The sequence below is a fragment of the Haemorhous mexicanus genome, chromosome 1 (genome assembly GCF_027477595.1).
Source record: "Haemorhous mexicanus isolate bHaeMex1 chromosome 1, bHaeMex1.pri, whole genome shotgun sequence".
In the NCBI taxonomy this organism is placed as follows: Eukaryota; Metazoa; Chordata; class Aves; order Passeriformes; family Fringillidae; genus Haemorhous; species Haemorhous mexicanus.
The window spans coordinates 92,671,347-92,797,169 of NC_082341.1; the positions used below are offsets into that span (position 1 = coordinate 92,671,347).

Consider the following 125,823-nt stretch of genomic DNA (forward strand, 5'->3'; position numbering starts at 1 on the left):
CCTTAAGTTAAATGAGTGTGAGAAAAAAAAAGAGAGGAAAAAAGTCTCTGTAAAATTAGCTGTTTTCCTTTTAGTCACTCAGAAGTAACTGGTTATCTTCTTTCTGTATCTTATCATCTGCAATATCTTGGCATTCTCTTCTGAGGCTTTTGCTGCAAGCAGACACTTATGATTCCAGAAACGTGGACAGATGGGTAAGGAAAAGAGAGCAAAGGAAATTCGCACACTCACCACTGTTGGCAGTCACCTGCTGTTTGTAAACAGTGACATGTGGCCACCAATAATGACCTTCAAGCTAGGAAATGCATGTACTAAATTAACTCAAAGGCTCTGGTCACCTTGGGTTGCTGATGAACAAGTTTTATGAAGGTGGGATGCATTCCTTAGCAAGGGTGGAAGAAGCCTGTACTCAAAAGAGTGCTCAGGAGAGCTGAGGACATTTCAAAGGGTGCGCTGTCGTCCTTTTTTGGAAAGCTGACAGACTCACTATTTTTTTGACTCCTTACAAACCCCAAGTGGTGCCAGAAGAGAGCTGTGTTGCTGCCGATTTTTGGCAATAGAGCTCACCTCATTAGAGTGGATTAAGTCATGATGCTGAGAAGGATAAAAGGTGAAAAGCAAAAACAGTGGATGGCGAACACAGAAAGCTCAGAGTGTCATTTGTATGCTGACGCTATTATTGACTAGAGCCCATGTGGTTCACACTTTTCAATTACCGTCTGCTAGAAAGGTGGCCCGTAATTGCAAAGGCTGATGCCAGTGCACCAAATGTCAAGGGAGCCTCCCTAACCCTCATCACCTTTTCTTGATGCTTGACTTGAGGATGTTCAAAGGCAAAAAGCCACAGCCTGCAGATCTCCCTGAGGAAGAAAAAGATGCCATTTATAAAAAAAAAAAAAAAAAAAGATAAAGCCTCAACAACTCAACCTCCCTCATTTAAAAACCTAGAGTTAAATTCATTATCCTGTGACCTTGTCCTTTAGCCTCTGTTTAGCTAGGACATCGACTGGCATTAGTGAGAATTATACCGTGAAGATGCAGGGCAGGATTGCATTTTTTAGTTTTATGCTGCTGAAGTTGCCCAGGTGCTGAACAGCATCCAACTGACAGTGATTGCCAGAGATGCTTTTTCACAGGATTTTTAAAAGGTGGAAAATGGCCAAACTTAGTTTTCCTCTAAACTCCAACAGATATTCTCACTAACAGCACAGTGTCACTTTTAACTGAGATGCATTACTTAAGCTGGTATTATGCCATCCCTGCAGGTCCTAGAATAGCCTGTGCACTTTTGCCCCCATTTATTTAATAGCTCAAGTGCACTTTTTTGGACATCTTTATTTCATTATACATTATTTTTTCACAGCTACAACTAAGGTTGTTATTGAATGAAAACAATGAACTATAACTAAAACCTTTGACTCAAACATCCTCAGCAAACTCAGAGCAGAACCAAAAATTCAGATTATCTTCCAATCATTAAAAATCTAGTGAATTTTACCGATGTCACTTTTTTTGTTATTTGATAAAGTATTTTCATAAATACATTTCTTATCAGCAATAAATTCTGGAAAAAAATATACTGTATACTGTATTAGAAATTGATATGACACAAGTAAGGTCAATTTTTACTGAAAAAAGATTTCTCTGTTTATAAAAAATACTTTTCCTGTGCTTCTTTTTCAAATTCTTCAAAATATAATTTTATTATATGTCTTTTTTATATTGATACTTTTATCATAGACAGTTTTTTTTCTTTTTTTTTCAAGTTACTTCAATAATTGGACCGAATACCTGAATCAGAAGAGAGAGTTTTACATGTGAGTATTAGCATCTGGTTTTTACAAAAGTGGGATATTTTGCTTTTGCAATGGAAGAAAAGATGAGAATGCCACATTGGTGATTATTAGGTAGATTTAGTGCCCAGTCATTATTCCAAAGTTATCTTCCAATCTTTTTTTCCCTCAAATTCATTAGTTAAAAATTCTGCTGGAAGAACACTTTTGCCGAGTAAGTGTCACACTGAGATGTTTTAGATCCCAATTTCAAACCCTAGAGATAACAAATCAATTTTTACTTCCAGTGAGAGAGGAAAAAAAAAATGGATTCATATCTTACCTGATGAAGTTTTAAGTAGCTAAAATAACACAGTTTTGTTGAATTGAAATTAAATTGTATTGATATTGTCTTGAAATTTTCATTAGAGCTGTGTGACCAGCTGGAATTTTAACATATTTTCTGTCTGTAAATTAAAGATATTTTATAATATTTTCTAAGAGCATAATTCTACTGCTATCAGAGAGGATAGCAGACAAAATTTTGCAACCAAACTTTGTGTGACCTACGTTGCTGCCGTCATTGTCACAAGTGACTTTATTTTTGAGCTTTAAAACAAATTTAATTTTATTCTATTCACTTTAAGAGGTTTTACTTAAACATGATGTTAATATTGGTTTTTAGTTTGCAATATCAGCTACAGCTTGTATGCAAATGTGCAAATATTTTAATCACCAAAAAGGTTTAAATTTGTTCACCCAGCCTTGAAGATTTTCATTTTACAGTGAGCTTGAAAATATTCTGGTTTTATTTCCCTCAAAAAGGAAAAAATATTTTAAGACATGAAACTTCACTGATGAACTTCAAATCCAATTGCATTGTCCAAAATATTTGCAAATTTATTTTTTTCCTCTTATTATTTGTCAGAATTTAACTGTTCCATGTTTTGGAGAAATTGGAAAATCTTAGAGTGAAACTACTTGCCTTTCTCAGACTTTGACCCCTACTATCAAGCCAGTTCATGTCAAAGTTAGCATCTACTTTTTTCTCTCTGAGTAAAAGTTTTGATCCTTCAGTCTCCTCTCCTTGACCTTTTACAGTAACATCTCTGCAAATGGGCTAGAAATATGAATCAGTTTTACTTCTCTTTTTTATGAGTACATTGCAAGACAATGCCTTACAAAGTGCATTGTTGTAATATAATTTTGGAATACGGGTAATTTGAATTCACGAGTGATGGTGCCCTGATCAGATGGCAGGCTGAAATTTTTTGAGTCAACTTTCAGAAAAAAAAGTTTTGGGCAAGACAAGAGAAAAAACACGAGAAACTTTATGTTCTCCCTTGGATAACTGGCGGACAATATTAAAAAATACATGCAAGTTAAATGAACACTGCGAAGTGGAACCTGGGCGTAAGGTGGAAGCTGAGAAGTGTCCTGCTCTATTCTCACGTGATGCAGAGCAGTAGGTGCTGCAGTCCCATGTGCTAAGTCTCCATAAGAAATAGTGGAGGGGAAACTCTTTAAGCTTGAGTAAATATTCAAAATTGGGAAAGTATTCAAAACTATGAGTCTTGTCCCCAAAATTTAATACCTTCCCCAGGAAAGAAAATAATCTGGATACCAGCTCAGAATCTGGGTGCTCAGCTAATGATAACACTTTTCTTAAATTTTGTTTTCAGTCTGCCCATTGAAATCCCATAATCATCATCTCATTTCCATCTTTAGGTCTAACCCACCTCAAATAAATGAATCTCTACTTTAATATTAGACATTTCTCTTGATAAGGAAACCAATGGAAAAACACCAGGAAACAATAAGTGCCAAATGGCTTTTATTTATGTATTTATTTATTTCTATATTTTCCAAAAAGGATATTGTTTAAAATTTGTCTCAGAATAATTTTTGTGATTAAATCTCGGTCTGTTACAAATTAAACCAAATTTTGCTCTGAAGCTAGGCTTTATTGGACATATATTTATCCTTAAATGGTGATTATGGTCCCTAGGATAAAATGTTAGTTTTCTTATATACAGATTTCAAGAAATACTCCTAATCTAGGCTAGAAAATTGTCACTGTTCCAAGTTTCTGACTGTGAAGACCATAGGACCAACAGTGACAGTTCAGCTTACTTGAAAGAATTCATCAAAAGTAAGTCCAGTTGCTCTTTTTAAAACAAAATTTCTACACTTACTTGAAGCACTATGTTTTTTTAGCTTTACACAATCAACTAGCCTAATAGCTTGCTCTTTCATTCTGTAAATTCTAGATTTTAAGTGCTATGAAATTTGATACTAAATCTAAGTTTTACCAAGTGGTTTTGACTATTGGAGATGCTGTCTGCATTCATGGGCTACTGAATAGCAAGAGACAAATATGAATTCAGAATTTCTACGTCTAGAGTGTTCAGAAATTGTAGGGAGTTTTGTCCAACTATGGTCTGGAAAAATACCTATGCTGTTATCCTTCAAAGATGTAACTTCTGGTCTTCATAACCTTGTGAGTAAGCAGTGATTACAAAATTTTGCAGAAAAATTCCAGTGAACAGGAAAGGACCAGATTTCCTTGGAAATCTAAAACATTTTCACTTGATAGTCCTGAAAGTGGAAATGCAGTGAAATACACACTGTGTTTAAATTTAAAATTATATTCTAAATTTATAATTTTGTCCAATAGTATGGTTCAAAGAGTCTTAAAATGTTTATTTTATTTACGATTTTAAATGTGGAAATTATTGGAATTGAAGAGCAACCAAATTTCACTGTCCTTTTTCCCAAGTCCCTGCTTACCACTTTTGAATAATTAAAAGTTATTTTGCTTTGAGATAGATGCACTGATACTACGTGGATATGGAAAGGACATTTTCAAAGGCAAGTCATTGGCAGTAAAAAAAAAAGGTTTACTGTTCCCTTTATTTGCCCCTAATATTTTCCCTTTTAGTTACTAGCAGCAGTGTCATATTAAATGACTTCCCCCTTTAAACTGTTAAGTGGTGCTAGTTCAGTTTTAGCGGTAAGTCGCCAGCAGACTCGGGGGACAAGTGCTATCTCCTATGGCCCTGAAAATTGATATTGAACATGGAAGGAAAAATCTCACAAGCTGATAGCAATTAGCTAAAAAGGATTTGCGACTCCATGATTCATCACACTAGGGGATCAAAGTCATTTACAGAGAGTGTTTCTACAGTCCCTGCCTGCTGCTCTAAAGATATACCTCTGTTTATCTCTCACACTGCGGTGTGACATTTCCTTTTTTAAGAGCCCATTTTCTTAGCAACGTAGCACTGGGCTGCTGCAGCACAGGCAGTCTTTGATTCTCCACTGACTGCCTAAATGACACGATGGCTCTAATGGCACAGCTTTAGCAGGAGCTTGCTAAGGGAATTGGACTTATTATTTACATAAATGGACTAACAGGTCAGGTCTGGTACTTGCTTGTGAAAATGAGGACAAGGTCTTCTCATGGCAAGTGGTGTAAGGCAGGTCTCTTGGAGCTCTGTGGAGCTTTTAGGATTTTTTTGTAAATCAGGAACACTAACTTTCAAAATTAAGCCTCACTTTCTAGATATGTTTTGATAAATATCTTACAACAGAATCCCACATAATTTTATCAGAGGAAAAAAGAGATCTAGCTCAGTACCTAAGACTTTTCTAGTTTGTTTTTTTTTTTTTTTTTCCAGAGAAGAATTATACTCCTCTATCCCTCCAAAATTCACTCTAACATTTTGAAAACAGTCTCATTGGTCAAAATGTAATTTTGCTTTTATAACAGTACGATATGAAAGAAAAAGAAAGTAAAAAAAATAACAAATAACCATTACATTTTGCCACTTCCAGGACCAAAGTTTCTTTTCTAACACAGTAGTAGGAATTCGATTTGTTTCTCAGAGCCAGCACCTGAAATCATGGAGGTCTTATAACTTCCAAAGATTTTTTTTTTCACTAGGGCTGGAAACACTGAGCTCCTTAGTGGAAGAAAAAATGGTGTTTATTCAGTGATAATATTGTTATAGCCTTTCTCAGGTTTATTTTGGTCAGAATTTTACAAAGGGGTGACACTTTCATTAGCCTGATCCTAACGGCTGGTAGTCTCACTCCTTTGATAGTGAGCACTAAATACGTATGAAAATTTCACAATGATGTGGCAGTATTTACTCTTAAGTGGTATCTCCTAATTAATACCTATTACTTTTTTGTGAATCCAGTCTTAGAAACAACACATTTCCTAAGAATTAATGAGGAGGGGATAATATCAGGCTTGTCTGTGACAAAATCTGGGAGGACACACCAAGGTTACAGGGATGTTCTGCTAGTGAGGACCTCAGCCTGCTGCTCTGAAACTTGGAGAGGCTCCAGAGGTAACAGGACACAGCAGAGAAACACCAGTGAAACAACTTGAAGGTGCATTCCTTTAAGAAGGTAACGACAAGTTTGCAGAGGACAGCAAGGTGGTTGCTGTAGTTCCCATGCCCTGAAGGATGGGATGCCACCCAGGAGGACTTGGACAAGCTCAAGTAATGGGCACATGGGAGTCTCATGTGGCTTAACAAGACCAAGTACAAGGTGCTGTACTTGGGTTGGGGCAACCCCTGGTATCAGCACAGGCTGGGGATGAACAGATGGAGAGCAGCCCTGATGAGAAGGACTTGGGGGAGCTGGTGGGTAAGAGGCTGGACATAAGCCAGCAAAGGATACTCCTAGCCCAGAAAGCCAAATGTGTCCTAGGCTGCATCAAAAACATTTTGACTAGCAGGGCAAGGGAGGCAATTCCCCCCTGCCCTGCTTTCCTGAGACTCCACCTGGAGTGTAGCATCCAGCTCTGGGGTTCTCAGCACAGGAAGAGCATGGACCTTTTGGAGCAAGTCCAGAGTTGGGGCGGGGTTGGGGGGGCACAAAACCACCTCTCCTAACAAAGACAGGCTGAGGGCTGTGGTTGTTCAGCCTGGGAAAAAAAAAAAAAAAAGAGGAAAAGAAGAAAAATTGTGGTCTTCCAGGGTTTAAAAGTGGCTTACAAGAAAGATGAGAACATACTTTTTGGGAGGACCTATTGCAGTCAGACAAGAGGTGGTGATTTTGAACTGAAAGGGTATATTTAGATTGGACATAGAGCATGAATTCTGTACAATGAGGAGGGTGAAACCCTGGAAAAGACTACCCCAAAAAGTGCTAGATGGCAACATTTAAGGCTGGGTTATATGGACAAGGGTCTGAACAACCTGATCTAGGAAAAGGTCCAGGAGGAGTTGGACTACATGCCCCTTAAAGGTCCTTTCCAACCTAAGCCTATGGTTGTATGATAATATAGCCTGGAAAATACAGCAGACCTAGAAAGTTCATTCTTGTGTTGGAAGAAATAATTTTTTGTTTCATTTAGTTTTCTGTAGCTGTGGAAACACTCTAAGAAGTGTGTGTGATTCATATACAAGGGTGTAAATTAATTTAATTCAATTTAATTTAATTTCTTTTATTTAAATTAATCTTTCTATTAATTCAGTAGCTTAAACTAGGTCTATCCTAATATGTGCCTGACCATTTTGATATTTTGGAAATAACTCTTATGAATTCTTCACATACTTTCATATGACATGAACAAGTATACCCCAGTTCTTCCAGTAATCTTTGTTTCATTTATTCACTTTCCATTGACCTGTACCTCCCCCTCTACCTTCATAGAAAATAGCTTTGTAAGTCCACCCAAATATCTGCAGGAACAGTACATAGTGCTTACACCTGAAGGATCATGAGTATGTAGCTGGTAAGACAAAGACTGCAAGCAGAACTTCATTTCAGAGATGGAGATTTGTATTTTATTTTAGGTGTTGGTGCCAGCATCTGCTACTGTGATTATTTTTTGCGCAGGCTGCCTATGGTAGCTTCCTGCTTTGACTTTTTTTTCCAAGTAACACCTGAAAAGTGGTTTATTGCAGCATTTTTTGTGTTAAAATCAATCTGCCTCAGGATCTCTTCTCACAGGAAGGAAATGTTCCTTTGGATTCAGTGGTGTAGCTTGCAGGTATCTTACACACTATTACATGAAAACCTCAAAGTTTTGTGGCTCATACCTTGGAACCCAGTAGATGTGGAAGACAAACAATCAAGACACTGGTTTGTGTGCTCAAGAAAGGCACAAGGTGAACTCAGATTTCTTGTATTACAAAGGCAGAAATGGATCCCTCATCAGCAGGGGAAATGTAGTCCCTCAAGTAGTGGCCATGTCCAGTCTCAGTCTGTTATCACATATGGTAAAACCAGCAGCACATTCCTGCAAGATGTTGATGTTGCTCCTCTTTAGAGCAGCGGCAGAGTGCTCTTGACAGTGTTCCCCCAGAGTCACCCTACCCTGCCACTGCCAGATGGTGCTCACATCAAGTGCACAGCCAGCATAACCTGCTCTTTCCCAACCTGTGCGAATCCCTTGAAATGAGAGGCAGAGATTTTCCTTTGGGTACCATGCAGAGGAAAGCAAGATAATTTCTCTTCTTGGTGGCTGACTCATGTGTTTACAAGTAATTCCTGAAGCTGAAATGGTTGTGCAAAGAGAGTGAAAAATGATACTTAAAACCCATTCATCCTGATAAGCTAAATAGGAGGGAGAAGTGACTTTTGAGGATATTCATTGAGCACCATTCTTGTAAACCAAATGAGTATGGCCCGAGAGGGTCTGGTAGACTAACGAGGTGCTGAACTCACTTCTAAAAAATTCAAGGTCTGTAGGAGTTAAAATACTTCAACTTCTGTTTTTCTGATCCATTGGAAAGAGCATAACTATACAAGAAGTAGTTGAGCAAATAGGGTATGGGTTGTGGTGAACTCGTATTCGAGAGAGAACTAACGACTCAGAATTAATTCTTTCAAACTTTGACAGAGTTTAAAGGATAAGAAGAGAAATCTCAGAAAAGTTCAAAATACTCAGCTAATGCATTTCTGTTAAAAAAATAATTCCTAGTTTCATTCTTGCAGAGAGAAAAATTGGTTGCTATATTTTTAGTATGATTTTTGCCATGTAGAAATAGTTTTAGAAAAAGGTACTTCAGTATTTTATTTTATCATATCTTATTTTATTTTATTTAAAAATCTGGTGTTTGTGAGATTTATCATTGTACTAGAACCTGGTAGACTTGAACATGTTTTATCTAAATTCATGAAAATATTTTATACTACAATGATAATGATAAGCTAATGATAAATCGAAATAGTTTATTCTGATTGATTAACAGTCTTGAATGTACTCTAATTTAAAAAATCCAAACCCCAAAACCAGACCAGAAAGTGTTCTGTCAGGGCTACAGCCTGGGAGAAAATAAATTATTTGTCTTAATTAATATGACAATTAATTTATTAATTTTATTAATTCAGAATGTGAGCTCCTAGAATCACAGAATTTTAATTTTTTTATTTATCTGTATGAGGCAGAAACATTAAAACTGGTGCTTGGGAAGCTTCATGTAACTATCAAGCTACAACCATTTACCTGAACGAAAAATCTGGCCTAGTAGTAGTGTATATGAATGACTATATGAATTACTGAGTGATGTGACCTATATAAACAGTTCCTGTCCTGTCCAGAATGATTTCTATTCAGTCTCAAAATAAATTGCATTTCTTCATGTAACCAAAATTCATGACATGTTTATAAATGCGTCATCTTTGGGCTCCAGTCCTTTCAAATGAGCATTTAAGAGACCAAAGATTTCCTCAAATAAATATGCAGTAAAGCAAATAATAAAGAGACCCAATGCTGTAATAATGTTTGTCATTACTTACCCACATATGCCTGAAGGATCTCTTTTTGCTTAGATTGCACATATGCAAAATGAATATATATATATATATATTTCCCAGTCTTCGTTTCTGGGCTTTTTGCATGTTAGAAATGATTTAACTCTGAGACCAATTTATAAATTTGTTTGTAAATTAATTCTAGTTGCTTCCTCAATTAAAATTAATTTTTATCTGTAAAATGCATTCCTCCAATTATCTTTTTTTTCTTCCCTCCAGCATAAGGCAGTTCTATTTCCTATTTTGTCATTATTTCCCACCCTTGTACTACCATTTTTCCTTCTCCTGCTGTATCAGTGGTGGCAATATGACTGCTTATGGGACTGCTACACAAATCAGGAAACAGCCAGATTTGTCACCTAAGGAAATGTAGCATCAAATTGCATCCAATCTGTTTTCCCTTCGTGCACACACATGCATGAATCTACTGAGGTAACAGGGAATCCTATGAAACTGTTTTTCATCCTTGCCTTCATGTTTCATCTCAAAGTATGGCAATGGTTGTAATTAATGTGTCTTTTGTTGCATTAGATTTGTTTTTCCAAGACTATACTTTGATACAATGTCAATGAAAGAAAATTGATAAAATTAGTGATGCTGAAATCTAAACACCCATTGAGAAAGAAAGTTTGTACATGAAACTTGTGTTTTCTACTACCTTTTGCTGATTTGAAGATGGATTTTCACAATATTCTATTCAGAAAATTTTAAATAATAAAAATCGAACCCAAAATGGTATACATTCAAATACAAGTGAAAGAAATCTCGGAACTATTTTTGAAGGAAAACTGGGTCCTGTGATTGTTGTGAGGCAGATGTCATTTGTTTGTATAAAAAGCTTTCCTGTCTTTCCTGATGGTTGATGTTCCTATGTCCAGGTACAGCGTATTATTTGACCACATTTTTAAACACACAATCAGTATAAGTCACTTCAGAGCATGTTATTAGAGCTATTTCTTGCCTCTGGCTGATATCCCAGAAGAAGATGATAAATCATCCACTTATGCTACAGAAGGGGAAAAAAAAAAATCAATGTTCAAAACTTCTATGGTCAGCTTTACTCAGGACAACTAAACTCTACAGTGACAAAATACTGATGATGTCATCAATAAAGTAAATTAATGCTGTGAACAACTAAGAATTGTGAACTGCCTTGCAGCATGTTGTAGAATATGAAGAAAAGCTTTTGAGAACCAAAGTTGCAAACTCTAGCTGTTTTTGGACTCTTAGAGCAAGGTGAGATTCATCCTTAAAAGCCAGTGCCAGAGAATACAATTAACTTTATTATAAGCAGAACGTGTGTGTAGGCAGCAACAGGATCAAGTCTTGGGATTTTGACTCTTCTGCAGCCCACTGGTAAAGAGAACTGGACAACAACCTCTACAAAAGTAATAGTTAGACATAATTATAGCAATAGTTAGACATAATTATGTGTATGTATTAGTCTGAATTCATAGAGGATTTCATGTGCTTATTTTAGAACTGGATTTCAGTAAACAAATAACCACTGAAAGATATTTAATTAATCAGCTTCAAAAATCACATATTCTATATGAGATCTTTACAAGGAAACAGGTTCATGTACTACTCATTAGAGTGACCCATTTTATATGTGGCTCCCCTGGCAACAGGCAGGGAATGATGGCCCAGACTTGTTTCTTCTAAATATCCCCCCTGCCTTAATAAGGGTACCAGGAGTCTCTGTAAATGGCCCCAACCTTACCTGCTGCTGAAAGCAAATGGGGCTTATAGATTGACATGTCTACAAAACTCCTGAACTCTGAGTTAGTCTCAGGGCTGGCGGGGAAGTGTGCTAATTCTAAAAGAATCCCAGCTCTAGCAAGAACCAGGACAGCTGCAGCCAGTGCATATTACTTATTGAAGTGCACTTCCTCAGCTGCAAAATTGAAGTGTCAGTAATTAATCAGGTCAATTTCATGTCATTAGTTATGCTTGCAGATCCAAAGTAGAGCAAAAAAATGCTGTTTAAAAAAAATCCAAAGAGTAATAATATTACCTGGGGAGATAAAGACAAGGCATAAAAGTTGAGATTGTTTGTTTAAAGAGAGATCAACAATCACTATTTACATCTAGGGAAAACTGTATCCTGCAAGGGAGAGGAACTCAGAAATATTTCCTTATCACTAGGTTTTGTAACCAGGTTAGAACTCAACCTGAGAATCAAAACACAACATTCCTTGTAAGTTAATAATACTGAATTGAACAATTAATCATACCCACATTTATTTTATGCAGTAACTGAAAAACTGTGGATTATTTACCCTACAGAAAAGACAGAAAAATTAAGCCAAAAAAGCAGCTGATATACCAAGTATGAAGCATGAGGAAAGTTGCTTCTCAAAGCAAATTTTAGCCTGCCATGAACATGTGTCTTTGATTCAGGTGAAGGGCTGAAAGTACACCAGGAAATGACAAAGGTGAAATCAAAATCTGCCCTGAGTGAAGTGAAAACACAGACAGAGGTTAGAGGAGTGAGAATATGATTCTTGTAATCTGCTGTTTAGTTTTAAATGAAAGATATTTTTTGTTCAGAGTACAGAGTGCATCAGCAGAAGAGGATCACTGTTACATCCTATCCTGGCATTAATCTGACGGATATTGGGAATTTGAGTAGCAGGAGGAGAGTGGGCTGCTCTGGAAAAATTCTGACAGCACATGAAAGGAGGGGAGCAAAACATCTGAAATCAGGAAGCTGGGGGATGGTCTTGATAAAGCCGTGCTAAACTGCTAGTTGTTAGCTTGTGAGCTTTTCGGATAAACTAGAATGTTGTACTTGATGTTAAAAACATTTTAGTTCTGAACTAATTTAATTTATTGGAAGGGATCTATTCAAATATTTCAAATTTAAGGGGGAAAAGGAAACCTTGTTTTGAACTTAGTTGTTAGACTATCCCAATACAGGATTTGAGATGATACAGACAAATATCAATAAATTAATAAATGCAGTCTAAAACTTGATTGTTACTACTACCTAGATGTCAGGTGTATTCCCACAATGGCCTTCATATTTTGGATGCTGGAACATCACCTTTCAACAACTTCCAGAAATGTCTTTGGAAATTTTTGTTCTTTTCTTCTATGTTCGTAACCCTTGAATTTCTCATAGAATATCTTGATGGAATGAGCAAGAATTCATAAATGGAACTATGATGTGAAATTATGATATGATTTATCAGAGATAAACTGAATAGGAATCAAAAGAACTGAAAAATATTGTTGTAGTTAGGAATTTTACCAGAACATAGACAAATATGTGTATGTATAATATCAATGTCAGGAGCTATGAGTGTCTAAATTCTGGATATGACAAAGACATCATGTTTGTCAAGACATGAGAAGAAGAGTTGATGTCTGAAAGAGTGAGAAAATTGTGGTCTGGTTTCGGTACTGAAGACATTTTTAGCAAATATTTTTAGGAGTTTTAAATTTTTGTCTTTATTTCTTCATTTCTTTCAGTACTTTAGATACCAAAATAGGCTTTTCTGATCTGCAGTAACTAGGGTTAATTCTTGCAAACGTAATTCAGTCATTTGCCAAGCTCATTTTCTCTGCTTTTAATAAAAGTACATGATTTTGTTAGTCACACAGTTGCTTAAGGTTTGTTTGAACTCCAGAATGGATGATGTCCTGTCCCACTGAGTAATTCTGATTTGGTTTGTCCATCCATGTCTCCTTGTGAGAGTGTCTGAACTTCGTTCTGGAGAGGTATTTTCCCAGTATGGTTCTTAAGAAAGCCTCATGCAAATGAACAGTGCAGTCTATACTTCCCTATTCTTGTTACAGAACTCATTTCTTTCTGTGCTTGTGTACTTCTATGGACTCAGAAAGCTTCACATGGCAAAATTTTTTTTTGTTCACAAGTTAATTAAGGCATATCTTGCCTTTGGTTTACACAAAGACTTTGTAAGTAAGTTTTCACTGTTAAATACCTGTTTTTCTTGGGCTACCCTACGATCAAGCATAGGGTTTCTGGTTGTATTGTCAGCATTACCAAAACCAGTCATTGTGTTGAACCTAGTAGAGATCTGGAAGTTTTGCACCAATATGCAAAAATTGCAGATAGAATCCCAGTGCTGGAAAAGCAGATGTGTGAGCTCTATTGAATGAACTGTCCCTAACTCCTTAGAGGTGGATGTGAACTCTTCTCTACTCCCCCAAATCAGTCTCAACCCCTAGATATTCCAAAGACTCACTCTTTAGGCCTGAGACCAATAAAAGGACACAAGCCTCCACAAGAGAGAAAGTTCATGTGTTAGAGCTGTTCAAGTTGCAATGATCACAGCATCAGGAAAATACTGGAAGCTTCATCTTCATGCTGAGGCTAAAAATATCTCTGTTTGCCTTCTGGCTGAAACAGTTCTAATACCATAGCAAGAGGCTTGGAAGCCCCAAAGCAGTGAAGACAGAAATTCTTCTTTTTTTGGAAACTCCATCCTCTCTCTTGTCTTTTTCTCACAACTTTGAGACACTTGGTTACCTGCTGCTGCATGGGTTTCCCGTGATATGAGAGCGTTACTGTCCCAAAAGTCTTAGGGAAAAAAGTGGAAGTCAGTCATGTACATACTGAATATCAGAGAAGCTTAGTAATAGAGGAAAAAGAGATGTTTCTGGCATGGAAGTCCACTGTGTTCTACAGGGAGAGATTTTCCCTACTCTGTTAATTTTTCTCAGCAGTCTTGACTCTCCAGCAGCTGCATCAAACCTTTTACAAGCACCTCTCTGCAAACAAACACACCGAGTATTAGTCCTGCTAAAATGGATATTTTCAATGGTGTTAATGGCAAACTAGATGAGCTGGGTTATATCAAAAGTAATTGAAATAATTAGTTACCATGAGGTCTTACCAGGTGGTAAACCCTCAAGCATATAGTAGTGGATTGTATTGCTTGAAACTGTCAAGAGAAACATGGACTAGAAGCCCGTGTTGCTGCAAATGATGTACGAGATCATATAATAATACCTCTGAGAAATAGTAATAATGATAATAAGAGATAATAATAATGATAAGAGATTTTATCTTTTTGCAATGAATGGGCAAAAATTAATGGGGGGCCTGGGCCACCAGGAATAGGTGCTGCCCCTTTCTCGTCTTGTTGAATGTCATTCCATAGCTTCCATACCCAGACCTCCAGCACATCCAAAGTAACTTTTTATGGAGTTATGGTAATACTGTATAACCTGGATTGAGTATTTCTCTGCTGCTGAGTATTTGTCTTGCCCAGCCTATTTTGTCTTTCCTTAAGTGGTGGGATTTGGTTAATATTTGAGTAACATGGGAGAAGGGAGAAGAAATTACTTTGGTGTTAATGTCCTGCAAAACAGATTGGAAGCAGAAAAATGTCCTGAATTCCTATAATTTTAATTTCATAAATCCACAGTTGAGCTACTTAAGACTACCAGAACATGCCCTGGCAAAACCTTTGTATTTTTCTACTATAAACTAAGCATAAATTCACTGGTAGATGACAGATTACTTCATATACCATGCAAGCAAGCCTAGACAATAGCTTTAGCCATGACTGATTGCCTTGCTGTAACCCACTTTATGTTAAATGTATTCTTGCTGTTCAATTCCACAACTGTAATTTTGTTCTTCTGCACCGCTCAGCCCTCTGTGGACTAACCAGGTTCCTTCAGTAATGATTTCTTTTCTATTGTATTGTTTTCTGCATAATCAAGTTGGTAGGTAGGGGTTTAGGTGACACAGCCATCTGTCAAGTTCATTTGCTCTGAAAATGCAAGAAATAATGGCCTCTACAACTTGGGGCTATCTGTTATAAAGGAAGAATATCAGCTTTTACCCTGCACCATCCTCTCATCTTTTCAAATTATCATTTTTTCTACTTTCTATATAAAATACATAAGGTTCTCTTGACATGACTGATTGGTGAAAAAGAAAGCTATCACATGTCCACCTTGTATTGCAATTTATGCAAGCAATCCAATTAAGGAGAAGCAGCTAACATCCAGACTAATGTGCCTGTCGTGAAACTAAAGAGAATGCTGCAGACTGCTCTGCTCAAGTGTTATCACTGCTGGTTCTCTGACATGCTAACTGCTTTCTCCTTGAAGTTTGCATAATGTGTAAATGTTAGGGAGTTTGCATGCCACAAAGGAAAAGGAAAACAGTTATTCATTTTCCCTCCTCTAAAATAAAATGCTCATAATAATTCTTATAAGGAGCCTTTATCAAATTGTATCTTTCTGCCAAAATGACATGCACTTGGTAGGAAAGACATAAAAAGCTGCCTGTGCATTCTTAACCTTTTTCAGACACAATGAAAGCCAGCTGGAATAATCCAGGAATTATTCCAGTTTTCTGTGTAAATGTATGAAGGGGGCAGAGTTGTTTATACAGGAGAACAACTTTTATCCAACATCATGACAGCAGAGCTGGGAACGCCCTCATTGCTCTGGGTCAGAGGAACCTTTACATTGGGCACATTTACGATTGCCCCTCCTAAAATGCAGAATGACAATTGCTCATACTGAGCATAGACCTCAAATGGTTCGATTAGAAACAAAACCATTTCCAGATGCCATTATATGGTGCTAGTGAAACATGGAATTTTCTGCTTTTATGAAAACATAATTATTAAGTGGAATGTCACACTTTTATCACACTTTTACCAAACCAATTCCCCCATCACCTGCCTCTTAGGGCCACTGACGTGTGATAAGACTCTCTGCTGGATGAGAGATTCCCTGACAAGGGAACAATTGCTGTTGTTCACAGCAAGTCAAATAATGAACGTGAGCAGCAGGTGTAAAAAGTGATAAACCCCTTAATGAAATTAGTTAGCATCAGTAGCCACCTACTGAATATTTCCAAAATATCAAATCAGTCTTAAATTCTAAGCAAAACGTAGAAATACTGCAAAGAAGCTATTTTACTCTGTATTTCTGTCCCATGGTGCAGAATTTGGTGTCCATGGTATCAGTGCTGTGTAACGCATTTAATGCAGAATTGAAAATTTTTCTTCAAGTTGTCCATAGCATTCTTTAAACTCTGTCATTGTCCCAGAAGTCGGGCATGAAAAGCCATGCTCATTCCATAAAGAATTAATTATTCTATCCAAGCTTACCTCTAATTCAAATTTCATGTGTTGCTTTGGCACAAAATAATAATTTCTGGACCATGCACATGTATGTTTAATATGTGGGTTTTTTGGGGATGCATTTTAAGCATTCTAGAGCTTGATGAGTGTTGACACAACACAAATCGTGTATTGTATTTATAATCAATTGCAAAGGTGATTCCGGAAGTAGAGTGTAATGTGCCTAATGTGATTAGCTTGACCTGCTGAAGTCTGGGCTCTATACATATTGTTCTTTGGAATGTTCAGGAAAATTCCATTTCCACCTGGGACCAGCCACGGTGCCTCAGACATGTTGTTGTTTTTCTGGAAATCATTAACACTAGCTAAGCAAAAAGGCAGGTACCAGACTTAGTGCCATGCTTTGTTACTGTCTTCTGGATTTTGAGCTATAATCTCACAGAATATGAAGTAGTCACAAGTCAGTTCACAAGTGGAAGTGAATGTCCACTATTTCAGTGTTAAATGACTAAACTTGGGAATAAAAAAGCATCATCACAACTTGTAAATGTCTTAAATCTTCCATGAGTTCTTTTTGTGTGTCACTTGCTTGTAAACCTTTTAAAGGTGTCTGTTTATACTATTTATATAGTAGACCATATCACATTATTCTTATTGATCAGAATTTCTAGTTGAAGATGACTTCTCAAATTTTACAATTTAGGCTTCAAATATTGGGAGAAAAACAGCATGTGATATAACACTGCTAAAATGAAAATGATAATTATATGAAAAGTGTTAACCTCACCTTTATTTGTACACCATGAGACACACACACACCTCCATGTAATAAGGTTATACTCTGTGAAATTCAAACTAGCTATAAAAAAGTGCTTCTCCTGTCAGAATTTATTTATCTTGGTTATTAAAAGAATCTTAAAAATAGAGAAAATAGATCTGGACTTAAAGAGATGTGAGCTAGATCTGGACTAAAACTGGCACAGAAAAATAGAACCAATTGTTAAAATACTGCAAGGAAACTTATGATGCCTAGAGAACAAATGCCATTTTCGTAGAGATGGTGCTAGGCTGCTCCCATGAACATGACTGGCTTTAAAGCTTGCAATGGGGATTTTTAAAAAGCATGAACAGCTAGTTGAAAGAGCAATAAGAGAATGACTAAGTGTAATTCTGGTTTAGTTATCTGGGAATTGTTTGTTTGGGAATAGTTGGTAGAGTTATATAAGACAGAAAACATGATGCCCAAGAATCAGCAAGCGTCTGAGGATGAGAATTCACACCATCATCACCATCATCAGGCTCCTGAGTATATTTATAGCAGCTCAGCCTGGTTGTTCAAGTTATTTGTTCTTTCACAGGCAAAATTGCATGCCTGATCTCAGACTCTTTCTTTTCAGAGTGTGAAGATTTGCTGAAGACCACAGATGTGGGCTTTGGCTTTTACGTTAGGTAATTCAGAAACTTTTGCTAGGGAGCAAAGAATTCAATTTAGGTATACACATAGTATAGTTAGACTAAAGAACCACACTCTAAAAAAAAGCATTCAGAATTACTTAAAATGGTTTATTGTGCTATTAATACCTTATCTGGATTTCAGTGTCCAATCATTTTCTCAGTATTAATTAAGATAAATTATTGAGATAGGTGGTTTATTAGATGACAAAGAAAATTTTTACTGGGATGTATACCCCACAACTGAGAAAGTGAAATCCACAAAATACAAGGTTTTTTAAAGGTATGGGATTTCTGAGAAAGGGCTGAGAGTCTTTCTGAAAGACAGATTTTTTTTCAGCACTTCTTAGTTGAGCATGCGCAGTCACTTACTCCTTCTGATACTGCTGGTTGCATGAAATATTTATCTGCAAAACCCAGGTCTAATCTAGACAATTATTAACACTGGATGTTGTATATATCCCTAGTAGATTGAACAAATCCATGAATTCTAGTTTTGATTATAAGAATTACAATTTTAAAGGAGATTAAACCTAGAAAGAATTTAGAAGTTTATGATAACTCCATTCTCTATCCAGCAGCTGGTACCAGATTTAAGGTGCCATTAGTTTCTAACACATTTTTTCTTTTTAGATAGAATACCTGCCTTTCTCCCACCAATATCTAAAAACTTTAAGCAAATTCATCTTCAAATATTTAATGCAAACATGACGTCTAAAGTGTATGTTAATATTTTCCTGGGACCTCAAAAAGCAGCTATAAATGTTGTAATAATTAATACCAGTATACTATTTATACCACTTGTACTGTAACATTTATACCAGCAACCATTTATACCAGTATCAGTTCTAGCCTAACAGCTGTTTTATTTTATTACCCGTTAGTTGACATAAATCTAATCTTTACTAATAACACACATTCAGTGGCATAATTACCACATGCCACTTTGATGTCCCATTAGAATTTTTGAAGTGAAAAGAAGCAACCCAAGGTAGACTGTGTTGAGCAAATCTGACCACATAAAAAATATATTTTGAAATAATTAAATTCAGTTAAACCCCAATCCAATGCTGTAAACAAAGAAAAACCTTGTTGCTCACATCTGTTCGTAGAGGGGTGCTTAGGGCCTGTGGGACAAAAAAAACATAGCTGGGTGAGAACTAGATCTTATGTTACAGAGAAAAATATTCTTTTTTTTTTCCCTCTAATGAAATGGAAACACATTGTTAAATATTTTCTCTTAAAATGATTGAAATATATTGCTTCAGACTTATTTTTTTAATAATATGATATGACATAAAATAAAGGCAATGAAATAGAAATAATTTTAAAATGGCAAATTTAACTTTCAAAATAGCATATTTCAAAGTCTGTTTTAATTTTTTTTAAATACAATATGTCATGAAGAAAAATATTTCCATGAAACACAATCTTTTGATGAATTTGTAAATAGGACTTAGAGAGTTTGCTGCTCAGTTTTAAATTTTTATTAAAATCTCAAAGAGAAAAGTTTGTCATTTTTTACACATTGATACAAAAAAGATTTTTCTAACTATATGTTGTGGGAAAGAATAATTTTAACCAATATTATTTGAAACTTAGTACCTTGTGGCCCTCTTCACAGAGTTCTTTCCCTAGCATAAAAGTAATTTCTGGTAATGAAAAGCTGTGTTTTACATCTGTGACCCACTCTCAAAGAAGAATTGTCTCAGTGGATTTTAGAATTATGTTCTGAGCAGCAGATGTGTGGGCAAATTTTAATATTTCAAGAGTGATATTCATAGAATTGTTTGGATTGGAAGGGCTGTTAAAGAGATCATCCAATTCCAACCCCACTGCCATGGGAAGAGATACCTTCCATGAAACAGGTTGCTCAAAGGCCCATCCATGCTGGCCCTGAACAATTCCAGGGATGGGGCAAACAACAACTTCTCTGAGCAACGTTTCTCTGTTTTCTAAATAGGAGATTAAGTTTATTGGCAGACACTGACTGTATTTCAGCATGCCCTTCTGCTTGAGAGGGACGATGTAACTGGTCCCTGGTGACATTATTGCTTCTGTGCAAGAAAGCAGTTCCTGGCTCTGTTGACTTCAAAATTTAGTGAGGACCAGGAAATGGGATCTGCTGCCATTCTCAGGAAGTCTTGGCTTCCTGCCCAGTTGTGTTCAACAAAATATCTGTGTGAGGTTTCTGGATCTGGTTGTGGATATAACACCTCAGGTTTGGTTTCATGGTACCTCAGTTTGGAAAAGCAGAATCTGAGATTTTCCATAACTACTCTTTTCTCAGATATATGATTAGCAATGTTATAAAGCCTCTCAGTTTTATAAAATGGACAACTCTATCTCAAAGAACCAGGCCTTCAGAAACCAAATGAACACATTTGTCATGTCAAGAAATGGGTAATTTTGAAGACCGTGAATGACGTTTCTCTGTCAATTGTGCATTTCAAGCCAAGCCACTCTAGTTTAAATCTAAATATAGTAAAAATGTAGCATAGTAAAAGATTGTAAAAAAAAAACCAAAAAAAGCCCCCAAAAAACCCTAAATTAATTTTGGGGAACGGTCACAAAGTTTTTGTTCAACCTTTTTCTGAAAATTCAGCTAATGCCAAATAAGCATGATAAAAAATAATAACACTGCTTCAACAGCATCAAAAAATAAAAACAGGAGTGTGCTATGGAGTTTTGACAGCTTCATTGTTGGTACTATATATATGTATATGACAGCTTAGATGCTCTAATCAACAGGGCTCCAACATATATGGTAACTATAACACAAATTTCCTCTTTCCTTTTGTCACAGTTTTTATGCTTTTTTATTTAAATTGCAACAGCTTTATGTTTCTCTTCAACATTTTATTTTCTGAATCACTCTGTAACTTTCCTTTCTACAAAACGTGAATTTTTGCAAGAAAGTATTTTATAGGTTACAGTTTTAAAAAAGAAAGGAGAAATAGTGAGAAAGGAAAAAGACAAATTCCGTAAATTTCCACATAAATTTACTCTCTGGCAGTTATTAAAGATCCTGGTTCAAGATCCCACCTGTGATAATCTGATATCCTAAGCTAAGATGCTTCTTAATGTCCTGCATGGTTTATTTGTGAGATACTTGTTTTCTGATGTTAGACTGCTAAAATGCAATGTTATTTTGGTGTCACCATTCAAAATTTTCCAGATGAAAGCTGGATCAAAACATAACATTTCAACTATTTGCAAAATGTCATTTCACCAACCCCATATCAAGGAAAAAAAAAATGCAATTAATTCCCAATGTTCCTATTCAGCCAAAATTCCCCTTTCTTTAAAGGAACACTTGCCAGAATAATGAACAATATGACAAGCAAGGTTTGTTCCCTGATATTCCTTTTAAAGTACATTTCTATCTCCTTGTAATTTGGACACATCTTCTTCACACTGAAGTTTTCCATACCATATGCCTGATTTTTCTGATTTGTTTTTATTTAAACTATGTTTGTCAGTTTAGGTTCTTTTTTTTCACTGTTAAAATTACCAGCATCCTTCCTTTCAGATGCTTTAGCAGCTTTGTGTTTTGGAAAATGGCTGGAATTAGCTGAATCTTGAATTAGCTGAATTTGGATAAGATACCATAAATAGCACGTTTTAAATCTTGAATAAATTGCATTTTGCAGGTCGATGACATCTCATTTGATCAAATAATGTTCTTCCTCCCCACCACTTGGAATGCTGAGTACATTATGTATAAAATATCCCCACAGAATAAAAAAACCTATAAATTTTCTACTGGTGTCTATGGGGTGAAGTGCTATTGGAAGACAGACTGAGTTGAAGAAATCTACTCACCTCTTCTGTCAGTGCTAAGGATTTGCCATACTAAACTGTGAGAGAGGGGAGAAGACAAAATAGGGGGAGATTGCACACCTGAGAGGAGAAGGAAAATGACTAATGTTGGAAGAAAACTATCCAGGGAAATAAGAGGCAAAATTGAGGGAAGAATGAGACCAAGAGTGGTGGTATGGCGGACCCAGGACATAAAAGGAATAGAGGAAGGCAAACTGGAATTACAAAAAAAGGGACATTAATTGCAAGGCACTTAGTAGAGAATACTGAGATCCCATTGCTGAGGGGAACAGAAGATGACTGTTTGGTTAAAGTGACTAATGTGAGAAGGCATAAAGATGGTGGTGGTAAAGTTTAGAAAAATTGAATGCAGGTAGTTGTAATTAGAAAATCTGAAGAGTGGAAGAAACAGCATATCCAGAAGATAACAAAAGGACAAAGCAGATAAGATATAAATACAGACAAAATGAGTTTTGTGATAATGAATCCAAAAATTAAAGCATAAGGCAGAGAAAGCTACTACTGTGTAGGTTCCTTGAAATTTTGGAAAAACATGCTTCTTCCTTCCTATCAGATATCTGGAAACCATGCAAGAGGGAGAGTGTTGGTCATAAATTTTATCCACCTGTAAAATTTCAAAGTGTCACAATCAGTTAATCTATCAGCCCAAGATATTGCAGTCTGTGCTGGGAATTTAAACCTTCCTGCTAGCAGACCACTTTATGGCTGGCTTTCATTGCTTTAAGTCTAGGAAATTACAGGAAAGAGGAGAGAGGATGCATACCCAGTTCTAATAATCCCCAATCTTGGGGTAGTTAACCTGAAAAGACTCAATAAAAATGGTGTTGTGGGCTTATCTGCATGTAACAACTATAGATACTTAGCAATAAATTTCAAGGCTTTTCATGACCTGTTTATTATGGAAGGATTCTGCCAAAATATGTTATCACAGACCACTCTTTACATCCTTCATTCCCTGCTGCTCATGCAACCTATGAGCTACACTGTTTTTTCAAGACAAGATTCAAATTAATTTTTTCTTTGCTAAAAGCTGAGACCTACATAACAGGTAAGCCTCCTAGAAGGAGGGAATAATCAACCTGTATGGCTCATGTTTGCCTTTTATATCAATTATTTAGTAAGGGAGTAATTTAAATGGAAAGTTTTCATGGTTCACATAGTTGCATGCTTATGGAAAATATTAAAATTGCATTGTCACAAAGAGCTTTGTGAATGTTATAATAATGGCAGGAAGGGAACCCTAATCTAAGCCTAGAAAAGATCTAATAGATCACATCACATATTTGTGGGAAAGAGATATTTGCTGTGAACAGATTGAAAAATTTTTACTTTTTTATAGAACAGGGGGATAACACAATTCTAATTGTAGGGCCCCTGAGAATATCTATTTTTGTTCACTGAGAAAAATCAATAACCCTTTTTTGGAAGGATTGAGACATAGAATAACATCTTTTTTTTGTACAACAGTGTTGTTATACCATGAAAACATGCCAAAAAGTCTTGGGGAGAGAGGCAGAATCTATTAAGAAAAGCATTCATTTCTCTTTATTACTGGCATAACTTCCATAGCAAAAGATGCAAAATTGTCAAATTATTTTATTTTCCTCACAAATTTACTTGAAGTTGGGTCATACCCAAATAACCTGGTAATCTCCCACCTGTAGAGCATTAATATAGTGTATAGAACAGCAGATTTATGACTTGTTCCAAAGACAAGCATGAAACTATATCTTTTCCTTTTACTGAGAGGGCCTCTGCATGAGATGAAACTAATACATTACTGTAGCCTAACATACTTGTTAGCTATTTTCCCTTCCTGAATTAAAAAATTGAATTATGTACACTCAGTCTAGTTACTGAACCTGTAAAGTTTATTAAAGTTTATCGACCATGTGTATACACTTCAGGATTTAGGTTCAATTGCTTCTTTCAAGCTGGAACATTGAATTAAGATGCAGTGCCTTGCTGTGGCTCTCATGGACTCCAACTGAGCTACAGGTAGCAAAAGTCTCCTTCAATTAGACATAATCATCACTCACAGTCAATAATTGTGCTAAAGGCTGCTTTCAAATCTGTGAGGGATTCGCATTTAATGTACTGATTCAGCTTGTCTGAGCCAAATTCACTGTGTACTGAAACCAAAGCAATTTAGTTCTTGCCTACGGCCCTTTTGGCAGTTCATCTAGTACTGAGCACTGTAAGGACTGTGAGATACAATTTAATCTGAGACATCTGTGCACAGACAGGACCTTTTCCGTAACATAGAAAGACTAAGTAATGGCTAAGCTGTAGTTTTATGTGAAGAACCAAGTCTTATCTCTCCTCTGAAAAATAAAGCATTTAAGATATAGTAGAAAGCCAAATGAAAAACGAAAAGAGAAAAAAAAAACGAAAAAAGGAATAAAAAAATCCTTGGATTTATGAAATGCACACTGAGTCTACTAACAGCTTTCCTTGCTCCTAACCACATAAAGCACTTGAGCTGTGATCCTTGGATTAACCATTTAAAGATATTATACTTATCGTCAGCTGCAGCTGACTGGAAAGATCTTTATTAAATATGAAAGAAAGGCTCACTGCTTGTGATTTTTGTAAAAATATCAAAATTTTCACTGTATGTATTTTTTATTTTTGGCTTATGATATTATTGGGGAAAGTGCTGTAATATTTATCTCTTGTATCATCCTGCTGTTAGAGGCTTGTTATTTCCTCGAATGGCTTAAAAGTCCTTTACTATATATGATATTGCATAGGAAATTTTAATGTTAGTGAACCAAGTGCTGATAGTGTAAGCCAAGCTTTGCTGACTTAAACCAGGTTTTCACCTTGAGTTTGCACTCAAGTATTGTGTGATCTCTTCTTGTCATTTTTCTTCAATAATGAAAAGCTCTTTATGATAAAAGAGCTATTCTTGGTATTTCTTCAAAACCACTAGCAAAACACTTTTGTTTATATGAAACTAAGTCAGGGAGTGGGCTGGAAAGGTGGAGAGCTCTTGGTATTCACCAGTCACTGCCTTGTTGAAGGCCTTGCTTTTATGGAGCAGGAGTCAACAGTCTTCCTTGATCAATACTTTTTTGGCAAAAACATGGCTAAGAAGCTGATGTCCTAACCCAGAAAATAGTGAAAAAGTACAGTATCAAACCTTGGCTCATCAAATCTAATTATAGTAGAGGCTCTGAATTATTAGGGGTGCTGCAAAATGCATCTGCAATTTCTTTAAGTGAGGTTATGTCCATCAGACCTTCAAATCTGTTCCAAAATATTATCCGAGATTTGCATTTTTCGTCAAGATAGGATGCTTTCAGCGGAATCAGAATTTTTTGTTGTTGATTTCCTGCAACAAACAAAGCAGTCCATTGGCTACTTTGCATGTTATTTGGTATATCTGTATGAGTCATGAGTCATACAGAGTGGGGACTACAGTACCTGGGCATCTAACATAGATTTCTGAATATAGCAAACTGCAAGGATAGCATCCTGTAACATCTGGGATTATATCTGTATGTCTACCAACAGGATCCATTAAATTTGGGAAAGCGTCCATCATAGATGATGCCATACGAAAAGAATAGACACAGAACAGAATGTCAACCCAGAATATCTCTATTAAAGGTTTCAGCTACCAACCTTTAGAATTATAATTGTTTTCCCCCTTGCCTCCATCTGGCTCTGAATTTTGCACTGCTGGCAGCTTGGATGCCAAATAGAAGAGGAGATCATTCTGCCATTCTGTAGTTGGCTTCTGCCTTGAGAAGCAAGTCCTGAAAGACCACAGCATGTGTGGTTGTAGATAGACATTTTACGTGTCCTCCTTGTTTGAGGAGTTTTGTTCACTTAACAGAAAGAAGAAAACCCACATTCCCCAGCTACATAAAATGGTGTTTATGTTCCTTTCTTGGATCTGAACTTTAGTGCCTTGTGGCAGGCAGTGGCTTTTTTATTCATACTAGCTGATGGTCACATAATGGATACCTTATTCATGGCTAGATCTGCTACATATTAAATACATATATTGTTCTTGCTACTTGTTTTGATTACATTACAAATTTCCTACAAGGAGAACATGAAAGAAAAAAAAACCCTACTTGTCTCCCCTGATACAATGAAGGCTGAAAAGGATTCTATTTCTCTCTGTGTTTTCATTGTTCTTGTTTATTCATCAGGACAGAAATAAATCAGGGACAGAAAAGAGATTTTTTAAGCTAAACAATGACCAGTATTAGCTCATGAATAAATTGCCCTAAGAAAAGACAGGTTGGAATTCTAAGAAAGACCATCAAGAGTGTACAGTTCTAATTCAGCCTTTAAAATGCTACAAGAAAACAACCCGAAACCCCAGTTTGGAACCATCTTAAATGGACATTTGAAAAATGATAGAAATGCACAACACAGAAGTTGCACCTAAAGAAAGACGGTTTTTCACTCAGAAGATCCATTCCAATCCTGCGTTCCCAGAAGTGAATTCCACAAGTGCTGCCTTGCAAAGATGAAGTTCCAGCAGATTATTTACACACAGTAAATTAATGCAATATTACCTAGGACCTTCTGACTTGCTAATTTTTGTTGCAGAACTCTTTAGTGTCTCCTTGCAAAGGACACAGTGACTGGCTGAAAGGTATTGCATGCAAAAGATGTTTCAATGTCCATTATTAACTTCATTTTTCTTAATATGCATTTTATTAATGTAGCTGTAACATGTAACCTTTAGGTGATTCATAGGGCAGTTAGTGACCAGGTGGACAGATTGAGTCCTTGAGGTAAAAGTAGTACTTTTTAATGTTTCAGCCAGCTGGAGGTTATAAACAGTACATGCCAATAAAACATTTGTTTAAAAAAAAGGTTCCTCATGCACAGCAACTTTCCCTTTCTTTTTATTTGCAATATTAACTAGAAATTCTATATTAAAGTAAAAAATCCCAATATATCAACTAATTGTCTCAGTAGGATCTGCCATATCAGTCAAGCTTCTAAACATATGAAATTTCCTGTTGCAGTTAGCTTGTATTGTCTCATTTTTGACATCTTATATTGTTTTCATTTCTAGAATCTGATTGTATTTTGAGTCTGTTATTATGACTGCTATAATTTTTAACAGGTAGGTTTTACATGGCTTGGTTTGGAATACCATGGCAACAATAGATAAGATGCAGTCCACATTCACCTCCATGTTTTCAAATGATGAAAAAGTTTCAGTACAGAAAAGAAAATCTCAGATTCAATTCAGCAAATTTTTCATGTCAGTAGTTCCATTTTCAGATGTGAAAATTTTAAATTATTCTATTCCATTGTAAAAAAGAAAGGATAAAAGTGGGGAAATTCTAGAGGAAAATACTCATTGAACAGTTTATTCAAATAATATACATATTTGTAGAGTAATATGTTCAATAAATGGTATTATACCCATAATAAACCTAGTCAAATACAGAGAAGAAAAGTAATTGAATAATTTATTCAATGAAAGATGACAAAAGTCACTGAATAATGTATTCACTGAACAGTTCTTAGCTCTATTTTTTTCTTAAAATATGTAGAGAAATAATTCAATATGTTAAGTTCTGTCTTTCATCCTGCTTTACCCTGAAAATCAACACAATTCTGAGTTTAAAAATACTGAAGTGCTAGTGAGAAGAAATCTTTCAAAGCTTCTTTGAGTTTAGCTTTTATTTTTCATATCTTCTCCCGAATTTTTAGCAATGCTTAGTTGCCAAAAATGTCTGTAATCCTTCAGAATACATCCTCAATTTTATTAAATTTGATATAATAATTTTCTTATTAAAACCATGTTCCTTACATATATTATTTATAATAACAAATAAACAAAAAATGTCTTCCAAAATTCTTATTAACACAAACTTCCGTATCCTGTTCATGCTAGCAGTGTTCAAACAATCCTCGTATTCCAAATGCAAGTACAAAATTCAAGTACAAAATTCAGTGTGTTCAAAGAAACCCATTGGGTGCTAAGTGTTAATCTCCCCTATGGTCCCCAACTATTCTCATCTCCAGTAAGAGAAAATGCAATGTCAGGCAGACACTTAGAGCTTAAGGAAGGTAAAATAGACAGGGCATGCCATGGGTCAATAATGGATGCCATTATCAGACAAGTGGGTCACAAACATTCTCTTGAAGATATTAAACTAATTCTACATGAGAAGTGACTAGTTCACTGATAATTAGCTGCATTTTTATGATGCATATAATTTCCGTGATGCCACAACATCTGTGCTAACACTATCAAAAAGATGATAAAGATGAAAGTAGCTAACCTTCAGGTTAACTCTAATTGGAATACCCTTAAATTAGGGGAAATGACATCTAACTTTAATGTGCAGTAACACACTTATCTTTTCGGTCAGCTCCTGCTAATTTGTTTGTGTACTGCAAGTATCAGTCATTTTTTAATTCTCTTGTGTGTTGCATGCTGTACCCTTTAGCTTTTGGATGAAATTTAATATCCAGACTTTACATTCTTAATGAAAAAATTATATTTTAATTGCTCACTGTTTTATCTATGTCTGACTTTTCTTCATTGGCATCTCCAGTCAGGGACCCAAGACCTATCTGCAATATGCTTTGTATTTAATGATTCACCATGCATATTTTATCAATTTGCATAGCAGTTAAGGATACGAGCTTTTCAGGACTTCAGTAGCAAAGATAGGCCAAACGAAATGGAGAAACATGAAATGAGTTGGCTGGTTTCTAGACAAGAGGAAAAGATCGATTCTGAAACAAGCTTCATTATCCAGTGATGCAGCTATCAGCAGTGGAGAGAGAGTGTGGAGAGAGATGTGTTGTGTTGTCTGCTCACACTTCCCAGGTGAAATCATTATTGAATCTTACTAGAATTTCTTATGACATGATCAATTCATAAAATGAGGAAATCCCACTCAGGAGTGGGATTCATCTCAGCTAACTTTGATTGTCCATAGTGGTCTAATTTGATCTAAAGTTTCATTATCACAAATTAAAAGGCACAGAAAAGGATCCCAGATAACTAGGCTAGACTTAATGTTCAGCTCTCAATTCCTTGTTCTAAAATTATAGGAATTTGACCTAAAGTTCTAACAGTTGAACATCCATTCATTGCACAAAACTCTACTGTACTCCATAATTGGCACTGCTGGATAACTTTCCTGTTACAGGAGACATCTGGAGAAGATAATTCAGCTATTCTTTAGGCCGAAAGTCTGGGTGCTCTACTGCACAAAACAAATTTTAACCATGGATGGCAAAAAGGTCTAGGTAACTAATGCTTTCTTTGACTCAGTCTTCAAAAGAAAGACCAGCTATCCTCAGGGCAGACAGTCCCCTGAGCTGGTAGAGAAGGGCAGGGAACAGACTAGAGCCCCTCCAATACAGCTCTGGGCTTTTCTCTTCAGAGATGAAGCATGTTCAGAGAAGACCAATGAAGCTGGGGATGGGTCTGGAGAGTAAATCATAGCAGGGATGTCTGAGTGAGTTGGGGTTATTTAACCTGAAGAAGAGGAAGTTCAGGGGACGCCTTATCGCTCTCTACAATTCCCTGAAAGGAGGTTGTGGTAAGGTGGGGTTTGGCTTTTTCTCCCACACAGCTAGCAACAGGACAAGAATAAGTGGTCTCTGCACCAGGAGAGGTTCAGATAGAGTCAGAAAGAATTTTTTCACTGAAGAGGTTGTTAAGCATTGGAATGCCCAAGAAACTGGTGGAGCTATCATTCCATTTCATTCAAGAAATGACTGGATGGGGCACTTAGTGCTATGGTTTAGTCAACATGGTGGTGTTCAGTCAGAAGTTAGAGTTGATGATTTGGGGGTCTTTTCCAAACTTAATGATTCTATGATTCTGTGAAATGTGTGAAATGGGTAATAAGGTGCCCTGTGCTGTCTCCTGTGATATACAAAAATATTTGTGTTTCACAATCATAATCTACCATCTTTTTCTAGCGTGACATAGCTTCTTAAAATATTGAAATTATTCCACGTGTAAGTAAAAGTAAATGTTGAAATTTCTCATATTACTCCACAGAAAAGTGATTTACATTTTCAGCTCATGCCATTGTTAACATGTTGCTGGAGGGAATATAAATATTTTCCATGTAAATATATAAAGATATCTCCCATTTCCTTTATGAAAGTCACAGAAATATTAGCAAGTAGCTAGGTAGGTCGCCTGGAAGACTCAGCAAGAATGGGAGTCTGTGTTATTCAGGTGAGGTCTGATGGGCAAGTGATGCTGTCTGTTATGAGAAATAGTCATGCCATGACACACCACCACTGATATATCAGAGCTGTCATTCCAATTCACATTTCCAGAATATGCAAACGGCAACTGTTAAGTAATTTAATATTATTCTGTTGTTTTGTCCTCCTGGGGCAAAAAAAAGAAATCATTACATTAGAGTATTTATATATAGTTTTCCCTATAAGATACATTATTGTTTCTTGAATATTTATGTGAATACACTTATATATTTATATATATATATATATATATATATATATATATATATATGTATACATATGCTTACATATGATTTGTTCTGATAATATATATACATATGTATATATGTAGAAATTATTCTGAATTAAAGATACACAGGAAACTGCCCCTTAGAAAATTAAAACCGATGTTTTCACACATTGAGTCATTGAATCCTACTTCTGTAATTACAGGCCCAAATACATTTTCTTAGAGGAAAAAAAAATCCCAAGCAATTATCTAAGTTGAACCTTGTGTTGCTAAGCCTAGACTTGGGCAAAACTGGGGTTTATATTTTTAATTTTAAATAAATCTGAAACTATGTAACATTTTCTTCTATGGTTTTGGAAATCCTAACAAGGTATCTGCCAATCACTTGACAAATTCTATGCTGTTGTTCTCACAAAAAAAATGCTTCAATGGAGGTCCTGCTGAGACTGGCAACTGCTTATGCATGTGTTTGAACACCCGGTGTAAACTGTGATCCTCTGTGTTCAAAGCTTCACAATGTTTGTCTAATCTGATGCTGTTCTTCCCAAAAGGAGTGTATTGTTAACATCTCGTAGATAGGGAAGAGATAAGATTCAAAAGACACAAAGGATTATAGTTACACCTATACTGTAGTTCACTGACTCCTTGGATTACATCATATTGCAAGAAAAGGTCATCAGAACCTGGCATGCATTGTGATGCTGGGAAACATTGCTGACTTCATTCATGTCTAAAAATGTGTTGCAAAAAGAAGCACTTAATATTAAGCAATAAAAGGGAAACCGTTCCCAGTATATATATTCAGTTTATGTAAGCTGATAAATACATATTGGAGCCTGGTTTTCAATTTCAAAAATGAATGAGAGATTAATTCATAAATAAATATCCCCATATTTTTTATTTAAAAGGTAAAGATGTGTTAGATGTGTCCATTCAGTTGAGCTTATCAGTGTGTATGGTCATAGGAATGTTCAAAGTTTTCAGGAAACATAATTGCTATGCAGTAGAAACAATTTTCCGGCACATCTACCTGGAATACTACTTTTGAAATAAAATATATTGGAAACTAAGTATTATGAAAAAATGGGATCACTTACTGAATTGTCAGTGCTTGCCCTTTATAAATCATGATGTTACTAAATCTGTCACAAGGCAGAGAATACAAGGCTGTACTTTATCACTAGCTCAACAATGAGACAACACAGTTATTAACCATGCCTATTGTTTTCCAAGCATGAGATTCTACAACTTTAACAAGATTTGGTTGTTTAACCATTAACTAAGTACATTTGAAAATAAATTGTTGTAATAATTGTGGACCTTTGCTATGTAGCGTGACTAATTTCTTATCTGCATTATAACCACTTCCTCTTGTTCTGATTAAAATATTTTATTTATAGCAGTAATTCTTACATAAATTCTGAAATTATTTATTATAGTGGATAAGAAAGCAAGGTACAGAAATTTTACCAAAGATTTTTGACTGACATTCATAAATACATAAAAATAATAAATGTTTGACTCAAGCTACAAAAGCAATCACTGTTATTAGCTATTGGTCTTGCTTAATTTTTTTTTCTGAAAATTGCATGTTCTTAATATATTATCAAGTTTTGTAAGCAAAACATGGGCACAATATGCATTTTTTAATGTGAACCATAGTGCTACTCAGTAATTAAGACTATTTGCAAAGAGTAGAACTTATGTTTAAAGAAGCATTTATACAGTAGGTATCTCTTTATGCCACATCTCCATGGAAGTTCTTACTTGTGTAGCATCCTGATTGTGCCTTGCATCTTCCATGCAGGTATTTGCAAAGGTTCCACTGGAAAACAATAATTCAATTGTAAAACAGAGTATATTACATATTTTAGGTTTCTTATGAACCTACTCAACACATAATAGGAACATAAATAATGTGTTAGTGTAAATCACGCCTTCTTTGCTATCAATCTATGTCTAAATTAGTTTCATCATCTTATCTTTAATAAAATCATGACCAATTAACTTTGCTTATCAAATTTTACCTCGATGTTTGATCGTGCAATCCCTCTAAAGTGTGAATAGTTCCTTAAAACATGTAACTTCACTGCAGAATTAGTATATAATTAATTTTTTTAAAGTGTGAGAAGTTGCTCATCTCTATAACTGGGGGTTCAGTGAAAAGTAGTGTTGATATTTTCGATCTGTATGAAAAAATATTTTAAGACAGACATACTTCTGATTCTGAGCTTTCCTCCCTGTCCCTTAGTGTCTCTTGCAAAGCCAGAAGCTAGACTAGCTTGAGGTGACACGGGGAATACAGATGATATATCATGCTCGCCTAGGGTACCACTATTTGTATTCCCTAACACAGCTGGAAATGTCTTATTTGTCAGTCGAGTTCTTAAAACATTCTCTTCTGATTTCTCAGCATCAGCATCTGAGTTAAGCTTGATGATAGTAATATTAAAGATCTAGAAACAGACTCAATTTCTTGTCAACAAAGATGTAATAAGAATTAAGAAACATGTCAGATAGAAAAAAAAGAAATTCACTATCTTATCTGATTAATAAATCAACTATATTGTCTCATTGGTTCAGTTATACTTGGGCTTTTCTTTTCTTTAGTTTCCTGGCAGCACTGGCTTTAGAGAGCCTATTCACATGATAAACTAGCAGGAGAATAAAGAATGATGAGAAAAAACCCACAGCATTATTTACATGTTGTGTAAATTTAAGAGACAAAATTGTTCTAATTTTTATACCTATCAGTATTTAGAAAGCATAATATACCAATAATTGTCACAGCAGTGGTATCTCTGGAAGTTGAAAGGTTATTGCAGCTGCTTGAATTTGAATCTCCAAAGTACTCTGGCCTAGATAATAGCAATTTTATATGCATTTATTGCAATATAAATGAGTACTTGGTGTTCTATAAGACGATCAAAACTTCATGTGCAAACCATTATTAATACTCTTACTTTTCTTTCTTATACTAATCCAGACCACAACTATAAGAATATGATTTGAATATGATTACAACGATAAGATTTTCTTTCATATATTTCATCTTGTAGATATGGGCTTATTGTGATATAAGTTGAGAGCCTTAATTGGCAAATCAAGACACTTCACCATGTACATCCAATTATTCATGTTTAGCAATTGATTAAATCTCTGTGATAGGCTTTACCCAATGTGTTGAATGATGTTCTGTTGATTATGGTGTCCTGCTTCACACAGTATAGCTTCATACATAGCTAGAAATGTAACCATCACATTTACCTGGCTTCTTAGGATTATTTTAAGATTACCAAAGACATGTTTAGTCCAAATTTTGGGCAGACTGGGCAATATCAGATAGCTATCTCTGAATTCAGAATTTCAGGAATGAACATGAACACATTTTAGCATATATGAAATATAACAACATCAGCAATGATAACAGTCAGCAAAAGAAGTTCAAACATAATTTCCTTCAGACATCCTTTTCATGATTAAATGGCCAGTAAATATAAAATCAATCATATATTTCATAATTCTAGTAGCCCAATAAATAAGTTAGTATCATATAATTCTTACCTTGTGATGATCTTGAGAAAACACTAGGAGAAAAATGTCATAATTTCTACTTGTTTTGTAGTACATATCTTAATTTCTAACATTTCAGTAACATCATACCTTTATAAGATGATCCCTAGAATTTAGTTACTCTGTGTTTCTAGTCTATTTTTTATTGAGCTCATAAAACAAACAAACAAAAAAACCATGAAGTCCAGCTATCATCAATTTAGGAAGGGATATGACTTCATGCTGGGATTCATTCGACATAATAACAGGCCTTTTATTAAAGGAACATCCTGGAACACTAAGTAAACCGCAATGTACAAAAATGCCACAAGGTAAAGAATTCTCTGAAGGTTCCTCTGCAAGCAATTGAGTTGTGGAACTGGCTATCTTTATCCTTGAGACAACATTTATTGCTTTTTGAAACCCTCCAGGAATTGTCACTGGATGTTCGCTAGGTATTCCTAACTTGTAAACATGGTCAGTCTCCTCTGAAAGATTTTGTTTCCTTGCAAAAACCCAAATAGGTTGAATATACCCAAGCTTGATCAAATTTCTATGTGAAAACATAATTTGTACTAGTCAGTGCACAAAGTAATATATCCAGGTATCTTAATTACAAAGAAGGGGGGAAGGGATTTGGAAAGTTGAAGGCAGAAGGCTTCTTGCCTTAAACACATTTAGCTGTGTTAGTATATAAAATACAACCCTTCGTTCTTTTTGCAAAAAAGTGAATATTTTGCAAAAGATTACAAAAATTTTTCAAATTAGTCTTAACTTGTATAAGACCTTACAACCACTCAATTTCAGCATCTGTTCTTGGTAAGGACTTACAAGCTGATGCTTTTGTTTTTCTTATGGGGAGTTTTTTTATAGCCATGTAATATTCGTACTTTAATTACTAAAGGAATGTAAGGCTATTAGTTGAATGAACAAGAATCTTAATCACAGAAGTATAGAATCATAGAATGCTTTGTGTTGAAAGAGACCTTAAAGGTCATCTAGTTTCAACCTCTCTCCATGGGCAGGGACACTTTCCAGTAGCCCAGGTTGTTCAAAACCCCATCCAACCTAGCCTTGAACATTTTCAAGGATAGGACATCCACAACTTCTCTGGACAGCCTGTTCCTGTGCCTTGCCACCCCCACAGTAAAGAATTTCTTTCTGATTTTCAATTTAAACCTACTCTCTTTCAGTTTGAAACCATTCCCACTTATCTTGTCACACTTTATACCCGAGCAAAAAGTCTCTCTACATCTTGTAGTTTCCCTTTAGTCACCAAAGGGACACAATTAGGTCTCCCGAAAGCCTTGTCTTTTCCGGGCTGAATAACTTCAATTCTCTTAGCCTTTCCTCCTAGGAAAGGTGCCCCATCTCTCTAATCATCTGGGTGGCCTCCTCTGGACTCACTCCAACGGGTTAGTGTCCTTCCTGCGCTGGAACCCCAGAGATGGATGCAGTATTCCAGTAGGGTCTCACCAAACAGGAGCAGAGGGGCAGAATCACCTCCCTCAGCCTGCTGGCCACGCTGCTTTGGATGCAACCCAGGTACAGTTGGCTTTATGGTCTGCAAGTGCACATTGGCAGCTCATGTCCAGCCTCTCATCCACCAGCACCCCCAAAGCTTTTTCAGAAGGGCAGCTCTTGATCTTTTCATCCCCCAGCCTCTATTGATAGTAAGGGATGCCCCAATCCAGGTACAGCACCTTGCACTTGGTCTTGTTAAAACATCATGAGATTCTCATGGGCCCACTTCTCAAGCTTGTCCAGGTCCCTCTGGATGGCATCCTGTCATCCAGGACACAGCAGCTGGACCACTCAATTTAGTGTCATCTGCAAATTTGCTGAAGGTACACTGGATCCCTTTATCTGTGTCATTAATGGAGATATGAAATAACACCTGTCCCAATATGAAGGACACCACTTGTCACTGAAGTCCCTTGCAACTCTGAGCATTGACCACTACCTTCTAGATGCAACTGTTAAACCAATTCCTCGTCTAACAGTCCATGCACTGAATCCATTTCTCTCCAATTTAGTGAGAAGCAAGTTGTGAGAGACCACGTCAAATGCTTTAGAGCAGTCCAGATGAATTACATCTGAAACCCTTTCCTTGTTCACTGGTGGATTCACTCCATCATAGAAGTGTACTGGGTTGGTCAGGCAGGACTTGTCCTTGGGGAAGAAGTGCTGGCTGTCTCCAATTACGTCCCTGTCCTCTAAGTGCCTCAGAATAGCTTCTATGTGTCTGTTCTGTGATCTTCCTGGGCACAGAGGTAAGGCTGACAGGTTGGTAGTTCCCAGGGTCCTACTTTACACTTTTTTTTAAAGATAGGCCCAATCTTTCACTTTTTCCAGTCACCTGGGACTTCATCTGATTATGATGACTTTACAAGATACAACTTATTACATATGAGGGATATCGGATCCTACTTCAGAATCAAAGTCATGATTAAACCATTCCATGAAAGACAAGGATTATGTTAAAACTATATTTAACCATATCTGTTGTTTTCAAATATAGAACCTCATCAAAGATTACATGAAAACAAAAAAAACTGCAGCATTTTCTTTTTCTTTTTTTTTAATGAGTGTTCTTAATTCATCTGAAAGAAGCAAAGTCTCTGGTGAAGGTATTGTCTGTAATCAATGCTCTAGGTCCTACCTTGCTTCCAAAACGCTACAGAGAGTTTCCCAAACTGAAATATATACTTGTCTTTGTGAATGGTTGTGGCATTGAAATCTGATGATAATGAAACAAGAATAAAGTAAAAGAAGAATGAAAGAACTTTCTGAATCATAGATTTCAGTCTTTTGTGCTGGAGATATTAAACTCAGATATAAAATTCCAATCGTACAGAATTCCAATTTGAAAAGCTGTTAATTTTTTAATTTGTCCTCCACTGTTGAAAGATTGTTTCAGAACCTGATTCATTTTAAAACAATAAATCTAACTTCACACACACAAAGAAAAGGCTTCATTTAAAGTCCAGTTTACCTCAACATCATCATTTAATTTCAGTAACTTTCTTCCCTTTTTATTCTTTCTGTGCTTCTAGGTAAAACTCATGCCAGCTAACTCTTTCATTAGCTTAAAAAGCTTAGGAAAGTAAGTTTTACTTTACTCCAAAAGATTTCCAATCATCCTACCAGACTTCTGCAGCAGTTGCTGTCTAAGCTTCTATATGATGGGCAGTACCATTAACCTTTTTAGACTTCCAAAAATTGTGGGCTAACTTCTCCAAATACAGTCTTATCAGCTTTAATGCAGTGCTTTTAGATAGAGTTAGTCAATATTATGTTTCTCACACTGGTAGTTTAGGATTTTCTGTTTTTCTGACTCATCAACTTGGTATTTAATCAACGTGCTGGCTCTGTTTCCCAGTGAAAAGAATAGTCTTTTCACTGATTTTGTGAAATTTATATGTTCTCATGTATACTGATGCTATATGTTTTTCTTTCTCTCTACCCATCGTTTCTCACATTACGTTCCTTCACTTCAGTAGCATTCTCTAAGCCCCTCTAAGAACAGATACCATTTGATTAATTCTTATTTTTCATTCTATTTATTTTTTAAATTATTCTTATAAGTAGCAGCAAGATGGTCTCTAAGAAAAACTTGCACATATCCATGGATGTTTTGAATTATCATCTCTATTACTGTTCTGTTTTCTTGTCTTACTGCTGTTTCCAGCAAACTGTTCGTATCTTGACCCATAATCCCTGCCTTTTGTGCCTTCCATTGGAAAGACAGGAAGGGGAGTGGTGCATGGTCTTTTTAGCTCGAGTACTAAATTGGTGAATACCATTCCTAAATCATGACAGAGCACCACTAAAGCACTTTTTTTTTTTTTTTTTGCTTGGTTTAATAATTCTTGCTGCACTGCAGTGAAAACATTCCAGTGACGCAGCCAAAGGCTGACCAGCAGTTTCTTTCACACCGACTGTTTTCAGGATGCTTTTCAGGTTCACATGCAGGGTCTTTGTGATTTTTGGTGTGTGGGTGTTTTTGTTACATATCTGTCAGTTCTTTTAAATGAGAAATTTATGTGGACCTGTCTATTGTTCAGCTTGATCCACAACCTCAGTTCTCTCCCTTGCATCCTGCTTCTCATCTGTAGATTGATTTCCCTTCTCTCATCCCTGTGACTACTCTGTGTACAAATTCTTTTCCAGCACCAGGCCTAGCTAATTCAAGCTTTCCCCTTCTGTGCTAAAGAAGAGAGTAGCTTTTTTCACTGCTGTTTTATCTTTCACATTCAACCTCTTTTCCCCCTCTTCAATGCAACACACTAGCTTTTCTATTTTACATTTACTTTTCTACTAGGCTTCTTCATAAAATCATAGAAATGCTGGTTAGAAGGGAGCTCTGGAAATCATCTAATCCCAGTGAAGGGATGGATACTGCCAACACTAGATCAGGTCACCAAGTTTCCAGCCAAGTTTTGTGAACTTTCAAGGATGGAGGCTCTATTATACCTATGGGTAGCCTTCTGCTGATCCCTCTATTTTAGTTTTACTCGACTTTCTCAGTGGAGAATATTTTCTCTAACATCGAGTATTAAAATCTCAAACCATCACATGTCATCTTTTCTCCCTGTAATATCATTTGTCACTGTTGAAAAGCACCTGGCTTTTTTATCCTCAGAACTGTACTTCATCTGGGTGTAGGCTGCTCGCAGATTCCCAGCCTTACACTTCTGTATTCTTTATTATGTGTAAGCTTTACTCAGTATCTTCTTTTAGGCATTACCACAGACTTATTAATACTCCCAATTGTCTTGATACCCTGCTACTGGGCCCTTGAGAATTTTTCAACACCTCTTTTGCACTAGGCTGGCCAAAACTAAACAGGTGTGGCATATACCATTTGTGGAGAGAGTGTACTATTAACTCCAGTTCTATTTGATATTTATTGTAACCTCATGGCCTTTCATCTGGGTTGATATTAAGTTTGTTGGTTCTAAAATGGTGCCTACTTGGTGCAGGTGCAGAACTTTGCATATCTCTCACCGAGCTTGAGGAGGTTTCTGTTGACCAAAACTTCAAATATCTCAGAATCACTCTAGACTAAAGCTCTATGGCTAATTTTTGTCCTTGTCTCCAGTTTAGAATCTGCAAGTTTGCTTTCATCATACTGGTTTTTAGTCAACCAGCTGAACAAGATCAGTCCAATATTGCTCATTGCTTGCTAGTTAGATATTGAGCCATTGATTTGAGCCATGTAGTCTGGCCAGTTTTTAACTAGTCCCTTTTCAGACTTTTACCTTGGCATTGTGGTCATATGCCCCCCCAAACCCACGTTCCTTTAAAGCAATGATCAATACCCACATGAGGTTTCTCATGAGTTCTTATGACAATGATTTCTTGGGTAGCACAGATCAAAATGAAGTCCCATGTCAGTACTTTGAGGCAACCCTCCTTACCAGGAAAAAAAAGCAAATGGAAAAAAAGAAAAGCTCTTAATTTCTCTGCCAAGAAAATCACAACCATACAAAAGCAAATGTTTTGCTCTAATACTTTTGTGATGGGAAGCTGCTGAATATTTGCATGTTCCGTTGGGTATCAATGCAGCCTGGAAGATGGAAAATAAAAACCTCCCCTCAAAGTATTGCTTCTGATTAATTCCTACAGTTAGAAAAGCCCAACATGTTCGTAAGTCAAAACCAAATTACATACCAGACAAGTGAAATAATTTCTAAACATTTGTCTTTTCAATATTGTTTTCTCCCTCCCTCTCTGGCTCAACCACACACTCCAGTGCACAGACACTCGCAGATGTCTGAGCCAACCTGCCAGCTGTAGCTTGGGAAGGAGTTCTGCATCAGGATGCTTTCATCTGCCCCACCCTGCCCACAAGGACAGCTGTAGACAAATTAAAATATCTGGCAAACAAGTTTGGATTTCAGAGCACTGACTTCTGAAGCTAAACACATCATGAGGAGAGTTTTTGCCTTCTGATTAGAGATGCAAGTCCTTACATTTACATCAGCCAAGCAATCAAAAAGCTCAGAAGACAAAGCACTTATTCTTACCAGCAAGCATTAAAGTTGGGTTTGACAATAATGTTTTAAACTCCATTTTGGAGCCTCTCTTAGCTCATGGCAGCTACCTTGCTGCAGTTTTCAAAGTACAGCCCCTACCAGACTGTTCTCTCCAGGGAGAGTTTTTCTCAGAACTGGCCTTACAGGTACAACCTACCCCTGATAGATTTCAAAGTCTCAGATATATATATGTCTATTTACTTAAAGCACATTTAAGTTTACATTAAAATGGCAATTATAAGATCACAAAGGTTAATTTAAAAACTCTGAGCATTGTGTAATTAACTGACTCTAAAATACAACGGCTGTGCTTGTCTGTGTTTTGAAATTCCTGTGATGACATGAAGTCTCTGAATCACAAAAACACATTACTTAGCACTGTTGTTCACCCTAATTGCTCCGCTATTGGAATTCAACAAAAAAAAAAAAAAAAAAAAAAAAGCAAGATATTTCCATACACTCAGAACATATTCATGGTGGTTTATGAGAGGCTATTTGACATTTAAATCTCATTTGATTTTGCATTTAAGATATCTTGGTTCAGTTGCTTTCTGTATAAGTGTGATGGGAGCCAGATTGTTTGGTGAGACCATTTTCTAAAAGTCTACATTGTGCTGGGAGCATGGTATTCCCCTACAGTCAGCTTCTCATGGTCTGTACTCAGTGAATTTACAACATTTTATGACTGTCTGTGTTTCAGTTTAATTTTGAAGATGCCTTTCTCCTCTTGCACCCCTACATTCCACATAATTATTTATGGGCTATATATCCATTTATTTGGACTTATTACAATAAATGTCTTTGAACTTGCCAAATTGATATTATTATTAATTTTTTTTTTAACTGCTTGTAAGGTTCTTATATTTTGTGTCTGAATTTTTTGCATGCTATTTGTCCATTCTGACAGTGTATTAGAAAAATTGTTCAAGTATCTATGAGTGAGAGTAGGTAAAAAACCATTTTTTATTCAAAATATTATTTTATATGCTTTTATAACCCCCAAACTGATATATAATTTTTAATATTTTCCGTGTTTTTTTCATATTTTGGATAGTACCTTTATGCACAGGAGAAAGACAAACTATAATGTAATTTAAATTTTTAATTAATTTTTTTAATTTAATTTTTTTTATTCCACTGAGCACCTCTTTTACTGGAATTTTTGGTGTTTTTAAATGCAATCAATAAGCATTGTAACTAAAATATTTGTAATACAGAAGGGTTTTATTTTTCTGGATTTTACGGTTGGAATAGCTTTTCCTTTTCTGAAATCTTGATCATATGAAGAGAACACAGTTCTCCTGTGAGATTGTTGCACTTTGAGACAGTGATATCTCAGTAAGAAAATGGAGTAGTTGCCAGATACCCAAGCCCATAAGCTTTGAATTTTCTGCTTTATTTCATATGGAAAATCAGTATACAAAGCCTTACAATAATATAATGTAAAGTTTACATATTTCAAGTCTTGGCAGATAAGCGTGAAAGTTAAAATTGAAAATTAATCTTGATTCTTTCCCCGCAGCAAAAGTTTAATCGTGTTTATTACTGCGTAATTCTCTTGTAACAATTAGCCCACACATTTTTTCACTCTTCAACAAAGGCTCCAGCTCTTCAAATATTCCTTAACTGCTACTGTATGTTTCCTAGGACTGCACACAGAATGTAAAGTCAATTACATACATAAATTGTTACATGGTTAGATATGAACTAACTTCAGTTGGAAAACTTTAGAAACCTAAAGAAACAGCAAAAAAAAAAAGTCATAAATTTTATGCATCTTTACAAAACCTGAATCTACCTGTGTTTATATTTATGAATGGTTCCAGAAGTAATTTGATAAATATTTGCATGGTGATGAATTTCTGTAATCTAGCTTATACCTCAGTGGATTAGTTCTGGTGGCACATCCCTCAGAACGAGGCAGCACCAGAACTGGAGGCAGATGGTTGGAGTGTGTGTAGCAAACACACTGATTGTTTAATTCTGGGGTAGTAGCATTTTTTTCCAGTGTCATTTTGCAGCAAGCAACCTGCAAAATAGTTAGGTGACTGATTTATGTAAAAAGACATATGGAACAATAAATTCTTGTTAGGGTATATTTTTAAACAAGGAAAACATCTGCAATTTCCATAACTCTAATCTTTGAACTTGTATAAAACTTTTTTCCATTTAGTTTTTTATCTTTATCATTTATTGCAGTTGTGTTTACTTTTAGTGTATTAACAGTCCTTTCAAATTCCTGGTAGAACAGTGAGCATCCACAATACCTCAGCCCTGCTATTAGTTCCTAACAAAGAAAGTAAAGCATTTAGCATTTGCTCTGGGAAGCACGCTGGAGTTAACACATCCTGATTTATTCGTTTCAGCCATTAGCGGCAAAACAAAATAACGTGGAAATGCTTTTGGTATCCTGTGGTTCCTCAATTTGTCTAGTTTCTGCCTTATGATTTATTTTTCCTAGATTCCATTGTCACCAGCCTCAGCGGCACCCTCCCAAATTCTGCAGTGACACTCTGGAGATAGGGAGGGCAGGCACGGCTTCCTCTTGGAGGCAGGAGGTCAGGCAGAGTGCTAGAAGGGCAGCTCGGGGTCACAATGATACAGTAGGAGTACAGGGAGTACAGTTAGGTTAGCATATTGTTCTGGTGCTGAGAGCCTTTTTCAAACTCTGATCCATCTTCATCCTCGTAATTAGGCGATCTGTGCTTTCAAAGAAAGTGTTGCTATGGAACACGTTGGCAAATGAAGGCAAATTTGAGGCCTCCTCATTTAAGTGTTGGGCTCATTGTTCTTGGTGGTGTAATTGGTGATCAAGAAGGCAATAAAACGGCATGGCCATTAAACAGCCTGAGCTGAAATTGAAAGGGGAGCATTTATATGGTGCAAGCTGCTGTGTGGAGGCTGTAACTTTCACCCTTACATGAACCAGAGTTTACCTAAAGGCCTGATGGCATGGCTCTTTTTTCACCTCCAGGAGGCGGGGAGAAAAGAAGGGAGGAAAAAAAAAATCAAAACTAAATAGAATTAATGAGCCTTCACACATTGTCCTGCTTCTTTTGTAGTGAAAAAGCTGGGCAAAAATTAAGTTGGATAAGAGAGGGTGGTAAAGAAACACCATTAATATAAGGTTGTAAATTCTACAAAACATTAACTTCATTACATGGCAATTACTGTCTGTAATTGGCAGAACGAAAGATTCCACTTTCTCATCAGTTACTAGTTGTATAGGACTCAGCATTTTTTTTTCTTGACAAAGGTCACACTACTGCTATAAAGAATACCTTAATGTGAACTAAAAGTATAACAGGTTCTTTTGTAAATAAGCAAGGGTGTAACTATTAATTGCTGCTAAGCATCTCACTCTGTTATTTTGCAACAAAACACGGCTCACAGCTTAGAAAGATAACATTAATGATGCAAAAAGGAAAGCTTTTATTATTTCATTACTTTGGTCCTACTTTGTGAACAGAAGAAAAACATGAACTAGAAAGGGATAAGACTATAGAGAAACAATAGCTGCTTTTGAAAAGAAAAGAGAAATCATAGTTGTTTATAAAACTAGAATTTTAAGAATTTCTTGAAACTAATTTTCGAGGATGTGGATGGCAAGAAATAATATGCTGTGTGAAGAAAAAATCTACCTTTTTTTTTTCAATTTCTGTTATTATTGCACCTTTGTATTGACCTTGCTTTTCATTTATCGCTTATCTAGTGCATTTATGAAAATATTCCACATATGCTGTGAACTGAGCTGTATCCTACCTCAGATTTCTGTATGTAACTTCAGCTGAAGTTCATGTCCTTAAGAAATCTGTTCAATGTCTAGTGGATTTTGTTAGTCAGCTGTAGAGGAAGACATTTAATTTAAATCAGTCTTGAAGTTTTCCAGAGGAAGTTTTTACTTCAAGAATTACATAACAAAGGAATATTATGAGGGAAGAGATCAATTTTTAACATAGACCTGATAAAAAAGTTCTTATTTTCTTTTTTGATCATAAATGAAGTCAAACAGGAGTCAAAATTTCAGAATTTCTGCTAATGAATTTCAACCTTCACCATAAAACACCAAGAAATACAGAGTGAGGAACCATGCTTAGTTTTCTATTAGAAAGAAATATTAAAATATGTAATTTATAAAAAAATAAACAGAGAACATTGAAACACCAGAGAGTCAAAATGTTTTTGTTTCAGTTTGTTGGATAGAAAACATCCCTCCTGCACTTGACAGGACTGTAAGGCCTGCTCTGGGCTGTGGTTCAGAGCTGCCCACTGCTCTCTGCTCTTCAGACTCTTTCTCTTCCCACCTCGAATGTCATTTCCAACATGCCAGACAGGGACCCACCAAGAAGCTTTTCCTCTGAGGGAGAAGAGCTTCTGGAGTCTGAGTGGTCGACATAACTTTGAGATGCAGATGTTCTATCGCAGCCAGACACCATGCTAATGCGAAAACAAAATCAGTTCAGTTTGCTCAATACATTGAAATGATAAAAAATTCATATTGTACTAATTCATAATAAATTCTTTCATATCAGCAGAATAATATTTCCTGATTAAATATTCAATATTTGTAAACAACATTTTTACACTGAAAGTCGCTTAACAATCACTTTCCAAGTTCTTATTTTTATTGATTTTACTTCATTTTGCTTATTATTTTTAATTTGAGAAAAGATTTTTCTGATATGCTTCATCATATTACTGTTGGAACTTAGTGACTTTGCAGCTGATGTTTTCTGTGTTTGTCTTCTGAATTCTTTACTTTTCAAAGTGAATACTGCAATCTCCCATGAAAAAATATCCAGAAAGATTCGAGAGCATATCAGTATGACAGAAAAATTCCACAACAAGAATGCTTCACCATGTTAAACTGGTTCAAGGAAGGAAAGGCATAAGATCTCCCTGAGGCTAATAGTCTGTAGTTTGGAAATTGTGTTAAAAAGTGTGGATCTGTTTGGGTTTTTTCCTGAGAAATATGAAACCAATTGGTGAAGTGGAAAGGTGCATGAAAGATGTCTGAGGAAACTGTCGAGCAAGAAAATTGAGGAAAGTAAAATTATTCACTGCCAGTGAGCCTTTGGCTGTCATGTATACATAGACCAGAACCTGGCCTGTGTCGAATTGCATTTTGAACTATATTTGATCAACCAAAAAAAAAGGAATGAATTGATTCAGATCTATTGAGACATCTTGACACTTTCTCAACTGATAAGTGTTAGAACAAGTTAAATTGTAATTGGATCACAATGTTTGCTCAGTGGCTACTACAGCTAAACAATGCGTATAGAATTGTACAAGCAATTTTTCTTCATGGGACACTTGCAAGAGCAACACACCAGCCTGGTGTTGTCAATGGCAGTATCCACAACACGTGAGAGGATGGAGCCCTGACAGCAGGTCATCAGCTAATTTGGTTTTACATCTGATATTTGCCAGTCTAGCCCAAGTCCTCAGGTCCTGTTCCACTATTTGAAAGAAGCCCTTGCTGAAGCAGGAAAGCTGTGCAGTGTGATTCAGTGCAATGCAATGCAGTGCAATGCTCTGGCTGCCCTGAAGATCTGCAGGCAGCAGAGACAAGTCAGTGTTGCACTCCTCATGGACCAATTAGTACTGCCTAAAAAGGACATGAATGAATATTCTTCCCTAGAGCTGCACTGTTCAGCAAAAATGTAACAGCTCTGCCCAGTGGAGTGATGACTTTGCCAGGCTCTCCAAGTCAGCCCCATCAGACAGTGCCACACCACAGGACCTGTATCACAGAGGCAGGAGCCAGACCCACCCTCCTTAGGAGAGGGTTCCTGGAACAAACAAACATGTTCAGACAAGACTGACAGTGCTTTCATCAGTATCAAAATAGCAACAAATTGATGCACTACAACTGAGAAATATGTCCTTATTTTGATAGCCATTCAGATGTAAAAGTTATGTTTGAAAGATGGGTTTAGAATATTGGTTGTAAATGGGATATATTTTGTGCTGAGGAGAGAAAGTAAGACGAGGACAGAGACAGTATTTTTGTAAGGCTTCTATTTTCAGAAAACAATATTCTTCTTTCTTTCTTGAGAGTATTATTTCATTGTAGAAATACATTTAATATGATCTTTTTACCTTAAATATGTTCCACAGATAGTGTTACTGTTTTCAAGAAGACCTCCTTAGGCTTTAGCCTTTTAGAAGCAGACTTTAGTCACTTTTGAAATTATAATAAAGAAACAGGAAAAATTCTGCAGAACACAAATAGTCCATTTTGCCACTGTTAGAAAAGTAGAACTGAAGGCAAATCCACTAGAGAGTATCTAAATAACTTCTGTCATAACAGGAAGCAAAGAGTTTTAGAAAGGAGAAAGTTTTCAATTATGTAAAATCTAATTTTTCACAATTTAAAATATGGAAGGAAATACAGATTTATTAACTTCTTGATCTTTCTCATAAAAGTTCTTTCCCAGCTGAATGAACAGATCCATCCAGTAACGCTCCTGCATTTGGTGCAGTTCTTCACAACACATCCAGCCCCAGTGGAACTGTCAAAGGTGCTTGGCATACCTGGAGAATTAAGTGACTCTTTCATTCTTTGAGCATGACAATGCTGATTATCATCAGCAATCTTAAACTGCTTCAGCAGCCTGCACCTTGTCTATTTACAGGGAAGAAAGAATCTGTTCTCAGTCCTGTTTAGTCTTTGGCCTCTTTACTTGGAACACCAGCCAGGACCCAGATTCTGACAATTCCTATGTGCTGAAGAGTAAAACTCAAGTTACAACCTGAATGCTGTCCTGTACATTCCATCTCAATGCATTTTGAGAGATGGTGATTTTTAATTTGAAATATGTGTCTCTGCAGAATTACAGTTTAAATTAGTCCATCTTTTCATCTGTAAACTGCAAAGGCTTTTTGTCTCTTAAGACTGTGAGAGATATCCTTTTTTTGCAAGGATCTCATATCTATATCTGGCTCTGAATCCATACTTGTTCAGTAACTATGCAACACATTTTTGCCATTGTCACCAAAGCTCTGGTGGTAATTTGTCAAAATATATTTGTGGAGTAGGCTGTAAATACAGGAACCTCAGCCTCAGAAAATTCACCAGTACCTCACATTGAGAAAAAGTCAGAATTATAGATGTGATGTCATTAATTTAAGTCTAACCAGTCAATTTAAGGAATACCAGAGATGTGGGACAGGTAGTTTCAGGGGACAGGTCAACTCAAAAGTAATATCTCAGTAACATTTTTTTTTTAAATGTGGGTATCACTAGTGTCTTCTGATGAGGCTAGAATTGAGTGACACTTAAAAGAAATCAGTGATTGAAAAGGCTTGGGTCTCTCTTTAGAGTACTGGGATGTAATAAGATTCATGCCAGTCCTGCAAGTCGCATTTCTCTTTCTCTAGCTGGATGTGGGATTTATTCCAGGCAGAGGCCCAGGGAGTGATATGGCAATCCATCTTAGTATAATTATGTGAGCACTGCCACATAAGATCTGATGCCCTCAGGACAGAGCATGCTTCCAACTGCTTTGTAAAATTATCTTAAATACTTCATCAGGGCAGTTCACATACTAGTTCCATAAGTGCTTCTTTCTAAAGCTTCACAGGGATGCAGGTGAGGGAATTAGTCCACACCAAGCTCATTTTTGGCACATTGAAGTACTTGTGTTGGTATGATACACCTCAGAGGATATATTACATGATGAGATAGGAGTGCAAAGTATAGAGTTTTGGAAGTGTCATAACTTTGCAGCAGATTAACCATTTCCTTCTGTTCACATGGAAACATCTTTCCTTATTGAGTCCTACTGTATCCAGCACAGACCTCCAATTTCCATTCCTTACTGCTTTTCATCTCTTAATCCTATTTACATTTTCCTTCTGAAGTCATATTACTGTATGTCAAGTTCTTACTTAAGTAGTTGAATTGATCCTGCCTTTGCACTTATGTTTTGAATTTGAGTGCTGCTGTACCTGGCACGTACCTTTTCCAAAGGTTTTTGCTTTTCAAATACCCAAACACACCATGAACACCAAAGGACTGTGGAGGAATTGGCTTGAATGTTATCCATTTTGAGCCTTTTTTGTAAATTTCATTTCATTCAAGTGAGTGGTTACCAATGGAAAACTTATGGCTACTTGGTGAAAGTGAAACACACACACTCTCTTGGCATGATTTACAGCACTGAATATTCTACATGCTACATTTCCAAGTTTTTAAAAATACATATTTTTTTTTTTCACTAGAGGTCATTACAAATTTGAATGAAAATGTAGTATTAAGTATGTTTCCGTGAGAATTTTAAAAAAAAAATCTTTGAAACATAGACTATTCTTCTGCTACATGTTAAAGCAATTCACAGCAGGCAAGCTATTGCCAAGTCTCCCAGTTTAAGGAGTGATTACCAGACTGATGGTGGTCAGACCCCTTTATTAGCATTGACATAAATTTTGGGTTAATATCATCAGAATGCATCTTCCTCTTGACTATTTTCTCATTCCCAAACCGTCTTGACCATTATTGAAACTGTTGCAATTTTACCAACAGTGGCTCCAATAGTAATTTGCTAATTTCTTCACTAGGTGGGAACCTAAAATCCTGCTCACTGTTTCATAGCTACTTTCTTCCTAGGTTTGCAGAGGAATTATGAGAGCATGGGATAACCCTTGGCTGGAATACAGTACTGGAGACAGAGAAAACCCTAATCGTCAGTGTCACTGTAATTAATTAACCTGCCAAGAGAACAAGGATCACAGACATTCATAAGAACTTTAAAAAAGACCAGGCTGCAGCTCATCCACAAAGGCAAACCTGTATTTAACAGAACATTCATGAGCTTTAGCCAAATGCTACCACAATTACCTGAACAATTGCTTTCTGTCTGATAACCTGCCTGTCCCTGCATGGCTCAGTGTCACAAATTCTCTTCTATTCTACAGCGTCCTCCCTGAAGTCTGGTAGATACAGTATTGAGCTTCTTTTATTATAGCCCTTTTCCCTCAGCTGTTTGCAGGCACTCATTTCCTTCAGCTGCCTCTTTGCTCAACTACTAACCTGGTTTGCTAAGCTTCCCAACTTTGATGACACCTAAGCTGTGGCATTCTCACTGAAAAGCCCAAAATATACAAAAGAAAATGTCATTATTTAGTAACTTGTCACCAGTCATAAGCAACACCTTTGCTGATTCTCTGTTTTACAATTGTGCAACTGTTTTGCAAGCTCTGCCAGCAGAAGAGATCCTGCAGCTGAGACAGCTTTCCCTGCCAATAAGGTTGAGGTTTAGGACCATGAGAAGGCCGGATGTGCTGAGCTATTGTTTTATGCAAGATATGTAACTGTTGAAAGCTGTTAGATTACTTCATTGACTTGAAAGCAACAAAGCTTCATTGTATATTTCTCAGTCTTTCCCAGTTAGTTTTCCTTTCTGTCTTGACACCAATGCTTCTTCTAATCCCTCCAGCCTCTTCCTTAGTTCACAGGCCACAGACATCCAAAAGCCTGCACTCCCTGCCCTCTCCTTCTCCAGTGCCTTTGTTCAAAAGTGAGACATGATGAAAAAAACTATAGCAGTGAAGAGCTCCTCTCTTTGCATTTTAAAGCATCATTTCTTCTGACTTTTATTTAAATTATTTTTTTAAAGTAAGAATTTAAGAAAGAGACAGGATGGGTTTGTTTGAGTCCTCTGAAATGGTAATAATTCTGAATTTTATGTTCTTTAATAAATTTATGCTTAAATTCCTTGGCTGGCTACAAAAGTAAGGAAAAGATCAGGATTTTAGATATAAACACACTCAAGTACTATCAAGAATTATCCTGTCATCATTATCCTGAAATAAGGTTTTACAGCAAATAAAAAGAAAGAAGAAACAACCTACTCTCATTTCCCCTCTTTATAAGACAGTTTTCTAAATACTGATGTTAGCTTTATTAAAGCTAGAATTTTCATATTAATCTCAGCTATGTACTTCATTCCTTTTCAGAATATAATACTTCATGGTAGCTGCTTATGATTTCCCCTGCAAACACCTCTGGAAATGCCATGTCTACTAATGACAGCATATGTTGATAAAAACTTTGATTCTGATGAGTAAATAACCAAAGAAGTGAGGTATTTATCTTGATAATAATTTGTGTGAGGAATAATTTACTTTAACTGTAAATTTATGAGAATGGTCACTTTATTCTTGCTTCCATATGAAATCAAGGAACCCCTTATGATTTGTTTGGTACCACCACTGGATAAATCTCATAATTATGACCTAGAAGGACAAAAAAAAAAAAAAATCTCTGACTCTGATTTAGCAAACTGGCATAAAGTAGTCAAGGCTATCCAACAAACTCTTTTTCAACCATAGGGTCACCTGTGAGTCTTCTTTGCAATACAAATCCAAGCTAGTATAATTCCTTTTCTAGTCTAAGCAGCCTAGATAGTAATGCATGTGATTAAAGTTCTTGTTATTTTAATGAGGAAAACATACTTCATTTACTACATAAGGCATAAGCCAGAGAGTTGCATGTTCATATTCCCACAGTGTGAGTTCATGTTACGCAATATACTTACTGTCAGGAATGAAGACAAGATAATTATGGTTTTAAGGAAGCATAAATCCACCCTTTCTGGAGCACAAACGAGTAATTAAAGAACTTGTAATTGGTTGTTGTATGAAGAGATTTTACAATTATGACATTTACCAGCCAGTTCAAGTGCCTTGTTCAGAATACAGATGCACTTTTTAAAGAAAAGTTCAGTGACTGGAAACCACCTCAATGAAATTCTCTGCATTTGCCACTCTATATCTTTACACATCTCTAAAAGTTTACAAAATTTTGTTTAAGCATAAAATAGCTTTTATTTTCCCTTCTTATTAAGCATTGCACATGCTAAAGCTGACAAACCCAGAAAGTGAGGTTTGAAGAACATATTTAAAATTATCCAAAAAAAGAATAAATATTACAATACTTAACATGGGCATTTTTATAAAATGCAGAGCTGAATAATGGTACTGCTATATTAAAAATTAAAGTGACTGAACCCCCCAAAATTTAAAAATATTCATTTTTTAATAGATGGGGAGGAAAACTTGGTGTAATGTCTCTCTCCCATTCATGTAGGCAAAAAAACCAACTATCAAATGATTATGTCCAGGCTTTTTGATAACAAGACGTTGCATGTAAAAAAGAGAAAAAATTTCATCACATATCAGAAATCATGTAACATTTTCTACTGAGACACTAAGTCAAGGAGAGGGCAGTAATATCAAGGAATTTCTTTCAGTCAATTATACATTTTGACTAAAACAGTCGCAAATATTTGGAGATACTTTGGTACATTTGAAATATGGTTATTTAGTTTAATCTCATCAAAATATCATATGAAATTGTTGTATTTCAGAAATACTTTTATATCTGAAAATATTATCAAAAATAGTATATCTAAGGGAAGAAAAAAAACCATAAATACTTGTATAAATCATATATACATAGAGAAGTGCACAATTTAAACCTATGAATAGGATGGTCATTTTATCTTTGCCTGCCTTGCTATTTTTTTGTGTGCACCCATTCCCTCCAGAATATAGAATATCATCCTCCATTACTATGCAGTATTATTAATTTTCGTCAAAATCAGAGCAAAGTGGACAAAGAAACAAATAAACACAGCCTAGGCCCCCCACCCCCAAACAAAACTAAATAGAATTTTTATTCCTGCCACAAAGTGCAGTTTACTTCCCAGAATTATCAGGTCATATAAGTAACCCAAGAGCCTTGTCTATAAATAAAAACTTCCTTACCTTATTTCTGTCTGCCTGCATTTATTTGTAGTGTGTTTGCAGTGAGGAACTGGTCTTGGCTGCCTTGGCTATAGCACCATATTCATAGAGGAACTGGTGTTTGCTATAATATATTGAGAAAAAATTTGTCCTGTTCAAAGATGAGGTTTCATTTGCAATATCAAAGCAGTGTATCTGCTTGGTGACTACTTAGACAATAGCCCCCAGGTCCTTAAAGGTGTCCAATGAACTGTGAAGTCTGCTGGATCTGCTTTTATTTGATCATGCTTAGGATAAAATGTATGTGATTTGCTGCTATTTCATATTTTTTCACTAAAATAAAAATATTAAGATTAGGAAATTTCAAGGTGCTGCAGTCCAACAGACTGTGTAGTCCATTCTTGCCTTAGAATACAATGGAGGTCATGCAGAGATTTTGGGTTGCCTAGGAAATGAAAGTGAAGTACTCCAGGAGATGCAATAAGTGCTTCAGGTATCCAGATGCAATATTTGTATAAATTCAATGTATGTGAAATTTACTGAGACGTATTTATATTTTCTAAACAAACTGTCCTAACAGGTTTAGGGATCCAGCTTTGTACATAGATTTTCAAACAGCAAAAGCTATGAAAAGAAAGGAAGGTATTTTTTCATTCACCAAATTACTTCAAGGTCAGAATATAAAGGAAAAAAATAAAAGAACACCCTACAGCTGAGGGATGTGCAAAGAGGGAGTGACACACTGGTAGCAGTAGATATTGTCAATGGAAGAGGGGAATGCAATCTGTGAATATGTCACTGCATCCATACTAAGATGCTTTTGTATGTTATTTACAGAAAAGTTCTGAACCTGCAAGTTCTTCAACAACATTTTGATCCCCTGAGCTTGCACACCAAAATCTTCTTATTTGCTGTAAGACAAACTCTCTAGAAGAGATTAGAAATGAGAGTCTGACAACCAGAACGTGGCAGTGCTTGCTCACACAGTCTTTCCCCCTGCGCTTGAGGCCAGGCCAGGCCAGGCATTTTTTTGGGTTGCAAGGTGCCCACGACAGCGCAGCACTCACTGACCACTTTTGGCTGGAATGCCTTATGGTTGGTGGTTGAGCCCTTGAGCCAGCACGGGATGTACTCCCAGCTCGGCAGCTGCATTTCAATTGCTCAGATAATGAAGCTGGCCAGGGCTGGTGCACAGCAATGGGGTAACCCAGAAAACACACTGTGCAGCCTAGCTCAAATACTACATCAGTGTTGCTGCATTCCCTGCAGACAGTCACTTGTCTAGCAAAGAAACAAGGTTACAGATATAGAGAAGGCTCTCTAAGTGCTTAAGCTCCAGTTTATGTTATGAACAGCAGCACCACGTAATTCAGAACTGTCCCTGACTATGTCAAAGTGTCACTAGTTTCCTAGCATATGAGGCCACAGTGCTGGCATTAGAAATAACATGTTTTTCTTTTGGCCTGAGGGGGAATTGAAATGCCTCTCTAAATAGACCTCACTTCTTGCCATAAACGCTATAGGACACAAGGATTAAAGGTTTTGACTGAAGGCAGCATTCTTTGTGGAATTAAAAAACAGGAATGAAGAAAAAAAAGGAAAAAACCCAGCATTGATGTGTAAGAGCAGAGCTGTGTCCTGTGTTATCCCTTGCAGAGTGTATAGCAGTTGTGCAGGTTCACCTGCACAGCAAATAGCAATGAAGAAAAGAAATCCAAATTATATGAGTCTTTAAAAATATTAATATGAAATGTGTATCTATATCTATAATATGTATATACACACACATGCATATATGCATATGTATATACTTCCATTTAATTGGCTAAAATAGAGTGTGTATATATACACACACATTTGAGGCAACATCCTGAACCTTTTCTCTTGCTCATGAGTAAACTTATCATAAAGTTTAGATATTTAAATCAAAGATTAATTGCAAACTATTTCTTTTTTTAAAATGTCTTTAGAGATTCCTTGATTTTATCCAAAGGCAAAGGCAAATTGAGAACAAAAACTCTTTAAAAATCAAGAGATTTTTTGTTATTACACACAGAGTTCGAAATTATGTTCTTCAGAGAATTAGTGAGCCAAGATTCAAATACTTATCCAGTCTGCATAAGCCAAAAAAACTAACCTAATTTTTGAAATATTTTATGTTTTTGCACTTCTAAGTACAAAATATTGAGCTACAGGATACACTTTTGAAAAGTTTATTCAGATATATTAGGAATATACCTTCCATACAATGATCTTGTTGACTTAGAGAATCACCCTCAACAATTCTACACGGACAGCCTAGAGATCTGCTTAGAGGTCTCCCTAGGCTGGAAGAGTACAAAAGGTTGACCATTGAACTATTCTGTTCTCAGCCTGTGGAAAGAATAACCATTTCATGAAGAAGGAAGATATCCTATCCCTGCTTCCCTGTTCTTATTTAAGAAAAAATCTGTGAACATTTTATGTCATTCAGCCCTTAGTACAGCAAACAGCAATGCTGTTTGCTAAATACTCATTTTTCCTTTAGAAATACGAGTAAGGATGCCCAGTGGGCTCCCTGTGAGCCCAGAGCCAGGACTGCTGGGAGCTTTCCCAGGTCCATCAAGGCAGAGTTCATCCCATTGCCTCAGCCAGCAGCAGGGCAGCAGAGGGAAGCAGACCCTGCCGCAGCTTCCAGACACTTCCCTGAGAAATAGGGTTCCATGACTGCCTGGAGTTGAAGAGTTTGAAAATCTTTACTTGAACTTTGCTGGGGATTTTTTTTCCCAGTCAGGTTGAAGCCACTTGCACAAAAATATAATTATAAAATTAGTTATAGTTTGTTGAATTTAATTTGACTGAGGGTTAAAAAATAGTTTAGATAGATTCCAGTAACTTTTGGTTTGATGCTGTATTTTTTTATTAATGACAGCAATATCAAAAATATTCCTTGCAATTTACATCTATTCATTTTTTTGACATGACAACGGGAGTTCTGTAAACATCAGCTTAATGCCAGTTTCTTACTTAAAGGCTGTTTTAACTTTAAAGTAGAAAGAGTAATTCTTCAGCTTCAGAAAAACACAGTCCATTGCCCCCCCCCAAACCCATGACAACAATTCAAATGAATGCAGTAAGAAAAAAAACCAAGAAAAATGCCCTGGCATTTAGACACGAGTGTCAAGATAAACAGTCAAGTATTTGTGAAGTTGATACTCAAAGCAAGGGGCATGAAGAGTGCAATTCATGGCCCCTAAATCACTGATTTATCTCTCCCTGAGGCAAGACATTTGGAAAACCAAAAAAAGTGAAAACAAGTTCTGCAAGTTACATATCCAAATCTATCATTTACCTGTCTGACTGCCATAATTTCCAAAGTTCTGGTATTTTTATATCCCACTGATTTCCTTATCAATACAGACAAGTCAGGGCCTTTGAAAAAAGACAGATCACATATTAAGAGCCAAAGAGTGATTGAAACATATAGTTGCAGACATTAAAGATTAAAACTTCATTCTTTAAGCATTTTTCTTCAGATTTTGTATGTTTTTAATAGAGATGATAGCACAAAAAGACAGTTGTGAGAGCTTGTTAAACTGTGCAAATACAAAGTATTAGGCATAAGAATGCTACTCATTATCAAGGGAAAAAAATTAGAAAAAGAGCAGGGTTTGGAATTTGGAAACTGCAATAATAGTCAATCTCCCATGCCTAATACTACATAATCACAAACTTAACAAAAATAGAAATATACAGTTCCTTTTAGGAAGCTAACAAATATTTCCTGATGTGAACACTCTGTGAGCCTTGTTAATCACATCCTGATCCACTGCATGCTGTTACATATAGCAACTGGATTATGCAAGTGTGAAAAAAAGACAAAGTAAAAAATCCGATCTGGCCCACTCTATCTTTCTTCCATTTTTTTTCCCCTGTTACATCGAAACAAGCAATAATAAGCAGTGGGTCGTCTACCTGACACCCGACACAAACTTTTACAGCATTGTTCTGGTTTAAGTGGTTTTGTTTACTATTAATAAAATTGAAGCAGCTTCACATTACTGACTCTTTTTCTGAAATCATGTGTGATCAGTCCAAATCAAAGTAAATGGAAAACCTGGTTTTATTACTGGCTCAAGAATAAAATCAAAATCCTTAGCAGAGCCAAAGAAGATCTCTTATGTTTATAGTCTTTTAGTTCCCTGCTCCAGTTAGAGAATAGCTGAGCAGCAAAGCTTGTTGCCATTGTCATTATTTATTGCCCATGGATTGCACATGTGAAGCTTCTAATGGGCACAACAGTGCACTTACAGGTACTTAAATTCCTTGAGATAAGAGTAACTAATTGATAAAAATAGCTGAGAATTCTTCAAAATCAATAGTAAATTCACTACATTTGCTTAGGAATTAAAATATAACATAAATAGCAATTTATTCTTCATCTCTCTCTTTACGTCTAAATCCCCACCTTTAAATTTCATGTTTAACATTAAAAAAATATTGCTGAAAAGCAAATCAATCTACAGTCCAACAGATTTCCTATAAGCAGACAGTATTTTGTAAAGCACATCCCAGTGCAAGTCCTCATCCTCACTCACAGCTTCAAGGCCACCATACACCTCCAAGCAGCACCATACACAATGTGAGTCAATGATCTCACTTCTCAGCTGTTCTGAGTCCAGCTGCTGCACAGCTGGCTGTGAGGAGGACTGGGCTGTGAAGGCTTTAGGCTCTCTGCACCAAAAAGAAATAGGTGAGACATTCACTTTGGGTTTCTTGAAATCTACCCTTCCTTGATCTGGACAATTTAACAAGGAGAAGAATGAGCATTCTTTTGGATCTCTGGAGTTCCCACATCCTTGTGGCACTTGAAATGTACTCCTCAAATGTACCCTCTTTTAGACTGTGCTATAGTGAGGGCAGCTCAAAGCTTTGAATTCCTAGGACCAAACTAGCAGCTTTTCAGTACTTTTTATAAGATAAATGCAATTTTTTTAAAAGTAATTTAGCAAACAAAATAATACAGTGATTGGGAAAGACAAAAGCTGAGTTATCCTCATCAGAAAGGGTTCCAATGCATCTCCATTCACTGCTGTGTTTCTGTTGATCATCCATTGAAAAATAGGTACTATGACCTGGAAAGAAACAATCCTGACCTACAGCAAGGACTTGTAGTATAGATGTCACTCAGTGTGAACTCCACTGTATTGCTGGGAAAAAAAGTGTTACTGTGGTTACAGGCCATGTGAACAGGTGAAGAGCAAGTAGCAAAAGAAATTGTGTGCATCTGACACTGCTTAAACCTCCTATTAAAATCCTGTATACTGCACAAAACTGGCAATTTTTAGAAGAGTACTGAAATTGGAGATGATTCAGAAAAGACTTGTAAAAATAATTTTATTGCTAACGAAAGAGAAGGTTGAGAGGTGACTTGATTACAATGTTTCATTCATGAAGAGAAAGAAGGAATGGGTACAAATGAGCTCTTTAATCTGGTGGTGAAAGGCATAACAAAAATCAATGGCCTGACATGGAAGCCAGACAAACTCTTCATCATTGCAGGTCTTTGGGTCACTACAGAATGTCCTTTTATGAAGCAACATGAATTATTGGTCTTGGCAGGGATTAGAGGCTGCACTCAAATAGTTTTACAGAACTGAGCTAATCACTTCCCTCTCCTGAGAACTTAAGCATAGCAGGCAAAGCCCTCTCTTACCATTTGGTCATCTCACTTGACTCAGAGACGAGACAAGCAAGTTATTTGTGAGATATTTTGTGGGTAGGTAGTTCTTAAAATCAAACCAGCTGCCAGCACAAGAGGATGTGTATGTGCAACTATCCCTGTTAGAACCTCTGCTTGTTCAGCAAAAGGGTGTTGAGAGAGGAGAGCTTCATACAGGCTGCATGATCACAACATTCTTGTGGTTACAGAACTGCATGTTATTACTCTCCTTCAATAAGTTTGTTACAACTATAAGCCTTCATTGAATTTTTGCAAGATAGAGATTTCTGCACCTTGAAAGTACATTTTACTACTTCACATTTTCTTTCCTTCTTTTTTCTTCCCCTGATTTCCTGCTCTCACACACAGGCGGAATAACCCTCCAGCTGTCATGGCAAATAGAATTTTTTCAGGAAACCAAATGAGGGTCATTTTCTCTCTCTGGAATGATGTGGTGGTCATATATGACCCTCATTTTCTTACTACCTTCCTTGAGATTAACCACAAATGGGATAATTCTCCAAGTAACAGGGTGAGACAGAGATGTCCAAAAGTGCGGGTTTCTCTAAAAATCATCTATAGGAAATTTTTACTCAGTTTGAAACTCGAGGCTCCTGGGGGTTACTTCTTCTTTTTGACACAGATTAGGCTTAGTTGTCTATTTCTTATTGAATTAATTGTCTCCTTGCAGGTGGAGAAATATGGACAAAATGGCAGTAGTGAAAATTTGCTTTAGAATGTCTGTGCAGCTCTAGGAATGGAGTTGTCTGACAAACACAAAGGACTGAAATGAGTGAATGCTTTGCAGAATCTGGTGCCAGGGAAGGGGGCAGGTTGCAGGATGTTTGGAGTACAGATTTCAGAGAATTTTGTGAAAACAGAATCACAGAATTGAGGAATTTAGTTGGAAGAGATCTCTGCAGGCCATCAAGTCCAACCTCTTGCTCCAAGACAGAGACAAGGTAGGTTGCTCAGATGTTCACGCAAAAGGGCTAACTGTGCATGTAAAACTCCTCTTTAAAATGAGAATAAGAGCTAGAGACTTTTTTCTTTCTGACTCTTTTGTTATTGCTCTGGATGTCTGTGGACATAATTCTACAACTGCTAACTGAAAATTTGTCTTTAAGCTGTTAGAGCTCAGAAGTTTGCTGGATAGCTCCTATTGGCACTACAATGACAATGACCTCCTGATTTATAACAAGTCCTTGGTGTTTGAATCCAGGCTGGAAATTCCCAGTGAATTCTCTGCTGATATATCTTAGACCTAAATACCCGAATGAGACTAGAAGACACTTCTGGATGTCAGAACATGGGCTTCCTTCATCCAGGTGAAAAGGCTTTTTGCTGGCAGTAGGTGAATGGGCTTTTAAGAGGGTAAGATCATGAGACTGGCAGGACCACAGGTACATATATTACAGAATTATTTATGCAAATGGTGGGGTGGTGGAAAGGAATTGGACATCCTTGTCTTGCTATCCTGTATATGAGCCTGTAATCAGATGGGCAAAAACTTTCTGAATCAGAAGTCCCTCCCAGACCTCAATTGCCACAGAAAATCTATCGTCTATTAATTTGCATCCTTGAACTCATTTTTACTTCAAGATTTGAGATGTGTTTAACAGTTTAACTAGGTTGAGTGTGCAAAATCAATTCTGGCATTCTTCACTAGCTGTGGGATAATTTTTTCAGATGTCCTGTATAGAATTCTGTATTGAAAGATAGTCCTTCTTATCTATTTTGCAGTCTTATATGGGTGTGAGGTGTCATAGTAGTCAGTCAGATTTTAGAAGCTCCTTCATATCATAATCATCCCTACACTTTTAGTTTTGCTAACTCCAAATTTTACTAGCTCCAAATTATGCTATACCGTCAGTTTGGACATGGCCTATAATGGTAAACGTTTGCCTAGCGTTGATGGAGAAAATTTGCAGATCAATCTCTGCCATAAAGATGTCTACTATTACTCATGGAACTGATATTCTTCCCTCATTTAGCTTCCCATCTCACTGTGAAGGAATCATGAACACGTGTAAAGCAATTAGACAGGCAGGAACTCCCTTTCCTATGCTATAGATGTGTTCTTGTCAGGGCTTCCTTTCATTCCTTCCTTTATTGTTCTGGTGTGTAGCAGTGTGAAGTCAGAGTTTGTCTCAGGTATCCCTGTCCTTTCCCAGGTGTCAGTCACTTCCCCCTCTCCCCGCCCTGACCCCTGTTGGAATTTATTTCAATATTGGTGTCATTAGTTTCAAGCAGGATGTCCATGAGCCATGCTGCTTTCTAGTCTCTCGTAACAGGGAGAGAGGATTGCCTGGACTGCTGACAAGCAGGGAGCAAGATGTGCTTGAAGCAAAGGATATTTACTGTTGGACTTTTATGGAGGGCAACAATAGACCTGTTGGAGATATATAAGACTGGAAAACAGATTCATCAGAAGGATGAGCAGAGACAAAGCAAAGTGCTGGTTATCCAGCTCGAGCAAGGATTCAGTCATCCCCTCAAATGCTAGAGAGAATCAAGTGTGATGGGAGTCCCTAGAAAAAGTTCCTGACTGAGTGGAGAAAAACCCTGCTGGGCTATCAGGAAAGCTGTTCAGACTGCAGCTGGGGAAGCAGATTGGGTCCCATCAACCCCGCAGAACCCTTTCACTGAGTGAAAGTGCTACCAGGAGAGTCATAACTGTTTCCACCTAGTCCTTCCTCATTCTTTGGTTTCCATGTGCTGCCTCAGCCCATAGGATCTTCCTCCCCCATTCTTTTGAATATTGAGGCTGATAATAAATAGCTGCTGACAAGGATCATGCCAGCTATTCTCCTCTCAAGCAGCTTATTGTTATTGTTATTGGGTTGCCAGAAATGCTAAAAAGCATTAATAGTTCAAAAAGGACAAATCCAGAAGGAAAAAAAAAAAAAAAAAAACCAAGAAAACGAACCAATCAAATAACCAAAAGAAATACCCCCCAAAAAAGAACCCCAAAAAGCCATAAAACATCAGAAGAATGAGTGAGAAAAATATTGCTTCTTCTGTTTTATTTCTTACACTTTTTTTCACCCCAAGGGTATTTTACTGTCTGCAATCAGACTCCAAATGGCTTAAGGAGAAACACTTGCTATAACCCACTATAGCTTTTATTACATGAAACATATTTATTATAATGAGCAGACAATAGTGAATAAGATCTTAAAATACAAAGATGATGCTAGAAGAAAAGAAGAAGAGCTCATTTTTAAATACCTGGAATAAATAAAACAATCTTAATTTTATAAGGTTATATTTTAATTTGCTTTGCAAATTCAGGGCTGAAAATCTTTGGTAAAGAGATAAAACAAATGTTGAATACTTCTTATAAGTAATACAGCAGTAATAGAGATACTGAAAAAAATAAAAGGTTAATCTATTTTTAATAGTTATGATTTCTATTGCCTTTTAAAAAAGAAATAATTTACAAAGAGTTTCTTTAAATTCCTGGAATTCTTCAGGGTAATGCTTTTTCTCAGAATGATCTGTAGACATTACACAGTTAAAACCAAATACCTGCTTGGAGAAGTAAATTGCTTTAGAATTATGTGAAGAAAGGTCAAAAATGGGAGAAATTTATAATCAGAAAGAAGTCAAATGGAGTCCTACAAGCTAAAACTAGTATGTAAGCATGTCACTATGTCACTATACTTTGTGTCACAATGTATAAAAATAAAAAGTGGATTTTTTTTTCTTTTTTCCTTGGAAACCACTTTTGGTGCTTTCTGTTTTGTCTAAAATTCTTTGACTTAGTGTGTCTACCTTTTTTTTTTTTTTTCTGGTTCCAGTGCATCTGTTCAGCAGGATGTAGGAGACCCCAGTCAAACACCTAGCTAGACTTTTTCATGGTAGTTAGTTAATTAACTTGAAAGCAAATTCTAAAACACCAAAGAAACAGACTGAAAGGTATTTCAGGCCATTTTAAGAGTGAATGACAAGATTTTGTTTCTAGATGAAATTTGTTCATAAGTACTGTATCCTCTATGTGCTGGCTTTCTCAGGCATTGCTGAGAATTATTAATTTCACATCAGCTGTTCCAGCCTTGATTTTCACAGATATTTTGCCAGTTAACTGCTGCCTCATAATCCTCCCCTTTCCAGACGGAAATAAAGTAATTGCTGGCTAAGTTTCCCTCAGTGGGCTGCCAACATGAAACTCCCAATATGTGTTCAGTGCTAACAGGAAAATTGCCCCCTCAGTGCTGTGAATAATTTTGACATTAATATTCCTTCTTTATTTATCATAATATTTGCTCATATTTTTAAAGTAAGCTTGAACATTTGATTCCATCTTTTCTTTTCTCAATAACAACAGAGCCCTTAGAAAAACAACTCTATATCATAAGAGAAAGGTTCAGTAAGAGCTCACAAGGACTCCATTATCAGGAGACACTTGCAAAAGCCATTTGTGTGAGGTGGAAACTTGACTGAGTTTTGCCACCTGAGAATTGTGGGTTACTGTGCATACACTTGGAGTGTTTTCACTACTTTTATAAAAATAGCTGGTTTTATGATTTTGATTGGGAATAAACAAAAAAAGAGAGCATTCTTGTGTAAAAGAAAATTTTATTGAGCATGAAAACCACTGGAAATAAAACTAACTCGGCATGGTTAACCACTGGCTTGCCAGTGCATCTGGTAAAACTAGTCATAAATGCACGTATCTCACACCTGAATGATGACAGGGAATTTGGATTAGGTTTTCTGGCTCCACTACTACCCCTAGCTACTGTTTTGTCAGTAAAGTTCCTCTGACAAACTAAATCAGAGCAGGGCATGGGGTTGAGCACTGGCGTGCTGTCATCTGCAGTGTTTACCTTAGAGTTTGCCCTGGCATGAGTTTGACCGGGTCAGCTGATACTCCTCCAGAGCACCCCCAAGGTACAATTCTGGGGCAGCATATTAGAGGAGATTTTCCAGTAAGAATCTGGGATGCAACCCTGTCTGAGGGAGGGAGGGAGGGAGGTGGTGTGTACAGCTCTGTGGAGGAAAGCTGGCTGTGCCTCCTGGTCTCAGGACTTGAGGACGCAGCCACAGGCTCTGGAGCTGGGCTCCCTCACAACAGTCAGTGCCAAAATCTGCTCCTTCAGAGTCACACACCTTTTTTTTTAATTTCTTTTTTTTATTTTTTATTTTTTAAGTTTTTAAAGTCTATCTGAGATGGCAGTTATCACTTCTATAAGACTTTGTTGTTTTCTCATTGGTACTCACCTGGAATGTGTGAGATTTGGGTTCAATAACCTCATCAGCTCAGCCTCAGGGTATCCAAAACCAATAACTCTTTAATATAAAAATACAGAAGCTGTTCTTGAAGCGAGAAGTGGAATCTAGGTCTGCCCACTCCCAGATGAGTGCTGTAGGCACTAGGCCACAGAGTCATGTTCCCTCTTGCACTCCCTTTTACATCTTCCTTGGATATATTGCATTCTTTCCTCTGCTGACATAGGGTTTCAACAGGAGCAGCCCCCTCCTTTCCCAGCTGTGTGGCTTGTGGTTAATGCAGACTCCTGGGAGAGGAGTGCTGTGCCTCCCTATCTTTTCAGATGGAGGATACTGACTGAGTCTCAAACACTTCAGCCTCCTAGGAATATATAGAAAGGGAGGAGATGGTACAGGCATTACACTTCTTTAGGAGAAGGGTATATGCTGTCATGGCATGGCACCCAGCAAAGTCCCTGCACACTTGTGTGGTGGCCAGGGCAGCTGCTGCTCTCTGGGTCTCTGTCACGCCATGGCTGCGCACACTCGCCTCCTTCTCCGATGGAGCAATTTCTGGGTGCTTCTCCCAGGAAACTTTCCAGGCAGGCACAGAGGCAGCCAGTTAACATCATTGATGGCTGGAAGGTGAATATGGATTGCTGAGGCTGACATCTGGATCTGTGCCACATCTGCCCAAGCTCTGCCAGGTGGCTTATGACCTGCTGGGGATTATAGCCCCACCTCTTTAGGAGGTGGAGAAACATCTTCAAATGCTGGCAAGTTGTTCTTGTTGCAGTTGCTCATATTTTTATAAATTTGCTGATTTCCTTTGTTGTTTTTGATTTTGTTTGTTTTGTTTTGGTTTTTTGTTGTTTTATTTTTTTTTCTTACATTGTATTCTTAAGAATAAAGAAACAACAAAGTTTCTTCGTTTAAACAAAGAAACTCAGATATCAGATATCTTCTTGTACAGATGCTTGCAGCCAAGGATTAGTTCTGTTCTTAAGTCTGGTCTACTTAAACAGATTCTGATCTGTAAGAATTTCACTGCAAGACTTATTTCAAGGCCTGTGATTCCATCCCAGACTGATTTCAACATGGTCAGCTGAGATTAAGTGGTTTAGTTGTGATTTCTTCTTAGATTTCCAGATTTATTTTATGTAGTCAGGAGGTGGGAATATCATAGTAAGAAATAACAGCTAAGCCTGTTTTAATTTTATATTATTTATTCTGTGAAACAAAGTCTTTGGGCTTTCAGATTAAAATTAACATAATTCTGCTATCTGATGGGTTTTCAGAACTTAACATGAAATTAGTAAGTAACAATTCAGTAGCTGGAAACAGTTCCTGTAAAAAGAATTTTTCTCACAGAAAATATAATGTAATTGGTCACAGTTAGCTAAGTGCCCCAGCATCGAATGGGAACTGAAAGTTAATTGACCTCTTGCCCAATCAATTTTCACTCTGGAGAATGACTAAAAGACAATGTTGATGAGGTGCAGAAAGATTACACTTATGTTTTCTCTGACAACGAGGTCTTTCAGTGTAAAATGTTGCAATATAATAACAGTAGAAACCTGTATATTTTCAATAAAACCTAAAATTTGTATACTTCATTGTGTGTGCTGAAGTATGTAACTTAATACCTAACACATGTATTTTTAAATACACACTGAGTATCTATAATACATCCTGAGTGTATATTTTATTAGATTTTCCCACTTAAAAGCTGGCATTATTGCTTCCAGTAAATATACTTGAAAATTAGAAATACTTTATATTAGCTTGTTTCTTTTATTTAAGAACCATGCATACATAGGCACAAACATTTCTGTCCTGAATTTCTGTGTGCTTTTTATGGTCACAGCACCCATCAGCTTATAATGATGATTTTGAGCACGCTTATTGGACTGCCAAATCTCCTTCTGATAAGAGGGAGGAATATGACTCTACTTTCTGCTTTGGAAAACCTCACTCTGAATATAGAATCTGTGGTCACAAACACAAGATGCTGAAACATTTGTTTCCCCTTACTATGGATTTCTCTTAAAAGTACTGTGAAGAAAATATCCTGATCTTCTATACCAGTGATTCAGGAGCCTTCTTCACTGTATGTTAAGACATGATGCTTTGACTTAACCACAAAGTACAAAATGTTTTCTCCTGCTTTGCAATGCTTTTGTGCCTCTTAGTTCCATCCCCTTCACATGATTTTCAATCTATAAAAACTCTGTGGTGAACCACATAAAATAATTTGGTATGGAAAAAAATTGCCCATCACAAGTGACAAATTATTGAAAAGAATGTCTTACCATAAAAACCTAGAACCTGGAAGAATATTTAGCAAACAGCACCCAAATAGTAACTCCTAAGTATTCACACCATTTTTGCTGAGTGAAATTTATTTCTGCATTACACTGAAATTTTTCTTTGTATTATTTGTGTGTTCATGTCCTTTATGTGAGGTCAGAGTTTATGAATCTTCCTGTCTGAAATCTGACTACTGGATCAAGTATACAGTCCTCAAGGAGAAAGATTCAAAATAAAATACTGGTGTTAAATTATATTTTAATTCAGCTCCAGTGAAGTAGAACCAAAGTAAGCTGTTTGTATATTCCTTGAAAGAAAATTGGAAACAGTGTTGGCACTAAAGTGCCTTAGTGTCCCATCAAAATGTTTTTATTGCAAATTTTCCTATTACCTCCAGAAAAGAAAACTATAGCAAGAGTTTCCATGTACTTATAGATCTTTAGAATGTCATCAAATTTCTTGGTCAGACATGGTAATTTAACTTGTCTGCTTACATTTATTATGTGTTTAATATATCTTGAAAATGAGTTTCCTGGGTTTTTGGGTGGGTTTTTTTGCAGGGCTTTTTGGGGTTGTTTTATTGTCTGTTTGGTTGGTTGGTTGGTTGGTTTTTGGGTTTGTTTGCTTTTTTTTTTCTTTGTCTTGTTTTATTTTTGTTTTTTGGTGAAAACTAGTAAAGAAGAAATCCAGACTCAGGCTTTGAGAAATGGTTTAATCACATTAAAGTTGATAACACTGTGGGACTTTCTTTTCCTCTAGCTTTCTCTGTTTCGCTCTCACTAATTATTCTCTATCTGGCACTCAAGAGAATGTCTAGAGTAGCAATATTATTTGCCAAAAATGTCAGACATAGGATCAAATTACTAGCTAAAGCAATCTGGTTTTCAGTCCTTACTGTGTGCTACTGAGAATCCTACCATGGAAGTAGCTGGAATGCATGATGTAGTTGCCATACTTCATCTTCCCCAGGAAATTCAACTTTATTAAATATATCACATTCAGGGTGAGGTTTTAAAGAGCCCTCAATCCAGCCTTCAATCTTCATCTGTACTCTTAGATAAATTGCTAAACTCATTTGTGAACACAATCTATGTAAGCAGCACATGCAAACCTGGTAGGTAGATGCCTGAGTTTTTACTTGGTTGCATAAACCTGTTTGTCTTGACAGGTTTAAATTCATATGTCCACTTTCTAAAGAGAACCATTTAAAAGCTTATTTTAAGAGCATGTGCCTCAAAGTGATAGCATATTTGTTTTATGACTATCATGGTGCCAAAACATGATTCTTTTTCTACAGTCAAAATTAATGAATGTATACAATGGTAGAAACATTTATTTCAACTGTAAAAATTGACTTTACTATTGGTCAAGGCCTGTCAATCAAATTGACTTATTATGCACTTAAAACTCATTAGCAGTAGAATACTGTAGTTGTACATTTCAAATGACTGATGACTAGAACTGTGTGAAATTGCTGCTGAATTTGTCAATTACTGTGTGAAGTGTTCATTGTAAAGATAGATTTTCACTCAAAAATCATGGCTTTAAAATAATCTCTAACAGTCCAAGGTTACCTCTTGTTATTATGGTATGTCCCTCTTTTGCCCTTTCTCTTTTTTACTGCTCCTTATCCTCTGAAGTCCCAGTGGGACTTCTTTGTGTGGCAAGATGAAGGAATAAATTGATTTGCTGGGGACATTGTGGGACAGCAAAAATCAACTGCTTTTATATTTGGGGTGCTTGGAAGGGTAACTGGACCAGTGGATCAATCCTGGTGCACATTTTACTGATAAATGACCTTATGTACTAGAAATCAGAACTGTGAATTTCACTAATGCAGAAGGAGCAGCTGCAAAAGAGCATGTACCTTTGTTCTGCAACAGCCTTCTGGTCCTTTCTGGTCAGGATGAGTGGAGCAGGATTTGAACTTTTTACTGAGCTAATGATTAATACAAATTACAGTGTTTGCCATATTGCCCACTTCACAATTAATTAAATTCCCTTGGAGACAAATTGGAGAAGCATTGTACATCTTGGCCACAGACAGTTTTGTGTGGCCAAAACAGTAACAGTTCCTGTAATTTGTCTATGATATAATGAAATTAAGTGATTTAAATAAATTAAAAATGGACTGGATTCAGCTTTCAGTAATTACAAGTCACTGAAGGACTGATACAGCAGAAAATAGCTTATGTGGCTGCTAGCCCAAGCAAGCTCAATGGAACTCTTACTTTTGTCTAGCAGGGATGTGCTCTGGCAGCTGAGGAATCTATATTCCATCTAGTAGGTGTAACACTCTAGGAACTGGGGACATGGTAGTTATCTTTTGAAAAAAACCCAAATGTTCAGGGGATAACACATAAAGGATGTAGAGGTATATTCTTGGGAAGTTTTCCCACTAGATTTCCATCTTTACAAATAGCCATATTTCTTCTTTTACATTGAGATGCATGATTTAGGAAACAGCTGTAGAAATCATTGCTGAAGGCATCTGTTTCAAGACAGTAGCCAAAAGAAGTATAGTCTCACTCCTTAAAAATAATCTTTCAGTTTGAAAAAGAGATGGAAGCTGAGAGTACCAGAAGTGTTTCAACACGTTGAATCCTCCTCCCCCACACACCCATCTGGTAGGCAAGCAGCTCTACTTTTCATATACAATGCTAGCATCCTATGGTATTAAATACTACACTATAAAATACTATAGCTTGCACTGAAATATTTTGGGGTGAGAGCTAGAAATTTTCTGGCAGTGATCTTATTCTGACTGCAAATATACATTTTTTTTGCCACAATACTGATCCTAAGGAAGCCAAAAGTATTAATAGATTCAGAAAGGACACATTTATTACAAATAAGCTGCCTGAAGGACTTGTAAACATGTTGCATTAACAGGTCTACCTCAGCAAACCACTGGTTTCCAGAGGATGAGTAGTACCATAGATAGAAGTTGTCTCAGAGTTGGCTAATTTCTTTTTCTGAGCATCCCCAAGCCATTGTCAGAAACAAGATGCTGCCATGGTCACCACTCTATCAGACACAACATGAAAGTTCTGCTGGCACCAGGATCATTATTACTGTCATGTTAAAAGTTATAAAGGTGAAATTCTTTACCACTTTAACGATTATAGGGATGTCAGCTTTAGTATGAGATAGTTATTACTTATTCTGGAGGATCATTCTAGCGTGAATTTCTGTTTAGACTAGTTGTCTAAGAATATTTATTCCTCTAGGAAAACAAACAAACAAAAACAAATAAACAAAAAACCAACCCACAAAAATTACTTAAGGAGTTTTGTCTGGAATTCTTTACAAGCAGGTCTCAAAACAACATCAAGTTTAATGAATGTAGTGTAGCCAAGGAAAAATATTGTAATAGAGACAGGGAAATTGTCATTATCTGGTAAGTTATACTGATATTTCCCACTTTTTGGTTGAGTCTTATATAACTAGCATGTTTTAGAATAGAAAATACATCAGTGAACTCTCATATTTCATTTTTCACTTTGTTTTTAACACATTTTTGGGAAAGAACAGGAAGATTCAGAAAAATTTGCAGCTTGCCTTGCTGAATTTTAGTTGGATACTGATGCCATGCCAATTTTTAAGTGACACACATGATGAAACCAAGTAAAATGCTGGCAAGTACAAATGTTTACCTCAGCCACAGCAACACTACTCTACAGAGAAATGAGAAGCTGTAGAGTTTCACAAGGTTCCCTAATTAAGTCTGAGGTACAGATATATTTATCTATATTACAGCGTAAAGCAGTGCTACACCCAAAGACTTAGCTGGTCGAAAATGTAAGCACTCTGGCTAATTTATTTTGGGATTATGGGCTTGACTTAAGCACATATGTACAAACCCATGCACTGTGAATTTGGTGAATCACAATGGTATCAGCTTCACTGACAGCCAACAGAACTGCTCAGGGTGTTAAGGCAAGGAACAGGAGGAACTGAGCAAGAGGAAGGCAGCCCCAGCCCCGGGCAGGGAAAAGGTCTGGGGGTTCTGGTGCTGTTGCCTCAGTGCCCTCATTTTCTTTGCCCTCAGTGATGGCACTCCAGGTGGATGCCCCCTGCATGAGCTGCGCTCCTTCCTGGGCAGGGCAATTCAGCACTCAAGAGAATTCTCCCTCTGGAAGGCAAGGTGTCCCAACAGCCAACACCAGGACACCTGCCTGGTGTTGAACTGGGGACAAGGACCTCCCTGATATATCCGTGCTGCATTTTAGGGGAGTCAGTGGTCAGAACCTTGCGTCCTCGGTGTGCCTGGTAGCTGAGTGCTGCTCCAGACATGCCCAAACAGGCTGCTCATGGGCTGCCTGCAGGCTGGCCCTAGGCAACCTGACAGGCAGTGGTGTGCAAGGGAGAGTACATGCGAGTCAGCTGCTCGGGTGCACTCCTGAGACTGCTTTCTAGCAGCAGGGTAGAAGCAGCTAATGTAGGCAATTATAACAGGAGTGAATCTTCACCTTTTTGAAATGAAAAAAAAGACTCGAAGCAAATCTCAGATCTGAAGACTGACCTCTCATTTCAGACTCTAGTAGGATGCCTTCCTACCTGCAAAGGATAATCACAACCAGCCAGAGAGAAAAGATCTGACTGCGATGTTTAATGCTCTACAGGGTCTGGTAGCCTCTAAAACAGGAAAAAACAGTAAAAAAGAAGTAATTTTTTCTTTGAAATGAAAACTGCTAACCCAGACCTGAAAAACAGAACTAATATTTTATAGTGAAATACTCTCATGAGGTGACAGCAAGCTGATTTTTAAAAAAAAGCAAACCAAAAAGAAAAACCCAAACACAACTCAGCTCCCCAACATACATGTAATATACACATATTTGCTATTGTTTGAACTTTAGTGTGATTTTCAGTGTAGTTCCACTTAAGTTGCTCTAAATGCCTTAAAGCAATAAATCAAAAGTATTTCATCCCACTAAGAGAGTTCTTAGCAAAAGAAAGAATAAGGAATTAAAAAGTGTAACTCTAGGAAAAACACAGGCATTACTTGTTACCTGTGTAAGAGCAACAAGGGCCTACAAATATATACAAATGGCAGCTTTTTGAATTAAAAACATAATAAGCAATAATCAGTGTCTTATAGCATGATAGCCAAAGGCAGTGACATTTGAACAGCATGTCTTCTCTAAGCTTAGCTAGCTTGGTAGTGCATATCTGCAAGTGCTTAGCCATGTTAACATAAACCCTCATTAGGCAGGATTAGGCAAGAAACAGTGACAAACAGGGTGGACACTAACCCTCTGAGGAACCAGGCACTACACACTAATTATCCTTTTAAATTACTTTAGGATTCAGGGAATGAATATCAGTGTATGTGTATATGACTACAAAGGGAATTGTGTTTTACATACTACAACCTGTTTGTATTTTGCAACAGTTTTAAAGTTATTTCTCCCTCATAATCTGCTGTCAAAACCTCAGAGTGTTTATTCTTAAGAATTCCAGGGTAATGATGAATTAAATTACATTATTTAGATGTTTTGCCTTGTTCGAGGGAAAACATCCAGGAACTACTTCTGATAAGTGCCTATTGGCAATCCATTTTGGAAAAGCAGGTTAGAAACAGCAATAGCCCCAAGTTCAAAAAATGTGAAGTTCAGTAGCTTTCTCTGTAGACTCCATTACCAGAAATCCCAAATAAGGATAACTGAAAGAAATTATAGAAGCAATTGCTGACTCAGTGCATTGTACTTTGACTTTTGTTTGTTGATTCCTTACCTTCTTTTCAGGTGTTGAATTTATTATTTTTTATTTGTAGTTATTGTAGTCATTTGTATTTATTGCAGTTATTTGTTGAATTCGCCGCTAATATTAAAATAATTTTTATTTTAAAGTAGAATTAACCCTCCTACAGTTAGAAAGATTAGTAAGAGGGTTAGAAGTGACTCTCCCAAATTAATCCTCCTACAGTTCTTAAACTATCTTGCTGTCATGAAGGTAAGCTATCATAACAAACTACAATCATATTCTGGATCTATAGTGTTGATTAGCTCATATTTCTTTTTAAAGCAAGTAAATATATAAACTTTGGCTATACTGATGCTAAATGTCTCAAAAAAATTGTATTAAAAGAACATGATTAAAAAAAAGTGATAGAAATGTGATAAAATAGTGAATTCTTCCTCTATGTACTTGACAAAACCTAAATTTTGCATTTATTGGCTTTTTTATCTTTCCCTTTTACGGCTGAAATTCTTTCTTAAAAATAATCTGAGTTATGGTATTTTGTGAATGTCATTTCATCACAAGTGTTAACAAAACAAATTTTAAATGTAAACTTTGGCAGAAAAAGTTAATAGGGACATTGCTTTTAAGCGAAGCTTAAAATGCTTTTAAGCATTTTTCTTTGGAGCAATACACTTTACTGTGGTCTTTTTGACTTCTTTGAACAGTATAAAAAGGTGCACCAGAAAAGGTTTTACATCTCAAACTAAAGTTAAGCAATTAGTAGTAATATTGCTAAAATATGGCATTGTTTTTTTATTGGATAACAATGGAAACATTTCAAAGTGCTTGCAGGTGCAGAAGTTTGATCTTCTTTTTTTGTTACTAATTTTCATAAGTCAAATTTTCAAAGAATGCTTATTTAGGTTAATAAATACTAGTGACGATATTTTTGCATGCTATTTGACTAATTTTGTAAATGTAATTTCAGTATGCATCTGCATTTCATTTATCTACATACAAAGAATTAATCAGAATTGTCCACAAAAATCTCATACTCTCCTTTCTGACTCCATTAACATAGAATGCAATTCTAGTCTGCTCACTTCTGACATCAGCGATACTTCAGATTTGTCTTTTACTAAATTTGTACTGTAAGCTGAAAGAAAAAGAATTGAGAAGATTCCCTCTTTCAAAATCTGCTATTTCAGTCAGCAAATGAATTTTAAAATTTTTTCTTTCTTACTCTTTCTGAATTAAGTGATAAATTCGGCTTCATGGACCAGAATTTCAAGAGAAATAAAATAGCAGCGACATATACGCAGAACCCAGATGTATACAGAGAAACAGAACCTCTTTTATTTCAGCCCAGTAGCTAGGAGGTAAAAGGCATTTATTAGTACTGATTGTGGTAGGCATGGCCCTTAGTCTGGCATCTCCAGGAGTATTATGCATGACCATATCTGTGGAAGAGAGGAGAATCAGGATTGAAATGGGGATGGAAAGGTGGTTGAAAGTGAAAGAAGGAAAATGCAGAATGCCCTTTGGTAGAATCCATTATCCTAAACCCCAGTCTTGGGAACATGAGAACACCCTTGGCATAAACATTTGTGTTGAGGTCAAGTGGGATTAGAAGAATATATATTTGGATGCCTGGGGCTATGTCACAAAAGAAAATATTAATTAAAAAAACAAGCTAGAGATTTTACTTGCCCTCAAACTACATTTTCTTTTAATACATTCTTTGGCTTTTTACAGTCAGTGGACTTGATTTTGATCTCACTTGTATTGGTTTAAATCAGAATAAGTCAGTATAAACCAGCACATTGTTCCGATATCAAATCAGTCTAAACTAGGGAGAGTCTTAAAGTATGTGCCTTCAGTGCAGCTGGCTAAAACAAGGCTGCCCTTGCATTTAGTGAAAGTTAGGATTTAATAGCTCTAATCTGCCCTGTGAAAAAGAGGCTGCTTGTAGGGCTAAGTTTCATAAAGTGCTTGGTTTGGATTCAGGGCTGAAGCCTCTGGATCCCTGAAAGTGCTTGTAGCATGCATATCACCTCCAGGGCTGCATGAGGCTACAGGACAGTGGCAGACAGTGGCAGGTGGGCATGGCTAAACCTTAAGAATTTACTTTTCTGGAGGACTTCTTCCCAGTTTGGTCCAAGGGTATACAAAGGTTTTCATGAATCAAGCCTTCAGTGTTCAGTTAGAAACTCTGCTGAAGACAATGGCAACCTTTGATTTTGTCACTGTCTGTCTAAATTAGGAAAAGATGTTGCTTATCTGACCTGACCTTTTCCTAATCTACATACGATAACAGTTACAAGTTTTCTCTCAGATGAGTTGGTCAAGATCAGTAAACCACCTGGCCTCAGCTCTGTTGCCACAGGACTCCTTATTTTCTCAATTCCAAGATATGCTGCTGTGTGTTTATGCTGGCTACTTAGGAGAGGCTTTAAGGAGCCACAGCAGCTAAAATAACAGATCCTCAGGACTTGTAGGCTCCTGACTGAACAGAAACAAATTAAGTTGTTGTGGGAGTTGAACTGGGATAGGTAAAAGAACCAGCATGTTGCTTGCTAAACAGGGAGAAGAAAAGATGAGAACACGAACACCTTGATCAAAGATTTGCATCTGTTTGGTTATTAAAGTTGAGAAAATATTTCTATGCAATTGTAAAAATATATTTATTTTTTTACAGTGTGATATCAAAACAAAAGAAGATTTTATTGCTGTACTACTAAACAAAAGTTTGGCCCATACACTGCAAAATGGGCCTCCATTTTGTACTTGCTTAAAGCAACATCATCCAGTCTTTCCATCTGTTTAAAGATTTGTCTTATATTTCATAGTGATTATAGGGAATAATAGAAAAACATATTCTTTTAACATTTTGTAGATTGTACCGACTTATTTTAATAGTAAAGTGTAATAATGCATCATTAGCTGATGAAGGGATTGCCTCAGGAGGAGCAATGAAAGAAAAGAAAAGATTTGAGTGCATTCTTACACTACTTCCATTAAACAGGTTTGAACTAAATTCAACTTGAGTATTGTTAGTTGAAAAAAGCTCATATTTTCAAGCTAGAGAAAGCATAGTGCATTAAATAGATTAGTTGATCATTATTTAGACACCAAATAGCTCAATAAACACTTCATTTTCCTAACAGAACTGATATTCAACTTGGCAATTTGTATAAACAATATGTATGTTCTTAATGTATATGTTTATCTACAACAGTAAACATAAGCAACCTTTTGCCTATCATATAATGCCCCTAAAGGCATTATGGGTTAACAGTGATTTAATCCCCTTATGCATGCATAATATGACAAGCTTTGCATAAATGATAATAAATAATTGGTATATATAAATAATTCATCATTTATTTTTGCAGTAGAAATAGAATTCGTAGACATATTTTAAACAAAGGGAATAGCAAACATGATCTCAATCAGAAAAGGGGTTAAATCACATTACACAAAACAATGTTTCAAATAATCAAGACTCATGCATGCAACATATTTTTTTATTTCTTTCATGCTAGTATGTTATATTGCCAACTTGTTCTCAAGTATGGAACAACACATCTTTAGCACTATCATAAAATAATGGAAGAAATAAATGCTATATTGGGCATTTAATCCAAAACAAGAAGGAAAAATATGTCAGAAAAAATAAATGTATGTACTGTGCTCTCTGGAAAATCCGACTTTTTGGTGGATTTTATTTTTTACCCTGGAATCAGTTTTACTGTTTTAGAAAGATTTCTCTAGGCCTTCCAGTGCAGCTAATAACTGATAACATTCTAAAATGTAATTTTTTAAAATAGTAATTTCCTTTTTAAAAACATCTTGTGATTACACAATAAATTGTCAATTAGATTAATTTTTTCACTACATAATATCCTAAAAAAGGGGGAAAATACGGTATTACTCCAAATGGGGAACAGTTTTAACAGTTAAGTGCCATTAAAATTTCAGGATTTTAATAGTTAAGAGTCATTAGATTTCAGGATTCAGTGAGTACAGCTGCGAATTAACTTTAAGAATGTAATGCCATCCTTATTCAGCAAGGCAGTCAAATATGCACTTAATTTAAGCACATGCATCAATCTCATTGACTTTACATTATTCTCTCCAGAGTATATTTCTTTTCATTAGGAAGACAGTGGCTCTTAACTACCATCAAACTGCCGACTTAACTTGCTTCAATAAGTCCCTGTGAAGCTCCTCAAAATATTCTCTAATTTTGACCAATATAAAGAGCACTGGCATTTGCAAATGTTGGCATGTCATTTCTTAACCCTTTCTACTAAAAATTGTGTTTGTACATATATATATATATCTATATCTATCTATCTATCTATCTATCTAACTATCTATATATATATAGATAGATAGTAGGAATGATGACAGCATATAAAGAGATTAAAAATCCTGTGGCAAATGAAAGCCCCCTCAAGTTATTGTGCTTGCTTTTCCCACTGATATGAAATGCTGTTGGTTAAGGAAGTGTGAGATACCTAGCTATTAATGTACTGCTCTCTATCAAAAAACATCATTTTATCTAGATTCTGACTTTTAGCTATTTTCAAACCAAAAGCAGAACCTGACCTCTCACCTCATGACTATCATATCATAAATATGCTATCGTATTTATGATATCATAAATATCATAAAATATCATACTTAATTATCATGCAAGAGCAATGTTAGGTATTTTGAAAGTGCAAGTTAATATATTTCTGTTATTTCCTTGTAAAGCAGAGAATTGTGATGTGCGTAAATTCGCCTTTGTTACTATCATGTCATGGCCACTCAGTTGTTTCATTATACATTATTCATTACTTTTCATTAGTTTCAACCAATTTCCTGATATTAATTCATAAATCCCAGAAGTTTCCCTACTTCCCATTTAAAATTAGATAAGAACTCTTGATACTATCTGATATAGTCACAAATTTAAATAAAATATTGCCTTTTTTTGCTTTTGTTTTGCTAGCAGTTCACCTAGAATTTAAATGTTTTGGTTTATTATTTTTCTTGGACCTCTCTCCTGACACTGCAGCATCTGACTATGCTCTAAAAGGCATAAGACTTAAAAAGCTTCTTGCTTAAATCCAACATATCAAGTCTCAACATTCCTTCTCATTTGCCACCTGACCCCAGAGCCATCCAAAATCCATAGGTTTGTTTTTTCTTATGAGTTCAGCAGCCTCTACATCAAACTGCCTGTCCCTGGGCCCAGCAAGAACTGCCCCTTCTCGAGGGATTCCCTGGCAGTTTAGGCACTCAGGTAATACTGGAGAGCTTTCAGGCTCATATTTCCTCCCCCTACTGCACCCAGAGTGGGAGATATTTTTCTGGAACATGTACTGATTTGGGCCACAGCAAAGGGGCACAAATGCAACAAATAGCAATCGGCGCCTGTTATCCAAAAGCTCCGTGATCAGAGCAAACACACAGGATATAGGGCACCTGTGGTTCATTTCTTCCTCCTCTTGTGGACTGTCTGCACCAAAGCCTAGGATTTATGTGCAGAAGCCATGGTTTTGATTCTTTGTACTGCATACCATGTGGTGCAGGGTAACAGACAATTTCAGTAATCAGAAATAGCGAAATCACAAGTCTGAGGCAAAAAAAATTCAGATTTGGCTTCCAGTCTCTGAGGCAGTGCACGTTTCACCATTCCTACAAAATGTGATTGGGTCAGGCAGTGTGACCTGCTCATGTTGTCATGCTTTGCAGCCTGTCTGTGCCTGTGCACTCACCTGAGCATTGAAAAATAGAAGATCATATCCCTTCATTTCCAGGGAAGAACTGGGATCACATCCACATGTTGTGTGGAACAAACATTAATGAGAAGTCTTCTTTTTCCTGAGATTTTACAGAGGTCAGTTCTCTAAGACAGGCCACCACTGGACCAAACCAGGGCCAATGCCAGTGCATGAAATGTTCCAGGCATGGTGCATTGGGGAGTGCAGGTGGTAGAACCAAAGCAATGAAGGTTTGTATCGGTGCAGCTCCACAGCATTTTGACACTTAAAAAATATGCCTACTCCTCCTTCCATCTTCAGTGTCTTTCTTTCTGGTGAGCTGCAGATTCAGCTGTCTAACCTGGTAGAAAATACATGTATTTTTCCTTTCCTTGGGGAGTTAGTTCTCTGCCCAGAGGTGAAATCAGTGAGCTCAATAGTTGCACAAACATCAGAGTGTAAAGGATGGGGCAGCAGTGTGTACAAACAAGCAGTGGAGAAAAAATGGTGAGATAACTGTTGGATCAACCCAGCAAGTATTCCTTAGCTTCACCCTGAGGTCAAGGCACAACCTGCTTCCAGTGTCTCCTGTTGACAAAGGGAAGGAGTTACTTGCCAGCAGGGTGTTGCTTCTATTAAAATAAAAGTTGAAGAGTAGCAGGAACGTTCTTTGAAAGTTTTTGCTCCTGATATACCTCAACTTTGAAAGAACAATGTCTTGATTTTCAAAAAGGAAAATTAATTTTAACTTGAAATATGGGTAATATTATTAAATGCAGTTATCTATATCAAAAGGTACCTAAAAAATATTTTAATAATTATCTCTAGAAGTTAATTTTCAATATAATTAGTAGTAGCTGCTAATGTCTTTGCTTTTCCTGAATATCTTTGCTCTAAAAAGAGGAAAATAAGTAACATTTTAAAAAAGGTCATTAACATTATATGCAAAGAGAAAACCCTGAGTTGAATGTTCTCTTACATTGATCACTTCTTAAGTGGGTTTTTTTTCCCTTGAGGTATGCTGAATAACAATATTCAATAACAAATACCCAAGTCAGGCAGCAATAAGTAAGAGCGCACATGTAGGTTAGCATTTGGCCTCCACAGTGGCTTTTCCCCTCAAGTATTATTTCTGTCTTAGCCATCTAAAAAAAAACCCAATGCAATCATGGACGCCACTTACAACCTACACAGTGGAAATTAGAGCCTTTTAGGGAAAAGATATTTGGCTGATAAAAACCTAGCTCCTTAAACTTTGGTGCGACATAATATTTCTTTTGGCAAGGGGTCACTGGTGCTCAGCATACATCATCACTAACTTATTAGATCTTGAGGCAATTAGCTGAAAACAAACAGAAGAGACAAGCCCTGTATTGAGCTATAGAAACCAGAAGAAAATAGCCCATGGCACTCCATTATTCCAGAGCTTCATCAAAGGCTATGCACTGGCTGCAGTTTAAAGAAAGGAGAGTATTGTTTTCATGTAACATCTATACAGTATTGGGACTTTACCTTGTTATTTTTCTCCTGCTTCAAGTTACATCCAAACTTGCCTTGTTATAATAGGGTAGTGGAAAGAACTTCTCAGTTTCTACCTAAAACAGTCTATGCAATGTGTTGCTTGATTAGCTAAGGATTAAAAATCCAATTAGATCCTCCCTTTTCATGGGAAATCACATGAGGAATTTTGAGAAATATTACTGAAAACCACTGTGAAATGTGATTGACTATGAAAACATGCAACAAAGATATCTAAGAAACCCATGGAATCATCTAAGTAAACTGACCTTTACCTTTTGCAATGTAAATATCTATTTCTGAATTCCAGAAATTAGATGAGAGATATATTTCACTAGTTTCAATTAGAAACTTTTTTTTCCCTACAGAAAAACATAGCCACTTAAGAGAAAATATGTATTACTGTAAGCATGACCCAGGTAAAAGTTATCACTAGGCTACAAGTAATGTTGTGGGTTTTTTCAGTAATGTGCTTCAGGGAGTGTTAAATATGGTGCTAAATAACAGAATGTGGCTTCACTTGTATGAAGTAAAGAAGAATTATGATACAAAAAATGAGTGATTCTTATTTAAAACAAAAAACATTTTTTTACCAAATGAAAACTTAGTTCATTGTTTTCAGAAAAGGAAAGTGACTGTTAGAGGTACCTGGCTGTACATGCCACTTGTTTTTTCTCTTGCTGTTTAATAAACAGTCTTATGTGTATGCCAATTGAACTATACTAGAATCTTGCATACCACTGGTTTACTTTAAGCCCAGAAAATCTCTAAATTAATTTACACTTTAAGAAGCTACATGTTTTAAGTTAAAGCTTTATAATGCTTAATGTAAATTTCAGGGAAATCGTTTATTGAGAGCACTGAAAGTATTTTAAATATGCTGAATGCCAATATTACCTTTCTTATATCTTTTTTTTTCTTTTCTACTCCACCCAGAATGAAAACAAACCAAGCCACTCCAAACACATAAACTGAGATTCTTGATGATATAAAGTTCCTTTTTTGTATTGGTGCTAAATTCTGAACTTAGAGCCAACAAAATCTATCTCTGAAGACTTGTAACATGATGGTGTAGGGTGTAGGATGATCAGCAGTGCCATCATTTTAGCCCCTTCCCCACTTTCTTCTAGATTAATGATGAAATGATTTGTAGACTACCTTGCTCCTAGTGTAGGGTGTGCCTCAAATCATTCTGCACCCTCTTGTCTTCTGGATCCAGCCTGTGAGGCAATTAACATCTACTATTCTTAATTATGCTGAAAAGCTATGGAGAGATTAAAAGTAGGCAGAGCAGAAAAGGCCATCACAGTGGTATTTATTTCAGGAGGTCTCATCTGTATTTCACTTCTGAGACAAGACTGAGGCTATAAATACTTTTCCATGTTCTGTATTAAAAAAGAAAGCCAATTCCCTTCTCATATAGGAATGTAGAGAGAGGCATAATTGGATAAAAAAGACATTGCTGAACACAGGGTATGACTTTAGGCCTTCTTTGCAATTAACGTTTGTAGAAATTGCTGTGGTTAAAATAAAGCTAAAGAGGAAGAAACAGCTGTGAAAACTATTAGCCTATATTTTTTTTAAAACACAATTTTGCTATTTGTGATCTTCCCTGAACAACACAAATATTAACTTCACTTTTTCCCATAAAATGTCTCCTTTCCTATTGCTTATTTACTATTGCAGGACTGTATCTTTCATCTCTTCAAAGTCACTGGAGTGATTTACAATAGTCTTATCAATTTCATGTGAATGGTCTACGGAATGCTGGGATTTGGTCAAATTCTTTCCCACAAGAGGTTTCAATTTGTTCATCATTCCCTCCTGGTATCTGGTTTCAAGACATGATGTGCAGAATTACCTTTAGTATCAGTTCTGCAGATACAATGCATTAGCAGAGAAAATTAGACACAATTCCTTTTAGATCTGATGTGCTGCCGTTGTCTTTAAGTTGTCAGGGTGTCGAATTAATGGCAACTGGAGAAGGTTGCCATGACTTAAGGGATCACTGTAAAAGGAAAAACAATCCTTTCTATCTTTTCTGAGAGAAAGGAAGGCAGCTGTTACACATTGCTCTGCTGTGAAGTTCCCCCCACCTTTTTACTTTGTTATGCTAGCAGAGAAGACATATACATACGTATATGTACAAATACGTACATACATATGCAGAGAAAATTCCTTCCATAAAATTAAAACAAAAATAGCATGTATGTAGTAGCTTTAACTTAAAAAGTAGAAAATATATAATTTTAAGCTTGATCAAATAATGTTTTTTATGATGTCTAACTTTAAAAAGAGCGCCCTTTTCTCCCCAAAAACCCTGAAAATATGGTACATCAGTTTCTACCAAGTTAAACCATGTTTCCAATTATTATAAAATCTCATCTCTCAATTGGTGGCAATTTCTTCTTGTCAAAAAGAAGCCAAATCACACATGCAATAGTTTTGTTGCACTGTTACTGATTGTATTTTCTCTATTCCTGATTACTTATTTATTTATTTATTTACATTTTGGAAAGTTTTGGAAAGTTGCTTTTTTCCCCTTGGAATTTAGAATTGTAAGTACTCACGACTTTTTAATTTCTGTGAGAGAATTACGTCCTTAGAAATGTAATTTGAAAATGACATCCATGCAGACAGTAGAATTTCACAAATGATTCTTAAAAGGCTGCTCAAGTGGTCAAAGGCCTTCTGTGGGCACAACAAGGGATCTTTGCATAGACCCTGATTAAGCTGGATAAGAAATGTGTGAGTCAAAAGTCCTGGATGTCTGCTTGCAAAAACTCAGTGGCTGAAAACTCTTCAGTTGGTAGAAAGACAGGAAATACTGTTAAAGACATTAGATGAAGAAAGCTAGAATGTGCAGGTCATCTCTCAGCTTGGACTTAAATAGCCTGGTCTCAGTCTATGTAGCCAGCAGTTCATTTGTGTAAGTTTGTGTGTCATCTTTTAAAAATGTCTTTAACAATGTAAATTTGGTGAAAGAGCATATTCACTTTGTGTGATAGTGTGTATCTATCATAAAGCATGTATGCAGTTAAATGAAATTAATAGGTACACACAAACAAACTAAAATCTACAGTGACATCATATAAACAATAGCAATTTTATACTTTTCTCACAACACTTCATGTACTTTACCTCTGAGGGAAGCCTCAGGCCTTTCAATATATCTAGAAGATTCAATTTTTAGTCTAGGTACTACTGCATATCCACCAGAAGCTAAAGGTCCTAAAAATCTTCCACCTTGAGCCCCAAAGTAAGGGTTCTTAGGGAATGTCTTGTTAAGCACCCAGGCTGAGTCCATTTGCTGAATCAATCATATATTAAATAGGATTTTAGGAAAAGTATAAGTCAGAAGTTAAATAGGATTTTATAAATCAAAACAAAACTGTCAAATTTAATCTGAAATGTAAAGTATATTTTAGACGTTCAGATGTAATGTGTTCTACATGTGATATATAGCTGATTAAATGCCCTACCATAATCTGATTTAACAGACATTTCAAAGGAGTACCTGAGGTATTTTGGAGTGAAATTGCCATCTTTACATGAATGACTGAGAAAAGCTACCCTCCAAAATACGATTGACAATGTTGTGATCTCAGCAATTGAAATAAAATGATTCACAGCCTCTGCTGTTAATTTGATATCAGAAACATGATTCTCAGATTTCCTGCCTTTTACAATGAAGCCATAAACTGTCTTTCATGAAAAAGCAAATATTAGTTATAATCCTTCCTCAAGCTGCTTCCTCATACCAAACAACCAGACTTAGAGGTAGTGAGCTTCAGGTAGATTGCTTCTCAAATCCTAGTTATGGGCTAGCTGTAGCAAGAGCCAGATGATAACCAGAGGGACTTTGTAAAAAATCCATCACTCTTACCAGTATCAAAAAGTACCTGCTGTTGGAAGCAACATTTTTCTCATACCTCATGCCAGCTCAAAATAAAGAAAAAAAGTAAGGGACGTGGGAAGGCTTGGAGTGTCAAAATCCAAAAACTGCAGCCCAAAAATCCCAAGAATAAGAATAAGAACCTCTATTCACAAACTGCTTTTCATTCCAAAGCAAAAGCTTCCCTGAGCCTCCACTTCTGTACTGTGTAATACGGTTATATTTACCCTAAGGAACTTGCTTCTAGAAATTAAGCAGACAATACCTTAATCACCTCAAGAATAATTGAAATTATAGAGGAAAATCTGGAAATTAAAAATAAACTAACAACATTAGGGTATTGACAAAAGAAAAAAGCAGTTTCAAAAGCAGACTCTCTTTTATACCCCATTGAACCCCTACTGGCTGTATCAGTCAGGAAGGCAGTGTGAGACTTTTACTGTGCTTTACATGATTTAGAAAGGGCTTACTCTTGCCCTCTCTGAAGAAACCCCTCATACATTGATTGATTATAGGGTGGTTCAAACAAGAGTATTCACCTTCCCTGTAGAAAAAATAGAAATCAATGCTGGATCTATGGAATCAGAAGCCTGCAAGTTAGACAAGGCATCACTTTAACAGCAAGAGAACAGACAGCCATAACTCCACATTTTGGTCTCTGCTCCTGGAACTACATTTATTTTGTGTGTTGGTTTTATTCTGCTAACTGTTAGATGTAAGACAATGTAATTAAAAACAATATGTAATACTGAGATTTGGGTGCTGACTGAGGCATTTAAGGTTTAAGTCATCTGGACTGATTTTTACCTTTTCTCTGAGCAAGATCTTTTGCTGAAAAGAAGTTATGTAAAAAATTGCAAATACTGATCATCTTTTGAAAAAAAAAAAATAGAGGAAAGGTTACTTAATAATAGGGAAGAGCAAATGTAAATACCAGTCCTTGAGAGGAAGGCTATAAAGGAAAGGTAATGCTTGAGAACAAAATTTGTATGAGCGAGCTCTAGAAATGCTAGAGCTTCTATCAGATTTCCACTCACTGACTGATAATCATTTAGTTTCAACTAGCTTTCTACTTAACATGGGCTTCTATCTTTGCCAAACTCTGTTTCCACAGACACACTAGTGGAAAAATGCAGCCCTAATTCTGGGTTCAGAATCTGCTGTGGACATCAGGCTCCAAAAAAATCAAGATTTCTTATCAAATTAGTATTTTATTAAATTGGAATCTTAGCCAAATGATCAAGTTGTTAAAGCTGAAAATAATTAAGAAGGACATCTTTTGAAAGGACTGAATCACAAAAAATAAATAATCATATGAAACCTTCTGATAATATTTCACTAGACTCTAAAATGCTAGTGTTAGAACTGAGGAAAGAAGGAACCAGAGGTTATGCAAACAACAGTAAAGTGCGGATGAAAGCAGCTAGAAAAATAATAAAAACATGTATAACTGTTAAAAGAAAGGAGAATTTAATTGCATAAATACAGAAGCAAGGAAAAACAGAACACTGGTAAAGGAATTGAAAGGATACCAGGTGAAAAAACATATTTATCTGTGAAGGTATCTTTTAGATCTATTACAAAAAGAATCTTTTAATAATTATTTGAACAATAGGGAACTCCTAGGCGTCTATAAGAAAATGAACAAAGGCAGGAAAAGGGTAAACAAGAAAAATGGGGTAAATTCAGTCATGTTAACCTGACATCAGTCCTGAGGAAAACAATGGGATGACTGGTATGAGACTCGATTAATAATGAAAGGAGGGAAATATAATTAATGCCAATCAATGTGGTTTTATGGAAAATAGATCTTGTCAAACTAATTTGATATTTTTGTGAGATTACAAGTTGGGTTGATAAGGTAATAATGCTGATACAATATACTTAGACTTCTACAGAACGTTTGATTTCATGCTACAGTATGCATTGGTGTCATGGTTTTATCCCAGCCAGCAAATCAGCACCACACAGCTGCTCGCTCACTCCCCCCACAGTGTGATGGGGGAAGAATTGGAAAAGTCAGTAAACTCATGGGTTGAAATAAAGATAATTTAAAAGATAAAATGTGAGCCTTGCATGCAATCAAAGCAAAACCAGGATCCATTTACCCCTTCCCATGGGCAGGAAGTTGTTCATCCATCTCCAGGAAAGCAGGGCTCCATCACAAATCATGGTGACTTGGGGAGACAAAGGTCATCATACCTCCTTCCTTCTTCTTTCCCCAGCTTTATTTGTCTGTATGCTATGGGATATCCCTTTGGACAGTTGGGGTCAGCTGTCCCAGTCACATCCCCTCCCAGCTTGTTGCACCCCAGCCTCCTCACTGGTGCTGTGGTATAAGAAGCAGGAGAGACCTTTGCTCTGGGAAAACACTGATCAGAGTAACTAAAATGTGTCATTATCAACACTGCTTGTGGCACAAACCCAAAACCTAGTCCCATGATAGTTACTGTGAAGAAAATTATCTCTCTCCCAGCCAAAACCAGCAGAATGGGTTAAGAGGGATACAAAATCAACATGGCACACATCAATTGGATTAAAACTCTCAATCTAGCATGCCTCAAGATGTAATAATAAATGGGGTATGATCATCAAGTATCTCTGTTTCTAATAAGATCCTGTAGGTCATGGGTTTGAGCTGTTATTTCTGAAAATGCTCATAGATAACACTGGGATATTACAGAATGAAATTATTTGAGACTTTGAGGAGACAAGGAAAAAAAAAGGAAAGTTAGAAAATACTTAGAAAAGTATTAGTTAGAAAAGCATTAGTTAGAAAAGACCAAGTTACTGATGCTGTATCTAATATAAAGCTTAATGTATGTTCTTGACAGGTGCTGCTCATGGTCTCATCACCCTTGTAGCACACCTTTTTCTAAAGCACTAGAATATATACACCAATCACTGCAGGTTGAGATCAGGCTCAAGACAAATCTTATAGGTTTTTTTTTGCAGCTGACATCCAAGTTGCCTGTTTGGCAGCTTTTCATCATTTTTGCACCTTCAGCTGTGGGTGGAGGAAAGAGTGCGGGGACTTCAGAAGTGGGTTTTGGCCAGATTAATGTGTAGGCAGAGGCGAGCCTTGCTAATCAACAAGGAACCTTTGACACCTCGGACTATGTGAAACCCAGGACAGTGTGAACTTCTCCGAGGTAGCTCCTCTGGAGAGTCTGGTGGAGGTAGTTCTTATAGAACACAATAATTACCAGGCTGTGCTTCTGGCACGCTGTGTCTAGCACCTACATGTAGCTGAACATCTTGCAAATCTGGGACCACCTGAGTGCATTGGAGAAATTTCTTTTCTCTCTTGAGGTATCAGAGTTGTCTGTGGAATCTCCAGCTCATCCACAAAACATTGGCATCCGACTCTGGAATTAATGTTATGACACAAATGGGTGGTTTCCCTTAGCAGTAAATCACTTTGAAACACACAAATCTGAAATTAAAATCATACTAATGGAAATATGCAGGATGGACATCCTCAGACAGTCAGATGGATAATGCAGCAACTCAAACTCTCTGTTTTAGTATTTAATTTACTCCGAAAGGCAGGATACCTGAAGGAAAGTGAGATCCTGAAATCAGAAACCAGATGTCTGTCTGATTACACTACCTACCCATTCTCTTTGAACATTTCTTTAATGTTTGGAAATTTCCTTAGTGTGCTTTCTTTTCAAAGGCTTTATCACCAGAGGCTAGACTTGGGCTGGAGCAATCCATGTTTAGTATCTTATCTGTTACTACTTCACTGCAATGAATTCATTCAATTTTTGGGGGTTTGGCCCTGAAGTGAGGCTCAAAACTAAGAAGTCTGCATGAAAAATATTTTAAATGGAAGTCTATGTGTTGTTGTAGGCTTGAAGGACTGTCACAGATTGGAAAACAACAGACATATAAAATTAAGGAATTATTCCTAGCATAGATATTGGCAAAAAAAAAAAAAAAAAAAAGGCAAAATTACCTCAAAAGCTGATAATTTGTGTTAAGCACCACAAGCTCCATTTTCAAATCTGATTGTAATCATTATTGGTTCCTTTACATCTTCAACACTGCATCCCAAAGTTTTTTTTCCCTCTCTTCTTTCCTATTCATCCCAGATAGGAAAACAAGCACTGAGGTCTTAGGCAGGCGGTGATGAACATGCAGTGCATTCAGCCACCCCTGCTGTGTCTGTCTGTGGCCATAATAGCATGAGCCCCCTCAGCAGCCCTTAGTAAAGGAAGCCTTGATGGGGAACCTGGTCATCACTTTGAGAATCCAAATTCAATGGATTCAAACATGAGGAGCTTGTGATACTGGTCTTTATTGCAGACACTTCTTCCCTAAAGGACCATACTGGTCTACAGCCCATTTTGGCATATTGTCCTATTCATGACAGAAACTGTGAAAGCTCCAGTCCCTGGGCAAACACCTCAGGATCATCTACTGGCCAGCTTTTCTAAGCATCCTGTTGTGTTGCCTTATCAGAGCCTTTACTGGGTGGAACAAAGGGATACCAGCAGGATTTCTTCAGTCTTTGAGACTTTCTGATATGACAAAGAGCAATTTTTTCATCCATTTAAACTCACCACAATTCAGGTAGCTCTGCTACGTGCCTCAGACTTTTATGCCTTGTATGGCCATGGTTGGCAGCTTTTTTCTATTTTTTTCATGCTGACTGGAATCTCTAGTTGGTCTTGAGACCAGTGGTTATGGGAGATCTCTCTTCAGACCATTTCCCCAGGCATATTATGATTGTGGTACCAAGCAGGGAAAGGGCAGGGAGCATTTAAGGTAAGCTTTTTGCATTAGCAGTATGTCACTTCAATTGCTGGAGCCAGACAGTGAAAGAGAAAAGGCTTTAGAGGAGAGCAGATGAATTAATCTGCCTGCAACCTTTACTGAGCAGCAGACAAATGTGTCTATTTTACCTTATCCCTGTATGACATAGTGTTTCTAATGAAGACACTGCATTTTTGGAACTGCTACGGCTGAAGAGTGATGTGCCAGTTCTCCCTACTTGAAATGCCCTGCAATCATTCACATTTGAGATTTATGGAATCCTGGTTACAGTTTTATTGTTCTGGGAAAATCCCAGGTCTGTCAGTTATAAAGATATTGTTTCATTAGTGAGTGCATCTCCAGAAATTGAAAAAATATCTAGAACTTATCTTTATTTTAAGATTTAACTACATAATCTTATAAAAATTACTTGTGAGGACAGGCTGTTGGATTGGTACAGAAAAGCTGGTGGCTGCAGAAGGTCACCAGGATTAGGCATTTTCTATTCTATGTAATACTCTACCCCACAGCTTGAAATATTGGTAAGTTTGGGAACCTTTTTCCTTGGAGGAACTGTCAAGACCTGTTTGCCCATCTCTGTTTATATCTTAGAGGGTTTCTGAGGGTGTTCTTTGTCTCTGGAATCTCTGTTTCAAAGGGGCACTGCAAGTCTCTATTTGCAAGTATTCGTTGGAACCCACGCTGGATCTCTTTGGTGTCCTCTCACATCGCATGACAAAATCTTGGGCAAGAAAAGACAAACCTGATATCATGTTGACAGAGAAAAATGTAAGTAAAATCTTTGAAAGTGTAAAATGGAAATTTTAGTGAACAACTTAATGGCTGTGTGGTGTCCACAGGCACCATGTGTGGGCCTACTCCATGCAATGCAGAGGTCTACAGTTGACAGGGATAAAACAAGAAAAATGAGAACTGAGTGTTTTGAATTCAGAATTAGAGTGGAGATACAGAGAAGAAAAAATAAAAGTAATATAACTGAAAGGATTTCCACACCCTGTTACTCTCTTCACTTTACATCTAAACATCTAGTTTCAATGATGCCTGTATCTCACCTACATGTAGGTAGGAATGGGCACCCTTGCTGGCTGTCTAAAGACATCCTTGCCTTCTATAATGTAAATATATGGATCTTTTTGGCAGCTGAACAGTCAGAAGCTATGGTAAGCTCAGATGTAATAATGGTGTGGGTGTGGGTATCTGTGTTATTTGAAAAATAATATATGGCCACTGATGGAAAGCAGAGCAATATATCTGATAAAGAAGGCAAAGATCAAGTTGTGTAAAATGAATATTTTAATGAACATAGTATGAATATATCAGATGTTATCAGAACCACAGAATATTCTGACAAGAATCTTGAAGTCCAACTCATAAAAGAATGGCCTCTACCAGTATCAAACCCATTACTTTGGTGTTATTTAGCACCATGCTCAGACCAATGTACATGAGCAGACCACAACAGCATCTACAATTGCCATTCTGGATTTTAGCTCACCGTAAAGTACGCCCTTTACTTGTCCTTATTTCTACATTTGCTGGATCTTTTAGTACTAGACACAATTAGCATAGTTTTCTGTGGAGCTGGGGTGATACAGCATTCAAGCAAATTTTCATTTACCCAAAGCCCACCTCCAAAACACCATATTTTCTCTGTTGGTACTTGATATCCTCATGCTAACTGCTTCTGAATGTGAGAATTCTATTGCTGACCTTAGGCAAACACCAGTGTCAAAAAACTCTTGTCTTACATTGGGCCTTTCGTCTTGATGCTGTAAATGCTGTATGACTGAGGTGGCAAAAAGAAAGGGAAGGAAAAAAATTTTGGAACAACAGAGAAAGAGGAAAGTGACAATGTCAAAAGAGATGAGGGTCAAAAGAGAAGATGGCACAGATAAAAATACCAACAGAGAACCATTGAACCAAAACCTTTAAGAATTACTCAGCAGCTTGGTTATTCATAAATATATTTCAGTTTCGTATGGAAAGTGACTTTGAAATAATTTTGGTAAAGCAGCCTGTCAAGTTATGCCACTTTTTTTTTTTTTTTTTTTTTTTTTTTTTTTTTTTTTTTTTTTTTTTTTGAGGGGACATGAGTACTGCTTGAGCCAACAGGAAAAGCTATTGCTGCAAAAGAGGGAAGAAGGGTGGCAACAAACAGCAGCAGCACCTATAGAAATGCACTGGTAAAGAAAGTCAACAGGACTGATACAGGGACATGGTCTACATGCATCTTTAATGCTAACAGTACTTATGTGGTAGTTCTTTTTAAGCAATTAAGAGATCTGAGGAAAAGGCACTAGAGTACTTACATATCAGTCCCATGAACCAATAGATGTGAAGACATGCTGCTGTCTGCCTTCCTGTGAGGTCAAAATACAGACAAAGAATAAATGAACACCACTGGAGAAACCTGCTTAACCAGCTGCACTGGTCAAGGACCAGCTGGGGAAGGTCCCAGCTGAGGAAATTCAATTTTTCTAGATTTGCAAGTCTGGATGAAGCCTCTTTTCCCATATATCAAATCTAAATGTCTATGCAACAATATTTTTCTGCACATACATATGTAAGACATCTATTTCTTATCCCTTAAAAATCTATGGAAGTTTCTCTCCATTGAACCAAAAATATGCATATGGTATATCTATTCCTATTAATAATATTTGTGTTGCATATCCTAGTAGATAAGTGGTTTCTACACATTGATTAGTAACTATTTGTTAATTATAAGTCTAAAAGTCTTATAAAGTCTAAAATTATGTCTTTGAAAACGCTCTGAAAATACAGCATCTCCCACATGAAGAACAAAAGCAATATAGAACAATTTAAAAAAATATTTTCTGCAATTGAAAATTGCATGTTGAAACAGAGCCATTTTAGAATAAATACATTGATACATTCAATAAATACTAGGCAATCATTTGTGATGCAATTAGAAATCAGAGAAAAATTCAGTCATATCTTAGTTATTCTAATTGCTTGTTAAGATGTTGGCAAGTTGTTGGGTTAAGATAAATACTGCTAATGTGTACTGGAAAACTGCACTTTTACCAGTGGAAGAAGACAACAGCTCTTCAGAGTCCTCTCAAAGGTCATGTGGAACCGGCTAAAGCTGGGACACAGACAAGTCTGTGACTCGTTAGCTGGTCTTGCAAAATCCTGTCTTCAAATGGTTCCATTTATTTCTTGTCAGTAACAGTTGTCACAAAAACTTTGTACTGAGTAGATGAGACCTTCTTTGGTCAAATGTTCTTAGGCCAGCTGCTTAGCTTGTCATATTCTACAGGCATCAACTCATTTTGTCCTCTCATAGTTCACTTCCAGTGCTAGCTGTGGAGTAACCCTATACTTGTACTTTAAATGGTTGTCATTACCTTGTCATGGTTATAATTTCTGTAATTATTTGGGAGTTTGTTTTATTCTAAGTGTCTTATTTGGAAAGTGTGTGAAAAATAGGTTCTGATTGGATTTTTTTTTCTCACTTTATTTCTGCCTCCTGTGGTAGTACAGTTTCCCCCATAAGACAATTATTTTCTGGTCAGAAACTCTTACCTCCTTCACATTCTATTTAACTTTAAAACCAGCTGGGACTTTAGGCTTGTTCTTAAGTTCAGCATCTTGTCATATACTCAAGTACACTTTGATTGCTACAGATACAAGGTTCATGTAACCATACAAGAAAAACATTATAGACTTGTGGAGAGGCAATTGTCATCAGCAAGCCGATGTACCTGGTCTGAGATGAATTTCCAGATCAAAATGCGTATTTTCTTTTTGCTTTTTGACAGAGAGTAGTACTTGACAGGTTTCTGGTTCTTCAGAAGTGTCTTGATGGCTGGAAGAAGTGACAGCCCTCAGATCGGAGTGGCACGCAACAGGCTACTGTGTTCTTGTACAAATCAAAGCACGCTTTCAAACTTGAACCCTCTTTTCTGAGTTGGGAAAAGTATGTGGGAAAAATGATTGCTAAACTTTAAGTAGCACAGATGACTGTTAAATATTCAGGTTAGGATGCACTGTGCAAGAGTCTTGAGCTGACAAAGTTGGTCTGAATATCTTTAAGGAGATAGCAAGAAGAAAAATGGGGCTTTGTGTTTGGCAATACATTGTTAGTTACATAGGCAGTTTCTTAGATATTTCTTTGGTAACTTTGAAAGGATTAAAAATTTGAAGACTTTCTCTCCTACAATATTACATTTAGTCAAATGACAGGTAAAATTTTTAAAATCATGATAATTTTAAGATGAAAATGGTTACCTTTTCCCAGGGTGCAGAATGGAAAATAATTTTTTAGTTAAGAAAAAAGATTTCGTCAACTTTTCTCTAAATGTTTGTGAAAAATAACATAGTATTTCCTGCCATCCATAAGAGAATTTTCAATTCTTGCTGAATTATTTTCAACTAACTTATCTTAATCAATCTAATATGTTAAAGTACACTGATAAATGTACTATATAGATTCTCTATTTTTATTAGCTAAATAATAAGAAGCATTGCTTTTAATTTTTTCCTACTGTGTTATTTTGATGGAGACAGCATGTCAAAATATACAGACATATAGTTTGTGGTTTGTGAAAATTATGTCCAAAAATGCTCAAATCACACTTGGCTTCAGCTGCTGTTACTTCTTGTTCAGTACCTCCCCAAAGGAGCCTTGTAGCCTGCAGGCCAGGGATTGTCAGGGATCTGTCCCAGGGTCCAGCCTTTAGAAGCACCAATATAGGACTTTTACCCTGCTTTGTAGGAGATGGATGTTGCTGGGTTGTGAGAGAGTACACTAGCTAACTGTACACAAGACCAGAAAAGTTAAATCAGACAGAAGTAGCATTATTGATGGAGAAAAAAAAAAAAAAAAAAAAAAAAAAAAGGAAGGAAAAGTTGTGTGCTCATAAGCTACACACAATCCTGCTTGCAGAGACTCTGTCTGTGGTAAATGATACCCAACTAAAAGTAATTCAGTGGAGAACTGAACATTTTAATCATCCTGGCATGAATCTGGGATGATAATTGACAATACTGAAACGTTTTTCTTCAGGAATGTTGTTTTCAATGCAGGAGCTTCTTTCTACTGATTTGGACTCTAGTTGCAGCAATCCAGTTTGGAGTTTGGTGAGAAACTGAAATGGAGTGTATTGGTGGTGGTTTGAATTAAGACACCACAATATTTGAATGAAGCTTTAGGGTCAGCTCAGAAATGAACTTGCTGACAGAGATGAAATATTCACTTAGCTGTTGTCTCTTCTGTATCTGGCTACAAGAGGAAGCAATTTAGTGGCATTTGGGGATAAATTTGCCCATCTGAATTAAGTAAACACATACCCATTTAGGTACAGGTGCAACAGGTCAGGTCTTCCTTCCTAATTCTGACAATAAGCATGGAACAAGGAGGGCAAAGCAGCTGAATGAAGTACTCTAGCAAATAACCTGATTATATCAAATGTTTTTTTTTTTTTTTGAGTTACTTAAAGGATTGGCTGCACAAATCTTGGTTTTGTATCTCTTTATTGGTAGTTAAAAAAGGTTGAATTACCTGATATAACTGGCAGGAAATTATCTTTTGTATTATTTTCATTCCTTATAAGTAAGGTTGCAATGAAAGTTAGGGTGTTTTTTGGTTTTTGGGGTTTTTTTTGATTGCTGTTTATTGTTGTTGTTTTTTGTGGTGGTTTTTGTTTGGGTTGTTTTGGTGCTTTTTGGGTTTGTTTGCTTTTTCTTTGCTTGTTTTTTGGAGGTTTTTGATTTTTTTTTTATTTTTGTGGGCTGTGTTTTGGTTTTTTGTTTTTAGGTTTTTTTTCCAGTAAGTAAAAATTTGGTTTGAGACATGCAAAAAAAACTGGAAGTCATTTATTGGTATGATCACACATGAGAACATTATACTTGAATTTTTTTTTTCCATAACTATGGATAGTGAATTGTCACCTCCACTTTTCAGAGTCTAAGGAAAATGCTTTGAGATTTTCTCTATTTTGGTTTTGAAAGTGTGAAGGTAATTAGCAATCAAGTATCTTGCCAGTTCATAATATATCAATAAGAGCACTGGTTTATGACTTCTGTGCTATTTTCTCTCAAAGTACCTCAGCTCTTATTACTGGGGATCAAGACTGTCTCATAATAATATCTGGAATTTGGTTTTGGTAATGACTTATGCCTGTTGCATTATGTGTAACACAGTCTCCTTGTAACTCAGAGTCCCATCTTTAGTAATTACATTTGACCAACTTCCTAAAGATGTCTTGAAATCTAGGATTTAAATGGTAAATGCTGTCATTACTGAGGAGCAGTAGGAAACCATAACTTCTCTAGTTGAAATAATAAATAAAAATTAGTATGAAAATATTGATTTTTTTTTTTTTTTTAGTGTGAGATAAAGGAGAGTGTAACGTCATCATTTTTTTCTCACTAGCATTTAACAGGTTTTTCTAGGGATCTGGGGCATTGGGTGGGAAGCTGAAAAAAAATAAAATGTCAGTTTTTACATACCGAATTCCCCAAGTCAAAACTGATTCAGATGTCTTATAGTCATCTCCCCAGGTGAGAGGAGATTGTCTCCACCAAAGTGTCAAAAGCAGTGAAAAGAGCTAATTTTACTGGGTTTGCTTTATGTGTGAAATGAAATGTTCCACATCGCCCTGTTTAACAGTACAGAGACAATGCCCATCTGTTCTAGCAATGGGGATCTCTCTGATGGAATGTCTCCCCTTATTCAACATACTTAAACATCATGTGGAGCCTGGATTCTTGTTGTAACTGGCAAACAATAATATTTTAAAAGCTCTGAGGATAAGATTAAAATGTTGTTATAATAGCAAAGTTTGATTTAAACAATCCTGATTTCCTGAGAGAGCTCTCAATATAATAATCTTGTGTGATACAAACCCTGACAGAGACCGTAGAAAAAAGTTGTTATTGCTCAAATATTACTTTCTAATTAGCCAACGAGAACAATTAGGAAATGCTTCAGGTAACTTTAATCTCTCTGCCTGGCTACACATTGTTGATTTTTTATGCCAACAAATACATACTGATATTTTAAAACAGATCTCTGTATGCTAATTTTCTTATTTCCCCATCTGAAAGGCTATAGCTTCCTGACTGTTAATTCCCTTTGACAGTGAATGGTTTTGTTTCTTATTCACCTCAAAATAATGTATTGTTACGAAGGGATTTATAATAAACAGTATCTAGGAAAAAACTATGATGTTGATCAATTTTGACAACTAAAAATGCATTATTAATGGAATAATAACATTGGAAGCATCTTGAAAAGAAGCTGATTTTGAGGAGTTTATTTTTCTCTTCAGACTGAGATTCATTCTTCTAGTTTAGAGATACTTCTGGGTGGACAGGTCATTACAGAGAAGAATGCCAAAATTATTGCATGTTAGAAAGCCTTGTGATGCTGCCTGTCAAATATAGAATGATAGGTACACTTAAAATAAAGTCAGATACATTATTCCCATTAAAATCCACTTTTACAATATCTGGTTTGACATATAGAATAGATATTTTAAGTGGGTATATATGTCAGAAAGTGAAATTGCCTTAACTGCTTGATTTTACTTAATGGCTGTTGATGAAAGATACCATTTCTTTTTCCTCTGTGCACAGTCCCATATGAATATAAATACTGGAACAAATATTTGAATAACAATGCAGCTCAGTGCATCTCTCTGGCATTTTTGCTATTGAAGCAAACGTAAAGCTAAGCCTTGAGTGAAACTACATGTTAATTCATCCTCTGCAGCTGTAGCAGAGGACAGGTAGTAATGTAAATTTGCAATATGCTTACTCATACATTTAAGGTATAGTATCCTTGATATTATTTGCATACACAACACAGTATTTAAACCTCATATTTTCAGTCAGGGTGAATTCTAAGCCACAGTTGTTAAACAATTCACTAAAAATATTTATGCCAATAGCCAAATTATGATGTCTTACTGGTTGTTCTCTAGGAAGACCAGTTTACCATCATTATTGGATTTTATATTAATTATAGTATGTACTATATTGAATTTGCTGAAGTGCTTTACTGGATATTTTCCAAACTCTAACAGCCAAATGAAATTATATAAAAAGGATCAGCTGTATTTAAGGGTATGTGAAAGTGCTTTAGAGACTGGTTATAATTAAAGAGGTTGTAAACCAACACAGAGAGTGCAAATGTCACTGCATAGCCATCCTTTCCTTACTTACATAATTGGAAGAGATTTAACAAGAATGACTCAGTGAAATATGAGAGCTTGATAAAGAATACACCCAAAACCTCTAACAAACATCTTTGCAGTTTTAAGTAATAGAAAGTGATGTCTCTCACTTTCGCCACAATATAATTGTGTATGAAATGCTTCCCTAAATGCACTTAACATTGCACATTGGATGAGAATAAACAGGTTCAATAGATTAAAAGTGATGAGGTTGAGAAAGATAAGAAAGCATATTTTACCCTGTTTCTTTAAAGTTCTTGGTCCTGACTTCTTTCTGTCCCATAATGAGTAAGAATATGTTTAAAAAGAAAAGGAATGATAGTCATACATCATTGCTGCTTTATCCAGCATCTTGTACAGCTGAGGTGTGACTCTGTTCCTAAGAGGAGATGGGGTAGCCAGTGGAGAGAGCAGATTAGCAGGAGGGACACAATTAAGGATGGGGGATCCTAGCAGAAAAATAAAGTATAAACTTGAAATTTAAGAGTTAATTTGCTCAAATTTTCAGGGAAAAGCTACTTGAACTAAACCTATCAGGATTTTTATCACTGGGTTACTTCAAAGGCAAATACCTGCTTTTCTATTTGATACGTAGGTAAATCAGAAAGAGAAGATTTAACCCTTTTCTGCTGAAGTCTTCTCATATCATTAAAGCTGCATGGTCTAACTGAAAGCACCTATTGTTTTAACAATTTAATTTAAAACTAACAAAACACATAAACTCTAGTGTATTTTCCAGGAAAACCGAAAGGATTATTGTGAGAAAAAAAGTCAGTTCAAGGTATATTCCAGTTTATTTTTATTTTTTATTAAGTTTTGGATGTATTTTCTTCAAAAAGAGCTCATTCATTATCTCTTTTAAAGAATGTATTTTATCATAAAATATCATATATTACCATTTTCTCAACTGAATTAAAATCGAGATTATTTTGTTCTTCTGTGTCATGGCAAGAAAAAGAAATCAGATTTAGCATGTTGTGCTCTCATACTATACCAGCAAAGTCTGGACACAGAATATTCTATGTATTGGTAGAAATGTTAAGAAAACTAACTTCCACATTTGTAACTATGAATATCTGAAGTTGATTTACAGGTTCAACCAGCAGAAAATAAAATAAAATAAAATAAATTAAATTAAATAATAAAATAAAAAATATCTGTTACTCTTGTCTACAAGGGGAAGTAAAGGCTTAGGTCCATACATGAAATATAAAATGCTCACTTAGGTGATGATAAATAATGAGTGGTTTGTTAGAGGAAGAGTTTAATTACAACAAACGTGTTGCAGTTAAAAAATGTGGACTATCTAATATTTTGAAAAGTAAAATTATTGTAAAAATAATATTAATAATATTGTTAAAATTTTGGTTTGTCTCATAACATAGGCAACACTTAATAATCATAGAATGCACTTACAGATGAGATGACAATAAGATTATTCAGAATCTTTACTTATCCTTCTGCACTTGCAGGTGATTTCAACAAATATCTTATTTATATTCATTCTAAAAGCTTAATTTCCATTGAATCACCAAGAAAAGCTGAAGTAAAATTTCAGAATTTTTCATAGAATCATTTAGATTGGAAAAGACCTTTTGGATCACCAGTCCAACCATTAAAGTCCACCACTAAACCATGCCCTTTGGTGCCAACTCTACATGTCTTTTAAATACCTCCAGGGATGGTGACTCAACCATTTCCCTGGGTAGCCTGATCCAGTACTTGACAACAGCTTTGGTGAAGAAATTTTTCCAAATATGCAATCTAACCCACCCTTCCCTGGCTCAACACATTCAATAAAGGAGGGAGATTCTCCTTAGCTTTTCTTTTCATGCTGATTTATTCATAGAAATATCTTTTTTTGCCTTTTACAGCAGTGTGGATAATAAATTCTAGGTGGGATTTGGTCCTTCTAATTTTCTCCCTGTGTAACATCAAAACATCCCTGTAATCCTCCAGAGCTGCCTGCCCCTTCTTCCAAATGTTATAAGCATTTTTTTTTCCCTCCCTCAGTTCTAGTCATAACTCTCTGCTCAGCCAGGCTGCTCTTCTTTCCCCATGGCTCATCTTTCAGCACGCGGGGACAGCTTGCTCCTGCACCTTTAAGAGTTCCTTTTAGAGGAATGCCCAGCCTTCCAGGACTCTTGCACTTCAGGACTACTTCCCAAGGGACTCTACAAATCAGTGTTCCAAATAGATGAATGTCTGCAGTCTGGAAGCCCAAGATGGCAGTTTTGATTGCACCCCTCCTTACTTTTGCAAGAATCAAAACTTCTATCATTTCACAATCACTATGCCCAAGACAGGCTCCAACTATCTTGTCCCCCACAAGTCCATCTCTGCTCACAAACAGGTCCAGCTGGGCTCTTTCCCTAGTTGACTCTCTCACCAGCCATGTGAGGAAGTTATCTTCTGGACACTCCAGGAAATTCCTAGAGTTTTTCCTCTGTGCTGTATTTTATTTCCAATAGACATCTAGTAAGTTGTCTGAATATACACATATTTCAGTAATATACTGCTGTAGAAAATGCTAAGCTATGTTCCTGAATGTGTGTGCGTCACATTACTGTGAGTCCAGTTACCAGCTCCCATACACAACCACCCCACTTTGTGCCAATCCTGGTGTGCAGACAAATAGGCAAATCTGCGTGAGTGATCCCATGGGCTGAAAATTTGGCCTTAAGTGAATACATGGTGAATAATAAGTTCTATGAAGTATTTATATTTCTTTAAAAAATAATGACTAATGACAAGTTTCATATTATGTTCCCTTTATTCGAAAAAGACTAGAGATCAAGTTCATTTTTCTCATTTGAATAATGTTAAATAGCCAATGAATTTGATCCCTTTATGACCATAGCTAATGCCAAACAGACATAAACATCATAAAGGGACAAAAGTGAAAGTCTAGAGATGTGAATTCTATTTTTAGCTCTACACAAGCTTCTTGTGTGACCTGGGTGAGTTTAGATTTGTAAGGATTGAGTATAAATATCTCTGTTGTATCATTTCTTTACTTACTTAGTGATAATACTCTTTTGTATTTTCACAGGGTTACTATTTAGTTTCTTTAAAGAGTTTTTTTAAGTGATTTTGACTTCTGAAGTTGAATTTTTTTAAAAAACATATCTGAAAATTAAAAACATGCAGCAAAACCCAAACTGTATGACATTAAAGCATTTAAGCAAATCTAAAATATCAGTAAAACAGGTTTCTGTACCTTATGCCAAAAGCAATAAACAAAAGTAAATGTTTTCTTGTTATGTTAGTGGGATATGTTGCACATTTCACTTGCCAGTTCATCACATCTTGCTTGAGAAGACATCATAAACAATGCTCCTTCTGCAAGTTGTTTACTTCTTTATCCCCTCTTTCACCATCTTGTCTTTTGCTCTATGCAATACATATGCATATCCATACAAAGATATGTTAATAAATATATTGAGATTTCGTTAAGAAAAATATGTTAAGGAAACATAAATATTTAACTGATACTGGGAAAAGAAAAAGTTGCCTATGCAGTCTTAATTCTGCCCCATTTTTTCAGTGAATTATGAGGAACTTAAATTTCAAGGTCATCTTGCCTTTCTCAAGAATAAACTATAAAACCATATCCTTTTTTTCTGCCAAGGCAAATATAGAGAACCACACAGTACTTAATACAAGCACACATTTAAATTGTAGTTTCAAAATATGCCACAGATTAAATAAAAAGGTGCAGAAATATTTTTGCTGGCCTAATATATTGATTACTGCAATTAAAGTCTTCTCCCTACCTTAATCCAAGGAGCTCAGTATTGGTTGTTATCAAAAGTTATGGGGCATTAGTCTAAAGTATTAGCAGACATGTTGAGAAAATAGAGTCTTAATAAATTTTGGCTGTTCTGATTCTACCTTAGGTGTTTTGTACCACTGAGATTGCAAAATTTAAAACCTGCTCTGTGACACCCATGAGCAAGTAGAGTCAGTATACCCAGTTGTGTATTAAAATAACTTACTCTTCTTCACAGCCATGGCATGGGGGAAAGGTTGAGGATGTTTGAATTATGATGGGAGTTCAACTAACAAACCATATTCAGCCAGTCACACAGTGACATCCAGGTCTGCCTTCCTAGAAGAAGAGTGTGCTTGAACCATCACAAAAAAAAAAAAAAAAAAGGAGTTGAAAATAAAAAAAAAAAAAAAAAACCAGAAAAAATATGCAAAAGATACATTTTAGTCAGAGAAATGTTGCATGCATACATGAAGTTACATGCAGCATTCATGCATTGAAATCTTTTCCATATCTGAGTGCTTCTTTTGTCTTTCTCTGCTAATCACCATCTCTAAGGATTCATTTCCACATTTGAAGCCTACATGGAGATTCTAATAGCTAACACTTTCAACCTGTTGCATGAATAACCCTTCCATGCCTTTGAATCTGACATTTTCTTCCAGTATCATACTGGTCTGAAGTCCATCCTGGGAAAGATTTAAGCCATGACCCAGTAAAAGATTTCCTGTGCATGCACGCAGCACAGTTTTAAAATCTGAATGCCACACTGCTCTTCTGAGGTTACAAACAAGAGCTTTTTACAGGTGAGGAGGGAATACTTCTACCTTCCTACATGCAACTGGAACACACTTCTTCCCCTGAGACGGGAGAGTGAAAAAGATAATATTTTAATGCTGCTTTTCAGTAGAGAAGACTGGTTTTGGAAGTGCATCTTTGGATGTTTGTGTGTGTGTGTGTGAGAGAGAGAGAGAGAGAGAGAGAGAGAGAGAGAGAGAGAGAGAAAGAAAGAAAGAAAGAAAGAAAGAAAGAAAGAAAGAAAGAAATGCCAATAAATATAATAGACAAGCATGCAAGAAATGTAAAGGTAATGCTGAAGTCAATGTTTTCTAAGCTTGTCTACGTAAGGCATGCAATATTCGGAGATAAGACTAGTTCACTGCTGTTGATCAGATAAACGTTACAATTGACCTAGTTAGAGGAAAGACAAATTGTCAGGCAATTCCTAACTCCATTAATGGGTTAATAATTTTAGTATGCTATTCTTTTTTGAAAAGGCTTATTTAAATGTTTATCAGTTGTGCAAAGTGGAGCAGCACTGGAGATTCGCAAGGGAGAACTGATCATTGCCTATGCATGGAAGCGTTGTAGGAAGATTAAAATAACATTGAGTATATTCTGTAAATGAAGGAGAGAACTAAAAGAAGCCTCCAGAGTCCATTATAAATTTTAATAATACATCAAGGTAATGTAACTGAATAACCGATCTCTGAGGGAAGAAACACAACATTTGGCTAATATTACAATTTAAATTATGAAAACAAAAAGAGCTTTTAGTTAATCTTGTCTTTCTGCTTTTATTCTTGAGGCTCTTTTTTATTTTCCCTGAATCCAAAACACCATGTAAACAAATAAAAGTACGGGAGAAAATAAACAGTTTGGCATCTCAGTAGATTAATTAATGCGCTTCAGCCTTGGCACAAGTAGGCGAAAATTATGTGCATAAATAATATCACTAATTAAAAAGATGCAGATTAACATGCAAATAATGTTAATGAGGATCTGCAATTCCAGAGTGGATTCGCATAACATCAACAATTTAATGGGTTGGAAGGCTTGTGTTTGCATTACATTAATAAATTTCAAAGACCTTGCATAAAAAAGTTCTGTTGGAGCCTCTGTTTCCCACTTGTGAGTTGTAAATTCTGTGGGCAGTAGCAAACGCTCATCGGCAGATGCCAAAGTCATTATCTAAAAGACTGTTGAGATGGTGCCATGTGCCAGTGTGACCAGCTGTTGGGAACTGGGCAGTAGGCACTGCACTGTGCCAATTATTCATATTATTTGGGTAGTCTTGATATTTATTTAAACTGATTAATATTTTGTGCTCTGCATCTTGATCTGGAGGGAAATCATTTTAAGCAAGCAAAGTTTTAAAAAAAATCTTATTAGCTTTTGATGTGTCATGGATGGTTGAATGCATAATGGAATTGATTAAGCAGACATAATTTCTAACCATAGGCAAAAACAATATAAGATGTCTTTAATGATGTCATATAATGTTGAGATTAAATATCACAGGATCAAACTCCAAATGAATCGTAATAACCCAGATTTTACTGAAAAATGAGAACCATTATACTGCAGTATCCTTTTTTGCTTCTGCATTGAGTAGCACTTCTCTGAGGACACTACTTACAGGAAGAGCGAAGGTTAAGAAAGATTAGAGAAAACTTGTTTTCGAATGCCGTGTAACTCTTCATAATTTTCTTTCCCATTCTATGATAATCATTATCTGTTCCACACCCAGCCATTCTGCTGTGGCTTTGAGACCCCACAACACATGGGACAAAGCAATTTCCTGAAGGCAGACCCAGACCACGTGCTAGAATTATCCATCTGTGTTAACTCTGTCTGAACGATTCAGTAATCTGAGTTTGCTCTTGTGTATATTCAATAAGGCTACTAGCTGCAAAAAGCAGTAGAAACAAGGAGCAAAACTTTCACCAACTCGAAATGTTTCTTTGCTCACCTAAGACTTAACGAAAAAAGACAAGTATAATTTTGTATTTATACCTTTTCTGCCTGTCAAAGCAGTATATAGACATTAAAATTGCTGTCAGCTAAGAAAAATTTGTGATATTCTTTAAAGGTGAAGAGACTCAGAATAAGCACTTTGCAAGAGCTAAAAAGAGTTGTTTAATGGGTACTATGTAAATACATGATATTTAGCTTTCAGGCTAATCTTGGAATGAGATTAGTACATGATATTCAGCTTTCAGGCTAATCTTGGAACAAGGGAGTATTTTTCAAATTCAAAACAGTATATGGAAAAGTTAGTCATGTATATTTATGCATCAATAAAGAATCTGTACTTATTGTAGGTTTAAATCTTTATTCAATTATAAAGTAACACTATTTTGGCTGCAGATATTGTGTGGATGAACACTAGTTATTTTAATATCTGCTGAATATAATCAGTTATGGAATCAATATAATGCTCAAGGTCAACTGATATTTATCCAAACTGATAAACACATCTCGAATAAAATATTGTCAGAAAGGTTGTTAAAATGTCTCTTACAATGTTTACAGACTAATCAAATATAACTGAAACTAAAGCCTACGGAAAAGCGGAGCAGTATCTTGAGCTTGCATTTATGACTCACATTCTCGAGTATAGAAGTGAACAATTCAACATGAACATTTGACAGATGTTTGAGGAATTCAGTTTGCTTTCCAGGGAAAAGGGAAAAAACACGCCTTTGAAGGATTCAAAGTTGTGAAATTGAGAAGTGCGTACTTTGGTTCTTTTTGATAACTACATGAAATGAGAATGAAAATACTAGAAAATAATAACCCATGCCTTCCTTGTCTTCCAATCTCACCTGGTAAAGCAGCAATACGTTGGGTCCCAATGCATATCGATGCTTCCCAACCAACCTCTATCCCCTTACTCCCTCAGACAGAAACTAGGCTTAACATAGTCACTCGTGCAACTTTGAAGCAAACAAGCAAAGCAGAGCAAGTCCCATTAAGGTTTCTTTAATCTGAGGTGCTGTCTTTCTTTCCTCTTTACTACTGCTGCCACTGGAGCAAGTGCAGCTTAGTTAATAGCTCGATTGCTTAAGGGATATGCCTCACCACTTCCCTAGAAAGACTTAGCGTAAAAGTGTGACTAAGGCTTAGTCTTCATGAAGATATTTGCCCTTTGTGCTTTGTTTTTAGAATGCCCCAGGGCACTACTGGGTGCCATTAAGTTTCTTCCATTGTATACAGTGTGTATGCACTGTCCAACATGGCACACAGACCAGGTCTTTGGCTGCTGGAAATTTTGGAACCACCGGTGGAACTTTTTTTTCCTTTTTTTTTCTTTGAAATTGCTGTCTGAACTGACACTCTCAGAATAGAGGTAACACACTCCAGTTTTTACCAGTTCACTTTTCCAACTACCTTCCCAACTCCCCCTTAAGTGTGATTCAAATTCCCCTGTACTACCCAGGAGTAAGAAGTTTCTCATCAGCACATACAGATTTTTTTCTGTTTTCTGCTTTACTGATGGTGTTCATGTCTATGTACTCTTGGACTCTAAAAAGAGTTACATAGAAAACCAATAGTGATGTTTGTATCTGCTTAGCTATAAAAATATTACTTTAAATATGTTATATGTGTTTGTAAATCCATGGTCACAGAAACAAAAAACCACTGCTTTTACTGAAGGAATACCAAAGCACCCCAAGACAAGGTCAAATGTCAGGAAATGGTAAAATGCAAATAAATCTTTTTGTTATTTCTGCTCTGTAGTTAAAATACTTACATATCCATAATATAAATAAAATATTAACAGTCTGGCATAAGTCTAAGAATAACAGTCTTTAGTGTAGTCAAACTAATTGTAAAGACACATGGAATGAGTATTCCATGCAGTCTTCTATTTTCTAAATTAATATCATACACCTATATAAGAGTTAATAGCTTCATAATAGGCGATCATCTTTTTGTTCCATTGCAAGAGTAATAACACTTAAGCAACACAAATAAATCCATAAAATGTTAAATATTTATCCCTAAAAAATTAACTCTTGTTATATATCTAGATTAAAGTCCCTATTCAAGCCATGCCATTGAACATGGAAATGGATAAAGAGGTATGTCTAAACCATTTTTCTTCTAATAATAGGGCAGAGATGACTGAAATATGAATCAAGTCTCACAAACAGGTGCTTGAATGTACCTAGGTAGGTCTAGCTTCCTAGTGTCCAGTCCACTGGACAAGGACTGCAACATTTGGATTTCTGTACCATTCTTCTTGTGCTACATAATTACTCAGAGCAGTAGGCTCTTACAATATTGAGTAATAAATAAATGTAAAGTATCAGTGTCAATAAATGTTAAGTGATGTGGCTAAATGAAAATTTTATTTCATTTATACCTGCATTCTTTCAGTCTCTAAGACAGATATTGCCACTCTGGAAAGGAACATGCATATAAATCTCTAGAACTTCAGCCTAAACATTCAGCGGCAGTTGAAATGACAAATCTAAATTTTAGGACAGTGAAACCGAAGACATAAACACAACACCAAGCAAATGCATTCTGAAACCGTGTCTTGAGTACTTTACACAGCTCCAGCCATCCAGTTTCAAAACAGCCATAAGAAAGCTAGAGAAGGTATAGAGCAAGCAGAAGTACCAAAATTCTTATACTATGAGAAACAAAATAGAAAAAAGTAGGGTTCAGGTGGCTAAGTTGAGGTGTAAGAATGTTATAATCCTGAAAGCTGTGAAGATAATGAGCAAGTCATTCCCTCGCTTTGACAAGCACAAGACATGGCCATAGCAGAGCTGCCAGTAAAATTAGCAGACAACTAAGTGAAGGAAGGTTTTTTGTACCACATGAAATGATGCAGTGTAATCTCTTGCCACAGAAGGCCAAATGTATGAATGGTTTCCTAAAGGCTCAGCACACCGCTAAGGAACAGGGCCATCTCAACTGCAAAGCCTTATAGTCCACATAGAGAACCTTGATCTAAAAAATCAACACTTAAGCAATCTTTCCAGCTTGGAAGGTATGCCAGGCAAATTGAATCTATACCTTCTGATCTTAAGTATGTGCCACTGACCACTCTTCGAGGAAAATGTGAAAAAAACCATCCATGGTCATGGCATGGAATAAAACACATCACAAATTACTGCAGAATGACTAAATTAGTGCAGCAGGGACAACTGCATCAAAGCTATGAACTTCAAATTTGTTTACCAGGTTTGTAAAAGTATTCCTATTTGTAAAAGCCTTGTACTTTAGAATTTAAATTTCTGTTGTATGTAAGCAGGGAGTTAAATAATAAAACTATTACGCCAAGTTACCGAGTGACTTATGCAACTAAGTATCACATTTTAAGTTAGTATAGGAAATAGATCCTTTTTTCATGATAAAATCAAAACTATGGAACAGAATATAGAATATAAATCCAGCATATAGAGCATAATCCATCAAGTACAGAATGTAATACGTTGTGTATGAATTTGAGGCAGTTTCCTATTGGTGCCTCAGGTTTTAGCTTTCTTATTTTTCAGATTCTGTACTGCTTTAGTGTGTAGTTCTAGGCTTCATATTACGGAATAGGAAGCTCTCCTCACAGAGTAAGCAGACAAAACAATTCCTTCTCTAGATGGGGACCAAGGACAAATGATCCAAATCTCAGGCCTAAGAGCATAAACAATGGCAGAATGAAGAGAGAAAAACAAGAAGGATGGGACTTCATAACCTGAAGCTATAATTGGACAATTAGCTCCAATATCCAAATGGACCAGAACTTGTGGAAAAGCGTGAGACTTTGTGACTTGTCCTCCATTGTGTGACCATTTTGCGTTCATCTTGAGTGTAGCCCTGGCTGGGCTCTTGTGCAGCCCAAGGTGTATCCACTGAAGCCTTTTAATAAATACTTTCTTTATTCTTTAACTCTGTCTAGCCTCTGTTCTAGGTCAGCCTTCACAAAGCACAGTATTCATTGCCATAGATTAATGAAAACAGGACTGGGGAGGCTCTGAGTGTTCACACCTTTATATGAAAGCAGAGGAAATTATAACTGTGTTACTCCTTGCAGGTGTTTGCATACCAATAATGAGAACCTTCAGACATATATTCCAGTGCCTTAACAGTACTGAGTGTTTTCCTGGTGCTTAACCTAAATCTGCCTTGCCATAAAGTATTTTCATTGCTGCATGTCTCATCCATGAGGCACAAGAAGAACAGTTTATTCTTTTCATCTTTATACTTCAACACAGTTGAACACCTATCACATCTCACCTTGGTTTCCTTTTTCTAGACTGAACAGTTCTGACACTTTCAATATCCTTGCTGTCCACTGTCTCAAAAGAAAACAAATATTGAAGCATTTAGAAGGGCACAAAAAGTCTCTTTGTCAGAAGAAGAAGAAAAGCCCAAAGAAATGATCAGATACAGCTCTACATCTCTAAATCACAAAGACTGTCGTGCTTGAGTACTTTCTCCGTGATAGGCAGTTCTGGGAGGCAACAGAGCTGCTCTTTCCCCCAGGAGAAACTCAGCAGTTAGGGTAGGAAATGTAGCTAAATGGGACTCACTGCTAAAGGTCCCTACTGCTTTGATTAAAACACTGGGGGCTGACAGGCTTTTGTCTGTGGTAAAGATCATGCAGTTACTCTCATCTATGAGATTTCAGCCACTGGAAATTGAAAAAATCCACAAATCCACAAGAAAACAAACAAAAGCCAGCACTCATTTCTGAGTGCTGATTAGTCATGTCTAATGAGATACCAATAGAGGCTTGCTGTACCCTGCTATACAGGCAGACAGAAATTACTTCCTTTACTTACCCTCCACCCCATCCAAACCATTCACCTTAAATTTGTTACTTAATACCCTTCCTCCACACATTCACTTGTGAAATGAAACTACACAAAGAAAATCCCTATAAATCTTATCTTTTCATATATTAGCCCTGTTCCTGAAAGAGGGGCAGAGCAGTTTTACTCCAGGTGTTCAAGAATATTTTCAGTTTACATTCTCCAGCTAGATTCTCCAGTATAGAGGTTAGAGCAGCTGCACAATGAGTGAGGATTTCAGCCCTCTCCATGCCCCTAAGATGTGGCTATATGAAAGACAGCCGTGAGGTTTTGGATTGGATATATATACATCATATATACTCATATAGGTATGTGGGTATATACAAATGAGCAGCTAGAAATGCACATAGCACACATGGCATACACAATATGTATATATGTATATCATACATGAGGAAAAAAAGTTGCACATTAGTTGGTTTCAGCTCCTTTTTAAGGTTTCAGGGTTGGAGTAAAAGGCAAATAAAAGTAGGGAAAACTGAAAGAGAAAAATGCTTGTCCCATTTCCTTTTAAAATGTAACTATATGCATGTACAAATCTTACTAAGCTAGAATTTTTTGCATAAAACTATTTATTTCATTTTTAAAAATATATAGATACAAGAACTGCTACTAGATGCAAACTTCCATTCCAGCTCCCTGGGAAACTTACAGTTCTGATTGTTGACAGTGTATTAACATTAAGCCTAAAATAGACCTTTAGATCAGCTTAGGTCATTTAAAAGGAAGCTGAACATGGGCCTTCAGAATTAAGAATACTGTTGGACAAATCTTGTTCAAACTAAAGGATGTTCAAGGTACCTTCTTCAGTCTTCAGAAAACAATTTTCGTAGTTCCTAGTAGCTTCTTGGGAATAATGTTTAATAAATTAATAAGGAACTGTGAGACTGAGAAAAAAAAAAAGTTGGGCAGCCTTGAGGGAACAGCATCTTTAATAAAACTTTGATTTTTTTTTTAGGATACATTTGCTCTCTTTTAGATATATTCTTTTCAAATTCTTTTTGCCAAAAATCTAGATTACATCTTATGTAGTGAAGGATTTTTGGAGGTTTTTTTTAAGTGCCTGTACATCTTAAAATGAAGAGGACATTTCCTAATGGACAATTGATTCTGAGTATAAACAAGTTGCAAATGAATGGGGAGTAGAGATACTCACAGGCTTTTTAAATCAGAAATCAGAGCAAACAGATCAGGAGAGTTTTGTTTGTTGTTTGTATTTTAGGAAAGCACTGGATTTGATTTAGGAGGCTTTGATCTCAGCCTGTTATCTGAGCTGTTATTCTGTCAAGAATAGAAATTTTAAGGGACATTGCCTAGAACAGATTTTGAGGTGGAAATACTGTGAGAACATTTCTGCAATTTGTCTATCTACGCCTACCCTACTCAAGAGCTGAAAAATCATAGTCTGGAGAGGATTTTGACATTTCCTGTGTAAGGGAAAAAATATAAACAACCAAAGCAACAACCTTTTCTCCTTGGTTTGATTCTCTTTGCTTTCTCCCCTTTGCACACAATGAACAAGTCTTTTTGTGCCCGTTTTTTTTTTTTGCAGATTTTTATGAGAAGATTCACCCTAAATTATTTCCTCATTGTCTCTCGTAGTAAAAATGGTCCTAAGTATAATAGGTCTAAATCCTGCACGGTGATGGTGATAACTGATTAACTGTTTCCATGCAAAAGCTGGCTTTCTGCTTGTTCTTTGCCTCTCAGTTCTTCTGTGAGAAAACTAATTGATGCTGAGAGGAGTACAATCACCTTCTTAACCAGGAGGGAAAAACCCTGGGTGTCCCAACTCACAGCACCCCTTGTATGAACAATCCTGTCTCTGGAGTTCAAGGCATCAAGGTTGGTGAGATCCACTCACAAGCAGCTGGAAATCTTGTGGGAAGATAAGGGAAGATGGAAAATAGAGAGAAATTCATGGAACAGTGAGCAACTCCAACAATAACAGAACAAGTTCCCTCTTTTCCTCTATCCTTCTCTTTCCAATGTGTGTTGCTTTGTGGAAAAAGTCATACCGTGAGGAAGCTAGGCCATAGAGATATTTAGAATGATTTTTCTGAAGCCCCTTTTCCTTATTCCTGAAATTCAGAAGTGTTTGGGCTGCCTTCTTGCTAGGGGAATCACACTTCTGCTTCTGTAAAACTACACAACTATGTGATCAGTAGTGCGGGCTTGCTCAGGGCAGGGACGTTTGTGAGGACAAGCACTTGGTCTTCACCAATATTGCATCTTCTAAGAGCTAGAATCAGACTATGTACAATTTTAGCGTGATCACCTCTGCGCTCATCTAAGTAGGAAATGAGAGGGCTACATAAAATCTATGCATTCTCATGGTCAGTTTCACAAATACCATCGTAAAAAATGCGTCATAGACAATAGAGATAAACGCTGCTGTGTTCAATAGTATGGATATTTCTTTGCTTCCACAGACTTCTACGTTGTGTCATTAAAGAACTTGGTTGATTTTTTTTCTTTCCAAACACTTCCAATTATATCTATATAATGCTAAATGATGCTGCTTACATCTCTATACAGAAAGTAATCATGACCAAATATTTCTTGTTGGAAACATTAAAAAGGATAAGATAAAATTCAGACCAAAATTATATGAAAAAAAGATATTGTTGCAAAGGCAAATAATTATAATCAGGAAATGCTGTAAATGACACTCCTTAATAGTGGAGTGATAAAATTAGCTCCAGACAGAAAGCAAAAAAGTTTTATTATATGATAGTGACATATCATCACTAGTTGACATGTGGGATAAAATTGTTTCAGTTGAATAAAACATATTTTATGTTTGTCTCTTATTAGGAAAAAACAATAGAGGCATTGTGTCAGTACTGCCTTACCAAGTTCATAGTAACATGAAGTTTAAATACTTATTTCTTTCAGATAGCCTTGAAATGAAAATAAACAAAATGCAGAATATTAAATGCTATGTCAATATTTTTATGGAACGTCTTTAAAAAATAAATTAATATAGAAAGAATAACAGATTACTTAAAAATTTCCTGACTGTTAAGTGCCAGATGATTTTTGTGCATAGATTTCTGTAATTTTGTTCTACTATCATGGCATGAGATCTTTGGAAAGATAGCCCAGGCTCTTGGATTTAGGAGGGACACAGGAGCAGTTTGAAATGTGGACAATTTTGGGAGTTAGATTTAAATGATAGATCAAAACCTTTTTCATTTTCCCTTGATTTCTAGCTCAGTGCCTGTATCACTAACTTTTCTTGCTCCCTTTTGCTCAGTAAGAATTTTTTTGAAGAGGTTATATTTTTTGATGTTTTCATAGTTTTGCTTCAGCAGTACTTCAGGAAAATATGCTGATGAACTATTCTGCTACCAGAATGTCAATTTCAGAAAGCAAGAAGGAAATCCCTTTCCTCCTCTTTTATAAATTATCACATATATATCACAACTCTTTTGGTTTGCTTTCTGGGCAGATTGACAAAGTTTTGTGCAGACTGGCCTGATTTATTGACAGCTGTAACTATGTCCTTTACAAAGAGGGCAGTGCTGGGAGACACCACAGCTTCTGATCTGGAAGCTTCATGCATATTTCCTGCTCATTCCTGCCTATGATACTGTTATACATTCTTAGCAGAAATTTATAGTACAATAATAATCAAGTATTACATCCCAAGAAACTACTATGAGCTATTCTTTCTAAATTCCTAGCACGAAAAATCAGCCATGCATACAAAAAATACAAAAATTTTATTTCTTTGAGCTTTTAAAAGATCATTGTAAGGTAGAAATGACTATGCCATTTATTCAATTTTTGATTCTGAAAAAATTACCTTTTATTGTTGTCAAGTTCACGTTAGTCTTGTTTAGATGATCTATTTGTAAGGACAGAATGATCATTTTTAGTTAATACTGTCTAAGCCTAAAAATGGGGAACTTAGGGAAGGAGTTATATTTTATTATTTTTTTTTTGTAGGTAATAAAATTTAACCTTTCACTATATTAAAATTTCTTTATATATTTTTCTTTATCCCTCCTTATAGCCACAATCTTTATATTTTCATTTCAGCCAGCCAAAATCTGTACATTAGATTCAGTCCTCTACCTTATGAGAGCAAACTCTGCATATGCTGTGCTAACACATTCTTCCAAAACATGCCATAGAAAAGTTTATAAGAAAATCAGTAAACAAAGAAATAAGGATGACAATAGCAAAAGTTGCAATTCCTTTAAATCAGGATAAACAACATTTTATTAAATATTGCCTTCATTTGAATTCATAATGGAAGTAAGCAATTCTTGCCATCTTCTGTAATTAGCACCTGTACATAAATATCTATTATCTAAGATTCCATAACTTATAGTCAGTATGCCTTATTGTATAAAATTTACAATGTAAAATGTTGTAAAAACATTAAAATCTGCACAAAGTCAAAGTAAACTCCTGAAAAAGATTGAGAAATAATTTGAGAGCATTTCACCTCACTGTTGTCACCAGTTCACGAGTCTTTAAAGTTTTTTCAATATGTTTAATATAATGTGATAATGTAAAACTGAAATGACTCAAAAGTGCTCTCTTGGGACTCATTCCAAGCCCTTTTTCCTTTTCCTTTTTCATCATCCAGTCTTTCTGAAGCCCCAGGGACAGCCACTTTAAAACAATCTGTGGTGGTGTGATTTATATTTATATATCTAATGAAGCCTATTTTAAAATAATTATTCTGGTTTAATTTAAATAACTCCCTACTGCTATCCTGATAGGGATGGTCAAGGGAAATTACTGTATATTTTACTATTAATTGTAAATCTGAGGTTGGTTGGAACACACAATAACATATCTTGGCAAAATGATGACTGTTCTGCATCTATACTCTTTTCTTGGTGTATTTTCTCATATCTTCCAACCAGTGCTAAATAAATAAATAAGATATTTAAGTACAGGTCAAAAATATACAGGATTACATTTGCAAGTGATGGAAGCAAGAAACACTTGCAGTAGTAAAAAACTGTATGCAAAAGGATTACGGCAGGAAAAATATAACACCAGCAAGGGTAAGTTAGGCAAAAGAATGCAAAAAATACCCACAGAGATGAGAAAAAAAAAATAGTCTAGAGACAACGACAAAAATGGGAAAGAATAAGATTTAAACAGGTCCTTAACTAGTTTTCTTTGCTTATGGTAGCTTAGCTGGCACAGTATCATGAGGTGGTTTTGGCTACCCAGATATAGCTGGGTATTAGTACCTCCCCAGATACACACATATGAGAAAGAGCACTCCATGTTCCACAGGTGAGTCACTGCTAGGAAGGTAACACATGAGTTCCATTAAGCATTACAAAGGCTGGAAAAGACAATAGAATAATCCAGAAGAATATTTTGACTGTGTGAAGGAAAGCTATCAGAGGATGAATTATAAAATAAGCAGTGCTCCCTAGTCCATGCTAATGGATTTGCTGTTCTTTGGTTAACTATTTCTTTGCTGCTGCTTCACAATAATTATCACAAGTTTGGCATTAAGCAATCTAATAAATAAAGCCAAGGTTGTTAAATTTACAGACAGCAATAGGAATAGAAGTTCTGAAAACACTTGAATAATAATATCTTCAGACAGCATTTGATCTTTAAGATTAAATGTTATTATTACTCACAGAATGCCAGTAGTACACAGTCTAAGGAATTATTACTTGTAAGTGTCTTTACTAAAAATCCTCAATGTTACAAGATAATTTTGGAAAAAAATAGATCGGGAAGGTTTAGCTTTTCAAATAAACCCTAATTAAAGCTTGTTAAATATATAGCATCAGAAGGACTTCATTTCAGAAATAAAGGGCTCTGTGGATCCATCTTTTTCAATAGAGGAATTAAAGGCATGGCTATTTTTTTAGTATAATTTAGTTTATATACAATAATACATAAACATGTACCTCCATTAGATATCCTTGCTGCCCAATCAAAAAAAAAAACAAAAAACAAAAAAACCCCAAAACCTTCCAGTATTTTAGACATTTTTACTGTGTAATTGTTTTTAGTGATCAAATTTTGCACCAATGGGAAAGCAGGAGAAGGGCGTGGAAGTTGTGAGCTTAAGGAGCAAATGTGAAGCCATAATGGGATGATATTATTTGCAAAATGAAGTCCATGCAAACACTTTATCCGCATGATGTTGGAAATTACTACAGTGGGCATATGCATGACCAATAGAAAATTCCACCAGAATCTTTTTCATACAGAATTCCAAGGGAAGCACTATGACAACCTGAAAATATACAAGAATATTGCACAATTTGGAGTAATGATAACATAGAGTGACCCTCGTAATTAAAATAATCTTTACTGGGCCAGACTCAGCTCAGAAAAGACTGTACAAATGCTCACGTAGTTCTAGGATAAATGGGATTGTGAGCAGAGGAACAATTTTTTCATTGCTTTTACACTTACTCAGGGAAACCTGCTGTGGCCACCCAAAAGAAAATGCCTGACTGAGTTCAATTCATTGTCTCCCTCCTTAGATCTTTTTGCTTCAAATAGGTGGAGATGCCAAAGAGAGAATAGACATAGTTCTCAGTGAATTAAAATGGTGTTTGCTTTGTCAGGAATGGCAAACAAAGCAAGATGTGTTGACAGCAGCAACAAATGTGTACAGAAATGCTACAAATTTTGAAGTGGAAGGCAGATGGGTCAGGGCAGTCATTTACACAGACATATTACCTTGATTTAATCTCTGCCTCACACATCTTTGCAACCTTCTCCCTAACAGCAGGGTGTTACTAACATGGCAACTCACTGGTCTTTAGACAAAGTTGGTCACCTCAGCATTCTTTTCTGCTCAAATCCTGTGAAACCACTCCCAGAAAAAGTTTACTGCAGTGGCTAGTATAAAAGTGGCTCATGCCAAAACTTCTCTCCCATGAAAAGGTATCAACACTAATCCAGCAACAAACAGTGAAACATTTCTTCTAAGACTCAATATTTGCTGAACAAAAATCACACTTGTTCAATACAATGACAGTTTTCTTCATAGAGATTATACTGAAAAAAAAGGGACAAGAGTAAAACCTCAGGTCATTAATTCCTGTAAATACTTCTTCCTGAAATCTATTTTCAGGAAAAATACAGAGTTTTTAGAATGCCAGAATTTAAAGATCTGCTTGACATAGGTCAAAAATTAGAGTGATTTCAATTCAAGACCTTTTGAGATTTAATAGCAGTAGTAAATGTAGAGTCCTAATAATTATTATTTTAAAGGCAAGCAAAGCTCAGCAGAACTAGAAATCAAAGACAAATATACAGCAATGGTATGAAACAGTAGGAAAAAACCTAGAAAGAGAGAGGAGATAAAATAGGAATGATGGTGTATAATTGTAAATATTAATTTGAAAGATATGTTAAATGTAAAACTAACTTACAACTGAAGTACAAGAAACATCCCGTTGGAAGTTAACCTTTGCTTTATGTTTGGAATATGATATAGAGCCCTGGGTATCACCATACCATGAAGATATAGTCAAATCAGAGGGAGTGCAGAAAACAGCAGCAAAATTTTTAGGAAAAAACTCTGACTTGTGAGAAACATCGACTCATTGGGAAGAAAGTATTTAGAGTGTGTAATTAAGGGTCTAGCCAGCTCCTGCAGTGAAAGCTATTTTTCAACTTCTTAGAAATTTGGATAGAAAAACTAGACTTGTATGAAAATAAACAAAGCTTCTCTGAAGGTCACTAAAGTTTTTATTTTTTTTATTTTTTTTCCAAACAGGAAAAAATTTTCTGCACTACAGGTCGTCAGCCATTTGCGTGGACATGACATTACAGCTATCAGCTGCTGCCAGATCATCTTAGAAACAATCAAGCACTTTTTGAAGGCTTGTTGGGGCTGCTAGAGAAAATTTCTGTGTTTGCTTCGCTAATGCTTCCTCTTTCAAAGATTTACTGAGACTTCTTTTAGCAGCCTGAGCACATTCATGTTTTATTGTCAGACCTTGGTAAGACAAAAAAAAAAGGGAAAATGCCTTTTCCTTGTTCCAGGAAGTTAGTTTTCACTGAAAAAGGCAGAAAGCATTAAAAATTCAACTTTTCGTAAGATGACGATAGTGTATCATAGTGGAAAAATGGATAATAATGGTTTCTCCCTCGCTGATACTGGTGTTTAGAAAGAAGAATCTCTTCAAGTTGTTCTAGCTATGCAAATGAGAGTTGCATGACAAAGAGTCACAGAAACAGGTATCTGAATCTTAAAATTGAAAAATCTGTGGTGGGTCATGTCCACCTACTATTGTATGGGGAACTTGATAAAGGAACAGTTAATAGAATTTGTGATCACTGGTTCTTTACTTCTTACAAAAACAAAACCTAGCCCACAGTATCTAGAAAATGTTTAGATTGGTGGTAGTGGTTTTCTACTTTAAAAGCACTAGGTTTCAGAATGTCTGTTTCCAGAAGGATTTCTCCATTGACATTACATAATCCTGTGTATTTAGACTCTTCCTAGACACACTATATATATCCCTTCTGACACATCTACCAATTATTACCAACATTTTCAACATGCAAAGAGAGTCACACAGTCCACTTGGGGAGTACCTTTTAAAGTTTGTAGTTACTTCATGATCTGGTTAAAGAATGTATTAGTCTGACAAGTCTAGACCAGCTTACTGATCATTCTTCTTTAAACATGAAACACCGTGTTTGTCAGGTCAGGTCACTCTGTCCTGACTTAATTAATTGGCAAAATTAAAGAATCAAACAAAATTTTTCCCTGCTTAAAAAGGCAAATATTAAAAAAACTAGGTTATTCTAACTAGCCAGGACTCTCTTTCTTTGCTTCTAGCACAGTGTTTCTAGCACTCTACAAACTTTGTGCCTCAGCTCTTCTCTTCTTCCAAGACACATCCTACATACCTGCAACATTTTTTGCAACTTCTTTTGTACTGCATATGTTTCAAAAGATGGATGCTCTTTCTCTCTATATGGAGTAAGAAATGTAAGATAAATGGAGAGGACTGAGTTACTGTGTATACTTCTCATTTCCAAGCTATGGTCTCCATTGATATTTATTTAATTCTTCATAAGTGCTTGTTTACAGTTCATGCTGACTGGGAACTTGGGTGTCACATGGATTAAGTTAAAACTATATTCTTCTCACTATCCTTCAACTTCTCCTGCATTCTGTAACTTCCAAGTTTTATTAAAAAGGTGAGATCGATTCCCAAGTGTAATATCTATCATGAATATATATTGATGTTATTGAAAATAGATACAAGCCTGCATTATGATGTTTATTTATTTTTCTAAAGGGTGTAAAACTCAAAATAAGCTCTGAAACTCCATCCACAATTTGCAAAATGCATGTGGGTATTACTGCTTATATCTTACATTAGACTTCCCACTGGTATGAAATTGCACCACTGTAAGGTAGAATAGCCACAGCCAAGTTTTGACTGCAAAGGACCTTTATTTATCCCTGATGTCAGACTTAACTGGCCTGTCAGACTTTTATGGAAATAAAAAAAAATGCAGCCAATTCTTGAGCAGTCATACATTTTGTCAAAGTTTTAACAATAATTTTAGCCTCTACATAACTGAATTTTAAAATTAAAAGAATGATAGACTATTAAATAAGCCAGTGATTTAAACTTCAATTATATTCTATGCTAAAAAAACACTGTTCCCCAAAATATTTTTCCTATTTTTATCCATGTAGTATTAGCGAGGGTTTCTTTGTAGTCATACACGAAAAAATGTTCTAACATTTCTTGGTGTTTTACCTTTTTTTTTTTTTTTTTTAAGCTGAATCCATGTTCTCTAAGCATTATCTGTTGCAATATGATATTTTCAGAAAAATGCCTGCTAGAAAGTTTAGACATGGTAGTTCAACATTAAGCTTCTGGGGACATCCACGTTGTATTATGTTTGGCTTAGAATGAGCAACTCCTGCTAGATTCAGCAAAAATAAAGCACAATGACCTCTTCAGCTGGACACTTCAGCAGCTGGTCTATGACTTAAGGAGAGTTTTGCTTTACGCTTTTTAAACTGTTCTGGGGATTGAATAGACAACATATAAAAATATGACAGGGAGATGATGGATTATGGGTCATAAGTCTCATTTCAGCCATACAAATAAAACATCATGCTTGTGTGTTATGATAATACATTTAATGGACAGAAATTAACAGATGTTGATTGCATTCTAGTGTGCACAGCATACCAAAAATCACAGAGGAATGTTTAAAAGATTGTAAAGAGACCATGCCATTGGATGCTTGTAAAGCAGAGTTAAAGTAGCAAAACCACAGGAAAGAGAATTTGGTAGTTGTCTGGCTTTGGTTTAATCGTTCCTCTCTGCCAAATGCAGTCATTACAGTGTAACAACAATTGTATGCTTTTTCTGCCCCTTCCTAAGCAATACTTTATAGCTGTCAAAACATAAGGTTGTGGCAGACTCTTCTTAAAATAAAACTTCAAGACAAACTTAGGAAAAAAAGTATGAATGAAACTTTGTAGTTCAGTGCCATTCAGAATTCTATAAACTGTTCAATAGACCATATAAAAGCTCCAAGAGCTGGCCTTGCTCAATTACAAGTTGGAACAAGCTTTTACACATAATACATATATCCACACAAAGTGAAATGCAGCTTCATACTAGAACTACCTCTTTCTATATTCAAATATAAAAGCTAGATTTACTTTGCTAAAAGAAAGACTTATGTGTATAGTATGTGTTGAAATCCACCTCAACTCATTTTCCAGACAGGTAAAATTTATTTTCATCAGCCCATGAATCTGTCAATTTTAGCATTCTATCAACCTTCATTGACTTTTAAAATTCTTAGTTTCTATATGGGTCTATTTTCTAGTTTTGCAACATGATTTAAAACAAAAAAACATGGAAGCAACACAGTGACTGTCCATCTCCTTTAATTCTTACATCTCTTTATAATGGCAGATCAGCATGAAGAGAGTTCCTCAAAGTATTAACTGTAAGAAGGCTACTAGATAGTAATTAACAGTAGAGATTTACTTTAATTACCATTTTCCTTTTTCTTTCAGGCTTTTTGCTAAAAATATTTGAATCACAGCAAAACTCAGCTAATCACTTTTGATCTATACATGTTATTTTCAGATGTCAATTTTAATCTTCTCCTATGTCCCCCAGTGAAAAAATTGGTGGAAAACTGCAGGACATGATATTGGGGTATTGATATTTATCTGAGATGGCAGCCAAAAGTTATAGGAATAGGTGAGCATTTCAAGTCCCACTATATTCTCTCAATACTTTGGGAATACCAGAGATATTTTTTGTTCCATTTTACTTATTTTAAGTACCATCAAGTTATATCAATCTTCTGTAAAACAGGAAAGAATGCACCAATTTGTATTAGAATCTAAACAGTGGCTATGGTACTTTTTGCATACATTTTCATTTGCAGCATAATTTGCATTATGATCATAATATTTTTTCTAGTATCTGCAAAATTATTGTCAGCAGGGAGGGTCTTGTTGTTCATTTGCTTTTTCTGTGCAGGTGCAGAAATCTATTCATAGAAACAAAGAGGAGCTGTATTCAGAACACACCAAGGGATGTGCAATAATGGATAGATCTGTGGAACACCTTGCCGAGGAAATTGTAGATGCTGAAGGCTTACAAGATTCCAAGGACAGTGGATTAATCTCATGGAAGAAGTGTGTTGAGGATTGCTGATAGAGAGAAGTCTTACTTAGCTCAGGGTGGCTCCTGAGCTGCAAGCAGTCAGGAAGTCAGATGAAATAACATACTTTTTTTTTCCCTCTGTTTTTACTGTTGTGAAGACACACACTTTTGGTCATCAATGGAAAAGGAGCACTCCTTCAGATGGACTTGTCCTCTCACTAGGTAGAGCCATTCCTTACACAATTCTCTGCTTTTCATTTGCCATAGACTATTTCCTCAATGCCATACTCTGCATTGGAACGATCAATTCACAGGACAAAACTTCTTAACTTCCCAGAAATTTTTCTTCATTGTGTTAACAAGTTAGTGTGTACGATTTGCTGTTCTTTAGAAAATTTCCAAGCAGTGTAAGATCTTAGGAGGGGCACTGAAATGAGGTATATTCAGATTGGCACTTTGTGCCTCTACCCATAAAAACTTTTTCCAGATTTGTTGCTGATGCATCTGCTTTGAATTAATTATTTCACAGAAGAAAAATGTTGTAAAATAAACAAACATTGTAATATGCAAATAAAATCTGTCTGCAAATACAATTGTGAAATTTTAATGATCTACCAGTTTTAGGTATTTTGTACTATGCTATAAATAGTAATTTGAATTTTGTTAGCTTTTCATGCATATCTAAGATTAAAACTATTAGATCTCTCTTTAAACCTTTTGGAATAATAAATAAAGAAGGAAAATCTATTAAATATCATAAGCATTCAAAATCTTCCCTAGATTTTAATTCCTTATTTTGAGTCATTTTTACTGTGGAAGTCAGACCCAATGACATGCACTATGCTCTATCTCACAGTTGACAATACAGTGCCATCAAAATCATAATTGTTAAAAAAAAGAAAAAGATTAAACATCTTACTCTACAAGTCATACATAATGTCATATACCTATTACTAAGAAGGCCCATCTTCTATGACCAAAGAGAATAACCTGATTTGAACTAGAAGAACTGAATAGAATTGTTAAACAATCCTTTGCATTTTAAGCAACATTTAATTAGAAACACACTTTAACCACCAAAATGATAAAAATCCAAGAGATTAAAATTTGAGTGTCAATTATCATAAAATTCATCATTGTAATTCTTATTAAAACTCAGTGTTTAGATAGGTAATGATTTTATAATATGGCAATTTGCATAAGGAGCCCTGAGATGGCTTATTATTTCGATCCTACACAATTACAATTCTAGCTCCATACATCAGAGCTCTTAGCAATGTAAAATCACTGTGCTAATTAATAAGCCATTTACTGACTGCAGCTAGTTATGGTGGTCCTGCAGCTGACCTTACGGAAGATGAGCCATCTCTGAAGTGCCTGTGTGTAACTACAAACATAATGATGTGCCAGGAGGGAATCATTAAAAATAATTTACACAAGCCTTCATTTACAAGATCTTTTGATAGCATGCTTCCCCGGTGTTTAGATCCACAGTGCAACCCCTACCATTTGGAAAGTGCCAAGCAGGAGAGTGAACGAGGATACCTAAGTGGTTAATTAAGAGCCATTCGGACGCCACAAGAGCCTCCTGAAAAATCCCTCTGATGTCTGCTGTGTCAAATGTCTCTCACAGGCAAAACCACAAGAGGTAGCTGCCATAGCAGGCTAATTATTGGGGACCAGGAGCAGCTGAGAGTGGCCTGTCACTGAGGCTTGCTGCGAGCACCCAAGCCCAGAACCGAGCAGAGCAGCTTCTGTGTCATTGGACTTAAGAGAAACAGTAGAAATTAGGCACTCTGATAGTCAGAGGTGATTGCATAAGTCATAAAAATGTGCAGCTGTAGATGAAACTATTCGCTTGTGCCGTTTGATGCATTTTGTAACTTTTGCACTCAACCGTTATTCCATCTCAAACATGTGTTTTTTGTATTCATGCTTTTTAAGACTTTCAGTTTAAATACTTCTAAGAAAACGATAACTTATAAAGGCCTTATAGGCCTGAACAAAGATTTCAAAACCGTCAAAGATAATTTTTGTGACATAAAAATAATTTCAAGCTACATAATGAGAACCAAAGTAACCACATTCAATCACACTACAGCATGAGACTACAACAGAATATATGCACATACACACAAAACAGTCTTCGTATTTCAGTACAGTCAGAACAAGACTAAGAGAATATGTCACTGCCTCCCTCACAGCAGCTAGATATGAACATCTGAAAACATGCAGCTCATGATTTATTTCTCCTTCAGCCAAGTCACTGCAAGGTGGAGGAAGAGAGCTGCTATCTTGTGTGACGTTTTATTAGTTTAGTGGCATTCAATTGGTTTACTGACACACACAGGATTTTCCAAATCGGCGTGGGGAAAGTGTCTTTTTCCCAGCTTGTCTGTCTGTTATGCAGCCAAGAGCAAGTGGATTGTACTCTGAGCATGCAGACACTTTCCACATCTCTCTGATACCTTATAAGTCTATTTTCTGAGGTGCCTTTCACAAGTGTTGTGTGAGAAAACACCATGAGCACATTGCTTGTGCGATCCTGGCTAGATTATTGCCTTGTGGCTGAGCGCCAATACTGGGCCTGGGAAGAATTAATTTAGTAAAGGTGGAGGCAGCAATATAGTTGCCTGAGTTTATGTCTATGCAGGCATTTGGGAGAGAGAAAGGAACACACTTTGTGTTTGAATCATTTTATCAATGATACTGTGATAGGATTTATAAGTTTGCGTGTGTGATTTTTTTTTAAATACATCCCATTTTGACAAATTTATTGTAGCAAGAGAAGAGTTACTCCCTTCTATATGGAAACCAACACCCTTCCTGATGTTTTAGTTTGAAATGTATTAGAATTACTTTGTCTCATTTTTAAAAGAGCTATGTAAATAAACTCTCTTAAAATAGTAATTACCTACCCATTCCTTCTATAGCCACATCTCTTTGCAGGAGGAAAATTTTTCTAACAAAGCTATGTTTCTCAAGGGCATAAAGGAGATGGCTTTCATTCTAAAACTCTCTTATCATTTTGCAGAAATGGATTGGATGGAATTCACCTCTTCTTTCTACAAATAAGATGAATTGTCCAAGGCAATAATTTGGCTCCCTTCTGTAATCAGTGGAGACAGAGAGCTTCAAAAGGGAGGTAGGTTCAAACCAGTCAAATCACACTTCTCTCATTAGACAAGACAAATCACTTGTACACCACAGAGAGGGAATCAGCAACCAGAGCAGTCCCTTAATATTTTTTAAGTGGTGACAATTCTACTTTTCTCTAGTTTGTCTATATAGTCTGTAGAAGTAGTGAGACTTGCAGCTGCGCTTACCAGAGCAGAAGACCGAGACACAGAGGAAAAGCTGGAGGAGCAGCGCCATGAATGCAGCCTAGATCCTCATGATTTTCAGGCTTGACTGACTCTATACTGCTCACAAGTAGAGAGATAGTAGGGCAAAGCCTCAGACTGTGGTTCCCGCCTTTGGTCTTTCAAGGAAAGCAGAATCACATAGGGCAATGTGAGCTTCAACAGCTCCTGTCTTCTGCTGGGACATGACAATTCCCTCCTTCTGGGCCTTCAGCACCAGAAGCAGCTTCATACAGTTTAAACCAGAATTTCTTGTCAAACACCAGCTTGTGATGAAACCATCTGTTTAACTAACCCAGGCATATGCAGAGCTCTTGCAGAACTTTGTTTGTATTGTTATTTTTCAACCTACTCCATTGTTTGTGACTGGTGACATCGTTGTTAGTTTTACTGGCAACCAAAATGACAGATGACAGTATGCCAATGACATCCCAAAGTAATATCAGCAGTCAAAATTTGACCAAATTAGTGACTGGCTTATCACCAAGTCTGTACTACATTTGAATAATTCTGTACCATTGAAGTCACAATCTCTAATCAGCATACCCTAATATTTGATCTAGGAGGCACAAATAATAGCCTACATTGTCAGGTGAACTATATAGCCTGAGATACCATTGAATAGTAAAACAATCAGTAAAGGAAAATATTTTGAATGCAAACTTGCAGTCTTTCTGTCATAAGAGAAATAGCATACCAACTGTGATTCAGTGATTTTTTTTTTCTGTGTCTGCACTAAGATGCATTTTTGCCAACAAATGTATGAAAAGTACCTTACAGAGCTAGAATTTTAGACAGAATTTGGTAAATAGCTGGTTGGGCTATTTCTGTGAGAGAAATACCTTTTTAGAGACACCGGTGTGGTTAAAAGCTAAATGCCCTGCATTCCAAGGGACAACAGTCAACATGATATTCTTCAGCTAGGGCAGTTAAATAGTGCCCAACTACTAATAAGAGAGATGAAAAATACAGCACATGACACTGTCATGACTCTTATAATAAATAGAATTTATCATTCTTACTAACAAGTCTTAATACTTTTGAGTATTTTTCCTTAATACATCAAATAGCAGATAGACAATGAAAAGAGGTGCAGATGCAAAGAGAAAAAAATTGGTTTATGGTGCAGCAAAGGATATTTTGTTCAAGTGGTAGATTCAGTGGTACTAGAAAAATGAGGTAAAAAAGGATGAGTCATTTCTCTTTCAGTGTGAATTCCCCAAAATGGAGATTATTTCTACACTTGAATTTTCAGCCAGGCATCTTTGGAAAGGAAATGGGGAAATTCATGCTTCTAATTTAACAATATTGACTTTAGGGTTTAAAAATTTGTCTTCTAAAGGCCAGTTCTTCTTGTCCTTATCATAAATATAATCTCACTGAAGCCAGGATAGGTGCTTCTGTGAGTGAGGGAAATCCCTTATGGCTTTAACTTTGTGCCAGCCCAGATGTTGCTCTTATTAAAGTCAGCATTAAGAACTCTTGTTACTCTGAATGATGCAAGATGAGACCAGTTGTGAAGTGTTGCTGAACCTTTCCCAATTCTGCTGGATTTCGACACATTGTAGATCAGGCCCTAAATTATATAACTTCATCCTGCCCCCAAGTGTGAAGTCATTCCCTGGGGAAAATCTTGACTGAAATCACTAATATCTCTGCTTGGGAAAGGATTGCAAGAGCAGATGTTAGTGTTTGCCTTGAGGAATATCCAACATATTTGAGCAATCACAACATATAGTGAGATGGAAAGATAACAACAGAATAAAACAAATGTCTTTATAAAGTGCTTACTCTTTATTATCTTTGTGTTATCTTATTTAAGAGGAAGCATCATATTTCCTGAAGATCATCACCTGTCATTAAAAGAGAATGTGTGACTGCACACTTACCTGACTTTAGGGGAAGGGGAACACCTTCATGCATTGCTTTGTTACACCTGGGCACGATGAAGTAAAACTTAATTCTCTTTTTTTACTCCTTCCTCTTTTTCTTCTCTTTTATTTAAGGAAACACCATTCCAGAAACTAATAAATGTTAAATACTTTTCTGTCAAACAAACAGTTTCAATTTTTATAAATATGATTTGACTGTGAAACACAACTTTAATTTAATTTAATTTAATTTTATTTTATCTTATTTTTTAACATTCAATTAAGAATTTTTTAAATGCAATGAAAGTTGAAGTTGTTATATTCAAAACCATGTATTCATGCTTAACAAACTCCAGGAATTTTAGTGAACAAATACTTCCAGTGGACTACTACAAAATGTTTCCTTGAGGAAGACGATAAAACGTATTTTTAAAGCATCCTTGTAGCCACTATATGAAATTTGTATAGACATCAAGTCAAAAGTCTCAGGCTAACTTCTTGTGTATTCAATAAGAATCTTTCTTGGACTTGGTCGAGCTTGATCCAGCCCATAGTTAATAGAGGGACAAAATGTGGTGTTGTTCAATCCCTGCTGATATACAGGGATTTTCCAGAGACCAATATTTTCCAGATATCCTAAAGATAAAGTATGTTTTCAACCTCTCTAATTCAGCTGAAACCCAGCAGTACTCTATTCTAAATATGTATTATCAAGCAACAGTGATTTAAACAAATAAGTTGTAATATGGGTTGTATGTGTCTGAAGCTTATTAATGAAATGTACCTGATAAGAAAGAAAATATTTTCTCCTGTTTTCCCCCTTTAAATATCATAATTATACAAGGGGTGATTGAAAAAAGAAAAAATAAAAGAAATATAATAATGATCTGAAAATCTTAAACATGTAAGTATATTATTGGGTAGTTTTTTTACCATAGACCTTTTCAATTCATAGATCACTTCCACAAAGAATAGAGAATTAGGAAAACATATTCTGTCTCTGGTTAAAATTTTTGAATCACACTGAGGATCTTTGAACAATTAAAAGCTTCAACTAAAAGCTACAGAAGTCAAGCAAAAAATTTTTTCAAGAGGTTTGCATCCAGGCCTGTATAGTAGTAATCAACATCTTATTGGATCTTGCAGAATTGGAGGTTTTCAGCAACACAAATGGAAAGGTAACTGAAAGTATGTTTATGAAATTGAACGGTAAAACAATTTATTTGTGAAAGTATGTTACAATCATATAGTTAACAATGCAGGAGAGGTCAGTAAGCAGAAGAAACCTTTGGAAAATGTAGGAGTTGGGAGGATGAGAGTTGGTGAATTGTTGCTTCTCAGTATGTTCTGATTACACTTCCTTCTCTTTTCCATACGCCATATTGGGAGCTAGTACTTGGAAGAAAAGGCAAACTATTTCTAGTTCTACTTTTTTATCTATATGAAAAATTATTTCTTAACTCCCTTATCACTGAGAATTAATACTGAGGGGTTTTTTCCACCCTTCCTTTTAAATCTCCTATTTGAGTGGTCAGGGGTGTATACTGCTCTTTGTTCTCCTCTTACAAAGCACAAAGTCAGAGTGGTAGTATTTAATGCATCATATAACATAAACACTACCATATAACATACAATCACCAAATTTCTATGGGTATGGTGGCTGTTTGGTGGTAGATTAAAAAAATATGCTGAAAATAAGATGCCTTGGTTTAAAATGAATGACAAAATGGAGACTAAACATTTTAAACACAGATATATGCAATTTTAGGAATTGCGCAAACTCCTGATCTGTGGGAGAAATGGCAAAATGCAGAAGAAACTGTGTTCTCACCCATTGTCATGCGTCCCCTGTAGCTACTGGCAGCCTTGTTCTCTCAGGCATGTCCAGAACTCAAAGTACCAAGATGGTTCCAGGTCCTCCTCTTCCCAAATTACTCTGGTCTCTAAAGGGTACAGGCTGAGTGAGAAGGATCTGATTTTTCATTGTATTTTTCTTATACTTGGTTGCTAAAAACAGCTCTCTCTGTTGATGATGCTTACAAGTCTGTTCCTCTAAGAGTTTCCACGTGCTCCCAGTGACAGGTTGGTTATGCTGAAGCTATTTCCTTATCCTTATAACTAAACTGTTCCCTTATGCTAAGGGTTAACTTAGGGCTGTGCATATTGATCTCAACACTAACACTTAACAGTATTGTCAACTAAGCTAAACTTATGTTAATTGCTACAGAAAGAAAAAGAGGAAAAGGGTTCCCTAGGGAAATAATAATTCCCTGTGTGGTACAAAGTGGTATTTAGTCATGCTTCTGTCTCCTTATCTCTGTGCTTAAACCACCTAACATCCAGTGAAGGTACTACACCTTATGGAAGAAACGCCTTCACATATAGAAAAGGAATTCTCAGATGAGCAGTAAAATCCTCATTGTATTGCTCTCTCGTACTGGCCCTGAAGCAGAAGAGGTACTTGCAGACAGACAAACCACCATGATATAGAGAACCAGGGCCTGACTATCTTTCCAGCCAAGGTCATTTTTTTGTATGGAAGCTTGCTGGTTTTGCAGAGACGTTTCAGACATATGTGTTACTGTGGGAATGGTATGACTCAAGCCAGTAGAAATCAATTGACTTTTCTCTAGTTTGGTTGTGTAAGAGAATTTATACCCCCTGTTCCCATGTATAATATAGAATTTTAATTATGGACTTTGCACAAGAGGACAAATGCATAAATGACTTGACATTATTAAAACTATGCTTGATACTGGTTAAGATATGAAAAAGGCCTAAGGTTAAAAAAA

The 125,823-nt window shown here is 36.2% G+C and overlaps 1 long non-coding RNA gene across 3 annotated transcripts; it reads right to left on the minus strand.

Annotated features, from left to right (window-relative positions):
* Positions 1 to 31,997: 31,997 nt before the first annotated feature.
* On the minus strand, positions 31,998 to 121,432 carry LOC132332190 (uncharacterized). Of its 3 annotated transcripts, XR_009487813.1 has the most exons (6): positions 121,125 to 121,432; positions 90,320 to 90,423; positions 88,901 to 88,951; positions 55,059 to 55,138; positions 51,749 to 51,851; positions 31,998 to 32,205 (listed from the first exon to the last, which is right to left on the minus strand). It is a non-coding gene; the product is annotated as an uncharacterized LOC132332190 (long non-coding RNA). The 3 variants fall into 3 exon arrangements; XR_009487825.1 differs by lacking the exons at positions 31,998 to 32,205; positions 51,749 to 51,851 and adding an exon at positions 41,444 to 44,410; XR_009487814.1 differs by lacking the exons at positions 31,998 to 32,205; positions 51,749 to 51,851; positions 55,059 to 55,138 and adding exons at positions 71,975 to 72,100; positions 85,016 to 85,177.
* Positions 121,433 to 125,823: the final 4,391 nt, after the last annotated feature.